Raw genomic sequence first — 144179 nt, 5'->3', positions numbered from 1 at the left:
TATGATGAAGATATGGGCAAGTACGAGGCCGCCTGGATCTATCTATTGGGAGCTCGCCCACCGGTTGACAGAGCATCGGGCAGGGTCCGGTACACCTGGTTTTCTACACATTTCAGAGAGATGGTGCCCGAGACTCCCGAGAAGGTAGAGCAGTATACTCAAGGGTTTTTGATGTTCCTCTTCGGGACCACTCTGTTCTCCGATAGGGGGAACGCCATCGGACTTTACCTGCTAAGTGCCCTGGTGGACCTATCACAGGTCAGTCGGTATGACTGGGGTGGCGCCGGCTTGGCTACCCTCTATTGCTATATGAGCACAACCTCCCACAGACGAGGGAACATAGTCGGCGGTTATTGGAGAGCCTGGGAGGTACTTTCTGCCCTCTTTGATTTGCATTTCTGCTTTTCATTATCTATACACTGCACTCGCGGCACACTTTACATTCTGTACGTTGCATTCTGCTCTCAGTGTCCTGCATTTTCTGTACATTCATTCACATTCTACACTCAGCATTCTGTATTCTGATGGCTATTGCCATGTTTTCCACAGCTCTGGGTTTTCGCGTACTTTCTGACACTAGCCCCAGAGCTCGAGGTGGCGGTGCCTCTCACGATCCCTTACTCACTTGTATTCGAAGGCCAGTACCGGCCGAGGGCCCGAGAGACTTTGCCTTACCTGTGGCAGTATTTTGAAACAATGCGGCCGACAGAGGTAATTTTGAACTCTCAGTTCTTCACGTTTTCATCTCTGATTCCTCTTGCACATTTATGATTTCTAATCGGCTCATGCATTGGTTATTTGCAGATCACATGGCAGCCCTGGGCGCCCTTGAGTGAAAATACCCGATTTCAGCTTGCTGGGGGGTGGGCCGCTTCCCGGTACAGGATCTTATTTGAGGGGCCCGCTGGTAGGGCCTGGTTTTTGGGGGACCGCTTCATGCATCAGACTATGGGCTATCCCGAGCAGAGTATCCCCGCAGCACCTCCGGTAGACATGAGGTCCACTGAGGGGCTCACTCCCCAAGATGTTGAGTTGGCCATGCTGGGCACTGATGTACTTCTGCATTTGGAGGAGGGGGAGTACGCGACCTACCGTCATACATACTTGATGCCCCCATTGACGGGTGTCCATACTCCCACGAGGAGGTCTGCTGGCATGCCATCATCGAGTCGACCCCGGGCTGCAGATGTCCCTTCGACCAGCAGAGCCGGCATATCGAGAGGTGGGGCTGGACTGGTTCCCCCTATCCCCCCGACTTATCATCATGCCGGATGGCCAGACATTTCGATTGAGTTGATGGGTTGGCGCTACGGGACTTCCTACCCGATTCCGATAGAGCCTCCTATGCCTGATCATCGATACGTCAGTGATCCTGACTCACCACCAGTATGCTCCACTACTTTTCATTTATCACTCAGATACTTAGACACTCATTTATTCATTGATGATTTGAGCTTGTATCTGCAGCCACCCTGAGAGTACATGGAGGGGATGCTCGGATTGGTGGCCTCACTTGAGGGCATGGTCTTGCGGAGGGAGGCACAATTGTCCATCCTCGGTGTCTCGGTACTCTTTAGTTTTCTTGCATTTATCATACTTCTGATGACATGCTGAACTTGAACATTTCACTGCATTGATTGACTGTATGTGTAGAGCACATCTAACACACACCTCATTCATGTACTATATCTGCATACAACCACTCTATGTAGCGTTCTTTCCTGTGCATCTGATATACATATTTTGGCTGATGTATTCAAATTGCACTCTTTCTTTTTAGATGCCTCCGTTATATACTGAGCCACAGGTCGGGCCATCTAGGCCTTCCTGGGGAGTTGGGAGAGGGGTTCGACTCGTGGCCGAGGCAGATGCAAGGCACCTGTTGTAGAGGAGGAGTCCAGCGAGGAGGAGGAGCCTGCGCATCACCAGTCAGAGACATCCGCTAACAGAGAGGGTGGCTCTGGTTCCAGTTCCGGTAGTAAAGATGAGGCCGAGGAGGGTTTCGAGGATGGCAGCCCCGATGTAGATGATGACGATGGTGCAGAGACTGTTCCGCAGAAGAGGACGAAGAGGGCCTCTTATTCCTGCAGTTGATAGCACTGATGCAGTTGTTCCCTGCTTTATTTGCCTCTTTTACTAGTAGTTGTAGCACATTGTATATTATTAGGCAGTTTTATTTTCTGTAAAACTTGTACCCTTGTTGTAAAATGTTGTAACAAAGTAAGCATGATGAAATGAAACAACTTTTTGAAAAAGTGTTGTATTTTATGTTCTCAGCATTGCATCGCATCATTTTGCACGAAAATGAGATTGAATGGAATTGTGCACTGAAAATTGCCGAGTCAGGTAATGAACCGACACAACAAACTAAACAACTTAACTTACTAAGAAACAACGAAAGCCTAGCAAGTTTACAACTCGATAAGCAAAATACAACAATATTAATTAAACACAAAGTAGCAACTCAATACAACTCGATAAGCAAGACATAACAATGTTGATCAAACAAAGAGTAACAGCTCGATACAACTCGATAAGCAAGACACAACAATGTTGATCAAACAAAGAGTAACAACTCGATACACAAAACTCGCCAACTCGACAAAACTTAACAACTCGATAAACAAAACAACGACTCGATAAACAAAACAACAACTTGATAGACAAAACGAAAACTCGATAAGCAAGACTTAACAACAACTCGATAGACAAAACGTATTTCAGACGATCTGGATGACGGAACGCATCCGAAACAGAGGAAAACTCGCACCTTCAACACTCCCAATTCATGGAAAAGCTAGGAACTCTCTTCTAGAGGCTAGGACAAGACCAAAGCCACACTTCTCTCCATGGCCAACCACCTAAGGGAGCTGGTCGACCAGTTTTTTTCAATGAAGACCAAAGGGGTGGTCGGCCTACCAGAAAAGGTGGTCCGCCGACCACTTGGCCTGGTAACCACCAGTTTGTTGACACGTGTCCCCCGAACAGTGCCTTATCCTCTATAAAAGTCTCAGCTTCGTGGTTCATTCATTTTATCTCAGTTTTGCATCAGAATGGAGGCATTCCTCATCCAAAATCTCACAGCTTGGGTAGCCTCTCTTGATGGCTCAGAAAAGTTGAACTTCCGGGGCTTCGGCTTGAATGCACTATTCACGCTAGGCCGTACTCCGCTACATCTTCCTTTCCTCCATGCCGCGGCAAGGTTTTGGAACCCGGTAACACATGTCTTTAGCTTCAGCAGGCAACAGATGTGTCCGACCTTCGAAGATTTTCAAGCTTTAATGGAGTTCGAGCGTAACGAGGAAATCTTGTCTAAACTTCGATTTGGCCACGTCCAAGCCTTAGGATGAATGTGCGGCCTCACTTTGCATGATGCTCGATCATTGGTTCACGACGGGGAGCTGGACATCCCAAGCTTGGTTCGCTGGTTTTCTGATGCTGGTGACCGCGGCGACCATCATTGGCAGGGCTATTGGCGACACGCGCTTTGCCTATGCTTGCTATCTCACTTCTTGCTTGCCCCGGGCTCCGGTGGATTTAGTGTTTGGTTGATCAAGGTTGCCCAAGGTTTGAAGGAGGGCAAGAGCTGCATCGCCATGACATTGGTTGAGACATTGATAGGCTTAGACGCTTTTCATCGCCGGGAGACGACTAGGCTTGCGGGGAGCCCACTACTATTGCAAGTAATGTTTCCCACCTAATCTCATATATGTATAGCTCACATCACTCGGCTCTCAGGCTCGATTTTTCTCACAAAACCCTTTTCTTTATTTTCTCTCATCGTACATCTCTCTATTCTTTATTCTCTCATTTTTCATCCCTCCCCAGGTGTGGTTGATGGACAAGTTACAGATTGTGGAGCCTTGCCCAACATACTCAGCTCGCGGCTACTTTTTTCGACAACGCCTAGTCGATGCCCTGGATGAGGGGTGGTGGTACAACTGGATGTGCAGTTTGTCTGCAAACCGCATCGCTTGGTGCTGCCCTTGGCTCAATCTGCCGGCAATAAGTTACAACATGACCCGTCAACCTGGGATTCAATTGATTGGCATGACAAACTGTGTCTTCTACTTTCCGTTCCGGTTCCAATGCCAGTTCGGGCATGATCCGACTTGCCCGCCAGAGGGGATAGAGTACCCTGCTGCATTCCCAGCCCGAGGCACACAGCTTGCCCGGTATGCCACCGCATGGAGGACTAGAGAACTCCGGCCCCCGCTCCCACTTTCAGTTGCACCTTGTCTGATGAGTGCTTGGATTGGCTTAATGAAGAGGCACAGGAAGGACCCACTTTGGCATCAGAGGCTTCGACCAGCTCTGGGAGGGAGCGCAGGAACACCTGACTTATCTATGCCCCAGATTTATTGCTTTATTGGTACTTTCAAGTTTTCTTTATGAATGTAATAAAAAGCAACCTCAAATTTGTATACAAGAGTAGGAGAACTCTGTATTGAAATCAATGAAATTGAAGGTTGTGGGTACTGAAATTTTTTTGCTTTGGTCCAAAAATGGTCTAAGTTATAAAAAGATTAATTTTGAACAAAGTCAACTTTTATTAAAACTTTCAAAACCATTTTCGATATGGATCAGAACTGGACACGCTTGAAATCTGTCACTGAGATGCACAACCTCGGATCCTAGCAACTGGAAAGTTGCCTCTAGTCTGAATAGTACCGCAGCACTGCATAGCAACGGAAAGTTGCCCCTAGTCTGAAAAGCACTGCACCGGAGATCATAACCGAACTCTTGAATGTTGAACAAACAAAGATGGCCGAGATAATCAAATGGACAAAGTTGATCAAGGAAAAGTTTATGGCTGAACTTCAGGATGAAGTTGCCTACGTATCCCAAAGATGGGAAACAAGCCTTACGTAGTTCAGGCTCGGGTTCATTCGAGTATTTTCACTCTCCTTTTACGCTCTAACTTTTGCCAAGGCCGCCCTTTGTGGGTTTTCAACCTTGCGAGCTCAGTTTTTATATTTTTCAATTTTCTGTGCTCTGACTTTTGCCTAGGTCGCCCTTTCGATTCTTCGACCTAGCGAGCCTCTCAGTGGTAATATTTCTTCAACTTGTCCATGTTAATAGGTTAGGAGAACTCTAGGCCATCTAGGTCCATCAGAACCAAGCTCCACCCGACCAGATTGACTTGATGATGTAGGGACCAATCCAATTGGGTCTGAACTTGCCCCTAGGGTCGTGAATGGGAGCTCAGTTGTCCTTGAGCACCAAATCTCCTTCTTTTAGATTCTTGGACTTAACTTTCTTGTTGAAAGCCCGGGCTATTCTATGCTGATAACCTTGAACATGGTACAGTGCTTTCAGTCTTCTTTCGTCAAAAAGCATGAGTTCCTCAAATCTGCTCTGCTTCCAATCTGCTTCGACTATTTGACACTCAGCCAACACTCATAAAGATGGAACCTCAATCTCGATAGGTAGAACGGCCTCCATCCCATAAACTAATGAATACGGAGTCGCCCCAGTAGAAGTTCGAATTGATGTCTGATAACCCCACAGAGCAAACGGCAGCTTATATGGCCAATCCCAGTAGGTTTCCACCATCTTCTGCAGTATGTGTTTGATATTCTTGTTGGCGGCCTCAATTGCTCCATTGGTCTGAGGCCGATATGTGGATGACTTGTGAAAAACCACATTGTATTTCTCTAACAAGTCAATCACTTCTTTCTTGAAGTAGGAACCGTTATCTGAAATAATCTTGTTTGGGACCCCGTAGCGACAGATAATGTTGTTCCTGATAAACTTTGCAACGTGCGACGCCTTCAACACCGCATAAGATTGGGCCTCAACCCACTTTGTGAAATAATCTATCGCGACTAGGATGAACTCATGCCCATTCGACCCTTTTGGAGTGACAGCCCTGATCACATCGATTCTCCAAACTGAAAATGGCCATGGTGAAGTCATATTGTACAGCTTCGACGGCGGAATGTTCATGCGGTTTGCATGGATCTGACACTTGTGGCATCGTCGAACAAAGCCGATACAATCCTCCTCCATGGTGGACCAATAATAACCTTGTCTGAGGATCTTTCACGCTAGCATGACCTCGTTCATATGTGCACCACATTTCCCTCCATGGATGGCCTCCATCAGGCGTTTCGATTCTTCAGCTTCAATGCACAGCTTATGCATTCCCAGATGACCTCTTTTATACAATTTACCTCCGCAGATGATGAACTGAACAGCCATTCTTCTGATTGCCCTTTTATCCTTGGCATTTACCCCTGGTGGATATACTTCCTTCTCCAAGAAATTCCAAATATTGTAATACCAGGGGTTCTCATCCTGAACCTCATCTATGGCAGCAATTGATTCATATGCCGGTGCAAACTTCTGGTCAATGATGATCGGACGCATCCAGACTCCGAACGGGATGTCTATCATGGAAGATAGAGTTGCTAGTGAATCTGCGAACCTGTTGTTTTCTCTTAGTAGATGAGTGGAGTTTAGCTTCTCAAATCGAGGAATCAGCAGGTCCAAGGTTTGGTGGTACATTATCATCTTTACCTCTTTGACTTTCCAATCCCCCTTAGCTTGGGATATAACAAGGTTCGAGTCTCCAATGACGTCCAACCGTCTTGTCTCTAGTTCCAGGACTGCTTCTAAACCAGCGATGCATGCTTCGTACTCTGCTTCGTTGTTCGAGACTTTGAATCGGAGTTTAAATGCTAAAGGGATACGGGAATTGTTGGGTGCTATCAGCAACACCCCTATCCCATACTCATACTAGTTCGACGCTCCGTCAAAGTACATTGTCCAGAACTCATCCTCAATATGCAAAATGGTCTCATTTGGGAATAAGTATTCAACTGCTTCACCTCCTTCCACGGGATGATCAGCTAAGAATTCTGCTACTGCTCTTCCCTTGACTAACTTACACGTCACATATTTCAGATCGAATTTAGAAAGCAATAGCAGCCAACGAGCTAGCCTACTCGTAAGTGTTGGCTTCTCGAAGAGATATTTGATGGGGTCTAATCTTGAAACCAACATTACGGAGTGAGCTAACAAGTAGTGCCGCAGCTTCCTGGTAGCCCATACCAAGGCTAAGCAAGCCTTTTCCAATGGTGTGTAGCGGGTTTCATACTCTAGCATCTTCTTGCTCAGATAGTAAATAGCCCTCTCCACCTTGTCTTCAGATTCTTGCGCGAGCATGCAGCCTATGGTAGTTTTAGTCACTGAAAGGTACAATATAAACGGTCTCCCCGGCTCCGGCGATGACAACACAGGCGGGTTCTGTAAGTATTCCTTGATCTGTTCAAAAGCAGCTTGGCATCGACCGTCCCATTAGAATTTCTTTCCTTTCTTCAGGAGGCCAAAAAGTGGTTCACAAGTCAAAGTTAATTTTGAGATAAACCGTCTTATGAATTGCACTTTACCCAGAAAGCCTCGCACCTGCTTTTCAGTCGTTGGTGGTGGCATTTCTAAGATGGCCTTGATTTTGGAAAGGTCGACTTCGATACCTCTCTGTGTAATCAGAAACCCTAGCATTTTCCCTGCTGTAACACCAAACGTACACTTCTGAGGATTCAGCCACAACCGAAATTCTCTGATCCTTTGAAAGAATTTTTGCAAGGCGGTGTAGTGGCCCTCTCTTTCTTTGGACTTGACAATCATGTCATCCACGTACACCTCAACCTCTTTGTGGATCATGTCATGTAATATTGTGGTCGTGGCCCGTTGATATGTAGCTCCAGCATTCTTCAACCCAAACGGCATCACTCTGTAGCAGTAAGTCCCCCACGGGGTGACGAATACAGTCTTTTCTCGATCTTCAGGTGTCATCACTATCTGATTGTAGCCCGAAAAGCCATCCATGAATGAAAGCAAAGCATGCCCTGCTGTGAAGTCCACTAACTCATCGATATGCGCCAAGAGAAAGTTGTCCTTCAGACTAGCTTTGATCAAATCCCTGAAATCCACGCATACCCAGATCTTGCCATCCTTTTTCGGCACTGGAGCTATGTTGGCCAACCAAGTTGGGTATTCGGATACCAGCAGGAAACCAGCGTCAATTTGCTTTGTGATCTCTTCCTTAATCTTGAGAGCCCAGTCCGGGCGGATCCTTCTGAGTTTTTGTTTAACGGGTCGGGCCTCGGGGTCAAGAGGGATCCGATGCTGTACAATCTCAGGATCGATTCCAAGCATGTCTTCGTAGGACCATGCGAAAACATCTTTGAAATCTTTTAATAAAGCGACTAAGCGTTTGCGTTCCTCCGAAGACAACGTGGACCCAATCTGGACCAGTCGCGGGTCCTCCTCAGTACAAATATTCACAGTAGTGATTTCATCCATTAAGGGTTTGACAAATCTTTCCTGCTCTTGTTCAATTAAGCGTTGCAAAACCGGAGGAATTTCTTCCTCGTCGTTTTCATCAAAATTTTGGAAGTCTGAGTTAATGCAATAAATCAAGGGCACAGAAAAGTACTCAAAAACCACAGCCACATCATTCTTATTAAGCACATCCAAATCGTCCGATTCTTCGGTTACAATAGACTCAAAAGGGAAAGAAAAAGACGACCTGGATAGGACTCTTGTATCCGGGTTATCACCTCCTGGAATACCGGACTCAGACTCAGTCAAGCTGGAAGCTGATTCCGACTCAACAGACTCGGTGGAATCAGATTCCGGCTCACTACCTGACCCGGTGCTGCTTGACAAAAATCCCTCTTCATACTGCCAAGTGAGAGAGGGTGCGATAGATGCATCCAAAATGTTTGCTGGTAGGCCCGCAGCCGCTTCATCCCTGATCATGGACACCGAGAAGTTATCCCCCAAGCACTTCTGTTCGATCGGAGGATCTGAAAGTAGACAAGCCAGTGCTACCCCTATTTCACTTTCGGCGTCCTCAAACTCCAATTTCTTGCTCTGCTCAGCCTCAGCTAATGGGTCTGTCTGCTCTTCGGCAACGTCATCCCCGGATAACTGCAGGTCAAAGAAGATCTCAAACCCGGGCACACGCTTCCTCTCCGCGTTCAACCATGGTTCTAGGAAGTCGCAAAATGGAAAGTCCTCCCCCTCCTAGACAAAGTGTCCGTTTAGGGTACCCTGGATGGGCCGGTGCATTAACTCATAAGGCTTCCCGGCCTTCTTTGCTCTGGCTCTCCCAGCCATCTCCTTACTCTTCCTTATCCAATCCTCCTTGGTGGGCAGATAACCCAAACCAAAAGTATGCGGGTTATGTGGCACCTCGGCCAACGCTGCAACGCCCTTCCGGCCGCTCTTTCCTAATCCCATCCCGGGGATGTGTTGAAGCTTGTTCATGAGGTATACTGATTGAGCACTGACATACACCCCCTCATTAACAGCCAAAATGTTCTGCACGACCCGGGCCTCAACCAGAGTGAAACCGGAAGAACACATCCTCCATACCGTGCTCGATTTTCAGGACTGGTGTAGACACCTCTGGTGGTGGATAGATCGATGAATTCCCAAAAACAATGGCTACTCCCTTCCCATGGGGGTATTTCACAATCTGATGCAAGGTGGTTGAAACTGCCTTCACCAAGTGCAGCTACGGCCGCCCCAAGAGTAGATTGAAGGTCGCAGGAACTTCTAAGACGTGAAAGTCTACCTCATGCGTCCCGGTCCAACCTTGGTCTGAATTTTCACTGTCCCCATTACTTCCCGGCTTGTGTTATCATATGCCCGAATCACCTAGGCTGCCGGCACAAAGTCCGCGGTCTTTAAACCAATGGCATATGCGGTTCTTGCCGGGCACACATTGATGGCGGACCCTGTATCGACAAGCACCACGGGTATCCATTTGTTTCTATACTCCACAGAGATGTAGAGTGGCTTGTTATAGTTCGCACCCTCAGGTGGTAGTTCTTTGTTGGAGAAAGTCAACATCGGGGTAGCCCCTCCCGGAAAAACTAAGCCCACCAGCTGTTCGGGCGTGGTGTCTATTGAGAGCTTGGCCTTATCCATGGCCGATAAGACAGCTTGTCGATGCACTCGCGATGCCATAAGCAGTCCCCAGATGGAGATGTCTACTTGTATCTTTTTCAACTGCTTCAGTACAGCCTCTTCTTCGAGTTGCTTCTCTTTCTGTTTCTCCGCCTCCTTATCTTTCCCAAACACCTCTGGCTGATCTAGATGTGGGGGCTTGAAATACCATCCGCTTCTAGTCATATGATCGACTTCGTTGATGTACCAGGTATCGTCTGGTTGGTTACTTCCCCAATCTTCATCCGTGTGGGCAAGACATAAATCATCGTCTTCCCACCACATTCCGTCGGCAGCCAACAGACACATGTCCAACTCCGGTACAATTGTACTCGCAGTATTTTCCGTCTACATGCTCGCAGCATTCTCTATCCTTGTACACACAGTACTTTCAGTCCCCATGGGGGTCTTGGCTTTTCTGATTCTCTCAAACTCCTCGATTCCTTTTTACTCCAATTGCGTCAGTACAGCTGGCTGCTCTATAATTTCTGTATTCCAAATGCCTAGATCCTGAGCGAAATTCTTAGTACCGGCGCTTTCAGGCGATGCATTCTAATTTCCGGCCCTTCCGGCCACAACTGATGTTCTTGCCCCTGCCGGGCCCCATTCCAACTGAGTTTCGTCGACAACATCTGGTAGGTCATCAAGCCACCTGGTGACCTCTGCTGATACCTCAAAATCAGACCAATTGACTGCCGTGCCCTCTGGATCTTGTTCATTGAAAAGTTGGAGGTTAGCAAAGTCTCATTTCATAGCTACCAAGTCATCTATCCTCTAACCATATTCACCCCCCTGTATCACACAAAGCTCTGCCCCTGCCGACAATTCCACATTTGGCCCAACCTGGCCTACTGATAGAATGTAGTCACTCAAACTGTATACCTCCTCAGCAAAACTCTTAGATTCCTCGGATTCTGACTCAACAATACCATTCTCTCCTGAAATCTCCCCTGTTCTGTTTTTGACAGTCACCACCATTGGTTCAGGTTGGGTTCTGGAGATGTCCAACATGCACAAGTCAGTGCAGTTAGGAAAAAGCACCTTCGGCTTGGGTAGGTGGGACGAGGTGATATATATGCTAGGATCATAAGATACGACCCCAGTCTGGATAAAGTTGATACGTTTGGGGGGTGGAGCTTGGTTGTGCGGTGGAAGAGGGTTTATTGTGACATTGGGTTTTTCTAGAGGCACAATCACCTGCTTGTCAAAGAGATCCTGAATCTCATGACGCAATCTAAAGCATTGGTCAGTGTCGTGACCGTGTTGTTGGTGACATGCACAGTATTTTGCGGGGTTATGGGAGGGAGGGAGTGGATTTGGCAATGGCCTCGGCTTTTAAGTGCCCTTTCCTAATTAATACCCCCAAAGCCTTGGACAGGGGCATATATAATGGGGTGAAGGCCCTTTGGCCTCGAGGTTGGTATTTGGTGGTTTGTGTGTTGCTTTCGGACGCGCCGGAGAAAAGTGTAGCTGCCATGGGTCTTGGTGACCATGCTTACTTCTGAAGCTTTAACATTTGCGACATTATTAGTGCCTGTATTGTTGTTGCGGTTGAAGGTTCTTCTGGGTTGCTCTCTGTCATTATCAATCAAGCCCTGTTTCAAGGCATCCTCAATTTGTACTCCCATCTCGTGCAGATCTGAAAAGGTAGGGAAGGGGAGCACGATCATTTTCTGTATCAGCTTAGGCTGGAGATTGCGCATAATCATCCAGATTTGATCTTTATCGGTAGGCCTTAGGGTCATCATTGAGGCCTTCGCCCTCCACCTGGCTACAAACTCTGAAAAGCTCTCCTTAGGCTTCTGCCTTGTTGTCTCAAGATCATGGGTTGTGATCTCGATTTGTGTGTTATAGGAGTACTGTGCAATGAAAGCCTCGGCCATCTCATCCCAATTTCGCTTAACATCATCTTCTAATTTTGCGTATCAGATAGCGGCCACACCCGACAGGGTCCGGCCGAATAATGAAAGCTTCTGCGGTCTGGTGAGGCCCATCGGCCGTAGTACATCTGAGAACAACCGGAGATGCACCATGGGATCCCCAGATCTATCAAAGCGGTCGATTTGTGGCATTTTGAACCTATCTGGCAGCATCACAGCCACGTTCGTGTACCCGTCCTCAATGTCCGGGATAGACTTCACTCCTTGGGGATTTCTTGAACAGCTTAACTTCTCAAGCTTGCTCAATTTTAACACGGTAGGGTCGACTTCGAACTCGAAAAGAGAGTCCGGTAGATTGGTAGGTGTTTTGGATAGCTGGGGTAAAATTGGGGGCGGAGCCGGCCCTACCGGAATGTTTGTACCTTCCTGGACATTGGGTGTTTCCCTAGGTGTCTGAACCCCGGTGGTGGAGGAGCTTGATATGAAACAGATGCCCCGGTTTATTGTTGCAACCTGGCAATTAACTTTGCCTACTAGGCCATGATCTCGGCCTGTTGTTTGGCAAATTCATCTCGACGAACAGCATCTTGCTGCATGGCTCTCATGGTGTCCTGCATCTGACGCATCATTTCCTCAACTCCTGTCGTTCCTGCCATACTGCCCTGATCTATCTGAACTACCGGTAGGTCTAACTCTGGAGTAACCTTGGGAAGCTCAACTTGACTGTTCAAAGTCTACTGATCTGGCAATCTTTGCTCGGATACACTGCGTTTCCTCGACCTCCGTCTAATAACTGGGGGTAGAGAGTGGAACACTGGTTGTCTATCGACCAGATCCTCAGATCGATTAAGTCGGCGACCTCTTGTCCAGAGTGCTTGGGGAATATCTGCTTGGTCTGAAGCAATTGTGCTAAACTACCTAGCAAAAAGATAAATAAAGCAATAATAAGAAAATAAATAACCAGACAAATGGATAGCATAACGGCTTTAAATAAATACACAACACACAGTTGGGCATCACAACACACAGTTGATAAGCTGAAAATACTGTTCTCCAACACTGATCATTATTCCCAAATCGCTGTCCCCAAACTGAATCTGATACCCGCAGATAACTGATTCCCAAAATACTGAATTGGTGCCCGTAGGCCTGATGCTCAAACTTGCAAACTGATACATGCATTCCCTGTAGAGACGTACTCTAAAAACGCATAACAAGCAAGTGAGAGCCAAAACACCCCTATGTTGGGGTAGGGTTTCCCTGTCCTATTTTTTTAGGAGCTAGGGTTTCACTACGCATGCAGCGGTTTCAAACAACCTATGATTGGGTAAGTAACCTGTCTTAGTTTGGAATGGTCACTATGGATTCCGAATATGCACTAGGTCGAATGGTCAAAAAGGGTGCCCCGGTAAAACCGGGGTTTGTGTTCCCGTCGTGGCAGAGCTCGCAACCGGTCAGCCTTATGGCACGCTTCTCGAAGCGAACCTCCGACAAACCGTTTGGGAATAGCATACGGCAAACAAGGTGTCCTAGGCGCACCAATGCCAATGCAATGCAAAGAAACACACAAGTGTAGTAAAAACTAGATATCACGAGTTCGAGTCAAGTTCTCTAACTCCCCAGCGGAGTCGCCAGAAACTGTAGACGTCCCCGAACGTCCCGGGAGGATGAATCCCGTTTTGTTCGTATGGGCTCACTACAATTCAGGACTCAAATGTCACGGTCCTGTATCTAATCTCGCAGAGTGCAATGCAAGACCGAAGAATCATCAAAGAGTTCAAATCTAGCAAATCGTTTTTTAAAGTAGATTTTTTTAAAAGAAGTGCCAAACATGGACTGCTTTGCCAGATACAGAGTCGCCACCTAAATATTTTATTTTGGAGAATTTAGGAAACCCTAACTCATTTTCCTAAGGCCACGTGTCCGTCATCACCAAAGTTGCCTCGGCTCGGGAACTTGGGTACGATTGGGGAAGGTCACTTCGTGACCACCTCCGCTCGCCCGATCAAAGATCGGCCTCTACTAATCATGATATCTAGTTTTGAAAACATTATGCGTTCTTATTCCGGTTATTAACCTAGATTTACTATGTGATGCGCACAGCATACAAGTATAGACTAGATCGCCTGAATTGGAACGAAACATTTCATGTTTGTTCTTGAAAGCGGTTTGCTACTCGCAAGTAGGCTTAAAATGCAGATTTTGCCACCCTTGGGTTGGCTTAGAAAAGATGGTTTTGCCACTGGCTAGTGGGCTTAAAACTCACAGTCAATGCATTATTCCAATTCAGATAATCCAACCTTCACCCACAGGCATTCAGGCAGTTATATCACATAAGCAGTTAGCCTCACGGTAAGCATGCTATCATGGTAGTCACTCACACGCATGCAAGGATGCTAAAGCATAAAACTTATCGGGTACTCCAAGCCAAAACAAAAGCTATGTTAAAAATCCATGCATGATCCTAGCTATACAGAAATGCCTAATGCAACACATGCAAAATGCAACTAAAATAGGCTCGGCTATTCTACAGCTGGCATGTGAAATGCTACAACTAACACATATTCAACTTGGAATTGAAATACGATGCAGTTAGTATGATGCGCCGAGCCTGGTGCATGCAAGATAGATGAATGGATGCAAACATGCGAGCATAAGTATGCTAATTGAAACATGCCCTAATCTAACCATCTTAAGTTGATAAATAAAAGGGAGAAAGACGTGGGGTTGGAAGACATACATCACACACACGCACACTTATTACAATTGTGCCCTCGCTCGGAGGGTCCGAATAAATAATATAGTCTGAATAAATAACTACAATCCGAATGAATGATTAAATATTACAAAACCCTAATTAATTAACAAATTAACTAGGAAAGCAAATAAACTAGCATTCAAATTCATGGACCGCCTCAGCTCTGTTCCGGAATGATGGAGGGTGTATGCATGCTCAATTTGCCTTGTCGATAAATTCCATCGCGATGCCTTGACTCGCCTTTGTTTGTAATTGAATCCAGAAACTTGCACAAAGCTCCGAGAGGCTGAAACTCCACTCTGGGAAGCTGTGAGAGGGCCACCGACCAGCTATTGGGCTTGGAGACCACCCACCGACCAGTTTATGTGGGAAAAACCAAAAGGAGTGGTCAACCTGCCAGAAAAGCTGGTCGGCTGACCAGTTCCTGCCTCCAGTTTCTAGTTTTTCTGCAACAAAGGCAAGAGAAAGAGAAAGCAAGGTATTTGCAACACATGGGTGCACGACCACCCTCCCCATCATTGCACAAGCTCTAGGGAGTGTGGTCATCGATCCTCGTGCCACTAATCACGTATCTCGATGCATGATGGCTGAAAAGTTGGATTGCACGACTCAATGTGAAATGAATGCACATATGAACATAACAAGGCCTAAACTTTATCATGGATAATCCAGAGCGTCGGCGACCGGGAATCGAGGCACGTTTCGTCACTTGGAGTACGAAACGTCCCTTGTTTCCCGTGTTTGGACTAAACCCTACTCCAAACACAATGCAATATGCATGATATGCATGAATGCAATTCTAACATGCGATCCTAGATGTAATGCCACTGAATGACGTAAACATGCAAGGGATGGAAATGCAAACATGCACCTAGCATATACAATGCTAACACTACATGGCATGCATAATGCTCATGAACTAAATGCGACTAACAACCTATAGCATACTCAATATGACTAACAACCTAGCATACACAATGCGAGGAATGACATGGCATACACAATGCTAACAACATAACATGCACAACACATTGCAACATGGCATACACAATGCAAGGTAGACTTAAACCAATATGAGTGGACCTCAGCCACACTCAAATCAGTGGCCATGTGATGGAAATGGGACAACCGAAACACATGCAAATATGCACGATGCAAGGGACCGATCCTAAGGCATCAAATGCCACTCTACCAAAGCATGACAAGGGATGAAAGATGGCATACAAGCATGCAATTTTCAGCTCTGAAATAATATGCTCAATGGTGCCGAATCATGGAAACATGTCACCCAATGCATGAAATAAGCCCCGAAACTCAAAACTAAGCAAATGCATTGAACCACAAGTATGCAAAGCAAGCATTATTTGATCATAAGGCATGGAAACAGAGCCAAGACAGTCCTAAACATGCACCAAATTTGTTTTAAGCATGGCCAAAAAGTGCTAACATGAAGGGCTAAAACGACATGCGACATAGGCTAGTAACCATGATTTACATGGCATGTATATGACGCACAAGAGAGATCACCAAACCAGCCACAAATAGGAACATGGTATGCTAAAATATGCCCAAATAACCACTGAAATGTATCCAATGCATGCAAAAATGATGGGCTGCTTTGGAGGGCCATGAGGTGGATTACTCAACACATACAAGATAGACATGTAAAATGGCAAAACCAACTCTGGAAATCAGTTATGACAGCCCTAAAACTCACCAAAAAGGCCCTGAAATGGGTCAATGAAACATGCAATGAAAGGTCCCCTTGAAAGGCCTTGAGGAGGATTGCTCTACACATGTATGAGGGACACAAAATATGGCCAAAAGGGCTCTGGACAGAGCTAAGGCAGACCTCAAAACTCACATAATGGGGCCTAAAACAAGACTTCAAAGCATGTAAGATGGAGCCCCTTTGGAAGGCCAAAAGGGCCAACAAACAAGGTAAGGAGGGAGGGGGTCACCCCCTTTGATTTTGGCTCTCAAAACAATATGTTAGCCACTAAAAATCCACTAGATTTCAGTGGCTAGAAGGCCAAACAAAGCATGCAACAAAGGCCTAGATGCAAGGCTCAAAACAAGAGGCAAACAAGCATACAAGGAAGTAAATGACCTCAAACAGAAAAATGCCCTTAATCAAACATCAAGAGGGGCTCAAAATAAGACTTTTTTCAGTTTATGACAAATCTCGAAAATGCTCATAAGTAGGGCTAAGATATGAAGCAAAATAAGCCTACAAAGAGGGATAGAGCATACAAGGAGGTATATGACCTCAAACAGAAAGGTGTCCTTAATCAAAGTTCAAGAGGAGCTCAAAATAAGACACTTTTTAGTTTATAACAAAACCCAAAAATGGTTTCAAATAGGGCTAAGTTATGAAGCAAAATAATGCAAAAAAGGGGGAAATGAGGACTTACCCTTGTAGCACAACAATGCAGCAAGTTCTGGACCAAGAAGGTGAGCCTTCAACCTCTAAAAAAATAGCTCCAAGATGATTGAATGGATGGTGGAGGTGGTAGGCTATGAGGTGTGGTGTAATGGCCAAGAACAGTGGGGTATTTGAGCTTAGATGAGAGAGATATGGAGGGTGGACTGTATATGCCTTGGCTGGTTTTTCTAACCCTTGAAAATGGAGGGGGAGTGTTGGTTTTATAAAGGAGAAGAGCCAAGACTTCTTGGAGAAGCCTCAAGAGAGGGTCAAAGCTTCTCAAAGAAGTTTAACCAAAAGGGGTCAAGCTTCTTGAGGAAGCTAGACCAAAAGGGTCAAGCTTCCTCAAGAAGCTTGACAAAAGAGTCAAGCTTCTCCAAGAAGCTAAGCAAAAGGGGCAAAACCAACTTAAAAAGACCAACAAAAGGCTTAGAATCTCGGACAGTGGGTCGAGTGCTACACAGCTAGCACAGTTGTATACAACTCGGAAAGGCCAAAAAGCAAAAGGTAGGCCGACCAGTCCAAGTGGTCGGCCGACCACTTTCCCTGGCCGGCCGACCAGGGTTCAAAAAGGTCAAGAAGGAATGCTGGTCGGCCATACCAGAAAGGTGGCCTCCCAGATGAGTAGAATACAGCTGTATGGTGGGAGACCAGAAAAAATGACCCAAGAGAGAGAAAAACCAGCTTTCTAGCAAGGTTCAAAAGGATCAGGAAGAAAAGCTAGTCGGCCTACCCATATTGGTGGCCTCCCAGATGAGTACAACACAATGGTGGTATGGGAGACCAGAAATTAAGGTTCAAAAGTGAGAAAAACCAGCTTTCTGTCAAGAAAATCGGCTGGAGGAGAGAGAAAATGGTTTTCAAAAGAATTGTTGGTCTCCCACTATCCTACCACCTTCCAAACAATGAAAATAGGGTCCATACCAAAAATGAACCCTAACCGATGCAAAACGAGGGTTCGGGGGCCAAAACACGCAGCCTGGGGCCCCGAAAACAGGCTGTTAGGCACCGGAAGTGGCGTGCGACCACGAAGGTGGTCTCTTGGGCCACAGTGTCCCTCAAAAGAGAGGAAACAAGGTTTGTACCAAAAACCGGAGCAAACGGAGGTAGTTAAGTGGTCCCGAATCGAGGCACACGGCCGACGGCTCCGAAAACCAGAAACTGGTCTCTAAACGGGAAAAATGGCCTATGTCCACGAAACGTAGCCTACAGCCACTGAGAGATGGTCTACGAAACCTCTCCCTTCCTTCGGGAAGAGAAAACAAAGAAAACAGGACCTGGTTTGCAAACCGAGGCAAAGCACAAAAGAGTCCCGAAGTTTGGAGGCAAGGCTCTCAGCCGAGACTCCGCAACCTCAGAACGAGCACAATATGCATTATCACCGAGCGCTCAACCGGTGACGTCTGAGTCTTAAGGCCGGTCAAAAATGGGGTGTCTACAGTGAGTGCCTGGCTGGAGGTGACCGGGGGGACGGCAATGTCAGTGGACGAGTTCTTCTCCTGCTACAAGGCTTCTAGTCAGCAGGAGACCTGGGTAACTCTGCAAGGAGTGGCAGGGCGAGGGCTGGTGGCGGGTCTTCTATCTTCGGTGAAGGGGTGGAGGCCGAGATGGTTCTTTGTGATGGCGAATGGTGGAGTTGGGGTTCGCACGACGTACAAGGTGCCCACCAAATCGGTCGAGCCCAAGTTGGACAAGGCGGCAGAGGACCGTATGAAGAGGGTGAGGAAATGGAGGGAAGAGAAGGGGGTGAGGTGGGGTGAACTGGTCCTGCCTTCAAAGTTGTTTGCCTTGAACTTGGGGCCGCAGTCGCTGGAAGAGGATCCGGCAAGGGAAGATATAAAGAGGCAACGGAAGGCGCAGGAGGAGGAGGAGGAGGAGAGAAGGTTGCTCGCCCGAGCAAACAATGACAAGGAGACCTAACTAGGGCCTACTCCGAAGCCAATCACAAGGGAGCGAATCTGACCGTGCCCTAAGCCGTTGGGGGAAAAGGACTTAGGCAGTTTTGAGCCACAACTGCCCCCAGTTGATCCAGTAAAAAAAAGGGCAAACAAGGAGGGGGAGGCTTTGAAGAAGAAGAAGAAGAGAAGGGGTGCCCCTGAGGGGGCTACAGATGCGCCTAGATCGAAGAAGGCGAGGGTCGGTGGGGAGAACACTCCTATGGCGGAGAAGGCAGAGGAGAAGGGAGCGGGGGCTACTCCAGAAAGGGCGGTTGTCCCAGAGGTGCAGGGGGACAAAGGTCAGGGGGGCTAAAAGGAAGAAGAGCACATGAGTGTCATGCCCAAGATGCAAGTGAAGAGTGGGTCAACTGGTCCTGAAGACGGGGTGGAGTAACAGCCCAATGGGGGTCCTGCGCCCCAATGAGAGGGGGTCAGGCTGACGGCTGCCATCTATTATGCTCGCGTAGTGTCTGGGCGATTGGAGGGAGAAGAAGGCCCAGCCGGGGCAGCTGCAGATCGTCTTTTGGGGATAGTGGACGAAGCAGTTGTCACGACCCAAACCCGTCCCTATGGGTTTAGTACCGTAATCGGCCAGTAATCCGAGATTACCGAAGGCCTGCTTAACAGTAGAACAGTAATACAGAGTACAGGGGTTGGCGGAAGCCAATACAGTAAGTAAACAATGTCCAATGAGCTGTGAGTCTGTATGCAAAAAGATTTTTCATACACATATACATGAACAGTACAGAACAGTATGTACATATATACAATCATTCAGTTCAGGGACCTAATCCCTATTAAACAGTCCAGTAACAGTCTATACAGTTATACAAAACAGATACAGAGACAGACGGGGAAATTAAAACACCCCTAAGCCATAACTCGACAGGCTCGAAACCTCGTAGTGAGGCACAGTAGTTGGCTTGACAAAACTAGAGTTACCCTAACGCTTCTAGCCACGATCTGGTGCCTGTACACCTACATATATATATGAGTAGTGAGCTAAAGCCCAGTGAATAACGTAATGCGTAAAGAGGTTAAGAATGAATGTCCTTACAGTAATGAAAACAGTTCGTTAATTCAGTATATCAGTCATTCAGTCATATGTGGTACATCCATTAGCATAACAGTACAGTAAACAGTAGGTCTTAAAAGACCGAACAGTAAATGATGGCCATCAATCAATAAATAGTAGTGGTTCCAACAAGGGAACCGACAGAGATCTCTGTAACAGTAACAGTAAACAGTAGTTGCTAAGGATGCCACAATACAGTTCAGAATATAGGACATACATTCATTCAATTAACAGTATCAGTTCAGAAAGCAGTACAGTTCAATTGTTCAGAAGATAATCATTTTGAACATATCTTTACAGAGTTGTTACTCACAGAGTTCTGGGCTACAGTAAAGCTAGAGTGCGTCCCCAGTCGCCAACCCTACACAGTTACAGATTGAACACACACTAAGCTATACAGTTGGGAAAGATAATAACTTAATCCCTAATTTACCTCAGTGTGTTCTACATCTATATCCTCATTAAGATGTCTTAAACTAGGCCTAAGAATGCCTAGGATGGGATGAGGATGCAAAGATGCATTCAGAAAATATTTTCAGAATTTTCAGAAAACATTTTCAGAATTTTCAGAAAACAGAGGTCCCGCTCGAGCGTAGGTTTACCCGCTCGAGCGGACATGCAGACAAAGATATCCGCTCGAGCGTAGACTTTGAAGCTCGAGCGCTCTGCAAAACAGGGCAAAAGTACTGGATGTGTGAAAATCACGCTCGATGGGCGCCCGATAGCCGCTCGAGCGTGAGACACAAGGTCCCGCTCGAGCGTCAATTATTCCGCTCGAGCGGACATCAAAACAGTGCAAAGTACTGGAAGCACGAATTTCCCGCTCAAGCGCCACTTCGCCTGCTCAAGCGGGAGTTCAAAATCTGGAATTTCCATATTTGAACTTCCAAGCTCAAACCAAGTTCAAATGCATTAAAACCAATTCCTTTGGGCCCTTTTCCTGGAAAACATTTGTAAATACATAAAATAACATGATTCAAAGCTCAATTTGTAAAATCAAGGCCCAAAAGGAAGATCAATTCAACTCAATTTGAAACCAATTTTCATGAATATAATTCAAACATAACATGCATGAATTTAAACCATTTCAAAACTTCAATTTCATGCTCTAACGAGTCAATATCTTCAAAGACAAGATGAAATCATGGTCTACACTCAAAACATGGATATGCATGTGAGGAATTATGGACTACAACCTCAAAACTTCAATATATATACATGCATGCAACACTTAAGCTCCAATTCAACAATTTGAGCCATAAATTGGCTCTAGACTTCAACTTTGCTCAAAACCATGCAAGAACAAGCTTAAACACAACAATGAGAGGTTGAATTCCCTTACCTAGGTCTCCAATACAAGGTGAGGAAGCTTAATTTGCAACCTATATTCCAATTCTTCAAGCCAATGCACAAAATCAAGTTGAATTCATTCCAAACCTCTCACTCTCCTCTCTTGGTCGGCAATAACAAGGAAAGAGGCTGATGAAATGTTGTGTTGAATGTATAATAAAGCTCAATTATGTTGCCTAAGTGGTCCACTAAGTGGCATGTTGGTAATTAAGCCAACTATTGCAATTTAACTTATTTTAATCCAATTTAATCATACCAAATCACATTTTAGATAAATACACTAAAAAATCATATAAATTCCAATGAACACAAATCATCAATCAATTTCAGATTCGGCCGTCGATAGGGCCTTCAATTCGCAATTTAAACACAAAGGCATGAACAGATAATCAAACAGTCAACAGATAGACATACAATTAAACAGATATACTTAATCAATTCAGTTCCAGATTTCAGTCAGTCAGTTCAGTACTTCAATCAATTCAGTTACCAATCATAATCAGTCTCAGTTTAGCAGTAATCAGTTGTTAATCGGTAAACAGTGACGAGGGTTGTTACAGTAGTCGTGCGCTCGGTGGCCAGGTTCAATGAGGCTGAGCTACTAAGGGGGCTGTGCTCTGCCCAAATGGAGGCGACCACCTTAGCAGGGGCTCTACTGAGAAAGGTAGCGGCTGCAAAAGGTGAAGTGAAACCTCTGAAGGCAAAGTTGGAAGAGGCGAAGGCCCAACTTGCAAGTTTGAGGAGAGAAACTGCTGGATGGAGGGAGACCGCGCGAAGTGTGTGCGCTAGGGGATTGGAAGAGGCCCAGAAGGCCAAGAAGATGCAAGTGTTGGCGATAGTGCAGGGGTACTCAGCCGAGCGAGCCAATGTTGAACTGCTCGCGACCAAGTTGGAGCTGGAAGCGGAACGCCGCAAGGTGGTGGCGCTCGAGTTCTAATTGGGGAACGAGCAGAAGAAGCTAGGAGAGGCCCAGGCAGCCCGCACCATCACCAACGATCAGTGGGAGGAGGCCATGTCTAGCAACGAAGATCTTCGAGCTCTGTCAATCAAAGAGAAAAAAGAGTTGGATCTGAAGATTGGAGAGGACGTTGGCAGACGAACGGGCTAAGTCAATGGAGGAGAAGGCAAGGTTGGAGAAGGAGTTAGGGGAAGAGAAGACCAAGGCAGCCTCTGAGAGGGCAGCATACCCCGACTTGTGCGTCGCTACAGTAGAGCAGTTCAAGGGGTCTGCTGACTTCCAGATGGCGATCGATGCTACGATCGCTAGTAACTTGGCAAGGGAGGCGTTTGGGGGGGTTGGTCCATCGGGAACGACAGCAGGAGTGAAGAAGAAGTAATCCAGAGCTTCCAGCGGTCAGACTTCTACAAACACGACATGGCTGAATACTGGGATAGCGGCTGGAAGATGTTTAAACGCAAAGCAGAAGAGCGGTTCCCAGACTTGGACCTCAGCAGTGTAAAGATTGATGAAGACGACGTGGCCCAGACCCCCCTAGACGAGGGTGTTGAAGAAGAAGACCTCGTCTCAAATGAAGAAGAGTAAATGGCTTGGACAAAATTTGTGCTTAGAGGTTGGGTTGTTGTTTTTGTTTTTGTTTTTTTTTTTTTGGAATTTCTGTAATAGACTTATGTATAAACTTGTGAATAAATAAAATTATGAATTGTGTTTGGCACATTGTTATTTTCATGTTTGTAATTCTATAAATCATTGTGAATAAATGAGAATGGTGACTTGTACAGGGTTTGTGTATAAATCATTGTGAAGTATAAGATGTAAGAAAACCTCAATGCAGAGTGAAGTTTAAAATGTAAGAAAACCTCAATGCATAGTTGTGGAAGCCGAATATTTGGCAATGCTGGGAAGAGCGTGCTCTGCATAACAGACACTATTCAGCGTTATCCGGCGCGCTCAGGAGGCCGAATACCATAGATAGGCCGGATAAGCGTAAATCCATGGAGCCGAATATGAGAGAGGACAATGAGTAACTGTAGACACCCCATTTTTGACCAACCTTAAGACTCAGACGTCACCAATTGAGCGCTTGGTGATGTTGCATATCGCGCTCGTTCAGAAGTCTCAGAGTCGCGGCCGTGAGCCCTGCCTCCGGATTTCCGAACCCTCTTCTGTGCCTTGCCTCGGTTTGCGAACCAGACTCGGTTTTCTCTGTTTCTTTTCCTGAGGGGAGGGAGAGGTCCCGTAGACCATCTCTCAGTGGCCGTGGGCTACATTTTGTGGCTATAGGCCATTTTGCCCATTTCGGAGCCCGATTTCCGGTTTTCGGAGCCGTCAGGCCGTGTGCCTCGGTTCAGGACCGCTTAACCATCTCCTATTGCTCCAGTTTTTGGCATGCATCTTATTTACTCCCTTTTGAGGGACACTGGGGTCAGAGAAACCCACTTCGTGGCCGAACGCCACTTTTGGTGCTTAGCAGCCCATTTTCGGGACCCCGAACTGCGTATTTTGGCTCCCGAGCATTTGTTTTGCATCGGTTTTCGTTCATTTTTGGCAGGTGCCTCTGTTTCATCACCAGGAAGGTCACTGGAGGGTGGGAGGCCAGCAATTATCTTGGCAACCAGTTATATTCCATTTTCGCCCTCCGGCACCCGTTTTTCTCACTTCCGAGCCAATGTTGAACACCTTGGGGCCACTTTCTTCAACCCTAAACCACATATTTGTGTTGTACACACATGGGAGGATCCTAATATCATATGGCCGGCCAGAAATTCCATTTGACCCTTTTGAACCCCTCCTAAAAGTGGCTTGTTCTCTCTCCTGTTTTATAGTTTCCAAATTTGAACCACAGGGTTGTGATGAGGAGGCATGGGAGGACACCAATATGTGGTGGCCGGCCACTAACACAACTTGGCCCTTTTGACCCATGGCCGGCCGGCTAGGGGAGGTGGCCGGTCGGCCACCTGCAGCAAAAACGTCAGGCCGGCCTGCTTCTTCAGGTTGAGTACATTCCAGCTGTGCCTTGGTTTTTCCCCAAAAATATCTACATCCGGGGGACCCTTTTGGAGGGAAAAGAAGCCTCATTTCCCTCCACTTTTGCCTAGACTCTTCTCTCCCTCTCTTGCCTATATAGTTGGCCTCCCAACTCAAGAGAAAGGGTTACAAGAATTGCTTGGAGGAGATAGATACATATCTCTCCATTTCCTTCAAGTTTTGGCTCCATTTCTTCATCATCATCAAGCTCTACCACCACCCCTCCATTCCGGAAGCAAGGGCAGGAATTCCAACAGCTTAGAGTCATCAAAGTTGGTCCAAGAAGCAACAAAAGCATTGGTCTTCAAAGGTAAGTCCACTTTCCCTCTTTTCTAGCTCATTTTTGCACCATTTCTTAGCCATATATGCCTACTGTTTTGAGCTCCGGCCTTAACTGAAAGTGGCCTTATTTTGAGCTCTTTTTCATTTTTGCTTAAGGGCTCAACACTGTTTGAGGCCCCTATATTGCACTTGCTTCAATATCTCCTTGTATGTCAATATTCTTGCATGCTTCACTAGCCTATCATTTTTCTGTTTTTGGACCATGATCAGAACTGAAAGTGGCCTTATTTTGACCTTTTTAACATGTTTTATTAAGGGTCTTTGCTTGTTTGGTGAATTCTTTGTATACCTCATGTTATAGCCACTTTTGAGCCTCATTTTGCATTGCATTTCTAGCATGTTTGTATACTGATTTCGGGGCTGCCATAAACTGTAAATGTTCATATTTTTGGTCCCTCTTCAATGTTGTAGAAGGGAAGTTTTCAGTTTGGGCTTTGAATATACCACTTGCTTCTTTGGCCACCTTTTGGCCCATTTTCTTGCATAAGAGCTTAGCCATATCTATGTTTGTTTTTGAGGTTTTTACAGTTCTTTAAAGTGGCTTATTTTTGGCCCCTCTTTAATGTTGTTGAAGGGCCCTAACCTGTTTGGAGTCAGCAGCTGTGAGTTGCTTCATAATCTCATATTTAGGGCCATTTTTGCATACTAGTTTTGCCCTATTTATGTTTGCTGTTTGGCCATGCTTTGAACTGGAAAAATGCTTATTTTGGGGCTGCCTTGCTACTGTCTATTCATTGCATGTCCATGTTGTGCATGTTTGGTATAGCTATAGGCCATTTCAGGTGCCAAAATTCATGTTTCGGGACTATTCCATGCATCGGGTGTACTTTTGCCTCATTTCGGGGCTGTTTTCCCCACATTTCAGTGCTGAAATTCCATTAGCATGTTTGCATATCATTTTCCATGCTATTACATTGCATATGCCATTGCCTCAGTTTGCGTGCCCGTGTGCACGCATTTCGAGGCACTTCATTTTTCATCCATCGGCCTCTTATGTGAGTGCGGCTGAGGCTCTCTCATGTTAGTATAAGTCCATGTTGCATTCTATATGCCATTTTAGCCATATTGCATTGCGTATGCCATTGCCTCGGTTTGCGTGCCCGTGTGCACGCATTTCGAAGCACTTCATTTTCATCCATCGGCCTCTTATGTGAGTGCGGCTGAGGCTCTCTCATGTTAGTGTAAGTCCATGTTGCATTCTATATGCCATTTTAGCCATATTGCATTGCGTATGCCATTGTCTCGAGGCACTTCATTTTTCATCCATCGACCTCCTATGTGAGTATGGCTGAGGCTCTCTCATGTTAGTGTAAGCCCATATCATATTTCCATGTCATTTGCATTGCGTATGTCATTTTCTCGGTTTGCGTACCAGTGTGCACGCATTTCGAGGCATCTCATTTTTACAACATAGTGCATACTAGGTTGCATCTTAGATCGCATTCAGTCATTTTCCTCGGTTTGCGTGCCCATGTGCACGCATTTCGAGACATGACATTCCATAACATTGTGTATGTTAGGATTGTATCTTAGTTGCATTTCATGCATATCATGCATGTTGCATCGTGTTCAGGATAGGAGTTAGCCCGGGCACGGGAAACGAGGTACGTTTCGTACTCCGAGTGACGGAACGTGTCTCAATTCCAAGTCACCGACACTCCGGATTACCCATGATGGAGTTAGGTTTTGTTGTGTTTATACGTACATTCATTCTATATTGAGTTGCACATTTCGACCCCTCTGCCATCATGCATCGATATGCGTGATTGGTGGCACGAGGATCGAGGCATGCATATATCTGTGAAAATACATTGCCATGCCCCTTTCCTGCTCTCTGTTGCAGCAAAATGAAGAATCAGCAACTTTTTGAAGTTTGGCGCGCATTTCAAGAAAAGGTGTAAACAGAGGCTAATTGGGGCATCCCAGTGGATTTCCACGCAAGGCAGCCCAGACATGCATCATTCATCAAAAGCAAGGCAGTCCCTGGCTTGCACGCCAGTTTTATAGCTTTCTTAGTCAATTTGATTAATTAATTAGGAATTTGTACATTATTCGGACTGTAATATTTGGACTGTAATATTCTTTTATTCGGGACTGTACATTTATTCGGACCCTCTGCGCGAGGGCACAACTGTAATAAGTGTGCGTGTGTGTGTTGTATGTCTTCCAACCCCACGTCTTTCTCCCTTTTATTTACCTGCTTATGATGGTTAGATTAGGCCATATTTCAATTAGCATACAGTATGATAGTATGTTTGCATTCATTCATCTGTTTTACACGCACCGGGCTCGGCGCATCATACTAACTGCATTGTATTTTCAATTCCAATATTGAATACATGTTAGCTGTAGCATTCCATATGCCATGTTTAGAATAGCCGAGCCTGCTATAGTTGCATTAGGCATTTCTGTATACTTAGGATCATACATGATTTCTAATGTAGTTTCTGTTTTGGCTTGGAGTACTCGGTAAGTTTTATGCTTTAGCATCCTTGCATGCGTGTAAGTGACTGCCATGAATAGCATGCTTACCATGAGGCTAAATGCTTATGTGATATATCTGCCTGAATGCCTGTGGGTGAAGGTTATTTGGATTGGGACAATTCATCAAATGTTTTTTTTAAGCCCACTAGATAGTGGCAAAACCATCTTTTCTAAGCCCACATGCGGGTGGCAAAATCTGCATTTTAAGCCTACTTGCGAGTAGCAAACCATCTTTCAAAAATAAGCATGAAATGTTTTGTTCCAATTCAGGCGACCTGGTCTATACTTATATGCTGTGTACATCACATAGTAACCTAGGCTAATAACCGGAATAAGGATACACAAAGTTTTCAAAAATAGATATCACGGTTAGTAGAGGCCGATCTTTGATTGGGCGAGTGGGGGTGCTCACGAAGTGACCTTCCCCAATCGTACCCAGTTCCCGAGCCGAGGCAACTTTGGTGATGACGGACATGTGGCCTTTGGCACCGAGTCAGGGTTTCCTAAATTTCCCCAAAATAAAATATTTAGGTGGCGACTCTGTATCTGGCAAAGCAGTCCATGTTTGGCACTTCTTTCAAAAATCTGTTTTTCTCAAAACGATTTGTCGGATTTGGACTCTTTGGTTCAGACTTAGAACCGTGACAATTTTAGAGTCCTGAGCTGTAGTGACCCCAAATGAACAGAACGGGAGCTCGTTCCTCTCGGGGCGTTCGGGGACGTCTACAGTAACAAGTAGGCCCTGGCGGCCCCGAGGCCCAGTAAACGAGTATAAATACAAGAACTACAGATAAAGAGAGGGAGAGAAAAAGAAAGGGTAAGAATCTCCTTGTTTAACCTAGAATACTAGTAACCTAGAGCTTGAGACTGACTTGTCCATCGGAGTGCTAATTCCGGCACCCACGTCGGAGTGTTTATTTCCTTTCAGGTGACTATCTGAGGACTCCTAGCATCTCCCAGGATCTGAAGGGTATTTCCAAACCACTTCCCCACAATAGTGAAGTTTAAAATGTAAGAAAACCTCAATGCAGTGTGAAGTTTAAAATGTAAGAAAACCTCTATGCAGAGTGAAGTTTAAAATGTAAGAAAACCTCAATGCAAAGTGAAGTTGTGAATCATGACCCAGCAAGGAGCCAATTTGACTTGGAAAACGTTGAACCGGAATTTGACTAAGTATGGAAACTATGTCATGATCATAAAGTTGTAATGGTGGCTCAGACTGGCTGAGGCTTTAAGTAACTCAGTCTGGCTGAGCTCTTCATGCTCAGTCTAGCTAAGGTTTTACGTGACTCGGTCTGGCCGAGCTCTTCATGCTCAGTCTGGCTGAGGCTTTAAGTAACTCAGTCTGGCCGAGCTCTTCATGCACAGTCTGGCTGAGGCTGCAATCAAGGCGTTATTGAAACACCACACAGATAACTGAGATAGAAGCTTGTTGTCATACAAAGTGTAGCCCATTTGATCATAAATTTACACCATATGAGAAGAGAATGAGAGCATGCAAGTGCGTAGATTGTCAAAAAGAAAATACAGCGATTGATCAATGTAAAAATATAACTTTTATTGAAAATAACGCTTCAAATGCTCAGCGTTCCAAGGATGAGGGAGGTCTCAACCTTCCATATTCTGAAGTCGGTAAGTACCCGGATGAGGTCTGGCTTTTACAATGTAAGGTCCTTCCCACTTGGCTGTCAGTTTACCCTCAATCGGATTTTTGGTGGCAAGAGTTGCTTTTTACAAAACAAGATGCCCACTGCGAATTCCACCAGTCGGACTTTACGGTTGTAGTGTGTTCTCATTTTCTGTTGATATGAGGCCCGTCTGACTGCAGTGGTTTCTCGGAGCTCTTCAATTAGGTCCAGGTCTGCCCGACGCAGCTCTTCAGTTAGTTCCGGATTCGGATGTAGAACCCTTGGGGTAGGAAGACCGATTTCCACTGAGATGATCGCCTCAGCGCCGTATGTTAAGCAAAAGGGGGTCTCCCTAGTGGGAGTTCGAGCGGTAGTGCAGTAGGCCCAAAGTACATTCGGTAGTTCCTCAGCCCAGAGTCCCTTAGCAGCTAACAACTTGGTTTTGATGATCTTCAGAAGAGAATGGTTGGTGACCTTAACTTGGCCATTGGCTTGGGGATGACCTGGGGAAGAGAAACATGGCTGGATTCGAAGCTCTGCACAAAATTTCCTAAACTTGGTATTGTTGAATTGTTTGCCGTTGTCGGAGACGATGGCTTGAGGGATGCCAAATCTGCATACGATCGACTGCCAAATGATTCTGGTTGTGTTCCGCTCGGTAATTATGGCAAGGGGTTCTACCTCCACTCATTTAGTGAAGTAATCAATGGCGACAATGGCAAATTTGGTTTGGCCTCGGCCAGTGGGCAATGGGCCAATTAGGTCGATCCCCCATTTGGCGAATGGGTAGGGACTGCAAAGCGTGATTAATTCTGTAGGAGAAGCATGGGAAATGTTGGCAAAACGCTGGCACTTATCATATTTGAGCATGAAGTCTGTCACATCCTGATTAAGAGTAGGCCAGAAATAACCAGTGCGAAGTATTTTGTGGGCTAGGGACCGGGCGCCCGAATGATTACCACAGATACCATCATAGATTCCCCTTATCACGTAGGTTGCTTGAGCAAGATTGAGGCATCTGAGGTATGGGCGTGAAAAATCACGTTTGTACAAGAGGTCGCCGACAAGAATGTAGTTGGATGACCGGGCCCTGACTTTGGCAACCTGCTGTTTGTCGGCTGGCAGTTCCCCCGTTGTCAAGAATAGAGAGATATCGACCGCCCAGGGGATAGGTTCGTTTTGGAGAAAGCAAACTTGTTGTTGGTTTGGGGAAATGGCAGGGTGAGTCAGGTACTCGAGGCGGACACCGTGGCTGAGGTCTGATTGGTCTGCCAAAGCCAACTGAGCCACTTTATCTGCCTTGGAGTTTTCGGTCCGAGGGATGTGCTTGATATGGAAACTGGTGAAGAGGCGAGCGAGAGGGAGTGCAATATCCCTATAAGCCCGCATTGTGTTATCTTTGGCATCGAATTCGCTCGTGATTTGACTGACAATGAGCTGGGAATCGCTGAACACTTGGATATGGCTGACACCAATGTCTCTGGCGAGGCGGAGACCTGCAATCAACGCCTCATATTCGGCTTCATTATTGCTTGCATCGAACAAGAAACAGAAGGCACATTTGAAATAACCACCCTCAAGGGCGGTGGAGATGAGACCAGCCCCACTGCCTCCCTTGCGGGATGATCCTTCGACATTGAGGGTCCAGGAGTGGAGGTCTTCTAGTTCGGTAGGGGTTAGTGGGGGTGGAGGAGCTGTGGTTGGGATAAGATTAGTGAATTCCAGGATGAAATCGGCAACAGCCTGCCCCTTAATCGTTGTCCAAGGCCGGTAGGAGATATCAAACTGGCTGAGTTCGACCGACCATTGCATAAGTCTGCCGGAGAGCTCTGGTTGTTGCATGATCTTTTTCAATGGTTGGTCAGTGAGGACCACTATGGAATGGGCTTGGAAGTAAGGACGGAGTCGTCTGGAGGCAGTGACCAAAGCCAACGACATTTTTTCTAACAATGGGTAATTCTGTTCCGCTCTCCTAAGAGCCCGACTGATGTAGTAGACCGGCCGTTGGACGGAGCTGTCTTCCCTAATGAGAGCTACACTGACTGCGGTGTTTGACACGGCTAAATAGAGGAATGGGGTTCGCCCGTGATTACCTGAGAAAGTAGGGGGGATTGGCCATGCACTGTTTTAATTGTTGAAAGGCCTCTTCGGACTCGGCCGTCCACTCAAAAGTTTACCGAAGAACTTTGAAGAAAGAGAGGCACTTGTCCGTTGCGCGAGAAATGAAGCGGTTGAGGGCAGCAACTCGGCTAGTAAGTCTCTGAACCTCCTTAACCATTCTGGGTGACTGCATTTCAATCAAGGCCTTGATCTTTTCGGCGTTAGCTTCAATGCCCCGTTGACTGACCATGAAACCCAGAAACTTCCCAGATCCGATGCCGAAGGCGCATTTCTCCAGATTGAGCTTCATTTAGTACTTTCGTAGGGTGGCGAAGGTCTCTCGCAGGTCGGCCAGATGATCAGTGGGGAGCTTGCTCTTGACTAGCATGTCGTCGACATATACTTCCATGTTCCGGCCTATCTGATGATGAAAGACAGCATTGACCAACCGTTGTAGGTGGCCCCAGCATTCTTCAACCCAAATGGCATCACACGGTAGTGGTAGGTACCGCGGTCGGTGATGAAGGATGTGTGTTCCCGATCAGACGGGTGCATCAGAATTTGGTTGTACCCAGAGAAGGCATCCATGAAGCTGAGCATTTGATGACCGGCCGTGGCATCAACCAGCAGATTTATGCGAGGAAAGGGATAGTTGTCTTTGGGGCAAGCTTGGTTGAGGTCAGAGTAGTCGACACAGAATCGCCATTTACCGTTGTTCTTACGGACCAGGACCACGTTTGACAACCATCTAGGGTAGTCCACGTTCTTGATGAATTGTGCCTCAATGAGCTTATTTACTTCCACGGCAATGAGAGTGTTGCGCTCTGGATGAAAGATGCGTTGCTTCTGGCGGAATGGTCGAAAATGGGGTTCAATGCTGAGGCGATGGGTTATGAAGGAGGGGTCGATACCTGGCATATCGGAGTGGGTCCAGGCAAATACATCTTTGTGCTCGATCAGGAGGGCGGTAAGGTCGGCTTTTGCCTGGGTGGATAGTTGGCTACCGATCTTGGCAGTTTTTGCTGGGTTGGTGGGATCGATGAGGACCTCAACAAGTTCTTCCACTGGTTCCCCCCTAACCAGCTCGTCCTCGTCTCTGACATCGAGCCCTTCAATGATCATAGCCTCCTTCAGCTTGACTTCTTTAAGTGAGGTGACATAACATTCTTTGGCCGCGGTCTGCTCTCCCCTTACTATCTCGACCCCAAGATCGGTGGGGAACTTGATGGCAAGGTGGTAAGTGAATGTGATAGCTTGGAAAGCATTTAGGGCGGTGCGGCCAAGGATGATGTTGTAGGCAGAGGGGCAGTCAACAACAAGGAAGGTGGGTAACTTTGTGGTTTGCCGCGGGTATTCGCCGATTGTGATGGAAAGATCGATGGAGCCGATGGAGGTCACCCGGTCGCCAGTAAAACTGACCAAAGGGGTTTGGAGAGGAGTCAGACTTTTTTCCCCGATCTTGAGCTGGCAAAAGCAATTGAGGAAGATGATGTCCGAAGAACTGCCGTTGTCGACGAGAAGCCGTCTGACCTTGTAATTGGAGAGGAGAGCGAAAATGACGAGAGGGTTGTCATTGGGGTAATGGATGCTTGTGCAGTCAGCATCCGTAAAGGTGATAGGCTCGGTCCACTGCCAGGGCTGTTTGGGGGGTTGGTCCAATGTGGCAACTTTTTTATCTAAGCCCTGCCTTATTTTTCTGAGTTCTGCCCACTGAGCCGAGCGGGATAGTCCTCCACAAGCAAGCCCACCGAAAATAACTCTGATTTCTCTAATAGGCAGGGCAGGGTTGCCTTGTGCCCGAGGTTGCTGTGTAGGGCGATCATGACCTTGGTTAGGTTGTGCTGGTTGTCGGGGAGGGGTGTGCAGGCGGTTGTTTCTGATGGGTTCAGTCCGTGGCCTCTGCTGAGGGTGAGTATCCGTGAATTGATTGAGACGTCCTTGACGAATCAAGCCCTCGACCTGATCTTTGAGGTTAACACACTCCTCGGTATTATGGTCGTGGTCCTGGTAAAAACGGCAATATTTGGACTAGTCTCTCCAACTGGAAGGAGTTCGTGATGGTTGGGGCCATTTTAGAGGGTAATTCCGCTGAATCTGATTGAGGACTTGCTCCATGGGGGAATTGAGGGGTATGTACCGCTCGAACAGCCCGGGCGGTCTGGCTGGTGCCGACCGGTCGGCTCGAGGGGGTTGGTCGGTATACTGACTTGTTGGGTTATTATACTGGGTATTTCTGGTTTCTGAGTCTTTTCGCTTTTCCCGGGGGGTTGGGTTTTTTGTTGTATGGTCTTGGTGAGCGGTTAGGGAATCTTCAGCATTCATGTATTTTTGGGCTTTGGAGAGTAGGGTTGCCATGGAGGTCGGAGGGTTTTTAGAGAGGGAGAAAAGGAAGTCAGACGACCGTAGACCAGCCATGAAAGCCGTAAGGATGACCTTGTCATTATTTTCCACTACCTGTAAGGCTTCGGTGTTGAAGCGGGTAACGAAATTGCGCAGCAACTCCCCCTTAGTCTGACGGATGTTGAGGAGTTGGGTTGCCGGACACCGCTGGCGTTGGGCTCCAATGAAATTGCTGAAGAAGGAGTCACTGAGGTGTTGGAAAGTGGAGACAGAGTCTGCTGGCAATTGACTAAACCAAAGTCGAGCTGATCCCTTGAGTGTCACGAGGAAAGCCCGACACATGATTTCGTCAGGGAATCCATGGAGGATCATGAGGGTTCTATAGGTCTCCAAGTGGTCGACTGGATCCATCGTACCGTCAAAAGAGTCGATGGTGGGCATTTTGAACTTGGGGGGTAGAGGTTTGTCCTGGATGGAGGCGACGAATGGTGAGTTGGCTGTGGTGGAGGGTTTATGTTGTATGTTCTGCATGACTCCTTGGAGTTGGAGCTTCATGGCTCGGAGTTTTGTATCCCAGAGAGGAATGTTGTCACTACCGGAGGGCAGTGGGGGCTGGACGCTGCTGGCCTCTCCTTTAGGGGTTGGTGCCAGGACCGATGGATATGGGGTACGGAGTGGTGGATTTATATCTGGGGGAGGGGGTCGCCAGCCTTCCAAGTCGGGTGGATTAGGCTGTTGGATAGTATGACTTGGAGCTTGCTCTTGGTTGGGTGGGTTATCTGGAGGTGGTGGAGGAGGCATAGGAAGGTCTCTTTGGAGTAAAGCATTAATCAGGGCTTGGTTTTGCTTGGCTAGGCGGTTAATGCTGTTGGTGAGCTCGGTGAAATACTGTGGTGGGTTGTTTGGATTGGGAGGGTCAGCTTGATGGTCGGCAACATTGGGGTGAGAAGCCATGGATCTAATTATGACCATCCACCTTCACAGGTGGTAGGAGGGGGTTATGGGGAGAGGGTCTCCAGCGACAATAAACACAACTGGCGCGTGAAAGAAAACTTTCCCATAGACGGAGCCAACTGATGATGCAGTTCGTTCCAAGTGGAACAGGTCAAACTGATCCACGCTCCTCTGGCCAGTGTCCGAGCGACCAAGCCCACCCGAAGACCTGCACAAGAGTTCAACGGGGAACGGGGAGTCCCCCAGCGAACCCTCCGACGAGCAAGTTAGAGAGAGAAGTGGAGTATAGAGATGAATTAGAGATAGGAAGCTTAACCTTCTTTTCTGTCTTCGACCTTTGCTTATATCCTCTGGTAATTGTTTCGTTGTCTCTTCCAACCTGTCACCTTGGCCGAAAGTCTATGCTCTAGCTTACCTTGTTCATGGTGAAGGCGTTCTATTCCGACGGAGAGGGGTTATTGCAATAAATGCTGTAAGGGGCCTCATTAATGGCGATATGCCGTGGTAATAACTTTGCAGATCTTTGTTTGCAGATGTGACTTGCCCTTCTCTCGCTATGTGTCTATATGTCATTAGTTCTTATTGCTACATGGGACTTCAGCAGTGCTGGGCTTTAGCATTTGAGTTATGTATTGGGCCCCAAATGGTGGGCTATAATCTTTATGGGCTTACCCATGTCAATAATTTTACACCCACTTTTGAAAACTCTTTTTTAGGGGAGAAAATTTGGCTAACCCGGTCATCCTCTTGGACATCCGGCCGATTGACCGGAACAATTTTTTTTTTTTTTCGCACCTGGTATTTTTATATGAGTTTTGAATAGAATTTTTGGTTATATGTTTGGTTATGAGTTGTAAGTTTTTGAATTAAATAATTTTTCTAATTTCAAAAACTCAAAACTCCCTCTAAAACTCAATTCAAAACTCTTTTCAAAATTCATAACCAAACAAAATTTTCTCACTCAAACCATAATTCTAAAACTCACAAACTTAAAATATAATTTTATTTTCAAATCATATTTAGAAAACTCTACTAAACGCTATTTATGGCTCTAACATTTTTCAATGAAAGTTACCAAATAAAATTAGGCCTAAGTAATCTCAGCGGTACAAATATTCTTAATGATAAAAAAATATTTAAAAATAAGGGGAAAACTCATGGATGCTGTTACAGTACCTTTCTCGAATTAATTGGGATTCACAGTCAAACCAGACTAATTATATGTACTACCAATTAAACATAAATTGAGTCTGTTTTGGTTAAAATAATGGTTTTACAATATTAAAAATAAAAAATTATTGGTAATAAATCTATTTCTATGGCGATATAGCATTAAGTCTAATGATTAATCGTGTATTGCGATAAGGGCATGATAAATAAAATTGTTTGATAAAAATGACAAATTATTATTTTGAAAAAAAAAATAATTTTATCGCATTGGTTTAAATCAATGGTAGTGTCAAAACCAAGAAAGGTGATGGTAGTGACCGGTGGGATAGTGATATAGATAAATAGACATTATATGGATAGATAGTGACATATAGATAAATAGGAGATAACATATGTAGACAAATAAATTGACATATAGGTGATATGAGCAAATACACTAAAGCATATACTAACAAGTGTCTCATGGTTATTGTTTAATGTTGGAAGGATATAGAAAGCCTTTTGAAAATACGTAACAATGTTAAAAGGGTATTAAATTCAATGAAAGTGCATTGAAATTAGTGAAAAATATATTGTATTCTATAAATATTTTGTCTTTTTCTTGTGCTCTAGGGCAATATAATCTTTCAAATTATTTTGTTATTTTACCCCTAAAAGAATAAAATTTGAGGCTATTATCTTAAAAGTTTCGAAATTTCTAAAAATATATCAACGTAAATAAAATTTATACAATATATGGGTTCGGATTTTAGATTGATTTGATTTAATTAACTAAATAGAGAACCAATCCAATCCATATGTGTAGTCGGGTTGGTTCAATTCTCAAATTTTCTAACTAATTTGTGCACTCTTAGTTGAACACTATAATCCATCTTTCAGATATTCCTTTTTTTTTTTTTTTTTTTTTTTTTTTTTTTTTTTTTTTTGATGTTTTGAGTGGAGGAGTTCAATATTAAGAACTTCGGTTTACATAAGAGACATAATAAAGGTACATCATTTTTTATCACATATTTTATTATTTGTTCATAACTAGAGACCATTCATTTGTCTTTATAAAATAAATAAATAATAATCGTTATAGTAAAAAACACAAATAATATAAAATAAAAAAATATCATACCATAAGTACTTACAAATATCAGTTCTTAGTACGACTTATTTACAAATATCTATATTGAAATGGTAAGTATTTACCCTTGAATACTTACAAAAGTACTGCATTTTACCTTTGCGATAAGCTCATATTCATATCTATACTCATACTCTCATTAATCTTTCAAATATCAGTTCTTAGTATGACTTATTTACTTGTAAAGATCCAATGAATGAAATAAAAACTTACACCATTAGACTATATTTTCGACAGATGCTATAGATTAGTCTATCTTTCTTTTGTTTTTTTGTTTTGTTGTCTTCAATTACCCTTCCACTCTTCCTCTTGATTCTAATGACTCTGAATCCATCTCTATGTCATCTACTTACATTTTGTGGGTGGATGTCTACACCATTTACGTTCATTTTTGACATCTATACTATTATTATATATGCGAAGGATGGAGTTGGTGTAGTCTACCCTCTGCCATAAAGTCTCATCATCTAAGTTGTTTTGAAAACTAAGTCATTTTTTAAAATTTTAACATAGTAGTTGACATTTTTAACCTTATTTATGTGAAATCACAAATCTAGAGTGAATTATTGACATTTTTTATGTTCCAAAATATAAAATTTTATTATAACTTTTTAATGTACAAATTCGTTTCTTATAAAATTTATATATTTTAAAACTTTTTGATAAGATCTATTAAATAAGATTCAATTGAATAAAAAATAGAAAAAAAAAAAATTCACACTTCTATGAAATATTTTTAAAAGGAATAAAGCTTGAGACCCCAGGGGGGTGCTGGGGTTCTCCTGTGATTGGCTCAAAAAACAAATTTTTTTTTTTGTTGTTTTTTTTTGTTTTCAGCCAACCCCAGGCCAACACGTGGCACTGGGTCACCCCCACTAGGGGTCCCCAGCAAAGTTGTTTTAAAAGTGTGCAATTTTATGGTTTCTGAATAGTTTTTTTAAAATTATAATTTCTAATAATGTGAAATTTCATATATTTGAAATGTAAAAAGTATATATATATATATATATTAAAAGAAAAAAAAGTAGCAATTTGTTTGGTTTCATTTTTCTGAAAATAGTTTTCAGAAAATTCTACTTTCTTATTTTTCATATTTTTTTGTTTTTACTGTTTTTTTAAAATATTTTAAGTAATTTTTTTTTTAATTTTTAGACACACTTAACTAAATACACATAAAAAGTATAATTTTGTGAAAAAATCTTTTAAAAATTCAATAACTATCAAAAATACAAAAAAAAAAAATGAAAATTTAGTATGTTTTTCGTATTTTTATGTATTTGTTAATTTTTTAAAATATTTGTTCACAAATTTTTTACTTTTTAGATACATCTAGGTAAGGTACATCTAAAAAAGTAAAAAAAAAATGCTTAAAATTTTAAAAATATTCAGTAAAAACAAAAAAACACGAAAAATAAAAAACTCAATTTTTAAAAAACTTAATTCAGAAAACTCAAACCAAACACACTAATATTTTTTTGGGAAAATTACATACAATTCATAGATTTTGGCCATTATAACAAAATAAACTATGAGTTTTCAATTTTATCAATTTAATACAAATGTTTAAAATTGTTTTCAATCTAAATATTTGTTTATTTTCTTTAAGTAAAACTTATAGAAAAAAATATTTTAATCATTAAAATAAATGAAAAAAGATATTTTCGACATTTCATGTATACTTATATTAAGTTTAATGGTTATAAAAAAAAATTGAATTAATAAAATTAAAAATTTATTTGATTATAAGTCAATTTTTGAGTTTTTTTTTTTATAAAGGAATTTTCCATATTTTTTCCTTTTAAAAACACATTTTATTTTTATATTTTCTACTAAAAATATCCGAAAATATACCTCGGTTCTGTCTACTCTCTTCTGCTCAATAAGGTTTTCTCGAATACATATTTACAATCGAATTTCTCTCAAGAAAAAGTGTAAATTAGCTTCAGATTCTATTCCAATTCCAATATCTCATCCCAGCAAAAATGTAAGCTCAATTCTCTCCATACTCTTATTTCATGCACATCCATGTATATTGATGCTGTTTCAAACAATGATGCTTAAAATCATGAACACCTGTCCTTCTTATGTCTTTTACTGAGAGTATTTGGGCAAAGTTGCTTAGATTGAATCATATTTACAGTGATCCTTTAGGTTGGTCCTGTAATAACAGCATTCTGAGATGCACTATGTTCAAGTTTCTTTGGCTTGTATTCTATAAAAACATATAGGGTTGTTACTCAGGAACTTGTACAAAAATACGAAATGAAAGGAACATAGGAGTTTGTCGCCAGGAATTTAGAACCTATCTCAAAATACCCCTAGAGGGGGATAAGGCTAACCAGAGCGAAAAGGGTTTTTCATGAGATGGGAAATGAAAATTATTAGCCCCACACGAGGTTTGCGAATAAGTGATTGTCTGATAATGAGCAAGGATATCCGTCTTTCTGCTAAACAGGATGTATTGAACTCATAATTCATTACATACTTTTTATGAATGTCAACTAAATATTGTAAGTGAATTGCTCCAAGTTTGGGTAGAAAGGAATAGAAGAGTTTTTGCTCAGAAATTTAGACATCAAGATGTGATTGTGGCTGAAATGGTTAAGGATATTAGAGCTAGAGCTAGAGCTAGAGCTAGCTCAATGAGGGGAGTTAAGAATTCTTTGCAAAATTGGCAAGTTTGTATGTATTGGGGTTTGCCTTGCTCTATGCTACAATCATAAAGCTTAGTCCCTGTATTTGTTTTGGTTCTATAGTTCTTTTTTTTTTTTTTTTTGGGCTTGTTGTCTGACATGGTTTAGTGTATGGGTTTGTTTTGTTTTGTTTTGAAGTGCTGGGATGTGCCCCTTGTTTGTTTTGTAATGGTGTTTTCTTGTGATATAAAATTTAAAGTTACCAAAAAAAAAAAAAAATGATGCTTAAAATCAACTGTGTTTGTTTGTATGCAGGCTGCTGGAGTTGACAACACTTTTCGGAGGAAGTTCGATAGAGAAGAGTATTTGGAACGTGCTCGTGAGCGCGAACAAAAGGTTCTTTGTCTCCCAGAACTTATTTGATCACTGTATTAATTTTTTTTGGGCAAATTATACCGATATTTCTTATGTGAAAGCCTTTGTGTCATTTTAGATTGGTTCTTATAATTTCAATTGGCTCGATTTTGACCTTGATTTATGATTTCGTCTCCATTTGGTCCAATGGATTACAATTGTTTTTTCAATGGAAAATGCGCATATAAGCGGCATGTGTTATGCTTTTGTAGCCAAAATTGTAAATTTGTCCAGTGAGTTAATCTCAACCAACTTAGTGACCATTTTCCTTCAAAAACCCTAATCGGCATTGTCAATTAGACTAAATTGACACAAAATCTAAAATTAAGGTCAAAATCAAGTGAATTGAAATTATAGGGACCAAAATGACACAAGGGGCAATTTGTTTTTTTAATTTGTCTAATTAATGGGTTGATTTTTGTTGTAATATAGGAGACAGAATCTCGGTCTTAATCCAAATGTAAGTGAATTTAACTAATAGTTATATATTCAATTTTTGAATTTGAAATGATGGTTGATTTATAGTTGATCCTCTATGCATATGCATTGTGTGTACTTATTAAGTCTTGACTGCATGGAAGTTTTATTTGATGGGTTTGCATCTTTTGCAGCAATAGGTCCCCCAATACAAAGGAAATCTTTGAAACACAGGGATTATGAAGTGGACCTTGAATCTCGTTTGGGAAAGACTCAGGTTGACAACTTTGTTTTAATTTATGTCAGCCTTCCATTGTAGTTGCTGATGAATAGTTAATTTCAATTGGCATGTTAAATGGCATATGCTATTGTTAGAAACTAGATTTTTTTTTTTTTTTTTGATAAATAACCAAATTTTATTAAAAAGCATCAAGATGATGCAAAGAATACAAAAAAGGAAGCCATAGAGGCTTCACAAACAAACGAACTAACAAATCAAATCTTCCACAAATTCGACAAAAGCCAAAATATCCGGATCAACCGATCTAGTCACCCAACCATACAAAATCGTAAGAAGCCGCCGTTCTAACCAAAGGACTGAATGAGACAGCCCCTGAAAAACGCGGCTATTTCGCTCCAACCAAACCAACCATAGAATACAATGAGAAGCAAGCATCCACGCCTTCCGACGTCTCCTTCCAACACTACCCTCCGCCCAACTATGCAGGATTGCTTGAACCGACGCTAGCTGCACCCAAGCCAAACCAAAAGTCGCAACAACTAACATCCAAAGGTGAGAAGATACCGGGCAATGAATGAGTAAATGATCCACCGACTCTGCAGCACCACAACACAAAAAACACCAATTAACCAATATGTGGTCACGACGAATTAAATTATCCAAAGTCAAAACACGGCCCAACATAGCCGTCCACACAAAAAAGGCCACCTTAGATGGCATACCCGAAACCCAGACACACTTCCAAGGAAAAGCAACCTCCTCCACATGAGCAAGCACACGATAATAAGAAGAAACAGAAAAAGTCCCCTTAGCCCCAGGACATTCCCAAACCAAAGAGTTCTGTCCATCCTCTCCCACTCTCAACTCATATAAAAAAGCCAACAACTCCACCAACTGACCTTGCTCCCAATCTTGAATAGCACGGCGCAGGCCCACATTCCAAAAAGTCGAAACCCCCTGGCCAGACCACACAGCACCCACCAAAACCTCAGCATCAATGGCAATTTCAAAAACCAAAGGGAACCGCTCTTCTAAAGTGAGATCACCACACCACCGATCGCGCCAAAATCGAACCCTATCCCCTACCCCAACCTTGAGCTTGACCCGCTTCCAAAACTCCTTTCACCCCAACCAAATCCCCTTCCATAGGCCAAAACCATCACCCCGAACACCACCCGCCATGCCCCGCACCAAACTTTGCTACCACTACCCTTCTCCAGAAACGATCATGCTCTGCCACAAACCGCCACAACCATTTCCCCAATAGGGCTATATTGAACAAGACCAGCCTTCGAATCCCCAAACCCCCCTGCACCTTGGGATGACAAATCCGATCCCAGGCCACCAAATGATAATGGGAACCCTCCCCCCCAGAACCCCACAAGAAATCCCTCTGCAACTGCTCTATTCGCTTGGCTACTGACACCGGGATCACATGGACGGACATAAAATATGTCGGGATGGAAGATAGAACACTTTTAATCAACGTAAGTCTCCCTCCTTTTGATAAATATTGCCGTTTTCATCCTGCCAATTGCCGCTGCACACGGTCCACCACCCTATCCCACACCCCTTTAGCCTTAAAAGACGCCCCCAAAGGTGATCCCAAATACGTAATTGGCAAATTTGCCACCTTACACCCGAGAATGGCTGCCAACACCGGAATCGTAGCCACCTCCCCCACTAGAATCAGTTCTGACTTTGCTAAGTTCACCCGAAGACCTGAGACGGCCTCAAAACACAATAACACATATCTCAAATACACAATTTGATCCATATCCGCATCGCAAAAAATAAGTGCATCATCTACGTAGAACAAATGGGAAACCGACAAATTAGCAGGATCCTTTCCCACCGCAAATCCCTGCAGCCGTCCTCCCTGCATCGCTCTAGATAACAACCGCCCCAGCGCTTCTATCACCAGTATAAACAATAAAGGAGATAAAGGATCTCCTTGCCGGAGCCCCCTATAAGTAGGAAAGAAACCCACTGGAGACCCATTCACAAGAACTGACATCCGCACCGTGGAAATACAAATTGGATCCAACGCCTCCACCGAACCCCAAAACCGAGTCTGTCCAACATATATAGTAAAAACTTCCAATTAACATTATCATTAGAAACTAGATTTGATTAGTTTCTTATTGTAATGGTTGTTTGAATGCATGTTTCAAATCCATAGAACTGACAAGGACATGGATTTATCTTCTGCTGTTTAATTGATTGATTTTTATTTTATATTCCTTTTGCAATAACTTGAGAAGTGAAATGTAAGAGCAGTGCAGCGATGGGGTTATTTAAGCCTTTGTAGACATAAATTGTGGAGAACTTTATGGTAGGCACCAGATCCTGCAAATCAATTAAGTGTGCATGAAAACCAAAAAGACAACAAGAAAGACAATTGAAATTGAGTGAAGAGGAAAAAAAAGAAAAAGAAAAAAAGAAGAAAGAATATTGATTTTGAAATATAATTCATTAAGTAAGGCGTGTTATATTTACGATTACAAACATCACTAAAACATTTACTAAATGTGCTATAATTATGAACTTAAGATATGATCAATGGGAAAAGAAATGGTTAATTTTTTCAATGACTAATAACCTACAACTACAAATAAAGGCCTATTTGGATTTGAAACTATTAAAATTACACCACTCCAGCTTTTATAATTGGTTACAAATCGGTTGATAAAATGTTAACTTCGAGAGGAAATGGACAGGTATGGAGGAAGGGTGAGAACTGAGGTTCATCCTTGGCAATGACAATGTGACAAGCAAAGGAAAGGGCAACAAGCCATGCCGAAAAAGCTTCTAATCACTGGCATTGGCAACATCAACTTGATTAAGAGAGGTTGGGAGACAAAGATGGAATGAATGAAGAGAGGAAGTGCAAGAGAAGTAATAAAGAGAGTTACAGACTCCACCATTACAATTTCCCCCAATTATGCAACCGATGTCCCTAAAGTGTTAGGAATAGGTATAAAAAAGAAAATTCATAGATCCTAGTCCTTGGTTTCTCATAGCTAATGTGTCATGATCTTGTGTAGCTTAAGAGACATGTGCCTAGCACGTGATTGCTTCGATTCGTTGTGGACACATCCCACCCATAAGCTTATAAATATGCCAAAAACAACTAACAGAAGTTAACAAGCTATTACTCATTTCCAAAACAAATGAAATAAACCAAGTTTGCAAATATAGGCTGCATCATAGGACTTGTTATCAGATTTTGTAGTAGATATCTTTGAAGTTAGAAGATGTATTCTGACCCTATTCTCTATTGACATGCAAATAAGAAATCATACAATTTGAGCACTGACTTCAATTATTTGTTGATTGAGTATTTTATTCTTGTCCATGCGGATTGCTGAATGCACATAATGATTCTTTTGGAAAACTAGCTCTTTGATTTAGCATGCATTCTTTTTTGGAAAACTAACAAATGGTGATATTGTTAGTTTGTTGAAACAATTTTTCTGGGTTTTAAGCCATTTTAGTGGCATCAAGTAGGAGAAAATCTTGTGGCATCAACTTGAATGTCATAGACTCATACTTGCTTCTTAAGCAACAATATGTACTTTGGTTGGCTCCTACTTGGAGAAGAGGAAATCAGTTTCAATATTCACGCCTCTCATAGGTTCAGGCATGGATGATGATGAGGACCAGTGTTATTAAAGGTGATAGGTGCACCAAGGCGCCAAGGTCTCCTAGGGCCTAGGCTCAAGGTGTAAGGCAAGGCGTAGGCTTCACTGAAGTGAGGCGCACCTTGTACGTAAAAAAATATATAATTTAATATAACTAAATTATTTAGGGTTCAACATAAGCATAATAATATCTTAAACATTTAAAAATATATATACCAACAAATACTACTATTTTAAAATAGACAAATGAACAATATTTCAAAATTTAACATAAAATATGATTAAAATGAGAGGAGAGAAGAAGAATAAGAAGGGAAGGGGGGGGGGGAGGGAATAGACCAGTCTAAAGAATGATGAGAAAGAAAAGAAGACTAGAGAATAAGCATAAGAAGATGGAAGATGGAAGATGAAGAAGGCAACATCATCACAACCATGTGAAGAAGAAAATAGCAACGTAGAGGAGAAAAATAGAGAAGACAATAATATAGACAAGAAGAAGAGAAGAGAATGAAATAGAAACATAAGAAAAGAAGGGAAAAAAAAGACAACGTGAAGAAGAATTTTTGGATTTGCTGGATTGGATAATGAAGGCATGCAGTATAGTAAAGTCTTCTTCAGAAATTAGGAATTATGGCTAATTTTTATTTTATTATTGATTTATGGTTGAATGCCCAATGTATTGGCATATGTAAGAAGGGTAGAGATCTTTTGTAGCTGCATCATCTTAAATCAATGATCAGATTTTAAACAAAACCAATTAAAGCAATAATAAAAAAAACCCTCAAGACTTGGGCCTTATTGCTCCTTGGACCAGTTGTGTGCCTTATTGAAGCCTGGGCTGGAATACTACAAAGCACAAACCTTGGACCTGGATGGGACTTGGGCCTAGGCGCACGCCTAGGCGCACCTTATTGAAGTCACTTGGTTTGGAACACTATAAGGCGCAAACCTTAGGCTTGGATGGGACTTGAGCCTAGGCGCCCTTTTAATAACACTGATGAGGACAACTCCCATCTCTTAAGAGTGAACCCAATAACTAGAGTCTTGATTCTAACAGAGTGGAATTCATTTCTTCCACCTATCACCAAAACCCCTTAAACAACAAAGTCCAAGAAACCACAGCCCACATGATCATATGCTTTTTCAAAATCGACTTTAAAAATGATACCCTCCTTATTAGTGCTATATTCGTTTATCACCTCATCAACTATCAAAGCTACATAATTTGACTACTTTTAGCAAAAGCCCCTTGAGAAGGAGTAATGGTGCCCCCTAACACTAATCTCAACCTGTTTTACAATACTTTTGCCAATATTTTATACAAAGCGGTAACTAAGCTAGTTGGCCTAAAATCAGCGATCTTAAAAGAATTTTCGTTCTTAGGAATGAAGCATATAAATGCAATATTTGTACAAGCGTTAACAATCCCATTCTCAAAAAATGCTGCAAAAACTCTCATCTGATCATTCTTTGCAACCTCCCAACAATCCTGAAAAATGGCCATAGTAAAGACATTGGGGCCCTGAGAGTTGACCCTCTCACACCAAACTGGCCATAGTAATCTCTACTTCATTAAAGGCCTCTCTAAGCATCCAAACTTACTATCATCAACTATCATCAACAGGAGACATCTCTAAACCTGAGATACCTAGCCCATTAGCCCCACGCTAAGAGTACAACCTTATATAGAAAGAAAAGATCGCATTGATAATTTGATCTTCCCTCTCCGCAATTGACGTTAACCTTTTTATAACTTCTTTTTTTTTTTTCTTTCCTATTTGCATTATGAATCAACTTAGAATTGTTATCTCCTTCAACCACTTGATCTTGGCTTTTTGGCTCCAAGAGATTTGCTCCCTACACACAAATTTCTCAAATTTGATCTTCAACTACATTTTTTCCCTCCTAAGAGCTTCATTGAGGCTCCCCTCACCTCAAGATCATCCATCTTATCAATCATCTTCAAAACCTCATTCTAACCACTCTCAAGTCCCCAATTTAAACCTTCAGCTTAGACATATTGTAGCACATGAATATAATTGTCTACATATGGGCATGAAACTCTTGATCTTGGCTTTTTGGCTCCAAAAGATTTGTTTGCAACACACAAATTTCTCAAATTTGATCTCCAAAACCATTTTTTTCATTCTAAGAGCCTCATCGAAGCTCCCCTTGCCTCAAGATTATTTTTTTTGATCAACAACAAAATCTTTATTGATAAAACTGAAAAAGGAGGGAAGAGGATGAGGCATCCTCTAAATACAAAACAATGAAAAGACAACAAGAAAAAGTCCCTAATTGACTAAAAACAAGCAAAAGCTTACAAAGCACACACCGCCAACCAATCTCTAGCTAACAAAAAGAGTGGAACCCCCTTAAATAAAGAGTTCCCCGACGCCCAAAAAGAAGATAAGTGACAAACATGATCCCATAAACAGTCCACCTCCCGAAACTTATCTTCAATCAACCTCTGATTTCGCTCCCACCATAGCACCCAAAAAGTTGCAAAGACAGCACAAGTCCATAAAATTTTGGCTCTCTTCGATTCTCCAAATGTATGAAAATCAATTAAGAGCATATGCACACTCCTTTTTGGGGCCACCCACATACCATTTCCAACACAAAACAATCTATGTCATAAATTCAAAGCTATTGGACAATGCAAGAATAAATGATCCACGGATTCCCCGCTCTTACAACACAGAATGCACCACTGAGGATTTAAAAAACGATTGGGTCTCATTTTTTGCAATGTATCATTTGTCAAAATTCCCCCATGAACCAAGGCCCACATGAACACCTTTACCTTTAAGGGAGCACAAGCCTTCCAAACTTTTTTACAAAAAGGAAATTGAGGGATTTGAGGATTATCGATGATGTAATAAAAAAAAGACTTACAAGAAAATATTCCGGACGAATGAAGTGCCCAAACCCTCTTGTCCTTCAAAAGAGGAGATAAAGAAAAGTGATCAATTCTAGATAATAAAGAAACCAACTGTGAAGCCTCCCTATCATTAAGATTTTTAGAAAAATCAAAATTCCAAGCAATTGGAGCTAAGAGAGAGCAAGCCATGGAAGCAATTGAAGAACTATGAGAACGAGCCACGCGATAAAGATGCGGAAAATCCGCAGCAAAAGAAGATTGACCCATCCAAACATCCTCCCAAAACCGAACAATTTCCCCATTACCCACCCTTACAGAAAGATGTCGAGACCAACACGTGAAAATTTGAGAAATTGACTTCCAAGGAGCACGGCAACTACCCCTTAAAACCACTCGTGAATCCCTACCATTGTCTTGAATCCCGTATTTGCTTCTTATAACCGAATGCCATAGTGAATCAATCTCCAGTGGAAATCTCCATAACCACTTGCCAAGAAGGGCCAAGTTCCTAGCTACAATGTTACCGATAGCCAAACCCCCTTTCTCCTTAGGTAACGACACCACCTTCCAATTTACCAAATGATCCTTTTTCCCCTCATCCTTACCTTCCCAAAGAAAATCCCGCATTAACTTTTCTATCGACCTTGCCACCTTAACCGGAATCTTGAACAAAGATAAATAATAGATAGGAATTCCGCTCAAAACAGTCTTAACCAAAGTGTACCTTCCCCCTCGAGAAAATAAAGCCTTACTCCAACCTTCCAACCTTTTGCCAATCTTTTCCATTACTGGAGTCCAAAAAGCTTCATTTCTAGGATTACTCCCCAATGGGAGACCCAAATACTTAATCGGAAGGGACTCCGTACCACAACCTAAAAGAGACGCCCTACTTTGAAGTTGATCTTGCTGCATATTAATTCCCAACACACTACTTTTTTCCAAATTAACCTTGAGCCCCGAAATAAGCCCAAAAATTCTCAAGATCGAATAAAGGTTAAGTATCTGATTTTCATCCTCCGTGGAAAAAAATATAGTATCATCCTGTAAGAATTTATGTATTATTGATTGATTGATTGATTTGTGTTATATATATTACAATGATTCATGATTCCTATATATAGAAGAGGGTGAGCGTGTAATAGGTAAGGAGTAGGTGAAGTGGAGGTGGTAGTGGTGTAGTGGGTTAGGTTTAGTGGAGTAGGTGAGGTGGTAGTGGTGTAGTGGGTTAGGTTTAGTGGAGTAGGTTTAAGTGGGTGAAGTAGGTGATAGGTTTTAACAGCCCCCCGCAAACTCAAGGGGGATAGGAACTAGCCAACTTGAGTTTGGAGAGAGTTACAAAACAAGAAAATACATAAAAATAAAAGAGGATAAGAGACACTGTATGGTCGTGTCAGACCATTGGTGAAGACACTGGATGGTGGTGTCATAACGTTGTAGAGGACACTGTATGGGGGTGTCATAACCATGTAGAGGACACTGTATGGTGGTGTCATAACGGTGTAGAGGACACTAGATGGCGGTGTCAGACCGATGTAGAAGACAGTTTATGGGGTCATGTCGGATAACGGTGTAGAGGACACTGGATGGCGGTGTCAGACCGATGTAGAAGACAGTTTATGGGGTCATGTCGGACCGTTGTAGCAGACAATGTTCTGACAGTTGTTGTGACAGTTTACAGAGTCTTGCTGGACCCTGGTAGAAACTAACCGGAATCAATGTCGGGACAGTTTACAGAGTCTTGTCGGACCCATAAAGGAGCTAACCGGAATCAATGTCGGGACAGTTTACAGAGTCTTGTCGGACCCATGAAGGAGCTAACCGGAATTAATGTCGGGACAGTTTACAGAGTCTTGTCGGACCCATGATGGAGCTAACCGGAATCAATGTCGGGACAGTTTACTGAGTCTTGTCGGACCCTTAAAAAGTCGCACCCTCAAAAGGTGTGCCTAATCTTTCAAAAGGCGTGCCATCAAAAGGCGTGCCCAATCCATAAAAAGACGTGCCATCAAAATGCGTGCCCAATCCATAAAAAGACGTGCCATCAAAAGTTGCGCCCTCAAAAGGCGCGCCTACTTCATCAAAAGTCGTGCCCGACAGAAAGCGTCGAGCCATCAAAAGGTGAGCCGGAGACGCGGCGAGGCACGTGAGCGACAGAGCGGCGTGTCGGCCGCGTCGTTAGTGTCAATATAAACCAATGCGGAGGCGGAGGAAACCAAACCAGACTGAAACCTCTGAACTTGTCATTCTGAAACAATCTGTAAATACTCTGTATCCAACCCTTCTCGGAAACACTCAGCAACCCAAAAAAACATGGCCTCTTCTTCCCGTTCAGCTACCCAGAACATGGCCTCATCTTCCCGTGGTTTGCTCACTCTCTTTCCCGACCTCAACGAGTCAACAGGAGAGATAACAGGTGCGGTGGCCCGTGAACCTCAACCAAACACCTCTGGTTTTGCTCCGTTGAACTTTCCGATGCGGTCGGTGGAGCAAAAAATGGCGGTGCAAACTGATATTGAGGCCAATCAGTATACTCTGAAGTCATGTGTGGAAACCATGACTGCGGTCACAAACCTGTCGCACCGGCTGCAGAGCAGGACAAATGAGGTGCAACAGTTAAACTCCCAGCTGGCTCTGCTCCAACGCATGTATAAGGATGCGCGAGCAGAGATAAGTGTGCTAAAAGCGGAAAATAAGGAGCTGAAGCGGAAGGCCACCGTGATGTGCCGTTTTGGAGGTCCGCCATATTCTGTAGTGGAGGAGCAGGGAGGTGTGATCATGCCCAGTGGAGTGGGAAAAACGGAGGCAGCACCGTCAAGGGCCGCCCAGGACGGAGGCAAAAAGAAAAGACCGGCGGCAGAGTAGAGAAGAAAAATCCCACTGTGGGTGTGGTAGTGTTGTTTTTGTTTGTGTGTTTTTTTTTTTTTTTTTGTGTAAAAGTGTGATCGGGGTTGATCCCCTGATATGAATAAAATGACAAGGTGGTGGCATGTTGTGGGTGTTATTTTGTGGTGTTGTTTTGTTTAATAAGAAAAATAAAATAAAAGAAAACAATGGATAAAGAAAATAGAGAAAAATAGTTGTGGATGGGTGATAAGAAAAACAGCGGTGTGTTTTTGTTTGTTTTTTTTTTTTTTTGTTTTTTTTTTGGTGGAATATAAAATAAATAATAATAAGAGAATGGAAAACGGGTGATGCTCACTAACAAGGGATAGGGAAAATATATTATAATAAAAATATATATATATATATATATATTAAAACAAAAGAAAAGGGGGAAAGAACGTGGGTGGAATAAATTAAGAGAAAGGAGAGATATGATTAAAGTGAGTTTGAAAGTGGAAAAAGATGAGAGAGAGGGAGATTGAGTGGGTGCATGATGATGATGTTGGGTCCATGGAGAGAGAGAGTCTGATTTTTGTTTTTTTATTTTGTAAGTAAGAACCGATTCCAAGAACCCAATTCCCTTTTCTCTTTCTCTCTCTCATTCCAAGAACCCAATATTCCCTTTTCTCTGTCGCTTTCTCACTTTCAAGATATTCCCACTTGTTTCTTCACCTTCCACCCAAAAAAAAAAGTCTCATAGAGAGAGAAAGAAGTCTCATCGAGTTGAAGCCGAGGATCAGAGGCTGCCGCACAAAGTAGCAGAGGCAGTCGGCACCGCTGTTGTCGAAAAGCAAATTGAAGATATCGCAGCACTGAGAGGATGTGGAAACTGGGAACTTCTCTTGGGGGAGTGAGGCTGTGACACGAAAGACTCGTCTTTTGGATGTGGTTTATAATGCATCAAATAATGAGTTGGTTCGTACCCAGACATTGGTGAAGAGTGCAATTATTCAGGTTGATGCAGCTCCATTTAAGCAATGGTATCTTCAGCACTATGGAGTTGACATTGGTCGCAAGAGGAAAACTACTGTTGCTGCCAAAAAAGAAGAAAGTTTGAGGCTAAGAATGCATTGGAAAACTATGCCTACAACATGAGGAACACCATTAAGGATGAGAAGATCAGTTCCAAGCTTGGCCCAGATGACCAGAAGAAGATTGAAGCTGCCATTGAGCAGGCAATTCAGTGGTTGGATGCGAACCAGCTTGCTGAGTCGGACGAGTTTGAGGACAAGATGAAGGAGCTGGAAGGCATCTGCAACCCCATCATTGCCAAGATGTACCAGGGTGCCGGTGGTGCTGCTATGGATGATGATGATGCTCCTCCTGCTGGAGGTAGTGGTGCTGGTCCCAAAATTGAGGAAGTTGACTAAGCTCTTCAGTTTGCGTGATGGCAGGTATGTGTAGAAAATAAGCGGAATAGGTTGAAGTCCGGCGGGCGGCCAATGCGAGGTTGCCGCCCGCCGGTGAAGCGAAAAATAATAAGTGCTTAACCTTGCTCTGATACCATGTAAGAATTTATGTATTATTGATTGATTGATTGATTTGTGTTATATATATTACAATGATTCATGATTCCTATATATAGAAGAGGGTGAGTGTGTAGTAGGTAAGGAGTAGGTGAATGGTCTGGAAAGTTGACAAAATGGTGGGTATCCTTGAGTGGAGAGAGAGAGAGAGAGGAAAAAGTATGTTTGCAAACTGCCAAAAAAGAGGATCATCAGGGTGTGGGTCTGTCAGCAGAGAACAGATGGACAGCAGGACCTTTGAGATGGTTAATGCTGGACTCCATTGTTCTGTCAGAATGGCGAGACAAATGCTTCCATTGCTATTAATGTTTGGAGTGTAGGACAGAGACAGCTTCTGTGCTTGGGGAGAGTCATGCTGAAACACAGCAAGATTCTGTTTATGGACGAAGCAACGGCTTCTGTCGACTCCCAGACCGATGCTGTCATTCAGAAAATCATTCCCGAGGACTTTGTGTCGTGCACAATAATCAGCATAGCTCACAGAATACCCACAGTTATGGACTGTGACAAAGTGATGGTTATGGATGCTGGATGGGCAAGGGAATATGAAGCCCCATCTCAGTTGCTCGAGAGGCCTTCGTTATTAGCCCAGCAATACTCAGATTACTATGCATTTAGAGGCCATCAGGTGTACCAAACACCATTCAAGGAGGGGAAGAAAAGAGGGTCTGAGAAGCTTGATCAGAAGCAGGTTGTCCATAGGAAGTCCATTGATGCATTTGGACAGAGGACTTCACAGTATAGAGGTGTCACAAGGCATAGATGGACTGGTAGATATGAAGCCCATCTATGGGACAACAGTTGTAAGAAAGTTGGAAGAGGCAGGAAAGTGAAGGTATGTGTACAAAATTCCAGCGGGCAGCGAAGGCAAGGTTGCCGGCCGGCTGCCCGCCGGTGAGAAAACAAAATACGGGCCTAAATCTTATGGCTCTGATACCATGTAAGAATTTATGTATTATTGATTGATTGATTGATTTGTGTTATATATATTACAATGATTCATGATTCCTATATATAGAAGAGGGTGAGTGTGTAGTAGGTAAGGAGTAGGTGAAGTGGAGGTGGTAGTGGTGTAGTGGGTTAGGTTTAGTGGAGTAGGTGAGGTGGTAGTGGTGTAGTGGGTTAGGTTTAGTGGAGTAGGTTTAAGTGGGTGAAGTAGGTGATAGGTTTTAACACATCCGCATATTATAAATGAGTCACACTAACTCTATCCCTCCTCACCTCCAACCCCTCAACAAGACCTGTTTCTTTAGCTCTATCAACCATCCTGCCCAAAACATCCGCCACCAAAATAAAAAGAAAGGGAGAAAGTAGGTCCCCTTGTCGAAGCCCTCGCGAAGCCCTAAAACACTCCCTTGGTTTACCATTAACTATGACTGACATATTGCAAGTCGACAAACAACCCCTAATCCAAGATCTCCACCGCCCACCGTATCTTTTCTTATCCATTACAAAATCTAAAAATTGCCAATCCACATTGTCATATGCCTTTTCAAAATCAACCTTAAAAATAAGCCCCTCCCTCCCTGAACTCCTATATTCCTCCACTACTTCATTTGCCACTAAGGCAACATCTAAAATTTGTCTTCCTTTCACAAAAGCCCCCTGCACCCTAGACACCGTATCCCCTAAAGACATCCTTAGTCTTTTTGATAAAACCTTTCCCAAAATCTTATACAATGATGATGCCAAACTGATAGGCCTAAAATCTCCAATTCTAACGGCATTGACTTTCTTAGGAATTAAACAGATGAATGTGGCATTTGAGCTCAAATTAACAATCCCCGACTCATAAAATTCCAAAAACACTCTCAACAAATCCCCTTTCACCACCTCCCAACAATCTTGAAAAACAGCTATAGAAAAACCATCCGGGTCTGGAGCTTTATCTCTCTCACAATCAAAAACCGCCTCTCGAATTTCTGTTTCATCAAAAGGCCTTTCAAGCCATGTTGCAACTTCCGGATCAATGGTTCCCCATTCTAGTCCTTCAATCCCCGGTCTACTCATCTCTTCCTTCGAATAAAGTTGGGAATAAAACTCATAAATGCCACTGACAATCTGATTCTCCCTGTCCTCCACAACCCCTGGACTTGTTTCTAATCTCTTGATGAACTTCTTTTTTCTTTTCCCGTCTGCAACCTTGTGAAAAAATTTTGAACTAACGTCCCCTTTCTTCAACCATTTGATCTTTGCTTTTTGAGCCCAAAGAATTTGCTCCCTAAAAGTCAACTCCTCCAGTTTCAATCTACACTCGGATCTTTCCCTTCTCAATGACTCAACTAAACCCCCATGCGCCTCCAAATCATCTAACTCTACTATTCTACTCATCACCTCCTTTTTTGAAGATTCCAAAATCCCAAACACCTCCCTATTCCAACACTTTACCTTCTCCTTGACTATCTTCAACTTTCTCATAAATTTAAAACCTTCCCAGCCGTGACAACTAGCATTGGACCACCATTCCGCAAAATTTCGCTTAAAACATGCATGCTCCAACCACATGTTTTCAAATCTAAAAGGCGTCGGACCCCATTTTAATGGACAACTTTCGAGCACAATAGGACAATGATCTGAAACTACTCTAGGCAGCGATTCTTGTCTTAAATTGGGAAAAACCCCATCCCACCCCAAAGAATATAAAAATCTATCCAGTCTGCAGCACACCAAATTCTCTTGGAGATTAGACCAAGTAAATCTGGTATTACACAAAGGAGGATCCACCAGCTCGCACTCTCGTATAAACGAGTCAAAATCTCTCATCCCCCTAGTCGTTCTAATCCCATTAAGTTTTTCTGCGACCGTCCTAACCACGTTAAAATCCCCCCCTACACACCAATTTGGTGAACACAACCCAAATAATCCAGCTAGCTCCTCCCAAAAATCCTTTCTCCTAGAAGGCTTGTTAGGGCCATAAACCCCTGTCAACCACCACTCCGAATTATCTAAGTTCCTAAACCTAATTGATAGCGAAAACTCCCCCACTATTGTTTCACACTCAGAAACAACTCTCTCATCCCACAATATCAAAACTCCCCCTGATCGACCACTTGCAGGCAAACACACCCATCTCTTATGTCTAACCCCCCAAAGGCTTTGCATAAACCTTCTCTTGCATACTTCTACTTTAGTCTCCTGTAAAACAACAATGTCCGGTTGATGATGTCTAAGAAAATCCTTGATAACACCCCTCTTTTTTCGAGAGCCCAGACCGCTAACATTCCAACTAAAAATCTTCATAAGGAAACCTTATCTCCCCTAACCGCCCCACTTCTCCTCTCGTAATTCACTGAACTTGCTAAATTCCTTAATTCCCTTACCCCTTTTTTACTACTATCACCTTCCTTTCTAACAGCTGACCCCCTCGTGGACCTATTACTCACCCTACCCGACCCAAACATGTCCTTAATTCTAACTAATGACAACCCCATGACCTGCAATAATTGCAAAAAATGAGGAATCTCACTCTCCTCAATTGGGCAGGTTGCATACTTGCTCAACTCATTCAACCATCTTTCTGTTTCTTCCTTCTCTCCACTAAAAACCTGGCCCCCCTTGTCAAAATGATTTCTGGAAATCCTACACTGATCCACTAAAAACCTGGCCCCCCTTGTCAAAATGATTTCTGGAAATCCTACACTGATTATCATTCACCTGACCTTGAGATATAGGTGCATGTAAGGACTCAGACACTAAGGTAGACTCAATCACCGTGGCCCTCGGGATATCAGCTGTAACCTCTTGTACAGCAGTGCCAACTAATGAGACATCATGAACAGGGCAGAAGGAATTGGACTGAAGAGGCAAAGACAACCCATCCCGAACCCCATCCCCAGAAGAGAAAGAATCTGGAATAGCATGTAACCCCTCATGAAAAGATGAAACTGTTAAACCTTGGGTAATAGAAGAACTGACCTGATTCAGAGCTTCAGGAGCCTTTCCAAAATCCTCATCCAAAGTGGTACAGTCTACATTAAAAAAACGGTTGAGATCCCAGTCACTATCTACTTGCTCATCCTCACTAATTTCCCTTCAGACTTCGATTCCGAGCTTGCAGATGATCCATACTCCTCCAAATTTTGCAATACCTCGTGTATCTCAAAATGGCCCTCATCCATCTCATTAATCTGCTTTTCCGAGGTCCTTATCACCTCCATCATTTCCTGAATCCCAGTCTCTGACCTCCCATTGAATCCCTGTAAATCCCCCACGGATCTATCAACAACATCTGCCAGCCCAAAATGGATCTCCTCTGTATACATATCTCTGCGGATGGGTGACAAGAGTTGTATAGCACGATCGACTTGATCTGAGCCTTCGCATGGTGGAAATTGACTTGACTCCATCGCTGAGCAACGTTGAAGACCCTCTTCTCCATCGAAACCTGTAACCCGTTTGAACCCCGGCCCCGAAACCTCAATCGGGTTGGAAAAAGAGACCTTTGGGCCTTTAAAAACATTTGGGCCCCTTTCAAAAGGCAGCTCAGTTGTTGAATTTCCAAAAATAATTGGGCCCTTATCCTTATGAGTATGGCGAGCATGTGGGACTAAGAACTCTGGCCCACCAGCACAACTATTATCTGATACTAACAATTCGTGGGTTGAGCCCACCTCATGACCAAGCCCATTAGAATTGAAACCAAGCCCATTAAAATTAAACTTCCCAGGCTGACTTCCCCTATCGACCCTTGCAATTCCTCCATTACCTTCACCCCCCTCGAGCGTGTCACCCAACTGACTTCTCATCTCCTTCGTGCCACGTGTCGAACTTGTCCCCTGAGGCTCCTCGCCTTCCTCTTCTCCGGCGCTGGGTTCACCTGAAAATCTCCATTGCCGATGTACCTCCCATCTTCCGACAGGCTTTGACAGAGCCTTCAATCGCACTACCACCGAGATCTCGTCGAACTGAACATGAAGCTTTGCAGGTAAGAACCCATTTCCATACCCTCTAACCTTCAATCTAGCCTCGAAGAGATTTCCAAAATATTTGGTTCTGCGATCCACCTCAATCAACCCACCACACTTTGACCCAATCCATTCAAAAACTCTGTCCTTCCAAAGATTAAAAGGCAAGTCAGAGACAGAGATCCAGCCTCCATTTGAAGCGATGACAGTGTCCTTACTGAATACCTCCTCCGACCACCTATCCAGTCTGATAGCAATGCTTTTATGAAAAAAACATACTCCTTGAGCACCATAGTAATCAGCTTCCTCGGAACTTTTTGCAAAAAACAGAGCCTTATTTTGTTGGAAAGGTCTCAAAACAATTGAAGTTTTAAACGATCGATTTAATTCCTTTTCAATCTGAGCCCAGTCATCGAAGAAATCAGTTCTGGTACAGACCACCACCTTGCGCATCTCCAAAAAGAAATTATTGCCATCCGAACTATTTGATCTAGACTTTAGCACGTTAGCATATGAGGCTACTCTGTTTGCCCCTATTTTTTGAAAAATAAACCTGTTTCCCTCTAAATTTCCCCTGCAACTACTGAATACAGATTGATTATTTTTATTATGGCCCCCCTTGTTTGTAGACCTTACATTCCTTTCAACATCCGAAACCCTGATGCCTCCATGGATGATTCGTTCCAACATCTTGGCCATTGCCTGCCATCCCTGACCATCAACCCCTGCTGGAATAATGATGTTGTTGCGTTTCACCCCAGCCTCCCATTTTGACATCTCAACAAAGATACCTCCCTTGTTACTGAATTTCTGAATCCAAAAAACTGCTGAACTACTTATGTATTTGGAGAAGAAAGGTCGGTCACTATGCTGTCCCCATACCGGACGCAAAGCTTTAATGGCCCAAGAAACACCCCCCAGATCTATCTTCAAATTGTAACTCCGAAATCGATTCCTCTCAATGATCTCCACTAAACCTCCTCTGGATTCAACATCCACCTGAATGGTGATAAGCTTCTGTTCGATTCGCAACTCAGAAGCTCCCTCGCCAAATACACTCAACCTCACTCTCTCACTCATATCGCTCTTTTTAACACACTTCAACTCAATTCAACGCAACAACGCTAGTTTTGCTCAACATTTTTTAGAACTTTTGACTGTATAAGAACTTGACTAGTTGTTATGTAAACAAATTTTATGAGTCTCCGTCAAGATTATCCATCTTATCAATCATCTTCAAAACCTCATTCGAACCACTGTCAAGTCCCCAAATAAAATTTTTAGCTTAGATGCATTGTAGCACATGAATATCTGCATATGGGTATGAAACTCTTTCCTGTGGCTTTGAAGGTAAAAGTTTTGGTTTTTGCTATAAATCTTTGGATGCTATTTGAGGGATGATGGAAGTTATTATGCTCTTGGATTGTTTATCAGTTTCCTGCTGTAATAAGAGATAAGAATGGTTGTTATTTCTTTATCGACCTTAAACTATTGAAAAACCTTTGACTTCATATATTGGATATACTTGGATTCTGGCTTTTGCTATTTTCTCACATGGTTCATTATTTCTTTGTATTTACTTTAATATATGATAATCTTTTCCCTGGCAGGTTGTTACTCCAATAGCAACCCTAAACTAACAGGTATTCTCGAATCACATATTGATATAGTAATATCATATGTCTCTTCTCATTCTCTTTGTGATCTTGGATATGTAGCTTTTCATTATCCTGTAATTGTTGAATAACCATACTGCTGCTGCTGTGGCTGCTACTACTACTATTACTACTACTATCTTCTCGTTCTTTTTGTGGTCTTGGATATGTACCTTGTCATTATCTGGTAATTGTTGAATAACCATACTACTATTCCAGCCACTACTACCACCATAACAATTACTACGACTACCGCCACCACCTTCTACGACTATCATTCAAGTGTGGGAACAATGATATCATGTGAAACATTAAATGGCTTAACATCAGGGGTAAGGTGATGTCTGGTCATAGTTGGTCCACATGTGGTTCTAGACTCTGGCAACACCATGCCAGGTAATTTTTTTTTGATAAATAACCATGCCAGGCAATTTTGGTCTCATATCAACTTATGCTTAAGGATATCTAGTTTGGATTGAGACACTGGTGCTTTTTATATGTGAATGTAATATATACATCCATGGAATATTTTGAAAGCAAAGAAGAATGATTTTCTATAATTTTATCATTTGCTTCTATCCTATAATCTCTTTGCTTTGGCATTCTGTGATATAATTATATTTTTTGCAGGCAGGGTACTACTGCTCTCAGTTTGTGAATGTGTAGTGAACGATTCTGCAAACTATTTGGACCATATCAATGGGAAGAAACGTAAGTGATCCGTATGCATACTGATTCCACTAGCTTTTGTTTTTTATTTTATTGTTTTCTCTTCTTATGCTTCTTTTGATTTTATTTCTCTGGATCAAAGAGCTTTGGGCATGTCTATGCGGGTGGAACAGGCCTCTCTTGAGCAGGTACATGTTTGCAAGTAATTTAAATTTTACAATGGAATTATAGAAATATGAGAAAAGAGGAGAATAAAGAGAAGCTAATAAGTTGTTGTTAGTTGAATAAGATAATAATGAAGCTTATGAAGTGCTTACAAAAGCAATACCTTTCACTGGATAATGAGAAGTGTCATGTGGGTTATTAAAAGACAGGACACCGTAGATCTCTCACTTTAGAAACTCCAAAGAATTTGCTTGTCCTACCTCAATTAGTGAAAGTACCCATCATTGATATGCAACGATTTCCATGCTCATGTTCTATAGAGGTTTGTCACACTTTTCCTCTACCCTTGGGACAAAAATAAAAATTAAGGGACTGTTTGGTATTGTTTTCATTTTTCAATATCATTTTTTGTTTTTTGTGTTTTCGGAAACAACAACAATGAAAAGTTTGAAAACAACTATGTTTTTGGGTGCAAAATAGTTTTTTGCAATTTTAGATAATAGCTTAAAGGGAATTTTTTATTTTTTATAAAAAAAAAAGAGGGGGTTTGACCCTTGTAACAAATCAAACCTGGGATGGGAGTTTTAATTGTTTCAATTGAAACTCCATAATTTTAAATTGGGTACAATTCTAGCCTTCCGTTTATTTTTGTTAAATAAAACTAACAGAACATGAGTATTTTCGTCCATTTGTTGTAGAGAAAATTACCAATAAGTATTATTTTGCTATCAAGCTTATTAGTGAGTCCTATCAAATATCACTGTGGACAATTAGTTGTTTTTCATAACTTATTCCTAAAAAGTTCACTTCTCCTTAATGGCATGTTTTCTTCCAAATCTACCTTTCTAATTAAAATATAAATAAAAAAATTGTATAAACAATTTTAATTTACTTAAAAATTATATTTTTAATAGTAAAAATTAAACAAATTACATCAAACAAAATGATAAACAATAATTTAACATAAAAAAACTATGGCTTAAGATTCATCAATCTCTGTTGTCTTGCATTATGAAAAATATGTGGTAAACAATCCAAAAGGCCTAATTTTATTAATATTTCTCTGAGAATTGTGAGAAATAATACCATAGGAGATTCATATATTTTCCAAAGTGTGAGGTAACAAAAAATAATGAATTTTATGCCTGTGCTTTTATTTGATAGAATTTGCATATTTTTAAAATTTTTAAAAGATTTTTAAATAAATTATTTGTTTTATAAAATCATTATTCATATATTAATGTAAAGAATAAACAAGAATAAAACGTACCACAATGGGGAAATGAACTTTTTGGGAACAAGTTATAAAAAATAGGACTGAATTAATTGTCCACATTAAAATTTGATAGGACTCATTTGTAATCTTAAATGCAAAGTAGAACTTATTGGTAACTTTTCCTTTACTGTATATACAAATATATATTTTTCTTACTGTATATTATATGTACATGTATATACTCAACAACCACCAGTGCAACCACTCAACAACCCCCGTCTGCCATTGTTGGCCCCACATTCTTTGGCAAGAATGACTGTAGAAGAAAGTTGCCGCCATGTATTGTGTCCAGAGATGGAGGGTTGCTGGGGGAAGGGGGTGCCGTTTGGGAATGGAGGGGTAGTGTTGGGGATGGTTTGGGAAGAAGAGGAGGTTGATTCTCTGTAATAGGGTCTATGGTACAAATTGATTTTTATTTTATATGCATTTGAAATAACAAATAAGAGAATGACATTGACACCTGTTGAAAAAAAAAAAATCTCTGTTACTCTCTAGATGGAAATAGATGGATGGCCAAGATTGGTAAACGTAGGGGTCAAATTGAAACAATTAAAACTTTAGGGTTTGATTTGTAATTTCACCTAGCTTAAAGTGTTTCTTAAAAAATAAGGTCTTTTCAGAAAAAAAAAAATTTGCCAAACAATTTTATTTAGTTTACATTCCAAAAATGTTGGCAGTCTTCCTTAGGAAGGGGATACCTGCTGAGGTAGAATTAGCTGTTGCCTCCTTGCTGCATTCTACTGCATGTGGGCATCTTGCAACAGGCAATAATTGCTTATGAATTGAATGATAATTGGCCAAAAGTTTATCCAATTGAATGATTGTAATCCACTGCTTATAGCTTTTTTCTTGAACATTTGATATGTTCTTTCGATCTTATAAAGACAAATGAAAAAAAAAGGGAAAAGTGAGAAGCATCAGATTTGAGGGGAATAATATTTGGTTCTAGACATCAATTGTGTAATGCATGACATTCTCAATAGTCTTCGGATTATATCCATTGTCGGTCTGCATCCTAACTAGAAATTTCTTCGTGTTGTACATTTTATGTTACGAGTATAGGACACATTGTAGATAAATGGAGCTGAGTATGAATAAACAAAATAATTTGTGTATAATGGCCGCGTTTACTTGCGGGATCAAATAGTCTGGGTTGAAAATAGTTGATGGGGGTCACTTATCCCCTTTGTTTGTGCCTCCATGGGGCTTATATTGTTAGTCTGAGGATTAGGTACATGGTGGTTAAGGCTTGGTATAAAACTTGATGGCAATAAAAGTATTGGGTCCACCTCATGCCATCTCTTATCCTGCCCCAACTGAACATCGGATATGGTTAGATTAAAGAATATAATAGTTCTGGTGTTATATCTCTGGGAACATCCAATCCCTCCTAATAATCCTACTTAACAAGCAAGTGCCTGCAATATGTATACATTATGTGATGAAAAAATTCGCTACTCCCAAATGTTTCGGTTTTTTTGAAAAGCAAATTATTCATCTGGGACCCCAAGTTTCCATTTTGGGCACGAAGTTATTCATAGGGTTATAGTGTGTGCTAATACTCTAACCTTCTTGGGCTTTCAGGTATAGGAGCGATTTGAACTTCTCAAGAAGCAGAAAGATACTAGACCCTTTACTGAGCAAGGTAAGACTTGAAAATAAGAAGCAAGTATTGTGCTAGTTGGAATTTAAGGCCAGTTGAGTTCAGATGTTTAATTTTTAAGTATCAACAGTATTATTGATTGCTTAGTTGTATATCTTGTGTGTACTTCTTTAATACAATTGATAAATATTGATTGCTCAGTTGTGAACCAAAAAAGCATTATGAGTTCTCATTTCTTTGCTCAATTCTCTTATGTTCAGATTTAACTCTTTTTCTGCCTGACCTATTTCCATTGCTACGAGGATATACAAGGAAAAACTGGATTGATTCTGTTCTTTTTCTCTGGTGGATTTTGATGACCAGATCTTAAAACAGCAGCAAGAAGAGGAAGAAAGGAAGCGTCAACGTAGAGAGAGAGAAAGAGAAGAAGGTTAGTTCCAAATCTGTTTTCCCTTTTTTTCTTCCTGTTGATAAGCATAGATACACAAACTTAATGAAGGAAAAAGGAAAATTGACAAGATGCACATGCTCCAATTTATGTTACTTGAGGAGAAATATAATATGATTTTTGATTGTTGATTTGTTATATGGATCAGAAAGAGAAGGCAGCAGAGGAGGAAAACTGAGGTAGATGCCGATGTTGCAGCAATGATGGGATTTGGGGGTTTTGGTTCATCCAAAAAGTGATCTTAAGATGCTTATCCCTAGTCTAGACCTCCTGAGTTCTACTAGAAAGGGCAACTTCTCAAGTTTTTGGCTTTCCTTTCAGAATGTAACAAATAGTAACGAAAGTGTTCACATTGCTGTTGTTATAAGGTTAACTGTTGGGGCTGTATATCATTTCCAATTTTGTACATTTCATCTTACTGGATATGTTGCCAAAAATATAGATGAGCGATGATGCGCTTCTTCTCGATTGAGGTGATATTGCTTTGGAAAACACTTTTACCATTCGACTGCATTTCAATATGGTTAAGCATGCTTGTTATAACATTTGAATCTAAAGATTGAGATAAAAATTGTTGCCAAAGCTGGTAATAGCATTTTGCATTCTGGAAATTTGTTTTTGTTTTTGGTTAGATAAAGTGGCGATTATGGTTGGGGGAGAGGGGGTAAATAGAGACTTGAGCAAATTGAGATTGGAGGCCTCAATGAGCCCTAAGGTAAACATTCCAGCTGACTTCTACTGTCAGACATTAAAATATTTGTCTTAATTGAAGACAAGAAGGCAGCAGCCCTTGAAACAAAAATGATAATGTTTTAAATTTTCCAATTGGGCTTGCTTTTTTGCATCAGCTGATGTGATTAAAGAATTGAGGTGTGCACATAAATTTGTCAGATAGAAAAAGAATAATCATATTCACATTTTAGTAAGTTTCTCATTTTGTCTGGTTTTAAGTTTTTTAAAACAATTTTTGAGTTTTTTTTTATATATTTTTTGTTCTTTTTTTTTTAGTTATATCTAGCAAAACATGAGCAATTTGGACAGTTTAATCACCTTTTGTTAGTGGCACTGGACAACGATAGTAGCTATGGATTAGTAAAGTTATGAGAGGGGTGACAGTGAGTTAGGAAAAGAGAGTAGTAGGGTTGAATGGAGAAAATGAATGAAACAGTGGTAGTGGGTTGGGAATAGGAAGGGTGGTGATGATAAAAAAATAAGGGTGGGAGGTAGCTGGCAATTGTAATAAAGAAATAACAAATAATTAAATTATTTAAATTGCATGTTATTAGGAATATTTAGAATGATTTAAATAAGTATATTTTTTAATTTTTTATAAAAAGATACATAGAAAAATAGAGAGAGGTGATATGACTCAAATAAATATACTTTATCTAAATAAGTGCACTTATATAGGTTATGCTATACTTAGGGGTTGTTTGGGGTGTCCTAAATAAGTACACTTTTTATCTTTTTGGACTATAAAGTTGAAGAAATAAATATGGATGTTTGGGTTAACTTTTTGTCTTTTTACGAAAAAATGTGTAATAAAAAATTGTATAAATAAAGTGTATAGGGGAAGAAAGTTGAGTAGGTTGTACAGACACGGGCCGACTCCTTTAGAGGCACAACGGATCAATTTTTGCTCGTGTGGCGCTCAAACTCCACCAAGTTTAAGCCCGCCATAGCTCATTGACAAATCGAGTGTTGATGGTCTCACCCGTTTGAACATTAGGGCTCAATGCTTTGTCAAGTAAAACAATTTCACAAGGAAGCTCCGTCTTCACTCTTGGCCTAACGCCTTAAGTGCACCAAACATGGCATAAGTCGCTTCATAGCGCCAAGCTTACCTCAAGCAAGGTGCTCGCCCAACTTAGGTTTATGTCATCAAGGTGCCTAGCCACACAACAATGTGCTAGCGAAGGTCCTCAACTTAGCTGACAAGCCAACATTGCATGTTGGGTCTTTAAAAGCATCCCGAAGTGTCGTAGGGTCAAGCATGTCTCAATAGATGCATATTGGATGGCCACTTGGTCATACGAAGCCCACAAGCCACTGAGGGTCAATCTCTTGCCCACGGTGTAATCTTCGTGCCAACACGTGTGTTAGATTCCACCTAAGGCCATTGCGCACCTTAGCGTTGCACCAACGTGTAGCATGAGTAAAGGCAACATCTCAATCCGTAGTTTGCTTGTAGCATAATGTAGTCCCTCAATGGACTTTAGTCAATGCATAACTTGATGCCTTCATTCGATAGCCCACATGTGCGGTGTCGCTTTCCAACCGCTTAGTTTAAGCCACGGGATCCCCTTGTGCAAGGTTGAACCCAAACCAAGCACTGCGCGTGTCCTCCCGAGCGAGGGCAGCGTGTCTTACACAACAAATTATTGCCTCCTTCGGGGCAAAGTATTTGGACAGTGATGGTTGGTCTGTGGGGGCCACAACGGGTTCTATTTTAATAATCTGAACCGTTCAATATGTACAACTCGTCGAATATTATATACTTATAAAAAATTACCTTGATTGGATATCGATAGCTATATGATCGGATTAGTTTTTTTTTTCAACAGTTAACTATCACACCATCTGTTTTGTTTTATACAAAACTGATTTGATCATATAATTAACGATATCCGATCAACGTGATTTTATGTAGACATATAGTACTCCACGAGTTCTACATATTAAACGGTTCATATTATCAAAACGGAACCCTTAGTGGGCCCCCAAGGGCCCAACATTACCATCAAACTTTGTGCCTTTACATATGTAATTTTTTTTTTGCCCAAAAAGTGTATGACCTCCCTTCCTGCTGGGGCAGTACGGCTGATAGTGTAATTCAAACTTTTGTATTACAAAAATGTATAAAATATATTTTTAATATTTTTTTATTTATGAATAGTAATAACTTTTTTACTTTTTATGTAACTTTTTAACTTTTTAAATTTTTTTTAGACTTGCCAAACCTGACCTAAATTGAAACAGTTAAAAAATTAGAATAGTTTGCTAGCAAGATCAAATCTATGATTAAAAAAAATAAATTATTAAATAAATAGGATCAAATCTGAAGTTTTTTTTTTCCAATTTTATTTTATATTTATTGCAGACAATCCATCAAATCTGAATTTATATATATTTTTTTCCAGTTACTTCTTCAACCACCTCTCTCTCTCTCTCTCTCTCTCTCTTCTATAGAAACATACTGTCATAAAGACACAGCATATAGAGAGAGAAGAAGATGAGCGGAAGTTGGCGGGAGGTGCAGCGGAGGATCCTCCACCTCCTCCACGGCTGTAAAACCCGAACCCAACTCACCCAAATCCACGCCCACTTCCTCCGCCACCACCTCCACCAATCCAATCAAATCCTCTCTCACTTCATCTCTGTTTGCTTCTCACTCCACAGGATCTCCTACGCCAATCTCATCTTCCACCAAACCCATAACCCAAACATCTTCCTCTTCAATTCCATGATCAAAGGCCACTCCCTCTCCAAACCCTTTCAAAATTCTCTCCAATTTTTCACAATAATGAAGTCTCGAGGAATTTGGCCCAATGAATTCACTTTTGCCCCTTTGCTCAAGTCTTGTTCCAATCTTCTTGATCTCAAAATGGGTCAGGGAGTTCATAAGGAGGTTATTTCAGTTGGGTTTGAGAGCTTTAGCTCGATTAGGATTGGGATTGTTGAATTGTATGTGTCTTGTGGGATGATGGAGGATGCGATGAACGTGTTTGATGAAATGCCTCATAGGGATGTGATTGTTTGGAACTTGATGATACGTGGGTTTTGTGAAATTGGTGATTTTGAAATGGGGTTTCGTCTATTTAGGCAGATGAGTGAGTGGAGTGTTGTGTCTTGGAATGTTATGATCTCATGTTTAGCTCGAAGTGGTCGGGAAAATGAAGCTTTGGAGATTTTTTGCCAAATGCGGGACAATGGTTTTAAACCGGATGAAGCAACTGTGGTCTCTGTGCTGCCAGTTTGTGTCCGTTTGGAGGCAGTTGATATTGGACAGTGGATCCACTCTTATGCCAAGTCAAGTGGACTATATCGAGATTTCATCTCTATAGGGAATTCACTAGTTGACTTCTATTGCAAATGCGGGATTTTAGAAACAGCTTTAACTGTTTTCAAGGACATGCCCCGAAAAAATGTGGTTTCTTGGAATGCCATGATCTCTGGTTTGGCTTTCAACGGAAAGGGTGAGCTTGGAGTTGATTTATTTGAGGAGATGTTGTCGAAAGATGTGAAACCGAATGATGCCACTTTTGTGGGAGTTTTAGCATGTTGTGCACATGCAGGGTTGGTGCAACAAGGTTTGGATTTGTTTGCTTCGATGACCGCAAAGCATCAAATTGAACCAAAACTTGAACATTATGGATCGATGGTTGATCTTCTTGGGCGTAGTGGATGTGTGAAGGAGGCTCATGACTTAATTCGCACCATGCCTATGAACCCTAATGCTACTATCTGGGGTGCATTGCTAAGTGCTTGCCGTACTCATGATAACATGGAGCTTGCAGAAAGTGCAGTGAAGGAGCTTACTGATCTTGAACCTTGGAATTCCGGTAATTATGTGTTGTTGTCAAATGTTTATGCGGAAAGAGGGAAATGGGATGAAGTCGAGAAAGTGAGAGTGTTGATGATGGAAAATAGAATCAACAAAGCACCGGGACAGAGCATGGTCGGATAGATTTACAATATTGGTTAGTGAATTAAGCAATTGTGCTTCGTGAGTGGTGAATTCAAAATCATGACCCTTATGGGGAGATATAAGTTAACACTCTGAGTTTGCAAAATCAGGGGATGAGTTGCAGAGTTGCACATGAGATTGATGTCTTGAAGCATCAGTGTTGGTCATGACTGTTTAAATCCAAAGGAAAAAATGAGGAGATAGAATGAAACTGGTATACAAAAACAAATTGATTTGCGATTTTCTTGTCGCTGAGGGTTATAGTTCTGGTGTAATTCAATTTTTGCAACGAGTTGATAAGGATATGTGAGAGAAAAATGTGAGTTACATGTGAAAAGAAAATATAACTGCTCTAGCTCATCCAGGAAAAACCTTTTTGTGCTTTAAATATCAATTCCCTTTGATCAAAACAGTAGGGGCAGTACAACTTCTCTGTTAATCACCAGCAATCTACTTATGTCTAGGTAAATTACACCTTAACCTTGAACTATTATCATCCATAATGATTTTGTACCCTTAAACTAAATATTGTTATTTTTTCACATTAAATTATTAATTTGTATCAATGTGAACGTTCTATTAATGATCTGTTACACAAACCAGTGAAAATTTAAATTTAGTATGGATCTCGCAGGTGGCATTTTAAATATTGTATGCTTGAAATGACATTGTTAGTCTCTTTCCCTTTATTTCTTATTTGTACTTTCTTCTGCCCACATTATGGTAGTTATGACTATTGTCTTAGGTAGAAAAAAAGGGAGGAAAATGTCGATTCGATATTGCGAGTCATTCGATCGGAACACATTTTGTTTGAAAAGTAATTAACGGATTACTTTCAAAATTATGCTATCTGTTAATTGTTTTTCAAGCAAATGTGTTTCGATTTAGTAGCTCCCAATATCGGATCGACCTGATTTTTAGTGTGCATGGTCTTCTCAAAAACTCATACAAAATAAACTGTTTGAATCATCAAAACGGATCCAAAATGAGTTTATAGTGAGCCAAAGAAAATCATCCAGTTAAATTTTTTAACTGAAAAGAATTCAATTTCTAATAAATAAAATATATTATTTTTAAATAGGTCTAGAAAGTGAGCTTGTATATCATTTTTTTTTAGAAAGTGGGTTTGTAAATAAAATATACTATTTTCTAATCAATCATTTTATTGACACATTAATGTGTTTAGAAAGTGGACTTGTATATAATTTTCTTTTTAGATGAGTATATAATAATTATTGGATCACAAGTATTATAGGATCTCAGCTAAACAAGTTGCTCAAAATGGACTTTTCCACTAATTTTTATTATTTCCTAAAAAAAAAGAAAAAAAGAAATCAAAATTTTTACAAATCAAGATTTTATTAAAAATTTTAAAATTTTAAAAAAATCTACAAATTACAAAAAATTTTAAAAAATAATTAAAATTAAGTAAATTATTCACAATTTATCATTTGATGACCTACAACTTCATAGGAATAACATTCACTATATATCTTATGTATAATTAACTTTAATTTACTACATCTATCAATTCAATGGTTGAAAAGTTTAAAAATTAATTCTGCCAAACTAACAAGTTACGCTATAATAATAATAATAAAAAAAAGATAAATTGCAAATACACCTCCTGAGGTTTACTTAAATTATAAATAAATCCCTGTAGTTCTAGAAATTGCATTATACCCCCTAAGGTTTTTATTTTCATAACAAATAAGTCATTTTATTAATAAATCATCAAGTTAATTAACAGTTTTAATAATGTTAAAATTTTATTTCAATTAATAATTTAGATAATTTTATTATTGTATAGATGAATAGTTAGAAATTTTACTTTTTCAATTAATTCTGTTAAATAAAAAATTCTGACATGGAGGTACTTGTAATTTTTCAAACCACAGCGGGCAATTCGTATTTTAAGTAAACCTCAGGAAGTGTATTTGTAATTTACCCTAAAAAAAATGACTTTGTCAAAGTCATTTTAACTTGGATCACTATCACTACAAGAAAAAGGAGTATTTGAATCAAATAATTTGCCTTGGTAACAATTGCCATCACAAAAACATCAAATTGGCATTAGCAAAAATCACCGTCTCAAAAAAAACATTTTCATAAAATTATTTGGGTCAAGAGAATTTGCCGTCTCAAAAGATAATTTTTTGCATTGGCAAATACACTGTCTCAATTAGTTTACATCCTTTTATTTCCCACTACTCTTTTTTTTCCATTTTGGCGCCTTTCATTTCCGCCTATCATTTTTTTTCCATAAATATTTAGTTGCTGTCACGAAAAATACAAAAAAAAAAAAAAAACCATAAAACTACGTTGTTTTGTACTTTAGATATAACTAGTTTTTTCCCACAACATTAGCCCTAAATCCATGTCGTTGTTTGCCTTTCTCTAGATTATCTCCATTTGCGATTCAGGTAAGCTCTCTCTCTGTTGATGATCCTCCCTCTTTCAGTCTCCTTCATTCTGTTTTTCTCTGTTGCGAGATTTTGTGGTTTCAGATCACCATTGTTGGCCAAAGAGATTGTCAACTAGGTCACAGCCAACGGTAAAATGTTCATCCCCTTTGTCTCTCCCTGGCTTGCACTATGTTTATAAAATCTGATTCAGTCGCCAGTAAGTAAAATCTGATTCAATTGACAATAAAAATAAAATCAGATTCAAACATAAATAATGATAGTTTGTGATATATAAATAGCTTCAACAACAAAAAAATATTTTTGATGTCACTAAATCGTTTAATCAGTATGTTGTATCATCCATATTAGGCATTGGTGGAAGTAGCCATTACCTCTAGGAGTGTTATTAACAAATTGATTGTTTATAATTGGACGATTAGACATGGTATGAGGGTTTGCAAATTATGTTTGTACATATATTTATATATAATTTTGGGGGAGTTATTAAATAGTGAGAGCCCCCCCCAAAAAAAAAACCAAGTATGGAGGGGTGCAACTCAGAGTTTTTACTTCGACTATGTTTGAGTAGTACCTCCAATGTTTGTATAATTTTTTTTCTCCTATCCCATTGTTCAGTGATTCTCTTTATAATTTTTGGCTAATATAAAATAAGTTATTGTACAAAGACTTTTAAATATATATTTTTTCGATTAATGAACTTGACTGCGATAAGTTTCAAATTTGTTGCCTTAAACATAATAATCTCTTAATTAAAAATTTGATTATTTTCTTTGTGTTTATGAAATATGCCTTTGTTTTTTATTCATAGATGCTCTTTATTTTCAGTCTGATTTAATTAATTTAGAGTTGTTTTAGGAATTACCTCTATATAGTTTCTATTAATTTATATTAAAAAATTATTTAGTGTCTCATTCCTGAACACCTTGTAGGCTTTACCGATACATAAATCACACAGAGTGTTCTATATATAGAGGTTCTAAATTGGGTTTTGGGTTTCCAATAACGTATAGGGTATATTACACTAGGATTTATTACACTTTCTTTGCATAAATTATTATTAAATTTCTAAACTATCAGTTGATTCTCCTAAGATCCTGAAGTTTATGAATTAAAATCTATTTAACTATCAATTGAATCTATTAAATTCTTAAAACATTTAACTTAAATCTATTTAGTTCCTAAAATAATTATTAAATTAAAATATATGCCCGTAAATATTATAAATTAGTAAAAGACCTTACCTAATTAAAAATTTTTATTACAAAGATTTTTATTTTGTCTATATTAAGTATTTTATTTCGTTGTGTGATTAAATTAATATTAAAGTCTGATTTCTCAGCCTTGCTAATAAAATTATATAAGTATTAGATATATTGAAAAAGTAGAACAATTTGGGAATTTGGTAAAAAATCAGCTTTTTGGCTTTTTAGTTTTTTCACATTAAAAAGCCACAAAAAACTAGCTTTTTTAGCCAAAAAGCAAAAAAATTCAAAAAGTCAATTTTTTACCAATTTTTCAAAACACCACAGAAAATTAAAAACATTTTGCTACAAATAATAATAGAAAAAATAATATATTAATTAAATTATAAAAAGAACTTAGTAAAAAACTTAAAAACAATCAATTAATAATTATAAACAAAATCTGACATATAATATTAGATAAAGGCAAATACACGTTGTCATTTTAGAAGATAAATAAGAAAATACTATAGATAATTTCTCTTATCCTCATAAGGAAAATCCACCCTAAGAAGTAACACCTACTTTTTAAAGATAGAATAAAAATTTAAGATTTTTTAAAAATAAAATTTTAATTATATTAGGTTCTTTTACCAATTTATAATATTTATGGGCTTATATTTTATTTTTATAACCTTTTCAAGGATTAAATAGGTTTGATTTAAATATCTTAGGGACTTAATAGATTTAATCGATAGTTTGGGAACTAAATAGATTTTAATCTATATATTTTAGGGGTAATGCTAGATATACCAATTTTTCTACCAAATAAATGGCCAAATGTCTCACATGAGTGTGGGGTCCATGTGAGACATTTGGTCATTTATTTGGTAGAAAATTTGAGACCTATAACATTTTTCATAATTTAGTGATTTAATAGACTGACAATTTGACGATAATTTAAAAGTATAAAGTGTAATAAACCCATTACACTAACCTTAAAATTTGAATTTTTTTTTTAAAGTTTTGACATAATTATATTAACTTTTCTTTTAATATGGTTAAATGGATGAGAATTAATGTAAAAAGATAAAATAATTTAAGATATAAGTTGTTGAGTAAAAGAAATGAGAAGATCATTTTTTTATTCATGTAATTAATAAATTATTAATCAATATGAGACTAAGTATTTCAATATAATTATATTAAGATTATAGAATTTATAATATGTATATATATTTTTCAAATATAAGAGACATGCATAATTTATCCTAAGAGCATCTCCAATGTTAATTGTCATAGTAGCATTGCTAAAATTATAGTTTGACATGTTACGGTAGTAAAATGTTAAATTATAGTAATGATATTCCAATGGTGTAATGTCATTTTGGCATATTCACACCAACTTTTCCACATATTTTTAAGTGGTGTTTGAATAAAATTTTTTAAGTAGTTTTTTTGTTAACTTTTTTTTTTTTTTTTGCCTTTTATCATCTTTTTAAAACTTTTTTTTAAAAAGAATTAAATATTTATATTCTACCGGACAAGATAAATATAAAAAATTTAAAAAATAATAAATATAATTCACTCTACCATTTATATGCCACTACAAAATTTAAAAAAAATATTTTTTGGGTAATTTTTTTTTTGTCTTTTATGACTTTTTAATTTTTTTTAAAAAAAATTAGACAACTAGACAAAAATTAAAAAATTATATTTTTTAATTTTTTAATTTTTAATTTTTAATTTTTTTAAAAAAAAACTTATATATTTAAACAACTAGACAAATATAAAAAATTTTAAAACTTAAAAATTTTAATTTTTTTTAAAAAAATTATAATTCATCCACCATTCATATACTATAATAATTTTTTTTTTAAAAAATACTATCTATTTCAATAAAAAATACATTGGATAAATTATAAATACATCCCATGAGATTTGATTAAAATATGAATCGTCCCATGTGATTTTAAAAATTATATGCCATCTTCTGAGGTTTTTAATTTCATAACAAATCGCCTATTTTATTAATAAATAATCAAGTCAATTAATAATTTTTAATGATGTTATAAATATATTTCAATTAATAATTTAAATAATTTCATTATTTTGTAGGAGAACAATTATAAATTTTATTTTTTTAGTTAATTTTGTTAAACTTTTTTTTTAAAAAAATATTCATAATTTTTCAAATTACAAAAAATAATTTATACTTTAAATAAATTTTAATATGAGTATTTATATTTTCCCTACCATACATTAATGATAATATAAAAATTAAATTACATCACCATGCCATCTAGAACATTCCTTTTAAATTTCATAGCTACCTCAGATTTTTTTTTTTTGTTGGGACCAAACTATTTCAGATTGAAGCTCTCTCTCTCACTCACAGAGCAAACGAAGTGGTTGCTGCGAAACCCTAGCCGCATACAGTGGATAAAGAGCAAAGCAATTGCTGCGAAAACCCCAAACATTTTCAGGTAATTCCACTTTCTCTCCTCTTTCCCGAACAATCCCACCGTAACCCTACAGTATTTGTCAACAATAAAAGCAATAATATGTTATTGTGCTTCCATTTCGCGATCTCGAGAAAAAAAGAGAGGGGTTTCGTGATCTGCACAAAATCATCAAAAAAAAAGTAATCTTTTCCAGTTAATAGCTTTGCCTATCTCATAAGCATACATATATAGTGTTAGTGTCTGTATATGTATGAAGTACCTGTTCTTTTTCTAGGGCAGAGGGGCTGTTGTTGGCAGCCATTGAAACCTGAGTGAACTGAAAGATCAATCAGAAAAAAATATTCAGAAACAAGAAGTCACTCACCAATCAGAAAAAATATTCCGAAATTATTGTACATTTTCAATTATATACTTCCGAATTATTTATAAATTTTTAATACTTAATTTTTGAATTTTTTAAATTAAATCGGTTCTGTAGTGCTGAATGTTTTACAATTTTTCAGTACTTGATATCAGAGTAGTTTATGCAAGCAATGTATAGAGTGTAACAATGGAGTGTAGCAAGTAATGGAAAACAATAGAGGTAGTGAGAAACAATGTAGGAACTAAGTTTTAATTTTTTTTTTTTTTTTTAAAATGATGTGCATTGAGAATTGTTGTTTTTTAAAGATGTTTATAGCGAAAATCTAGATTTAATTTGTAGTGTGTATTGATGTCTATTGTGGTCATTTTGCTTCGTGATAAATTTGCCATAACTTTTTTTTTTAAAAAATTAATTGTGTACACAGAGACAAAACAGTGTGGAAATAGAATTTCCCATAATAAACAGAGACTAGATCACATTCTTCATCACATCGTTTTCATCATTTTAATGGGTTGAGACTCGAAAGGGCCGAGAAACATGCCCCCTCAGTCTTCAGGTAATGTTTCTACTTCATTGTCATTGCTAGACATGTTAATACTTCTTAGGGGTTTACATTCTTTTCTTCAGTTCATCTTTGTCTAGATTCAAGTTCATTATTTGCGTTATTTTTTTTGCCGTGCGTTATTTTTATTAGTATATATGTATATATATTTTATATTAATGAACAAGAACTTGTGGAGTGCAACCGTTTTATTTTCTAATAGGTTTCAATGCTTGGAAACAAGAGTAAATAGTTTCTTATATATATTTTTTCTTTTCATTTGTAATAAAATAGGTTGTTTACTTGGAAGTTTTGATGGCATGAGTGGAGTCGGAAAAAAATAAAATAAAGGTATTCTTTGCTTCTCATTGTCCTGTGTGTATTTTCCTTATTTAATTAGATTGTTTTTTATATTATTTTTATTTAATGTTTTGTTTCGTTTAAATATTTCAATCAATAGTTTCTCTACTCTTATAATAATGTTGCATTTTACTTAGTAATTTGATGAAACATTTTTATTCGAGAAAAATAAAAAAATAGTTTACATATTGTGTAGCTCATGTATTAATTTGGTTGGTATTTTCTTATTTTACCTTTTGTGGTTTTGGTGGTTAACCAACCGTTGGTTCTTGCACATTTTGGTGTAACTTCAAGAGGCTTTTCCCAAACTAAACTCCTATACTAATTTATTTTCCAAACTAAGCTTAGTTTGGCCGAATTTTCCAAACTAAGCCGAATCGTGTTTACAAAACACGCTTTTAGCATGTTCCTGGCCTTGGCAGTGGAATTATGAAATCGTGGTTAGAAAACCTTCATTTACTTACGAAAGCGCAGTTACTATTAGCTCTTTTAGCATGTTTCTGACTCAGACAGTGGAATTATGAAAAGCGTGGTTAGAAAACACGTCTTTACTTAAGAAAACGCTGTTAGTATTAGCGCTTTTAGGTAATGATTGCGCGATTTGGAAACACGCTTTTAACAGAAACCCGTTATGAAATGGCCCACTGTAACAAGCCCGCGGGGGACCTCGCTACAGCTCGGACTCGACTTTTGTCAGTCACGGTTCTAAGTCTGAACCAAAGAGTCCAAATCCGGCAAATCGTTTTGAGAAAAAACAGATTTTTTGAAAGAAGTGCCAAACATGGACTGCTTTGCCAGATACAGAGTCGCCACCTAAATGTTTTTTAATGGGAAATTTAGGAAACCCTGACTCGGTGCCAAAAGGCCACGTGTCCGTCATCACCAAAGTTGCCTCGGCTCGGGAACTTGGGTACGATTGGGGAAGGTCACTTCGTGAGCACCCCCGCTCGCCCGGTCATAGACCGGCCTCTACTAACCATGATATCAATTTTTGAAAACTTTGTGTGTCCTTATTCCGGTTATTAGCCTAGGTTACTATGTGATGCGCACAGCATACAAGTATAGACTGGATCGTCTGAATTGGAACAAAACATTTCATGTTTGCTTTTGAAAATGGTTTGCTACCCGCAGGTAGGCTTGAAACATTTGATGATTTATTCCAATTCAGATAACCCAACCTTTACCCACAGGCATTCAGGCAGTTATATCACATAAGCATATAGCCTCATGGTAAGCATGCTATTCATGGCAGTCACTCACACGCATGTAAGGATGCTAAAGCATAAAACTTACTGAGTACTCCAAGACAAAATAGAAACTCATTAGAAATCATGCATGAATCCTAAGTATACAGAAATGCCTAATGCAACACATGCAAAATGCAACTATAGCAGGCTCGGCTATTCTAAGATGGTATATGAAATGCTATAACTATCATGTATTCAATTTAGAATTGAAAGTACAATGCAGTTAGTATGATGCGCCGAGCCCGGTGCATGCAATACAGATGAATGAATGCAAACATGCTGTCATACTGTATGCTAATTTAAACATGCCCTAATCTAACCATCAAAAGCGGATAAATAAAAGGGAGAAAGACGTGGGGTTGGAAGACATACAACACACACACGCACACTTATTACAGTTGTACCCTCACGCAGAGGGTCCGAATAAATATACAGTCCCGAATAAAAGAATATTACAGTCCGAATATTACAGTCCAAATAATATACAAATTCCTAATTAATTAACATAACTAAGAAAATAAATAAAATTGGCATGCAAGCCAGGGACTGCCTTGCTTCTGATGGATGGTGTATGTTAGGCTGCTTTGCACGGAAATCCACCGGGATGCCCCGATTAGCCTCTGTTTTACAATTATTCTTGAAAAGCGTGCCAAGTCCCGGAAAGTTGCTGATTCTTGATTTTGCTGCAACAGAGAGCAGGAAAGGGGCATAGCAGTGTATTTTCACAGATATATGCATACCTCGATCCTCGTGCCACCAATCACGCATACCGAGGCATGATGGCCGAGGAATCGAAATGTACAATTTAATGTAGGATGAATGCACATGAAAACACAACAAGACCTAACTCCATTATGGATGATCCGGAGTGTCGGTGACTGGGGAATTGAGACACATTCCGTCACTCGGAGTACGAAATGCACCTCGTTTCCCGTGCCCGGGCTAACTCTTATCCCGAACACGATGCAATATGCATGACATGCATGAAATGTGATTAAGGTACAATCCTAACATGCACAATGCTATGAAAATGAGATGTCTCGAAATGCTTGCACACAGGCACGCAAACTGAGGCGATGGCAGAATGCGATCTAAGATACAACCTAGTATGCACTATGCCGTAAAAATGAGGTGTCTCAAAATGCGTGCACACGGGCACGCAAACCGAGAAAATGACAGAATGCAATCTAATGACATGGAAGCATGATATGGGCTTATACCAACATGAGAGAGCCTCAGCCACACTCATATAGGATGCCGAAGGATGAAAATGAGGTGCCTCGAAATGCGTGTACACGGGCACGCAAACCGAGGCGATGATAGAATGCGATGCGATGACATGAGAATGTGATATGGGCTTATACCAACACGAGTGAGCCTCAGCCACACTCACATAGGATGTCGATGGATGAAAATGAGGCGCCTCGAAATGTGTGCACACAGGCACGCAAATCGAGGCGATGATATAATGCGATGCAATGACATAGAAATGGAAAGCAATCATTCTAATAGAATTTCAGCACTAAAATATGGGGGAAAACAGTCCCGAAATGAGGCGAAATGATACTAAATGCATGGAATTGTCCCGAAATGCGAATTTAGGCACCCGAAATGGCCTATAGCTATGCCAAACATGCACAATATGGACATGTAATGCAAAGACAGAAGCTAGGCAATCCCAAAAAAGGCACTTTCACAGTTATAAACAAGGCCAAACAGCAAGCATAGGTAGGGCAAAAATGGCATGCAAGAATATGGGCCAAGAGAGGGGTAATGAAGCAAGTGATATAAGAAAAATCCAAACTGAAAAATTTCCTTCTACAACACTGAAGAGGGACCAAAAATATGCACATTTACAGTTTATGGCAGCCTCAAAATCAGTATACAAACATGATAGAAATGCGATGCAAAATGAGGCTCAAAAGTGGCTATAACATGAGGTATGCAAAATATTCACCAAACAGCCAAAGACCCTTAATAAAACATGTAGAATGGGCCAAAATAGGACTATTTCCAGAACTGTAAAATGGCCAAAAACAAAAGCATGATAGACTAACTAAACATGCAAGAATGAGGAATAAAAGAGAGATATAACATGAAGTGACATATGGAGATCCCAAACCATGAAAGGACCTAAATGAAACATGAAGAATGGACCAAAATAAGCACTTTTTCAGAACTGTAAAATGGCCAAAAACAAAAGCATGGTAGGCTGCCATTGCATGCAAAAATGGGACCAAAAGGGGAGTATAAAGGTAAGTACAACATGGAAGTCCCAAATGGTGTTGAGCCCTTCTTCAATGTTGAAGAGGGGCTCAAAATAAGCCTAATATCAGTTTACAACACGCTCAAAAACAGATTACTCATGGGCCAAAAATAGCATGCAAGATTATGACATATAAGAGGATCAATGAAGCAAGTGCATCATGGAGGGCTCAAACAGGGTTGAGCCCTTAATGAAAAGTGAAGATGAGCTCAAAAGAGGGCCCCTTTCAGTTAGGGCCGGAGCTTGAAACAAAAAGCATATAGGGCTTACAAATGGATCAAGAAAAAGGGTCAAAAGAAGAGAAATGTCACTTACCCTTGAAGACCAAAGCTTTTGTTGCTTCTTGGACCAATTTGCAGCTCCTTTAGCCTTTGAGAAGCTCTCCTTGTTGCTGGAAATGAAGTGGTGATGGTAGAGCTTGGTGGTGATGAAGAACACAAGGTATAGGACTTAAGGTGTTTTTAGGAAAATGAGAAGGATGGAGGGAGATATGGATCTTGAGACTTGCAGAACAATTTTTCCAACCCTTGAATGTGATATAGCTTGCTGGTTATAAGGGCCAAAAAGGGGGTGTAAAGGTGGGGGAAAAGGAGGGCAACTTTCCCCCACAAAATATCCCCCGGATATTGATATTTTCTAGGGGATAAAGCTCTACAGCTGTAAAGTGAACAGTGCAAGGAACTCGGCCGGCCAGTTACTTTTGCTGCAGGTGGCCGGCCGGCCACACCCCCTAGCCGACCGGCTAGGGGTCAAAAGGGTCAAGCTGATTTAGTGGCCGGCCACCACATGATGGTGTCCTCCCATGTGTGTACATCACAAATATGTGGTTCAAAGTTCAAGAAAGTGGGTCCAAGGTGTTCAACATTAGCCCGGAAGGAGGGGTTCAAAAGGGTCAAATGGAATTACTGGCCGGCCACCAACTTTTAGGGTCCTCCCAAGTGTGTACATCACAAATATGTGGTTTGGAGTTCAAGAAAGTGGGTCCAAGGTATTCAACATTAGCCCGGAAGGAAGGGTTCAAAAGGGTCAAATGGAATTACTGGCCGGCCACCAACTTTTAGGATCCTCCCAAGTGTGTACATTACAAATATGTGGTTGAAAGTTCAAGAAGATGGCCCCAAGGTGTTCAACATTAGCCCGGAAGTGTGAAAAACGGGCGTCGGAGGGCCTCGGAGGATGTATAACTGGTTGCTGCAACAATTACTGGCCTCCCACCCTTCAGTGACCTTCCTAGTGATAAAACAGAGGTACCTGCCAAAAATGAACGAAAACCGTTGCAAAATGAATGTTCGGGGGCCAAAACACGCAGTTCGGGGTCCCGAAAATGGGCTGTTAAGCACCGAAAGTGGCATTCGGCCACGAAGTGGGTTTCTCAGACCCCAGTGTCCCTCAAAAGGGAGAAAATAGGAAGTATGCCAAAAATCAGAGCAAACGGAGATGGTTAGGCGGTCCCGAATCGAGGCACACGGCCAATGATCCCGAAAAATCGGAAACCGGACTCCGAAATGGGAAAAATGGCCTACGGCCACCAAATGTAGCCCACGGACATTGGGAGATGGTCTACGGGACCTCTCCTTCTCCTCAGGAAAAGAAACAAAGAAAACCGAGCCTGGTTCGCAAATCGAGGCAAAACACAAAAGAGGGTTCAGAAGTCCGGAGGCAGGGCTCACGGCCGCAACTCTGAAACTTCTGAACGAGCACATTATGCAATATCACCAAGCGCTCAATCAGTGACGTCTGAGTCTTAAGGTCGGTCAAAAATGGGGTGTCTACAGTTGCCCCTCTTTGACAGAACTCGGAAGTCACAAGTGACGAGAGTGAATGTCAAAGCCTAGAGACGACCCATTTTTGACAAGGCCGAAGACTTAGACAAACGTACAAGATAAACAGAAATGTGCCCGCAGGCATGCCCGCAGGCAGGGGGCAAAATGCAAATGATAATGCAAGAAGATTTTGAAGATTGGACTTATACGCTACGCGAAGCCGGTTTTGAAAGTTGGACTTATACGCTACGTGAAGCCGGTTTTGAAAGTTGGACTTATATGCTACGCGAAGCCGGTTTTGAAAGTTGGACTTATACGCTACGCGAAGCCGGTCATCCTCATGATCATGCGAATGCAGCAAGTTGTAATGAAGCAAGTATTCGCAAATAGATGCAACAGTTTTAAGCAAGAATGCAAAGCAACAACTACATTTCATACAGTTAAGAATGCGGAGGATTATTCAATCCCCGCCACGTCTCACACGGAGAAGATACGATACCTGCGCGATTCGTCTGGTCGCACCAGCCTCAATTGAACCGTACATACAATATCGTGCCTGCAAAAGAAAGAAACTCAACGAGCACAATATGCTAACAACATATATTTAGGCTTAGTTTGGGAAGACTAAATAAGTGCGCTTTTTGACTTTTTATAAAATATGGGTTGGGTTTGGATTGGGTTTGAAGTGATGTGTTAGAGAGGTGATGTGACTTAAATAAGATGATATAACTTAAATAGGATAGTAACTTTTTGACTTTTTGTCTTTTTTCAATCTTCCCAAACTAGGCCTTAATGTGATTCCGAAAGTTTGACACACGCAGCGTCGGTGAGTAAACGCATCGCAATGCAAGAGTGGAACATGCGTGACAACGTATGCTCAAACATAGAGGTATGCCAATATCAAGAAGTGTGCATAAAAATGTGAGTATGCTCATGAGAATGCAAGTTATGTGCATGATAGTACAAAATGAGCATGAATCAGGGTACCCGTTTGTCATGAAATAACGAGTACGGAAACGCGTGTTTCGGCGAAGGCAACTCGATCGCGGCCTCCGATCCGCTTCCCGGAAAGGCTACAACTCATTCAAAAAGGATATACTTCGATTTCGATGAATGATGATGAGACATATGTCAGAACTTGAAGCTGAAGTCCCGGCGGAGCTATTTCGTGACCGGAAGTGTACTTTTCTTAAACTTTTTCAGGTCCTGGGAACTCCGATCTTCCTCAAAATTTGCAGGGAGCTAGGTGAGCCTGTGAGGGACATGGCCGGCCGGTTATATGGGAGGGGGGAGGTGGCCAACCGGTTTTCCAAAAAGCAAATAGCTGGCCGGCCAGTTTTCCAAAAAGGAAATGGCTGGCCGGCTAGAAAAAGTGGCCGGCCGGCCATATGCCCAAATCCGAGGGCATTTTGGTATTTTCACCTCCTTTTTGATGCTCCTTCAATCCAAGACTTGGGGCCTATATAATGCAGCCGAGACTTCTTCCTTTCTTGCCTCCTACAACACTTTCTTCTCCAGATCTGAGTTCCATACGCGTTTTTCAACGCCCCACGCAAGTTGTTTCCGCAAAAACATTCAATTTTAAACACTTTGAAGCAATTAAATTTCGGTTTCGGAGCTTCTTTTCTCATTTTCGCCACTTGAGGTAAGTTTGTCTCAATATTTGGAAGATTTTCTCGGGAGTTGACTTTTGTTGACTTTTGTTGACTTTTTCATTTCCCGAGAGTTGACTTTTGTTGACTTTTTCCAATTTTGGCTCATTTTCGCTCATCTTCGCTCCTTTTGCAGATTCTTTGAAAATGGCGGGTAATTCTCCCCACGGCGGAGGCTTTCCAGGTGCCGGGGACGATTTTGATCCCATGACTCTACCCCTGAGGACCCGACCTTTTATTCCCGGGAGGTATAATCCGCCAGCACATGTCCTCCCTCGTGCTGTCTTCCGTCACTTCACTAGCTTTGACGAGCGAGCACCTGGGGACCTACTTCTCCGAGAGCCAGAGCATCACCTCTCTCATGAGGCCCGAGAGGTATTTACTTGATTTTCTGTATTTTTCGTACATTTCAGCACCTTTGCCATGCTTGAACACGCAGTTTAGTTTATAACATAGTACTTTGCTTGCATCCTGAACATGTAGTTTCAACACTCGAATTTCTGAACACTCGGCTCAAACACTGATTTGTCGAACACACACCCCGAATTCGAAAGTGAACACACAGCCCACACTTTAAATTTTCTGAACACGCAGCCCAGATTAGAATAGTGAACACGCAGCCCACACTGATTGAAAGTTGAACACGCATCCCAAACTTTAAATTTTCTGAACACGCAGCCCAGACTTTAAATAGTGAACACGCAGCCCACACTGATAGAAATTAGAACACGCAGCCCAAACTTCAAATTTTCTGAACACGCAGCCCAGATTAGAATAGTGAACACGCAGCCCTGCACTGCTTTTCTCAGCTATGGGTCTATGTATACTTCCCAGCATTGGCCCCAGAGTTGGAGGTGGCAGGGGTTCCCATGACCCCATACTCACTAGTGTTCGAGGGCCCGCACCGGCCGAGACCCCGAGAGACCCTCATTTACCTGCGACAGTACTTTGACACTGTGCGGCATTCGGAGGTACTTCAGAACTTTCAGTTCCTTTCATTTTCATCTTTGATTTGCTCTGTATATTCCCGCTTTCTGATTGGTTTATGCATTTATCATCCGCAGATCTCATGGCAGCCTTGGGCGCCCCTGGGTGATGGTCTCCGACTTCAGTATACCGGAGGGTCGGACATCTCCCAGTATAGGGTCTTGCTCGAAGGGCCGGTTGGCAGGGCATGGTTCCTGGGGGAACGCTTTCTGCGCCAGGTATGGGGGTATCTTTCTCAGGATCCTCCCGCAGTACCCCCAGTCAGTATGCGGACTGCTGACAGGCTCTCTTACTCGGAGGTAGTCGGCGCTATGCTGGGTAGCGATGCTTTACTATATCTTGAGGAGGGGGACTATGCCACTTACCGTCACATATATTTGATGCCTCCATTGACGGGAGCTCGCACCCCGATGACGAGGCCTGTCGGTATGTCATCCTTGGGCCAGGCCCGAGCTCGGGCTGCAGACGCCCCTTCTACTAGTAGGGCTGGTACATCTAGAGGTGGGGGTAGACCGGTTCCTCCGGTTCCGTCTACTTATCCTCATCCTGGATGGCCAGATATGCCGACTGAGTTGATGGCGTGGCAGTATGGGGCTATCTCTCCGACCTCGATCCCGCTAGAGCCTCCGATGCCCAGTGATCGATACGCCATTGATCCTGACTCACCGCTGGTATGCTCCATTGTTTTTCATTCATCATTCAGATGTTTAGACATTCTTTTGTTCACTGATGATTATGAGCTCATATTTGCAGCCATCGCGAGGGTACATGGAGGAGGTGGTTGGACTAGTGGCCACACTCGAGGGCATGGTCCTGCGTAGGGAGGCACAGTTGTCTGTCGCGGGCATTCAGGTACCCTTCAGTTTTCTGGGATTTATCATACTTCTGATGACATGCTGATTTCTACTGCATCGATAGACTACTTGTGTAGAGCGCATCTGACACACACCCCACTTGTACACTGTATTTACATGCACCCACTTCACGTAGCCTTTGCTTGTAACTGCATTTGATGTATATATTTGGACTGATGTATTTGAATTGAACTTTTTGTTTTCAGATGCCTTCATGGTCTGGTCAGCCGCAGGCCAGGCCACTTGGGCCTCCTTGGGGAGCTGGGCCATCTGGGCCTTTTCAGGGAGTTGGGTCACCTGGGCCTTTTCAGGGGGCGGGGCCATCTCGGCCTTCCCGAGGAGCCGGGCCATCTAGGCCTTTTCGAGGAGCTCAAGGAGGGCCCGTCCGCAGACGCAGGGCTCACGTTGTAGAGGTGGAGCCTGATGAGGAGGAGGAGGAGGCTACCGACCGTCAGTCAGAGACATCTGCTGAGGAGGGGGGCTCCGGTCTTGGTTCGGGGAACAGAGGCGAGGCTGAGGGGGATCCTGAGGATGACAGCTCCGACTCAGATGATGATGATGGTGCAGAGGTTGTCCCGCAGAAGAGAATGAGGAGTGCTTCTCGTTCCCGTTCCCGAGGACATTGATGTTGCTATTTCCTGCTTTATTTTTCTTTTTGGTAGTAGTTTGTAGCACTTTGCACATTGTTAGGCAGTTTTATTTTTTGTAAAACTTGTACCTTTGTTTGTTGTAAAGCATGATGGAATGAAATAGCTTTTGAAAAGGTGTTTGTATTTTAAACTTTTAGCATCGTATCGCATCATTTTATTTCGCACAAAAAAAGAATTTGAATGGGAATGCGCATTTGTGTAATCACCAAGTCAGGTAGTGAACCGACGCAACGAACTAAGCAACTCAACTTACTAAGATATATCAGAACCTTTAGTAAGTTTACAACTCGATAAGCAAAATGCAACAACGTTGACAACGCAAATAAACAAGACTTTAAACAAAGATTGTTTAAACAGAGCGCAATGACTCGAAAACACGAAACACGTTCGCTCGACAAACAACTCGATAAGCAAAACAACAACTCGATAAACAAAACTTGGCAACAACAGAGTGTACTTCTGACGATCTGGGCACTGGGACGCATCCGAAACAGAGGGAAATGAAGGCCTTTGACTCTCCCGTTGCATGGAAATGCTTGTAAATTTCCCTCGAAGAGTAAAACAGGGCCAAGGAGATACACTGCAGCATTGCCGGCCACCTTTGGGAGCCGGCCGGCCAATTTTGTGGAGAGAGACAGCTGGCCGGCCATTTTTGAAAAAGAGAATGGCTGGCCAGCCAGAAAAGGTGGCCGACCGGCCACTTATTCCTGCAGCCACCTGGTTTTTGACACGTGTCCCCGTGAATAGTGTTTTTCCCTTTATAAAAGCCTCAACTTCGGGAACATTCATTTCATCTTAGTTTTAGACAAAGATGGAGGCGTTTCTCGCGGAAAATCTCACATCTTGGATCTCTTCTCTAGATGGTTCGGAAAAGCTGAACTTCCGGGGTTTCGGCTTGAATGCACTATTCACACTGAGCCGTACTCCGCTACAGCTCCCTTTTCTCCATGCCGCGGCAAGGTTCTGGAATCTAGTGACGCACGTTTTTAGCTTCGGCGGCCAAGAGGTGTGTCCCACTTTCGAAGATTTTCAGGTTTTGATGGAGTCTGAATGCTCTGAAGTGATCTTACCCCAGCTCCGTTTTGGCCATGCTCAGGCTTGAGGGCGGATGTGTGGGCTCACGGCGCATGACGCTCGATCTCTGATCTGCAGTGGGGAACTGGACATCCTCGGCCTGATCCACCGTTTTTCCGACGCCGGTGACCGCAGCAACCATTATTGGCAGGGTTTCCGGCAACACGCCCTCTGCTTATGTTTGTTGTCTCACTTTCTGCTTTCCTCGGGCTTCGGCGGGGCTAGCATTCGCCTGATTGAAGTCGCCCAAGGCTTGAGAGAAGGGAAGAGTTGTATTGCCATGACCTTGGCCGAGACACTGATGGGCTTAGATTCTGTCCATCGCCGGGAGGCGACTAGGTTCGCCGGGAGTCCACTGCTGCTGCAGGTAATGTTTCCCACCCGACCTCACATATATATTTGCTCACATCACTCGACCCTCAGGCTCGGTTTTTCTCACAAAACCCTTGTCTTACTTTTCTCTCATCGTACATCTCTCTGTTCTTTATTCTCTTATTTTCCATCCCTCCCCTAGGTATGGTTAATGGATAAGTTGCAGGTTGTGGACTCTTGCCCGGCCTATTCAGCTCGAGGCTACTTCTTTCGGCAACGCCTAGTCAATGCTCTTGACGAAAGGTGGTGGTTCGATTGGATGTGCTACTTGTCCGCAGACGGCATTGCTTGGCGTTGTCCTTGGCTCAACCTCCCGGCAATGAGCTATAGTATGTCCCGGCTGATTGGGATCCAATTGATTGGTCTAACCCACTGCGTATTCTATTTTCCGTTCCGGTTTCTGCGTCAGTTTGGTCATGATCAGACCTGCCCACCGGAGGGGATTGAGTACCCAGTCGCTTTCCCGGTCCGGGGTGCACAGCTTGCCCGATATGCCACAGCATGGAGGACTAGAGAGCTCCTGGCCCCTGCTTCCACTTTCAGTTGCATTTTGTCTGATGAGTGCTTGGATTGGCTCAACGAGGAGGCACAGGTTGGGCCTAGCTTGGCTTCAGATGCTTCGTCCAGCTCTGGGAGGGGACGCAGAGATACTTGATTCAACTATGCCCCAAATTTATTACTTATTTAGCATTTTCAAGTTTTCTTTATGAATGTACTAAAAAAAAAAGCAACCTCGATTGTAATGCAAGAGCAGGAGAACTCAGTTTTGAAATCAATGAAATTGAAAGTTGTGGTACTGAAAATTTTTCGCTTTTGGTCCAAAAATGGTCTTAGTCGTAAAAAGATTAATTTGAACAAAGTCAACTTTTATTAAAACTTTTCAAAACTATTTTCGATGCGGATCAAAACTGGACACGCCGAAGATCTGTCACTGAAATGCACAACCCCAGATCCCTGCAACTGGAAAGTTGCCCCTAGTCTGAAGAACAATGCGGCACTTCACAGCAACGGAAAGTTGCCCCTAGTCTGAGTAACTTTGCACCGTCGCGGCAACGGAAAGTTGCCCCTAGTCTGAACAGCACTGTACCGGAGATCGCGATAAATGCTGATGGACAAAGATGACTGAGATGATCGAAATGGACAGAGTTGATCGGGGAAAAGTTTATGGCTGAACTTCAAGGTGAAGTTGCCTACGTATCCCAAAGATGGGAATCAAGCCTTACGTAGTTCAGGCCGAGGTTCACTCGAGTATTTTCACTCTCCTTTTGCGCTCTAACTTTTGCCAAGGCCGCCCTTTGCGGGTTTTCAACCTTGCGAGCTCAGTTTTTATATTTTCTAATTTTTTGTGCTCTGACTTTTGCCTAGGTCGCCCTTTCGGGTTTTCGGCCTAGCGAGCCTCTCAAGGATAGTATTTCTTCAACTTGTCCATATTGATCGGTTGTGAGTACTCCAAGCCATCTAGATCCATCAGAACCACAGCTCCACCTGACCAGATAGCTTTGATGATGTAAGGACCAGTCCAATTGGGTTTGAACTTGCCCCTTGGGTCGTGGATGGGAGCTCGGTTGTCTTTGAGCAACAAATCTCCTTGTTTCAGATTCCTGGACTTAACCTTCTTGTTGAAAGCCCGGGCAATTCTGCGTTGATAGCTTTGGATGTGGTACAGTGCTTTCAGTCTTCTTTCATCAAAGAGCATGAGTTCTTCGAATCTGCTTTGCTGCCAATCTGCTTCGGCTATTTGGCACTCAGCCAATACTCGTAACGACGGAACCTCAATCTCGATGGGTAGAACAGCCTCCATTCCATAGACCAATGAATATGGAGTTGCTCCAGTAGAAGTTCTGATTGAAGTCCTGTAGCCCCACAGAGCAAATGGCAGCTTGTCTGGCCAATCCCGGTAGGTTCCCACCATCTTCTGCAGTATATGCTTGATATTCTTGTTGGCGGCCTCAACCGCTCCGTTGGTCTGCGGCCGGTATGTAGATGACTTATGGAAAGCCACATTGTATTTCTCCAACAAGTCTATCACTTCTTTCTTGAAGTGGGAACCATTATCTGAAATTATCTCGTTTGGCACCCCGTAGCGACAGATGATGTTGTTTCTGATGAACTTTGCGACGTGCGACGCCTTCAACACCGCGTATGATTGGGCCTCGACCCACTTTGTGAAATAATCTATCGCTACTAGGATAAACTCATGCCCGTTTGACCCCTTCGGGGTAACAGCTCCGATCACATCAATTCCCCAGACCGAAAAAGGCCATGGCGAAGTCATGTTGTACAGCTTTGACGGCGGGATGTTCATGCGGTTTGCATGAATTTGACACTTGTGGCATCGCCGAACAAAACTAATACAATCCTCCTCCATGGTTGACCAGTAGTAGCCCTGTCTGAGGATCTTTCTGGCCAGCATTACTCCATTCATGTGTGCACCGCACTCCCCCCCATGGATGGCTTCCATCAGGCGTTTCGACTCTTCAGCTTCTACACAGAGCTTATGCATTCCCAGATGACCCCTTTTGTACAGCTTACCCCCGCAGATAATGAACTGAGCAGCCATTCTTCTGATGGCCCTCTTATCCTTGGCATTTGCCCCTGGTGGATATGTCTCCTTTTCCAAGAAGTTCCAGATGTCGTAATACCAGGGGTTGCCGTCTTGAACCTCATCTATGGCGAAAATTGACTTGTATGCTAGCGTAAACTTTTGATCAATAATGACTGAACGCATCCGGACTCCGGACGGGATGTCTATTGTCACGCCCCAAGCTCCGTGACAACGCCGCACACTCATTTAAGTGAGCATGCAAGGCTAAGAGTTCAACACATAACCAATAATGTAAAATATTCAAATTAAATCCTTAAATATCATAATGCTAAAAACCATACAAATAGATAATTCTTATCATATGAAATTGTCCACCAAGTCCAATAATAAAAATAATAATAATAATAATGATCCAAATACTTAAATCATAGTCCTACTCTCGGCACTCCCACAAGTAAAAAAAAACCCTGCACAGCTCTACTCCTCAGAATCTGAAAAATAAAATAAGGGTAAGCTAGACAGCCCGGTAAATAACCAACCATCACTATTAGCTGGATCAAGTATACAAAAAAAATAGTCGATAACTAATAAATATATTTTTTGCTACCATTCAATAAATGAACAATTATTTTGTAAGATGGTTTCGTAGTTGAAAATAAACAGTGTAGCAATACATTTTAATTGAAAAGACAATGAGGTAATTCGATGAAATTTCGTTGTTCAAAATTGATGGTTCGATATTCAAATGGTTCAATGATGCAATTCACAAAACCCAAGTCTTGGTGACTACGGTCACTTAGCCCGTGACAAGGCCCAGAACCACACATAGGCCGGTGGTAAAGCCCCAAAAGAAACTAGTTTCTGTGCCAATAAATAACCCCCATTGGCTAGGGTCCAAATCATAGTCAGACTAGAGTGATGTTCAAAATTCAAACAATACACAACTTTCAAATAAAACATTCGATATTTTCAGAATAAATGTTTAGTACAATTTTCAAAATAGTTTCATCAAATATTCAAATAATTTTCATAATAATATTCGATGTTGTTTTATACTTGACCCATATTTTATTTTAAGAGAACATGAATGATATAAATAAATATTTATGATTTTAAACGGTTCGATAGGAATAAAAATGAACCAACAGTGATAGAGGGTTACTTACCTCAAACGCTTAGAAATAACACTCCAACACCAACTCCAAACATCCAATTCCACCACTTCAATCACACAAACCTAATAAATAAAACCTCAAATAAATTAATATTTTTTACATGTTACAAACACCCACAAAAGCACTACTATATTATATTAATGTATTACTTTAATATCCAAGAGATCAAACCATTCAACCCAACTTTATAGCCAAACACACCTTTACCCATGATACAAAACTCCATTGTTTCTATTACCCATCCAAAGTTACACTTACACATTGCACCCAATTCTCAAAACCTAAGTAAGCACCTATAGATCTTCCAAATCCCCTTAATGCATTGATTGTTAAATTCCTCAACATAAACTTAATAATTAACAGTAAAGACAGATTTTACCTTAACCAATGGGTGTCCCAAAATCACCAACGTGCTGCCTTCAATCCCTATTGTAGCCTCACTTGAACCTCTCTTCTCTTTTTCTTTTCTTTTTTCTTTTACCTTCTCAAACCCTAGCTGCCTATGGAGCAATTCATAGCCTCTGTTTTGTTTGTTTTCCAAGACTTAAAGCCACAATAGGTGGGCTTATTAACCTAATTTCACAAAGTTACAAAATTACCCATCTAAGTAATAGGAAATATAATGCCATCTCATAACTAATTCTTTGATATTAATAAATGACCCATATAAATTAATTTAATTACTAATCTATCCAATAAAATAATCCTACACACAACTTGGGTTTTACATTCTTCCCCTCTTAAAAGAAATTTCGTCCTCGAAATTTGACATACCTGTAGTCTCAAAAAGTTGTGGATACTTTTGTCTTATTTCATTCTCAAGTTCCCAAGTAGCTTCTCTCTCCGAGTGATTGCTCCATTGAACCTTAACGTAGTGGATGACTCGACGCCTCAAAACCTGCTCCTTCTTATCAACAATTCTTACAAGGTGTTCTTCATAGGTCAAATCCTCCTTAAACTACAACGGTGCATAATCAATCACATGATTGGGATTCGGTATATACTTCCTCAACATCAAAACGTGGAAGACATTATGAACTCCAACTAGTGAAGGTGGTAGGGTAAGTCTGTAAGCTACCTCTCCAATTCGATCTAAAACCTCAAATGGTCCAATAAATCTAGGACTCAATTTACCACGAACACCAAACCTCATTACTCTTTTCATAGGAGACACATTAAGGAACACATGGTCTCCAACCCTAAACACCAAATCGCGTCTCCTATTGTCTGCATAACTTTTCTGTCTACTCTGTGCAGTGCGAAGTTACTCTCTAATAAGATTGATCTTGTCCACTGTTTGTTGCACAATCTCAGGCCCTAACAACTTTCTTTTGCCCACATCATCCCAACAAATAGGTGATCTACACTTTCGTCCATATAAAGCCTCATATGGTGCCATCTGAATGCTCGCATAATAACTATTATTATAAGAGAATTCCACTAAGGCCAAATGCTCATCCCAAGAACCTCCAAGATCATTAATACAGGCCCTCAACATGTCTTCAAGAGTCTAAATAGTTCTCTCTGACTGTCCATCACTTTGAGGATGAAAGGTCATGCTAAAATTCAAACTAGTATCCAAAGCTGTTTGCAAACTCCTCCAAAACATAGATACAAATCTGCTATCTTTATCAGACACTATGGTCACCGGAATACCATACAACTTCACAATCTCCTTGATATACAATTTTGCAAACCTCTCTAAGGAGAACCCTACCATAAAAGCTAGAAAGTGAGCGGATTTGGTCAATTGATCAACAATAACCCAAATAGCATTGTTACCACCTTAGGTCCTAGGCAACTCCATCACAAAATCCATGGTAATATATTCCCACTTCCACTTGGGAATAGGAAGAGGTTGTAACTTACCTGTAGGTCTCTGATGTTCAACTTTCACCTGTTGACATACCAAACCTTGAGCAACATACTGAGCAATTTCCCTCTTCATTTTATTCCATCAAAAGTTCCTCTTCAAGTCTTTATACATTTTAGTGCTCCCTGGATGTACAGTATACCCTGAACTGTGAGCTTTTTTCAGGATTTCTCTCTTGAGCTCTAAATCATTAGGCACACACAACCTCTCTCCAAATCTCAAGGTTCCATCTTTATGCATACAAAATTCCATCTGTAGCCCTATTTCCATTTCAGCCTTAAGTTTTTGCAACTGAGGATCTTTTCCCTGAGCATCTTTAATTCTATCAATCAATGTGGGTTGAACTCTAAGGTTTGCCAACTGCACTCCATGGTTATGCCATCTAATCTTGATATTCAACCTTTGCAAGTCCTCCAAGATATTCTTTTGGTCAGTGATCAATGTAGCCAAATTACTCAGGGTCTTTCTACTCAAGGCATCAGCCACTGCATTGGCTTTTCTTGGATGATAATTGATAGTCAAATCATAGTCCTTTAATAGCTCCAACTATCGCCTTTGCCTCATATTCAATTCTTTTTGAGTGAAAATATACTTCAGACTTTTATGATCAATGAATATCTCACATTTCACCCCATACAATTAGTGCCTCTAGATTTTCAATGCAAACGCCACTGTAGCCAACTCCAAATCATGCGTAGGATAATCTGCTCATATGGCTTCAACTGCCTAGACGCATATGCCACTACCTTATCGTTCTACATCAGGACACAACCCAAGCCCATCTTTGATGCATCACTATAGATGGTAAAACCTTCATCTCCGGACGAAACTATAAGTACTAGAGCACACACTAATCGACTCTTTAGATCCTGGAAACTCTTCTCACAATCATCAGACCATTCAAATTTAACCCATTTTTGTGTTAAACGAGTCAAAGGCATAGAAATTCAAGAAAATCTCTTAACAAACCTTCTATAATATCCTGCTAAACCCAAGACACTACGAATTTCAGTGACACTAGTAGGCCTATTCCACTCTACTACCACCTCACTTTCTTGGGGTCAACAGACACCCCGTCTTTAGATTTCACATGACTCAAAAAATGATACACTCTCCAGCCAAAATTCACACTTCTTTAATTTAGCAAATAATTTCTTCTCCCTTAATAACTGCAACACTATTCTCAGATGTTCTTTGTGCTGCTATTTGCTCTTTGAGTACACAAGAATGTCATCAATAAAAACTACCACAAATTGATCTAAGAAGGGTTTAAATACTCTGTTCATTAAATCCATAAAAGCTGCAGGCGTATTGGTTAACCCAAACGACATCACTAAAAATTCATAATGCCCATACCTAGTTCAGAAGGCTGTCTTAGGTATATCTTCCGCTTTAACCTTCAACTGATGATATCTAGAATGAAGGTCAATCTTAGAAAAGACTTGTGCTCCTTGCAATTGATCAAATAGGTCATTTATCCTAGGAAAAGGATATTTATTTTGAATTGTCACCTTGTTTAACTCTCGATAATCAATGCAAAGGCGAAAACTACCATCCTTCTTTTTCACAAATAAAACGGGCACACCCCAAGGAGAAACACTAGGCCTAATAAAGCCCTTATCTAGTAACTCTTATAATTGTACCTTCAACTCTTGCCCCTGATTTCCTTCGACTGCTTGAGAACCACTACCAATATTAGTCACATTCCCTCGCCGATTGTTATTACCAGTCCGTCGATTCGTTTGACCCTAGCGTGTATTCCTAGCCATATTTGCCAATGTCTCCTTATGTTCCATTGCAACCTATATGCATCAATAATAAAACCTCATCTTATTCTATTCTAAAGTCCCTATAACACGTAAATAAAATTAACATTTTACCAAATTATAAGCGTTCCCAATCCTACATCTACCCAATCTCACCACTATTCTATACCAACTTTTAAAATTACAACCTGGCTCTGATACCATAAAATTGTCACGCCCCAAGCTCCGTGACAACGCCGCACACTCATTTAAGTGAGCATGCAAGGCTAAGAGTTCAACACATAACCAATAATGTAAAATATTCAAATTAAATCCTTAAATATCATAATGCTAAAAACCATACAAATAGATAATTCTTATCATGTGAAATTGTCCACCAAGTCCAATAATAAAAATAATAATAATAATAATGATCCAAATACTTAAATCATAGTCCTACTCTCGGCACTCCCACAAGTAAAAAAAAACCCTGCACAGCTCTACTCCTCAGAATCTGAAAAATAAAATAAGGGTAAGCTAGACAGCCCGGTAAATAACCAACCATCACTATTAGCTGGATCAAGTATACAAAAAAAATAGTCGATAACTAATAAATATATTTTTTGCTACCATTCAATAAATGAACAATTATTTTGTAAGATGGTTTCGTAGTTGAAAATAAACAGTGTAGCAATACATTTTAATTGAAAAGACAATGAGGTAATTCGATGAAATTTCGTTGTTCAAAATTGATGGTTCGATATTCAAATGGTTCAATGATGCAATTCACAAAACCCAAGTCTTGGTGACTACGGTCACTTAGCCCGTGACAAGGCCCAGAACCACACATAGGCCGGTGGTAAAGCCCCAAAAGAAACTAGTTTCTGTGCCAATAAATAACCCCCATTGGCTAGGGTCCAAATCATAGTCAGACTAGAGTGATGTTCAAAATTCAAACAATACACAACTTTCAAATAAAACATTCGATATTTTCAGAATAAATGTTTAGTACAATTTTCAAAATAGTTTCATCAAATATTCAAATAATTTTCATAATAATATTCGATGTTGTTTTATACTTGACCCATATTTTATTTTAAGAGAACATGAAGGATATAAATAAATATTTATGATTTTAAACGGTTCGATAGGAATAAAAATGAACCAACAGTGATAGAGGGTTACTTACCTCAAACGCTTAGAAATAACACTCCAACACCAACTCCAAACATCCAATTCCACCACTTCAATCACACAAACCTAATAAATAAAACCTCAAATAAATTAATATTTTTTACATGTTACAAACACCCACAAAAGCACTACTATATTATATTAATGTATTACTTTAATATCCAAGAGATCAAACCATTCAACCCAACTTTATAGCCAAACACACCTTTACCCATGATACAAAACTCCATTGTTTCTATTACCCATCCAAAGTTACACTTACACATTGCACCCAATTCTCAAAACCTAAGTAAGCACCTATAGATCTTCCAAATCCCCTTAATGCATTGATTGTTAAATTCCTCAACATAAACTTAATAATTAACAGTAAAGACAGATTTTACCTTAACCAATGGGTGTCCCAAAATCACCAACGTGCTGCCTTCAATCCCTATTGTAGCCTCACTTGAACCTCTCTTCTCTTTTTCTTTTCTTTTTTCTTTTACCTTCTCAAACCCTAGCTGCCTATGGAGCAATTCATAGCCTCTGTTTTGTTTGTTTTCCAAGACTTAAAGCCACAATAGGTGGGCTTATTAACCTAATTTCACAAAGTTACAAAATTACCCATCTAAGTAATAGGAAATATAATGCCATCTCATAACTAATTCTTTGATATTAATAAATGACCCATATAAATTAATTTAATTACTAATCTATCCAATAAAATAATCCTACACACAACTTGGGTTTTACATCTATCATAGAAGATAGAGTTGCCAGTGAATCTGCAAACCTGTTGTTCTCTCTTATGAGGTGGGTAAAATTTAGCTTCTCAAATCGAGGAATTAGCAAATCCAAGGTTTGGTGGTAAATTATCATTCTTTCCTCCTTGACTTTCCAATCTCCTTTTGCTTGAGACACAACAACGTTCGAGTCCCCAATGACGTCCAATCATCTTGCCCCTAGTTCTAGGGCTGCTTCCAGGCCAGCAATACATGCCTCATACTCTGCCTCATTGTTCGAGACTTTGAACTGGAGCTTGAATGCTAAAGGGATACGAGAATCGTCAGGCGCTATCAGCAACACCCCTATCCCATACCCATACTGGTTTGACGCTCCGTCAAAGTACATCGTCCAAGTTTCATCTTCGACGTGCAGAATGGCTTCATCTGGGAATAGATACTCAACCGCTTCATCCCCCTCAACCGGGTGGTCGGCAAGGAACTCCGCTACCGCTCTCCCTTTTACTGACTTGCGCGTTACATACTTCAAATCAAATTCGGAGAGCAACAGCAGCCAACGAGCTAGCCTACCCGTAAGTGCTGGTTTCTCGAAAAGATATTTGATGGGATCCAAACGCGAAACCAACATTACAGAGTGAGCTAACAGGTAGTGCCGCAGCTTCCTGGTTGCCCATACCAAGGCCAAACAAGCCTTCTCCAGCGGTGTATAGCGGGTCTCGCAATCCAGCATCTTTTTGCTCAGATAGTAGATGGCTCTTTCCACTTTGTCTTCTGACTCCTGCGCGAGCATGCAGCCCATGGTAGTCTCAGTTACCGAAAGGTACAATATCAACGGTCTCCCCGGCTCTGGTGGTGACAACACGGGCGGGTTCTGTAGATACTCTTTGATCTGCTCAAAAGCTGCTTGACATCGGCCATCCTATTGGAATTTCTTTCCTTTCTTCAGGAGACCAAAAAGTGGTTCACAAGTCAAGGTTAATTTAGAAATAAACCGTCTTATGAATTGCACTTTACCCAGAAAGCCTCGCACCTCCTTTTCAGTCCTTGGTGGTGGCATTTCTAAGATGGCCTTGATTTTGGAAGGGTCGACCTCGATGCCCCTTTGTGTAATCAGAAACCCTAGCATCTTCCCTGCTGTAACACCAAACGTGCATTTCTGGGGATTTAGTCGCAGCCGAAACTCTTTGATCCTTTGAAAGAATTTTTGTAAGGCGGTGTAGTGGCCCTCTCTTTCTTTGGACTTGACAATCATGTCGTCCACATACACATCGACCTCTTTATGGATCATATCATACAATATTGTAGTTGCTGCCCGTTGATACGTAGCTCCAGCATTTTTCAACCCGAATGGCATCACTCTATAACAATATGTCCCCCACGGGGTAGTGAACGCAGTCTTCTCCCGGTCTTCGGGTGCCATTACTATCTGATTATAGCCTGAGAAACCATCCATAAACGAAAGCAAAGCGTGTCCTGCCGTGAAATCCACCAATTCATCAATGTGTGGCAAGGGAAAGTCGTCCTTCGGACTGGCCCTGTTCAAATCTCTGAAGTCTACACAGACCCGAATTCTGCCATCCTTCTTCAGCACCGGAACAATGTTGGCCAACCAAGTTGGGTATTCAGATACTAGCAGGAACCCTGCGTCAATTTGCTTGGTGACCTCTTCCTTAATTTTGAGAGCCCAGTCCGGGCGAATCCTTCTGAGTTTCTGTTTGACAGGGCGGGCCTCGGGATCAAGAGGGATCCGGTGCTGTACAATCTCAGGATCGATTCCAGGCATGTCTCCGTAGGACCACGCGAAAACATCTTTGAAATCTTTTAATAAAGCGACTAAGCGCTCGCGCTCCTCTGAAGACAACGTGGACCCGATCTGGACCAACCGCGGGTCCTTCTCAGTACCAACATTCACAGTAGTGATTTCATCCATTAAAGGTTTAACAAATCTTTCCTGCTCTTGATCAATTAATCGTTGCAAAACTGGAAGAATTTCTTCCTCGTTGTTTTCAGCAAAATTTTGAAAATCCTGATTTAAGCAACAAATCAAAGGCACAGAAAAATACTCAGAAACCACATCCACATCATTCTCATTAAATATTTCCAAGCCGTCAGATTCCTCTGTTACAACAGACTCAAAAGAAAATGAAAATGACGACCTAGACAGGACTGTGGTATCCGGGTTATCACCCCCAGGAATACCGGACTCAGACTCAGTCGAGCTGGAATCTGATTCCGACGCACAAGATTCGGTAGAATCAGATTCCGGCTCACTACCTGACCCGGAACTGCTAGATAAAAAGCCTTCTTCATATTGCCAGATGAGAGAAGGTGCGATAGATGCATCCAAGATCGGCGCTGGAAAGCCCGCTGCTATTTCATCTCCAATCATAGAAACCGAAGAGTTATCCCCCAAGCACTCTTGGTCAATCGGAGGATCTGATAGTAGACTCGCCAGTGCTACCCCCATTTCAAGCTCTGTGCTCTCAGGATCCACTGTTCTACATTGCTCAACCTCAGTTGGTGGGTCTGTCTGCGCTTCGGCAACGTCATCCCCAGATAATTGTATGTCGAAGAAGATTTCAAAACCAGGCATGCGCTTCCCCTCCGCGTTTAGCCATGGCTCCGGAAAGCCGCAGAATGGAAAAGCTTCTCCCTCCCGGACGAAGCGTCCGTTTAGGGTACCCCAGATGGGCCTATGCATTAACTCAAATGGCTTCCCGGCCTTCTTTGCTCTGGCCCTTCCGGCCATTTCTTTCCCTTTCCTCACCCAGTCCTCTTTGGTGGGCAGATAACCCAGTCCAAAGGCGTGAGGGTTGTGTGGCACTTCGGCCAACACTGAGACGCCCTTCCGGCCACTTCTCCCTAATCCCATCCCGGGAGTATGTTTTAGCTTGTTCATGAGGTAGATAGATTGAGCACTAACGTACATACCCTCATTCACAGCCATGACATTCTGCACCACTTGAGCCTCGGCCAAAGTGAACCCCGACAAAAACACATCCTCCGTGCCGTGCTCGATCTCCAAGACAGGTGTGGACACCTCCGGCGGCGGATGGATTGATGAATTCCCAAAAACGATCGCTACCCCTTTCCCGTGAGGGTACTTTAGCATTTGATGTAGAGTGGAAGAGACTGCTTTGACCTGGTGCAACCACGGTCGCCCCAAAAGTAGGTTAAAGGTTGCAGGAACGTCCAAGATATGAAATTCAATGCTGTGCTGTCCTGGACCAACCTTGGTTTGAATTTTAACAGTCCCCATCACTTCTCTGCTGGTATTGTCGTATGCTCTGATCACTTGGGTAGTTGGGACGAAGTCCACGGGCTTCAACCCGATTGCATATGCCGTTCTGGTCGGGCAGACATTAATCGCAGACCCGGTATCGACAAGTACCACCGGTATCCACTTATCTCTACATTCCACAGAAATATAGAGAGGTTTGTTATGATTTGTGCCTTCAGGCGGTAGCTCCTTGTCCGAAAAGGTTAATGCCGGGGAACCTCCTCCCGGAAAAACCAGCCCAACCAGCTGTTCAGGCGTGGTGTCTATGGAGAGTTTGGACTTGTCCATAGCACATAGGACAGCTTCTCTATGTACTCGTGATACCATTAGCAGTCCCCAGATGGAGATGTCTGCTTGTATCTTCTTTAATTGTTTTAGCACAGCTTCCTCTTCAATCTGCTTCTCCTTCTGTTTCTCCGCTTCTCTATCCTTCCCGGATGCCTCGGGTTGGTCCAGGTGTGGGGGTTTGAAGTACCGCCCACTTCTTGTCATATGGTCAACCTCATCGAGGTACCAAGTGTCATCCGGTTGATTATTCCCCCAGTCTTCATCTGTGTGGGCAAGACATAAGTCATCGTCTTCCCACCACATTCCATCGGCAGCCAACAGACACCTGTCTGGCTCCGGTTTAGTTGCACTCGCAGTACTCCCTGTCCACATGCTCGCAGCATTCTCTATCTTCGTGCACACAGCACTTTTAGTCCCCTCAGGGCCTTTAGCTTTCCTAATTCTCTCAGCCTCCTCAAACTTTTCTCGTTCCAGCTGCATCAGTACAGCTGTTTGTTCAACAATTCCCGTATCCATAATGCCCATGTCTCGAGCGAAATTCTTAGCACCGGCGCTCTCCGGCGATACAACTTGACTTTCGGCCGTTCCGGCCACAACTGATACTTCTGCCCCTGCCGGGCTCTGTTCTGGTTGGGCTTCCCCCACTGCATCTGGTTGATCCTCGAGCCATCCAGTGGCCTCCCCTGATCCCTCATAATCGTACCAGTTGATTGACGCATTCCCCAGTTCCTGGTCATCAAAAAATTGCAAGTTGGCAAAGTCCTCCTCTACGGCTGTCAGATCATCTGCCCATAGCCCAGATCCATCCCCCCGGATCATGCATAGCTCTCCTGTCTCTGGCAATTCTATACCTAGCCCAATTTGGCTCGTTGATAGGATGCACTTGCTTGGATCATAGGCTCCCCCAGTAAAACTCTGTCCAGTCCCAGATTCAACAATCTCATTCTCTCCCAAAATCTGCCCTGCCCTGTCTTCGACGGTCACCACCATCAGTTCTGGTTGGGTTTTGGAGATGTCCACCATGCACAAGAAATCAGTGCAATCGGGGAGGAGCACCTCCGGCTTGGGTAGGTGGGTGGGCGTAATATAGATACTAGGATCGTAAGATGCGACCCCAGTCTGGATAAAATTAATTCTGTTGGGAGGGGGAGGTTGGTTATGTGGTGGGAGAGGGTTGGTTGTGACATTGGGTTTATCAGGAGGCGCGATCACCTGTTTGTCAATAAGATCCTGGATCTCATGACGCAATCTGTAACAACGGTCGGTGTCATGACCGTGTTGTTGGTGATACGCACAGTATTTTGCTGGGTCATAAGAGGGGGGGAGTGGATTCGGTAATGGCTTTGGCTCCAGAGGTTTCAAATGATTTTTTCTGATCAATATTCCCAGAACTTTGGTCAGGGGCATATATAGTGGGGTAAAGGTTCTTTGGCCTCGTGGTTGGAATCTGTTGGTTTGTGTGTTGCTTCCGGACGCGCTGGAGAAGGGTGTGGCAGCCATGGGCCTTGGAGGGGGAGGGGGAGTGGTGGTGACCATACTAACTTCCGAGGCTCTTGTATTTGCAGCGCCACTCGGGCCCGCATTGTTGTTACGGTTGAAAGTCCTCCTCGGTTGTTCTCTGTCGTGGTCAAACAGACCTTGTTTCATTGCGTCTTCGATTTGCACCCCCATCTCATGTAAATCTGCGAAAGTAGGGAAGGGGACTACAATCATTCTCTGCATCAACTTTGGGTGGAGATTGCGCACAATCATCCGGATTTGATCTTTGTCAGTGGGCCTTAAGGTCATCATTGACGCCTTTGCCCTCCATCGGATTACAAAGTCCGAGAAAGTTTCCTTGGGCTCTTGCCTTGTCGTTTCAAGATCACGAGTTGTGATCTTGATCTGAGTGTTGTATGAATATTGCGCGACAAAGGCCTCAGCCATTTCATCCCAATTCCTTTTCACTTCATCTTGTAACTTTGCGTACCAGTGGGCGGCCACACCCGACAGGGTTCGACCGAATAGTGAGAGCTTCTGTGGTCGTGTTAGGCCCATTGGCCGCAAGATGTCTGCAAACAGTCGGAGATGGACCATGGGGTCGCCAGACCCATCAAAGCGGTCGATTTGTGGCATTTTGAACCTATCGGGGAGTGTTACGGCCTCCTCGGTATATCCGTCTTCGATATCCGGCATAGCCTTGACCCCTTGGGATTTCTTAAAGAGTTTCTCAAGTTTGCTCAATTTCAGAGCTGTATGATCAACCTCGACCTCGAAGGGAGAGTCCGGGTGATTGGATGTATGAACCTTGGACAATTGTGGCGGAAGCGGGGGCGGAGCTGGCCCCGTTGGAAGATTTGTGTCCTCTTGCAGATTCTGGATAGTCGGCACAGTATTCTGGGTGTTTGGAGGAGCGTTCTGAACAACAGGTGTCTGCTCAGGTAATGGAGCCCTCGCCGGAGGAGGAATTTGTTGTGAAGCAGATGCTGTATTCTGTTGTTGCAGTCTGGTAATCAACTCAGCCTGCTGGGTCATAATCTCAGCTTGTTGCTTAGCGAGTTCATCCCGGCGAACGGCATCCTGTTGCATGGCTCGCATGGTTTCTTGCATTTGGCGCATCATCTCCTCAACTCCTGTTGGTGTCGTCATACTGTTTTGATTTGTCTGAACTACTGGCAGATCTGTCTCAATGGGGATCTCAATCCGACTGTCCACTGATGGGGGAAACCACTGTTCTGGTGATCTCTGTTCAGATACACTGCGCTTTTTCTGCTTCCTTCTGGTAACAGGGGGTAGAGAATGGAACACTGGCTGTCCGTCGATTAGATCCTCAGATCGATGGAGTCGACGACCTCGTGTCCAAAGTGCTTGGGGAATGCCTGCTGGGTTGGAAGCAATTGTGCTAGAACTGACCCTAGCAAAAGATAAATAAAGCGAAAAGGAAATAAATAAACAGATAAACGGACAGTATAACAGCTTAAAATAAAATGCATGACACACAGCCGGGCATAATCAACACACAGTCAATAAGCTGAACACACACTGTCCTCAAACACTGATTATTATCCCTGTATCACTGTCTCTTAAAACAGAATCTGATACCCGCAGATAGCTGATTCTCAAATACTGGCTAATGCCCGCAGGCCTGATACCCATAATACTGAACTGATGCCCGCAGGCCTGATACTGACAATACTGAACTGATGCCTGCAGGCCTGATACCCAAACTCATATACTGAACTGATGCCCGCAGGCCTGATACCCAAACTCATATACTGATACATGCATTCCTGTAGAGACGCACTCTAAAGCACATAACAGATAAGTGAGAGCCAAAACACCCCTATGTTGGGGTATGGTTTCCCTGTCCTATTTTGTCAGGAGCTAGGGTTTTGCTACGCACACAGCGGTTTCAAACAACCTATAAACGGGTAAGCAACCTGTCCTAATTTGGAATGGTCACTATGGATCCGAATATGCACTAGGTCGAATGGTTAAAGAGGGTGCCCCGGTAAAACCGGGGTTTGTGTTCCCATACTGGCAGAGCCCACAACCGGTCAGCCTTATGGTCATGCCTTGACAAGACAAGCCTCCGGCAAACCGTTCAGGAATAGCAGATGGCAAACACGGTGTTCTAGGCGCACCAATGCAAAATGCAATGCAAAGAAACACATAAGTGTAGTCAAAAACAGATATCATGAGTTCGAGTCAAGTTCTCTAAATCCCCAGCAGAGTCGCCAGAAACTATAACAAGCCCGCGGGGGACCTCGCTACAGCTCGGACTCGACTTTTGTCAGTCACGGTTCTAAGTCTGAACCAAAGAGTCCAAATCCGGCAAATCGTTTTGAGAAAAAACAGATTTTTTGAAAGAAGTGCCAAACATGGACTGCTTTGCCAGATACAGAGTCGCCACCTAAATGTTTTTTAATGGAAAATTTAGAAAACCCTGACTCGGTGCCAAAAGGCCACGTGTCCGTCATCAGCAAAGTTGCCTCGGCTCAGGAACTTGGGTACGATTGGGGAAGGTCACTTCGTGAGCACCCCCGCTCGCCCGGTCATAGACCGGCCTCTACTAACCATGATATCAATTTTTGAAAACTTTGTGTGTCCTTATTCCGGTTATTAGCCTAGGTTACTATGTGATGCGCACAACATACAAGTATAGACTGGATCGTCTGAATTGGAACAAAACATTTCATGTTTGCTTTTGAAAATGGTTTGCTACCCGCAGGTAGGCTTGAAACATTTGATGATTTATTCCAATTCAGATAACCCAACCTTCACCCACAGGCATTCAGGCAGTTATATCACATAAGCATATAGCCTCATGGTAAGCATGCTATTCATGGCAGTCACTCACACGCATGTATGGATGCTAAAGCATAAAACTTACTGAGTACTCCAAGCCAAAATAGAAACTCATTAGAAATCATGCATGAATCCTAAGTATACAGAAATGCCTAATGCAACACATGCAAAATGCAACTATAGCAGGCTCGGCTATTCTAAGATGGTATATGAAATGCTATAACTATCATGTATTCAATTTAGAATTGAAAGTACAATGCAGTTAGTATGATGCGCCGAGCCCGGTGCATGCAATACAGATGAATGAATGCAAACATGCTGTCATACTGTATGCTAATTTAAACATGCCCTAATCTAACCATCAAAAGCGGATAAATAAAAGGGAGAAAGACGTGGGGTTGGAAGACATACAACACACACACGCACACTTATTACAGTTGTGCCCTCACGCAGAGGGTCCGAATAAATATACAGTCCCGAATAAAAGAATATTACAGTCCGAATATTACAGTCCAAATAATATACAAATTCCTAATTAGTTAACATAACTAAGAAAATAAATAAAACTGGCATGCAAGCCAGGGACTGCCTTGCTTCTGATGGATGGTGTATGTTAGGCTGCTTTGCACGGAAATCCACCGGGATGCCCCGATTAGCCTCTGTTTTACAATTATTCTTGAAAAGCGTGCCAAGTCCCGGAAAGTTGCTGATTCTTGATTTTGCTGCAACAGAGAGCAGGAAAGGGGCATAGCAGTGTATTTTCACAGATATATGCATACCTCGATCCTCGTGCCACCAATCACGCATACCGAGGCATGATGCCGAGGAATCGAAATGCACAATTTAATGTAGGATGAATGCACATGAAAATACAACAAGACCTAACTCCATCATGGATGATCCGGAGTGTCGGTGACTGGGGAATTGAGACACATTCCGTCACTCGGAGTACGAAATGCACCTCGTTTCCCGTGCCCGGGCTAACTCTTATCCCGAACACGATGCAATATGCATGACATGCATGAAATGCGACTAAGGTACAATCCTAACATGCACAATGCTATGAAAATGAGATGTCTCGAAATGCGTGCACACGGGCACGCAAACCGAGGCGATGGCAGAATGCGTTCTAAGATACAACCTAGTATGCACTATGCTGTAAAAATGAGGTGCCTCGAAATACGTGCACACGGGCACGCAAATCGAGAAAATGACAGAATGTAATCTAATGACATGGAAGCATGATATGGGCTTATACCAACATGAGAGAGCCTCAGCCACACTCATATAGGATGCCGAAGGATGAAAATGAGGTGCCTCGAAATGCGTGCACACGAGCACGCAAACCGAGACGATGATAGAATGTGATGCGATGACATGAGAATGTGATATGGGCTTATACCAACACGAGTGAGCCTCAGCCACACTCACATAGGATGCCGATGGATGAAAATGAGGCGCCTCGAAATGCGTGCACACGGGCACGCAAATTGAGGCGATGATATAATGCGATGCAATGACATAGAAATGGAAAGCAATCATTCTAATAGAATTTCAGCACTAAAATATGGGGGAAAACAGTCCCGAAATGAGGCGAAATGATACTAAATGCATGGAATTGTCCCGAAATGCGAATTTAGGCACCCGAAATGGCCTATAGCTATGCGAAACATGCACAATATGGACATGTAATGCAAAGACAGAAGCTAGGCAGTCCCAAAAAAGGCACTTTCATAGTTATAAACATGGCCAAACAGCAAGCATAGGTAGGGCAAAAATGGCATGCAAGAATAGGGTCCAAGAGAGGGGTAATGAAGCAAGTGATATAAGAAAAATCCAAACTGAAAAATTCCCTTCTACAACACTGAAGAGGGACCAAAAATATGCACATTTACAGTTTATGGCAGCCTCAAAATCAGTATACAAACATGATAGAAATGCGATGCAAAATGAGGCTCAAAAGTGGCTATAACATGAGGTATGCAAAATATTCACCAAACAGCCAAAGACCCTTAATAAAACATGTAGAATGGGCCAAAATAGGACTATTTCCAGAACTGTAAAATGGCCAAAAACAAAAGCATGATAGACTAACTAAACATGCAAGAATGGGGAATAAAAGAGAGATATAACATGAAGTGGCATATGGAGATCCCAAACCATGAAAGGACCTAAATGAAACATGAAAAATGGACCAAAATAAGCACTTTTTCAGAACTGTAAAATGGCCAAAAACAAAAGCATGGTAGGCTGCCATTGCATGCAAAAATGGGACCAAAAAGGGAGTATAAAGGTAAGTACAACATGGAAGTCCCAAATGGTGTTGAGCCCTTCTTCAATGTTGAAGAGGGGCTCAAAATAAGCCTAATATCAGTTTACAACATGCTCAAAAACAGATTACTCATGGGCCAAAAATAACATGCAAGATTATGACATATACGAGGATCAATGAAGCAAGTGCATCATGGAGGGCTCAAACAGGGTTGAGCCCTTAATGAAAAGTGGAGATGAGCTCAAAAGAGGGCCCCTTTCAGTTAGGGCTGGAGCTTGAAACAAAAAGCATATAGGGCTTACAAATGGATCAAGAAAAAGGGTCAAAAGAGGAGAAATGTCACTTACCCTTGAAGACCAAAGCTTTTGTTGCTTCTTGGACCAATTTGCAGCTCCTTTAGCCTTTGAGAAGCTCTCCTTGTTGCTGGAAATGAAGTGGTGATGGTAGAGCTTGGTGGTGATGAAGAACACAAGGTATAGGACTTAAGGTTTTTTTAGGAAAATGAGAAGGATGGAGGGAGATATGGATCTTGAGACTTGAAGAACAATTTTTCCAACCCTTGAATGTGATATAGCTTGCTGGTTATAAGGGCCAAAAAGGGGGTGTAAAGGTGGGGGAAAAGGAGGGCAACTTTCCCCCACAAAATATCCCCTGGATATTGATATTTTCTGGGGGATAAAGCTCTACAGCTGTAAAGTGAACAGTGCAAGGAACTCGGCCGGCCAGTTACTTTTGCTGCAGGTGGCCGGCCGGCCACACCCCCTAGCCGGCCGGCTAGGGGTCAAAAGGGTCAAGCTAATTTAGTGGCCGGCCACCACATGATGGTGTCCTCCCATGTGTGTACATCACAAATATGTGGTTCAAAGTTCAAGAAAGTGGGTCCAAGGTGTTCAACATTAGCCCGGAAGGAGGGGTTCAAAAGGGTCAAATGGAATTACTGGCCGGCCACCAACTTTTAGGGTCCTCCCAAGTGTGTACATCACAAATATGTGGTTTGGAGTTCAAGAAAGTGGGTCCAAGGTGTTCAACATTAGCCCGGAAGGAGGGGTTCAAAAGGGTCAAATGGAATTACTGGCCGGCCACCAAATTTTAGCATCCTCCCAAGTGTGTACATTACAAATATGTGGTTGAAAGTTCAAGAAGATGGCCCCAAGGTGTTCAACATTAGCCCGGAAGTGTGAAAAACGGGCGTCGGAGGGCCTCGGAGGATGTATAACTGGTTGCTGCAACAATTACTGGCCTCCCACCCTTCAGTGACCTTCCTAGTGATAGAACAGAGGTACCTGCCAAAAATGAACGAAAACCGTTGCAAAATGAATGTTCGGGGGCCAAAACACGCAGTTTGGGGTCCCGAAAATGGGCTGTTAAGCACCGAAAGTGGCATTCGGCCACGAAGTGGGTTTCTCAGACCCCAGTGTCCCTCAAAAAGGAGAAAATAGGAAGTATGCCAAAAATCAGAGCAAACGGAGATGGTTAGGCGGTCCCGAACCGAGGCACATGGCCAACGATCCCGAAAAACCGGAAACCGGACTCCGAAATGGGAAAAATGGCCTACGGCCACCAAATGTAGCCCACAGACATTGAGAGATGGTCTACGGGACCTCTCCCTCCCCTCAGGAAAAGAAACAAAGAAAACCGAGCCTGGTTCGCAAACCGAGGCAAAGCACAAAAGAGGGTTCGGAAGTCCGGAGGCAGGGCTCACGGCCGTAACTCTGAAACTTCTGAACGAGCACATTATGCAACATCACCAAGCGCTCAATCAGTGACGTCTGAGTCTTAAGGTCGGTCAAAAATGGGGTGTCTACACCCACCCCCCCTCATTTGCAACCACACTTTTTACCTCCTCTCTTTCTTTTCCCCCAAAACCCCAACCAGAGTTCCTCCCTCTCTATCGCTCTCTGTTCTCTCTCTCTCTCCTCTCTCTGTGGGTCGCTCACAGTGACTCCCTTTCTCTGTTGCTTGCTGCACCTTCCTTCCTCTCTTTGAGCTCGTCTCTCTCGTAGGTATGTGGCATTGTCTCTCTGTCTCTCTCACTCAGTTTGAATTTTATTTATGTTGATTTTGTTTGTGAAAATGCGAATGTGGGTAGAATAGTGAGGGCGTGTAGACGCGCCTGTAGACGTCCCCGAACGTCCCTGGGGAGGAACGAGTCCCCCATGTTCCGTTCGATATTGGGCTCACTACAGTTCAGGATTCTAAAATTGTCACGGTTCTAAGTTTGAACCAAAGAGTCCAAATCCGGCAAATCGTTTTGAGAAAACAGATTTCTGAAAGAAGTGCCAAACATGGACTGCTTTGCCAGATACAGAGTCGCCACCTAAATATTTTATTTTGGGAAAATTTAGGAAACCCTGACTCGTTTGCCTAAGGCCACGTGTCCGTCATCACCAAAGTTGCCTCGGCTCGGGAACTTGGGTACGATTGGGGAAGGTCACTTCGTGAGCACCCCCGCTCGCCCGATCAAAGATCGGCCTCTACTAACCATGATATCTATTTTTGAAAACATTGTGCGTTCTTATCCCGGTTATTAGCCTAGATTTACTATGTGATATGCACAACATACAAGTATAGACTGGATCGTCTGAATTGGAACAAAACATTTTATGCTTGTTTATTTGAAATGGTTTGGTGGTGCTACTCGCAAGTAGGCTAAGACGTGGATTTGCCACCCTCGGGTGGGCTTAGAAAAACATGATTTTGCCACTATTTAGTGGGCTTAAAACACACATTTGGTGAATTGTTCCAATTCAAATAACCCAACCTTCACCCACAGGCATTCAGGCAGTTATATCACATAAGCAATTAGCCTCACGGTAAGCATGCTGTCATGGCAGTCACTCACACGCATGCAAGGATGCTAAAGCGTAAAACTTACCGAGTATTCCAAGCCAAAACAGAAGCTGATTAGAAATCCATGTATGATCTTAACTATACAGAAGTGCCTAATGCAACACATGCGAAAATGCAAATATAGCAGGCTCGGCTATTCTAAACATGACATATGAAATGCTACAGCTAGCATGTATTCAACTTGGAATTGAAAATACGATGCAGTTAGTATGATGTGCCGAGCCCGGTGCATGCAAAATAGTTGAATGAATGCAAACATGCTATCATCCTGTATGCTAATTGAAATATGCCCTAATCTAACCATCATAAGCTGGTAAATAAAAGGGAGAAAGATGTGGGGTTGGAAGACATACATCCCACACACGCACACTTATTACAATTATGCCCTCGCACGGAGGGTCCGAAAGAATAATACAGTCCCGAATAAATATTATAGTTCAAATAATTACAAAATCCTAATTAAATTACAAATTTAACTAAGAAAATAATAAAACTGGCATGCAAGCCAAGGACTGCCTTGACTCCGCTCCGGATGATGAATGATGCATGCTCGGGTTGCTTGGCACGGAAATCCACTGCGATGCCCCAATTAGCCTCTGTTTTGCAATGGTTTCTTGGAAAGCGCGCCAAGCCCCGGAAGACTGCTGATTCTTGATTTGCTGCAACAGAGAGCAGGAAAAGGGCATGGCAATGTATTTTCACAAATGTATGCATGTCTTGATCCTCGTGTCACCAATCACGCATCTCGATGCATGATGGCCGAGGAGTCGAATTGTGCAACTCAATATAGAATGAATGCACATGAAAACAAAACAAACCTAGACTCCATCATGGATAATCCGGAGTGTCGGCGACTGGGAATTGAGACACGTTCCGTCACTCGGAGTACGAAACGTACCTCGTTTCCCGTGCCTGGGCTAATTCCTATCCCAAGCACAATGCAATATGCATGATATGCATGAAATGCAACTAATATACAACCTAGCATGCACAATGCTATGAAATGGCATACACGATGCACGAGGTAACATGGTATACACAATGCGCTAACATACAACCTAGCATACGCAATGCTATGAAATGAAATGGCATACACAATGCATAATGGACTTACACCAACATGAGTGGACCTCAGCCACACTCACATAAGAGGCCATCAGATGAAAATGAGACTCTCGAAGTACGTGCACGCATGCACGCAAATCGAGGACCGATCCTAAGGCACGAATGCCACTCTACCAAGGCATGGCAAGGTATGAAATATGGCATACAAACATGCAAGTTTCAGCACTGAAATGTGATGCAAAACAGCCCCGAAACATGGAAACATGACACCCGACGCACGGAATGAACCCGAAATGCAAAATTAAGCATACGGAATGGCCTACAGCTATACAAAACATGCATTATTTGAACATGAAATGTAAAGACAGACTCAAGAAAGTCCCAAAACAAGCATGTTTACAGTTTTAAGCAAGGCCAAATAGCGAACACAAATAGGGCTAAACCAGTATGCAAAAATGGCCCTAAATGTGAGATAAAGAAGCAAGTCACAGCTGCTGGCCCCAAACAGATGAGGGCCCTTCAACAATGTTGAAGAGGGGCGCAAAATATGACCTTTTACAGTTTATGACCGAGTCAAAAACAGTACACAAGCATGCTCAAAATACTATGCAAAACAAGGCAAAAAAGAGAGCTATAACACAAAGTACAAAAAGGATGCGTCAAACAGTACAAGACCCTTAATGAAACATGAAGAGGGGGTCAAAATAAGGCCACTTACAGCTCGGATCAGAGCCCAAAAACAGAAGCATAAGAGGCTAGCAAATCATGCAAAAATGAGGCCAAAAGAGGGATATAAAGGCAAGTGGAAGATAGAAGCCTCAAACAGTGATGAGCCCTTCAACAACATTGAATAAGGGCTCAAAATAAGTCACTTTACAGTTTATGACATGCCTCAAAACAATTTATACATAGACCAAAAATACTACACAAGAAAATGGCATACAAGAGAGGCAATGAAGCAAGTGCAACAAGGAGGCCTCAAACAGTGAGAGGCCCTTAAACAAACATGAAAAATAGCTCAAAATAAGCCTAACTCCAGTTAGGGTCGGAGCCCAAAACAGCAAGCAAGTATGGCTAATGTATTGAACAAAATAAAGCACAAAAAAAGGAGAATAGGGACTCACCCTTGAAGACCAATCTTTGACAGCTCCTTGGCTTGAGTTTGGTGGCTCCTTAGCTCTGAAAATAGCCCTGAAGCTGCTGGAATGGATGATGGTGATGTGGTGCTAGGTGGTGGTGTGGAAATGGTGTAGGGCTTGAGGGTTTGGAGCTTGGAAATATAGAGAGAGAGAGAGATACAAGGCAAGAGGCTTGGGGGAAATTTTTGTAACCCTAAATATGCAGCCGGAGGGCCTGCTATATAGGCAGAAATGGGGGAAAAAAAGGTGGGAAAAAATGGAGGGAAATGAATCAAGTTTCCCCCAAAAAATGCAGCCCCCCGGATACAGAATCTGGAGGAAAAAGGAGGGTGTATCTGCACTGTACTTGATGCAAGGATTCTGGCCGGCCAGTTATTGAGGTTGACCGGCCGGCTTTTCCCATGGCCGGCTGGCCAAGGGTCAAAAGGGTCAAGTATGATTAGTGGCCGGCCACCTCAAATTGGTGGCCTCCCATGTGTGCACAACACAACCCTGTGGTAAAAAACTGGAGAAAGTGAACCAGGAGAGAGAACAACCCACTTTTAGGAGGGGTTCAAAAAGGTCACACACAATTACTGGCCGGCCACCAAATATTGGTGGCCTCCCAGATGTGTACATCACAAATATGGAGTTTAGGGTGCAAGAAAATGGCCCAAGGGTGGTCAACATTGGCTTTGAAGTGAGAAAGAACGGGCGACGGAGGGCGATAGAGGGATAAAGTTGGCTGACAGAACAATTACTGGCCTCCCATCCTTCTATGACCTTCCTAGCAATGAAACAGAGGTCCCTGCCAAAAACGAACCAAAATCGATGCAAAATGAAGGTTCGGGGGCCGAAACGCGCAGCCCGAGGCCCCGAAAACTGACTGTTAGGCACCGGGAGTGGTGTTCGACCACGAAGTCGGTTTCTCGGACCACAGTGTCCCTCAAAAGGGAGCAAATAAGATGTATGCTAAAAATCGGAGCAAACGGAGATGGTTAAGCGGTCCCGAACCGAGCACACAGCCAACGGCTCCGAAAAATCGGAAACCGGACTCCAAACGGGCAAAATGGCCTACGACCACGAAACGTAGCCTACGGCCACTGAGAGATGATCTACGAGACCTCTCCCTCCCTTCGGGAAGAGGAAATAGAGAAAACAGAGCCTGGTTCGCAAACCGAGGCAAAGCACAAAAGAGTCCGGAAGTCCGGAGGAAAGGCTCGTAGCCGAGACTCTGAAACTTCTGAACAAGCACAATATGCAACATCACCAAGCGCTCAATCGGTGACGTCTGAGTCTTAAGGTCGGTCAAAAATGGGGTGTCTACAGTTGCCCCTCTTTGACAGAACTCGAAAGTCATAAGTGACGGAGTGAATGTCAAAGCCCAGAGACGACCCATTTTTGACAAGGCCGAAGACTTAGACAAACAAACGAAATATCAAAGATGTGCCCAGGCATGCCCGCAGGTAGGGGCAAAATGCAACCAAAAATGCAAGAAGCCGAAGGTAACTTAATGATCATGCAAATGCAGCAAGCTGTAATGAAGCAAGTATTCGCAAATAGATGCAACCGTTTTAAGCAAGAATGCAAAGCAACAACTACATTTCATGCAGTTAAGAATGCGGAGAATTATTCAATCCTCGCTACGTCTCACACGGAGAAGATACGATACCTGCGCGGTTCGTCTGGTCGCACCAGCTTCAAATGAACCGTACATACAATATCGTGCCTGCAAAATAAAGAAACTCAACAAGCACAACATATCTAACAACATATACCCAATGTGATATCGAGTGCAGACAATCGCGGTGTTGATGGAAAAGTGCATCGCAATGCGGGAAGAAATGCGCGTGACAACGCGGGTTCAAACACGGAGGCTCGGTGATGTCAAAGAGACGTGCATAACAATGCAGGTATGTGCATGAGAACGCAAGTTATGTGCATGATAATGCAGAACAAGTGTAAACCAGGATGCATGTTCGTCACAAAACAATGAGCAAGGAAATGCGCATTTCGGCGGGGGCGATTTGATTGCGACCTCCGGTTCACCTCCCGGAGAGGTTACAACATATTCAAAAAGGATACATCTCACTTTTGACGAGTAATGATGAGACACACATCGGAAGTTGAAGCTGAGGTTCCGGCGGAGCGATTTCGCGACAGGAAGTGCACTTCTCTTGTACTTTCTCAGGTCCCGGGGACTCCAATCCTCCTCAAAATTTGCAGGGACCTTGGGGGGCATGTGGGGAACACCACCGGCCAGTTTTATTGGGAGAGGGAGGCCACTGACCATTTTTTGAAAAGTGAATGGCCAGCCTGCCAGAAAAAGTGGCCGGCCGGCCACTTTGCTAAATCCGGGGGCAGTTTTGTCTTTTCGGCCTCTTTTCTTTAAATACACTTATCCAAACACTTTGAGCTCATAAGTGCAGCTCCGAAATCCTCTTCCCTAGCTTCCCAAACCATTTTCTCCCTCAGATCTGTGCTCTATACGCGTTTTCCAACGTCCCACGCAAGTTGTTTTCGCGAAATCTTTCAGTTTTAAGTACTTTGAATCGATTAAATTTTGGTTTCGGGGCTTATTTTCTCATTTTTGCCACTTGAGGTGAGTTTGTCTCAATATTTGGAAGATTTTCTCGGGAGTTGACTTTTGTTGACTTTTTCATTTCCCGAGAGTTGACTTTTGTTGACTTTTTCCAATTTTGGCTCATTTTTGCCCTTTTTTGCAGATTTCTCGAAATGGCGGGTCAATTTCCCCACGGCGGAGGTTCCCCAGGCGCCGGAGGCGAGCCTGACATCATGTCTCTGCCTCCGAGGGTTCGCCCCTTCATACCCGAGAGGTATGACCCACCAGTACACGTTCTTCCGCGGGCTGTTTTCCATCATTTCACCGATTTCGACGAGCGAGCCCCCCGGGATCTCCTTCTACGGAAGCCAGAGTATCATCTCTCCCATGAGGCACGAGAGGTATTTACTTCGTTTTTTACCTTTTCTATAACGTATTATGAATTTTTCTCGTATTCTGTTTGCACTCTGAACACACGGTCCAATCACTTGAATTCCCGAATACTCAGCCCATAAATTGATTGTGAACACACGGCACACATCAGTTGAGGTTTGAACACGCAACCTACACACTGATTTTCTGAATACATAGTCCGATCTTAAGGTGAACACTCAGCACACACTAATCGAGAGTTGAACACGCAGCTGTAGACGTCCCCGAACGCCCCAGGAGGGTGAGTCCCGTTCTGTTCATTTGGGGTCACTACAGCTCAGGACTCTCAAATTGTCACGGTTCTTAATCTGAACCAAAGAGTCCAAATCCGGCAAATCGTTTTGAGAAAACAGATTTTTGAAAGAAGTGCCAAACATGGACTGCTTTGCCAGATACAGAGTCTCCACCTAAATGTTTTATTTTAGAAAATTTAAGAAACCCTGACTCATTGCCTAAGGCCACGTGTCCGTCATCACCAAAGTTGCCTCGGCTCGGGAACTTGGGTACGATTGGGGAAGGTCACTTCGTGAGCACCCCCGCTCGCCCGATCAAAGATCGGCCTCTACTAACCATGATATCTATTTTTGAAAACATTGTGTGTTCTTATTCCGGTTATTAGCCTAGATTACTATGTGATGCGCACAGCATACAAGTATAGACTGGATCGCCTGAATTGGAACAAAACATTTCATGTTTGTTTTTGAAAGATGGTTTGCTACTCGCAAGTAGGCTTAAAATACAGGTTTTGCCACCCTCGGGTGGGCTTAGAAAAGATGGTTTTGCCACTATCTAGTGGGCTTAAAACAAACATTTGATGAATTGTCCCAATCCAACTAACCCAACCTTCACCCACAGGTATTCAGGTAGTTATATCACATAAGCATATAGCCTCATGGCAAGCATGCTATCATGGCAGTCACTCACACGCATGCAAGGATGCTAAAGCATAAAACTCACCGAGTACTCCAAGCCAAAACAAAAGCTAATTAGAAATCCATGCATGATCCTAATTATACAGAAACGCCTAATGCAACACATGCAAAATACAACTATAGCAGGCTCGGCTATTCTAAACATGGCATATGAGATGCAACAGCTAACATGTATTCAATTTGGAATTGAAAATACAATGCAGTTAGTATGATGCGCCGAGCTCGGTGCATGCAAAACAGATGAATGATGCAAACATGCTGTCATACTGTATGCTAATTGAAATATGCCCTAATCTAACCATCATAAGTTGGTAAATAAAAGGGAGAAAGACGTGGGGTTGGAAGACATAAATCCCACACACGCACACTTATTACAATTATGCCTTCGCGCAGAGGGTCCGAATAAATATACAGTCCCGAATAAAAGAATAGTACAGTCCAAGTAAATATTACAGTCGAAATATGTGTAAATTCCTAATTAATTAACAAATTAACTAAGAAAATAAATAAACTGGCATGCAAGCCAAGGACTGCCTTGATTCCATTCCGAATGATGAATGATGCATGCCCGGGCTGCCTTTGCGCTAAAATCCATGACGATGCCCCAATTAGCCTCTGTTTGCACCTGTTCTTGAAATGCGTGCCAAGCCTCGGAAGACCGCTGATTCTTGATTTGCTACAACAGAGAGCAGGAAAGGGGCATAGCAATGTATTTTCACAAATGTATGCATGCCTCGATCCTCGTGCCACCAATCACGCATCTCGATGCATGATGGCCGAGGAGTCGAATTGCACAATTTAATATGAAATGAATGAATATGAAAACACAACAAGACCTAACTCCATCATGGATGATCCGGAGTGTCGGTGACTAGGGAATTGAGACACGTTCCGTCACTCGGAGTACGAAATGCACCTCGTTTCTCATGCCCGGGCTAACTCCTATCCCGAACATGATACAATATGCATGACATGCATGAAATGCAACTAAGATACAATCCTAACATACACAATGTCATGGAATGGCATACACGCTGCACGAGGTAATATACAACCGAGCATACACAATGCTATGGATAAAATGGCATACGCAATGCAATAATGGGCTTACACCAACATGAGAGAGCCTCAGCCACACTCACATAGGAGGCCATCAGATGAAAACAAGACGACTCGAAATGCGTGCGTGCGTGCACGCAAACCGAGGACCGACCCTCAGGCACCGAAATGCCACTCTAATGAGACATGGCAAAGACATGGAATATGATATGCAAACATGCAATTTTCAGAGGCAAAATGAGATGCAAAACATCCCCGAATCATGGCGAAATGACACCCGATGCATGGAATTTCTCCCGAAATGCAAAACTAGGTACATGAAATGGCTTACAGCTATACAAAACATGCATAATTGGTACATGGAATGAAAAGACAGAAGCAAGGAAGCCCCAAAATAAACATTTTTACAGTTCAAAGCATGGCCAAACAGTAAGCACAAGTGGGACTAAATTATCATACAAAAATGGCTCCGCAAGGGAGGCAATGAAGCAAGTGGTAGATGCAAAGCCCAAACAGAAAAAGACTCTTCTACAACACTGAAGAGGGACCAAAAATATGACTACTTACAGTTTATGGCAACCTCCAAAACAATATACAAGTATGCTCAAAATGCCATGCAAGGTAGGGCCCAAAAGAGGTCAAAACACAAAGTATACAAAACATTCATCAAACAGCCAAAGACCCTTAATGAAACATGAAGAGGAGGCCAAAATAAGACTGTTTTCAGTTCTGAAAAGAGCCCAAAAACAGAAGCATCCAAGGCTAACAAATCATGCAAAAATATGGCCAAAAGAGAGATATAATGGCAAGTGATAAATGGAGGCCTCAAACAGCAATGAGCCCTTCAAAAATGTTGAAGAAGGGCTCAAAATAAGTAACTTTTCAGTTCATGACAGAGCTCAAAACAATTTATACACAGGCCAAACATATCACACAAGAAAATGGCATATAAGAGGGATAATGAAGTAAGTGCACCAAGGAGGCCTCAAACAGTGAGAGGCCCTTAATGAAACATGAAAAATGGCTCAAAATAAGCTTAACTTCAGTTAGGGTCGGAGCCCAAAACAGCAAGCAAATATGACTTATGTATTGAACAAAATATGGACCGAAAGGGGGGAAATGGAGCTTACCCTTGAAGACTTGACTTTGGCACCCTTTTGGCTTGAGTTGCAGCACTCTTAGGCCTTGAAGAATGACCTCCAGCTGCTGAATGAAGAATGGAAGGGTGGTGCTAGGTGGTGTAGTGTAAAATGGTGTAAGGTTTGAAGGATTGGAGCTTGGAGATAGAGATGGAGAGAGATATAATGTAAAGGCTTGAGAGGGATTTTTTCCAACCCTTGGGACAGAGCTGGAGGCTCTGTTATGTAGACAAAAAAGGGGGAGAAATGGAGGGAAAAAGTGAGGGGAAAATAGATCAAGTTTCCCCCCAAAAGTTGTCCCCCGAATACAGGTTTTTTGGGGGGAAAACAGATATACAGCTGTAATGTACTCACCCTGAGGAGCAAGGCCGGCCAGGTTTTGGAGCTGCAGGTGGCCGGCCGGCCACCGCCCATGGCCGGCCGGCCAGGGGTCAAAAGTGCCAAGGTGAATTAATGGCTGGCCACCACAAATTGGTGTTCTCCCATGTGCCCTCAACACAGCCCTGTGGTTCAAAATTGGCAACAGTGAACCAGGAGAGAGAACAAGCCATTTTTAAGAAGGGTTCAAAAGGGTCAGGTGGAATTACTGGCCGGCCACCAACTTTTGGTGTCCTCCCATGTGTGTACAACACAAATATGGGGTTTAGGGTGCAAGAAAATGGCCCAAGGGTGGTCAACATTGGCTTGGAAGTGAGAAAAAACGGGCGTCGGAGGGCGCCGGAGGAATATAACTGGTTGCTGAAACAATTGCTGGCCTCCCACCCTTCTACGGCCTCCCTGGTGATGAAACAGAGGTACCTGCCAAAAATGAACGAAAACCGATGCAAAACGAATGTTCGGGGGCCAGAACGCGCAGTTCGGGGCCCCGAAAATGCCTGTTAAGCACCGAAAGTGGCATTCGACCACGAAGTGGGTCTCTCAGACCTCAGTGTCCCTCAAAAGGGAGTAAATAAGAAGCATGCCAAAAACCAGAGCAAACAGAGATGGTTAAGCGGTCCCGAACCGAGGCACACGGCCAACGGTCCCGAAAAATCGGAAACTGGGCTCCAAAATGGGCAAAAATGGCCTACAGCCACAAAATGTAATCCATGGCCACTGAGGGATGGTCTACGGGACCTCTCCCTCCCCTCAGGAAAAGAAACAGAGAAAACCGAGTCTGGTTCGCAAACCGAGGCAAGGCACAGAAGAGGGTTCAGAAATCCGGAGGCAGGGCTCACGGCCGCGACTCTGAGACTTCTGAACGAGCACGATATGCAACGTCACCAAGCGCTCAATCGGTGATGTCTGAGTCTTAAGGTCGGTCAAAAATGGGGTGTCTACAGTTGTCCCTTTTTGACAGAACTCGGAAGTCATAAGTGACGGGAGTGAATGTCAAAGCCCAGAGACGACCTATTTTTGACAAAGCCGAAGACTTAGACAAACGTACAAGATAAACAGAGATGTGCCCTCAGGCATGCCCGCAGGCAAGGGGGCAAAATGCAAAGCGATATGCACAGAGCCGGAGGTAACTCAATGATCATGCAAATGCAGTAAGCTGTAATGAAGCAAGTATTCGCAAATAGATGCAACAGTTTTAAGCAAGAATGCAAAGCAACAACTACATTTCATGCAGTTAAGAATGTAGAGAATTTATTCAATTCTCATCGCATCTCACACGGAGAAGATACGATACCTACGCGATTCGTCTGGTCACATCAGTCTCAAATGAACCGTACATACAATATCGTGCTTGCAAAAGAGAGAAATTCAACAAGCACAATATGCTACCAACATATATTCAATGTGATTCCGAAAGTTTGACACACGCAGTGCCGGCGAGTGAATGCATCGCGATGCAAGAAAGGAACGTGCGTGACAACGCATGCTTAAGCAAAGAGGTATGACAATATCAAGAAATGTGCATAATAATGCAAGTATGCTCATGAGAATGCAAGTCATGTGCATGATAGTGCAAAACGAGCATAAATCAAGGTGCCCGTTTGTTACGAAATAACGAGCAAGGAAACGCGTGTTCCGGCGAAGGCGACTCGATCACGGCCTCTGATTCACTTCCTGGAAAGGCTACAACACATTCAAAAAGGATACATTTTGATTTTGATGAATAATGATGAGACACATGTCAGAACTTGAAGCTGAAGTTCCGGCGGAGCAATTTCGCGACAGAAAGTGCACTTTCCTTGAACTTTTTCAGGTCCCGGGAACTCCGATCTTCCTCAAAATTTGTAGAGAGCTAGGTGAGCATGTGGGGGATACCACCGGCCAGTTATTTTCCCAAGGGGAGGCCACCGGCCATTTTTCAAAAAGAGAATAGCCGGCCAGCCGGAAAAGGTGGCCGGCCGGCCACCTGCCCAAATCCGCGGGTAAATTGGTCTTTTCACCTTCTTTTCTTTATATTCTCTCACCCAAACACTTTGAGCTCATAACTGCGGCCACGAAATCTTCTTCTCTTGCTTCCCAAACCATTTTCTCCCTCAGATCTGAGCTCTATATGCGTTTTCCAACGCCCCACGCAAGTTGTTTTCGCGAAAACATTCAGTTTCAAGCACTTTGAACTGATTAAATTTTGGTTTCGGGGCTTCTTTTCTCATTTTCGCCACTTGAGGTGAGTTTGTCTCAATATTTGGAAGATTTTCTCGGGAGTTGACTTTTGTTGACTTTTTCATTTCCCGAGAGTTGACTTTTTTCAATTTTGGCTCATTTTTGCTCCTTTTGCAGGTTTTCCGAAATGGCGGGTAATTTTCCTCATGGTGGAGGTTCTCCGGGTGCCGGGGATGATTTTGATGTCATGACTTTGCCTCCGAGGGTTCGGCCCTTTATTCCCGAGAGGTATGCCCCGCCGGCACATGTTCTTCCCCGGGCCATTTTTCGTCACTTTACTGATTTTGATGATCGAGCACCTGGAGATCTACTTCTGCGAGAGCTAGAGCATCACCTCTCCTATGAGGCACGAGAGGTATTTACTTCATTTTCTGCATTTTTCGTGCATTTCGTGCCTTTGCCATGCTTGAACACATAGTTTAGCCTATGACATAGTACTTTGTTTGCACCCTGAACATGTGGCTTAAACACTTGAATTTCTGAACACTCGGCTCATTAATTGATTGCGAACGCACGGCACACATTAGTTAAGAAGTGGACACACGGCTCAAACACTGATTTGTCGAACGCACAGCCCGAATTTGAAGGTGAACACACAACACACACTGACTAAGAGTAGAACATGCAGCCCAAACTCTGATTTTCTGAACACGCAGCTCGGATTGATGGTGAAGACACGGCACACACTGATTGGGATTTGAACACACAACCCAAATATTAATTCTCTAAACACACAGCCCAAATTGATGGAGAGTAGAACACACAGCTTAAACTCTGATTTTCTGAACAAGTAGCCCAAATTGATTTTCTGAACACGCAGCCCAAGTTAAAGGTGAACACACAGCCCACACTGATTGAGAGTAGAACACACAGCCCAAACTCTGATTTTCTGAACACGCAGCCCAAGTTGAAGGTGAACACAGCCCACATTGATGGAGAGTAGAACACACAGCCCAAACTCTGATTTTCTGAACACGCAGCCCAAGTTGAAGGTGAACACACAGCCCACACTGATTGAGAGTAGAACACACAGCCCAAACTCTGATTTTCTGAACACGCAGCCCAAGTTGAAGGTGAACACACAGCCCACATTGATGGAGAGTAGAACACACAACCCAAACTCTGATTTTTTGAACACGCAGCCCATTTACTTGCACACAGCTTATTCATTTCATTGGCACACAGCTCATTCATTTCATTGGCACACAGCTCATTCATTTTTATATTGACACATGTATTCATTCTGAATGCAGGTTGGTTCTCGCACTGTGTAGGGATATGGCTCCACCGCTGCGAGAGATTGGAATGTTGAGCTCCCGGAGGCTGTCCGGGATTTAGTAGATCTGGCGGGGTTCGGGGCCTTCTGCGTTGGGTTATCGCGTTGTCCTGCCAGGAGGACACTGATGGCAGCTTTGGTGGAGAGATGGTGGGACACCACCAACTCTTTTCATTTTTCCGCCACTGGGGATTTGACTATGACCCCGCTGGATTTTGCTGTATTGACTGGCCTGGACATAGGGGGTTGGCCCATTCCTTATGACGAGGACATGGGCGAATGGGAGGCCGCTTGGATACATTTGCTGGGGACCCGCCCGCCTGTTGACAGAGCTTCCGGGAGAGTCCGATACACCTGGTTCTCTTCCCATTTTCGGAGGGAGGAGATGGAGCCCGGGACTCCTGAGGAGGCAGAGCAGTATGCCCGTGGTTTCCTTATGTTCCTCTTCGGGACTACTCTGTTTGTCGATAGAGGGAACACGGTTGGGCTGTATCTGTTGAGCCCTCTGGTTGACCTATCACAGGTCGGTCGGTACGACTGGGGTAGCGCCGGCTTGGCTACCCTTTACTGTTACATGAGCGCGACCTCCCGCGGGCAGGGAGACTTACTTGGCGGTTATTGGAGAGCCTGGGAGGTACTTTCTGTCCTCTTGATTTACATTTCTGCTCCTCATTGCTTGTACATTGCACACACAACGCACTTTACAGTCTATATTTTGCCCTCAGCACTTTGTACTTACATTCTGCACTGCTCTTCTCAGTTATGGGTCTACGTATATTTCCCGACGTTAGCCCCAGAGTTGGAGGTGGCAGGGCCCCTTATGACCCCGTACTCACTGGTGTTCGAGGGCCAGCACCGGCCGAGACCCCGAGAGGCTCTCTTTTATCTACGGCAGTATTTTGACTGTGCGAACGACGGAGGTATTTCAAAACTCTCGGCCCTTCCATTTTCATCTTTGATTTGCCCCGCATATTCCCGATTTCTGATTGGTTTATGCACTTGTTATCCGCAGATTACATGGCAGCCCTGGGCGCCGTTGGGTGATGGTCTCCGATTTCAGTATGCCGGAGGATCGGGCACCTCCCAGTACAGGATCCTGCTCGAAGGACCGGTTGGTAGAGCATGGTTTCTGGGGGAACGCTTTTTGCGTCAGGTATGGGGGTACACTTCTCAGGACCCTCCCGCAGCACCCCCAGTCAGTATGCGGACTGCTGATAGGCTCTCTTCCCAGGATGTAGTCAGTGCTATGCTGGGTACTGATGCTTTGCTACATCTCGAGGAGGGGGATTACGCCACTTACCGTCATACATACCTGATGCCTCCATTGACGGGAGTTTGCACCCCGATGATGAGGTCTGCTGGTACGCCATCCTCGAGCCAGGCCCGGGCTCGGGCTGCAGACGCCCCTTCCACCAGCAGGGCTGGTACATCTGGAGGTGGGGGTAGATCGGTTCCCCCGATTCCTCCGACTCTTCCTCATCCTGGGTGGCCGGATATGCCGACTGAGCTGATGGGGTGGCAGTATGGGACCACCTCTCCGACTCCGATCCCGATAGAGCCTCCGATGCCCGGTCATCGATATGTCATTGATCCCGACTCACCGCCGGTATGTTCTACTGCTTTTCATCTATCATTCAAATGCTTAGACACTCCTTTATTCGTTGATGATTTGAGCTTGTGTCTGCAGCCACCCAGAGAGTACATGGAGGAGGTGATCGGATTGGTGGCCTCACTCGAGGGCATGGTCCTGCGGAGGGAGGCACAGTTGTCTATCATGGGCATCCATGTACCCTTTAGTTTTTTGGCATTTATCATACTTCTGATGACATGCTGATTTCTACTGCATTGATAGGCTACTTGTGTAGAGCACATTTGACACACACCCTACTTGTACACTGTGTTTACATGCACTCATTTCATGTAGTTTTTGCTTGTATCTGCATCTGATGTACATATTCGGACTGATGCATTTGAATTGAACTCTTTATTTTCAGATGCCCCCGGTGTACGCTCAGCCGCAGGCCAGGCCACTTGGGCCTTCTTGGGGAGCTAGGCCATCTGGGCCCTTTTACGGAGCTGGGCCATCCAGGCCTTTTCAGGGAGCTGGGCCATCCAGGCCTTTCCGAGGAGCTTGAGGAGGGTCCTCTCGCAGACGCAGGGCACATGTTATAGAGGCAGAGCACGATGAGGAGGAGGAGAAGGAGGTTATAGACCGTTAGTCAGAGACATCTGCTGAGGAGGGGGACTCTGGTCTTGGTTCCGGGAGTGGAGGCAAGGCTGAGGGGGATCCTGAGGACGACAGCTCCGACCCGGATGATAATGGTGATGCAGAGGTTGTCCCGCAGAAGAGGACGAAGAGGGCCTCTTATTACTGCTCTTGAGAGCACAGATGCGGTTGTTCCCTGTTTTATTTATCTTTTTGCTAGTAGTTGTAGCACATTTGTACATTATCAGGCAGTTTATTTTCTGTAAAACTTGTGCCTTAGTCTGTAAAATGTTGTAACAAGCGAGGCATGATAGGATGAAACAGCTTTTGAAAAAAGTATTGTATTTTAAACACTTAGCATCATATCGCATTGTTCTGCACCAAAATGAGATCGAATGGAAACATGCATTGTGCATTCTGCCCAGTCAGGTAGTGAACCGACGCAACAACCTGACTTTCTAAGATATAACAGAACCTCAGTAAGTTTACAACTCAATAAGCAAAATACAATAGTGTTGACAACGCAAATAACAAGACTTAAACAAAGATTGCTTAAACAGAGAGCAACGACTCAAAAACACGAAACACGACAGCTCGACAAACAACTCGATAAGCAAAACGACAACTCGATAATCAAAACAACAACTCGATAAACAAAACTCAACAACACAAAGTGTACTTCGGACGATCTGGGCGACGGAAAGCATCCAAAACAGAGGGAAATGAAGGCCTTTGACTCTCCCGTTGCATGGAAATGCTTGTAACCTTCTCTCGGAGGGTAAAACAGGGCTAAAGATGCACATTGGAGCATGGTCGGCTACTTTTGGGAGCCGGCTGGCCAGATTTATTGAAGAGAGGGGGCCACCGGCCAGTTTTGTAACAAGAAGTGGCCGGCCTGCCAGAAAAGGTGGCCGGTCGGCCATTTATCCCTGCAGCCGCCCAATTTTTAACACTTGTCCTCCTGAATAGTGTTTTTCCCTCTTTAAAAGCCCTAGCTCCATGGTTCATTCAATTCACCTCAGTTTTGCATCAGAAATGGAGGCGTTTCTTGTTGAAAACCTCACAGGTTGGATCGCTTCTCTAGATGGTTCCGAAAAGCTGAACTTCCGGGGTTTCGGCTTGAATGCATTGTTCACGCTGAGTCGCACTCCGTTGCACAGTCCTTTCCTCCATGCCGCGACGAGGTTTTGGAACCCGGTGACGCATGTCTTCAGCTTTGGCAGGCAAGAGGTATGTCCGACTTTTGAAAATTTTCAAGTTTTGATGGAATCTGAAGGCCATGAAGAGATCTTACCCCAGTTCCGCTTCGGTCACGCCCAGGCCTTGGGGCGGATGTGCGGATTCACCGCGCATGATGCTCGATCTCTGATCTGTAATGGGGAACTGGATATCCTTGGTTTGATTCATCGCTTTTCTGACGCCGGTGACCGCAGCAACCATTATTGGCAAGGTTTCCGGCAACACGCCCTTTGCTTGTGCCTGCTGTCTCACTTTCTGCTTTCCTCGGGCTTTGGCGGATCTAGCATCCATCTGATTGAAGTTGCTCAAGGTTTGAGAGAAGGGAAGAGTTGCATCCATATGACCCTGGCCGAGACGCTGATGGGCTTGGATGCTTTTCATCGCCGGGAGACGACTAGATTTGCTGGGAGTCCACTGCTGCTGCAGGTAATGTTTCCCACCCCATCTTACATATGTATTTGCTCACATCACTCGGCCCTCAGGCTCGATTTTTCTCACAAAACCCTTGTCTTACTTTTCTCTCGTCGTACACCTCTCTATTCTTTATTCTCTCATTTTTCATCCCTCCCCAGGTATGGTTAATGGACAAATTACAGGTCGTGGACTCTTGCCCAGCCTACTCAGCGCGAGGCTATTTCTTTCGACAACGCCTAGTCAATGCCCCCGATGAAAGATGGTGGTTTGACTGGATGTGCAATCTGTCCGCAGATCGCATTGCTTGGCGTTGTTCCTGGCTCAATCTCCCGGCGATGAGCTATAGCATGTCCCAGCTGATCGGGATCCAATTGGTTGGTCTCACCCACTGTGTGTTCTACTTCCCTTTCCGGTTCCTGCGCCAGTTTGGTCATGATCAGATTTGCCCACCAGAGGGGATTGAGTACCCGGCTGCTTTCCTGGTCCGAGGTGCACAACTTGCCCGATATGCCACAGCATGGAGGACTAGAGAACTCCTGGCTCCTGCTCCCACTTTCAATTGCGCTTTGTCTGACGAGTGCTTGGATTGGCTCAACGAGGAGGCACAGGTTGGGCCTAGCTTGGCGTCAGAGGCTTCGACCAGCTCTGGGAGGGGGCGCAGGGATGCTTGACTCGACTATGCCCCAGATTTATTGCTTTATTAGTACTTTCAAGTTTTCTTCATGAATGTAATAAAAAGCAACTTCGATTGTATGCAAGAGCAGGAGAACTCTTTTTTGAAAACAATGAAATTGAAGGTTGTGGTACTGAAAATTTTCCGCTTTGGTCCAAAAATGGTCTTAGTTGTAAAGAGATTAATTTGAACAAAGTCAACTTTTACTAAAACTTTTCAAAACTATTTTCGATATGGATCAGAACTGGACATGCCTAAGATCTGTCCCTGAGATGCACAACCCCAGATCCCTGCAACTGGAAAGTTGCCCCTAGTTTGAAGAGTACCGCGGCACTGCATGGCAACGGAGAGTTGCCCCTAGTCTGAATAGCGCTGCACCGTCGTGGCAACGGAAAGTTGCCCCTAGTCTGAATAGCACTGCACCGAAGATCACGATAAATGCTGATGGATAAAGATGACCGAGATGGTCAAAATGGACAAAGTTGATCGGGGAAAAGTTTATGGCTGAACTTCAAGGTGAAGCTGCCAACGTATCCCGAAGATGGGAATCAAGCCTTACGTAGTTCAAGCTTAGGTTCACTCGGGTATTTTCACTCTCCTTTTACGCTCTAACTTTTGCCAAGGCCGCCCTTTGCGGGTTTTCAACCTTGCGAGCTCAGTCTTTATATTTTCTAATTTTTTGTGCTCTAACTTTTGCCTAGGTCGCCCTTTCGGGTTTTCGGCCTAGCGAGCCTTTCAGGGGTAATATTTCTTCAACTTGTCCATGTTGATCGGTTGTGAAAACTCTAGGCCATCTAGATCCATCAAAACCACAGCTCCACCTGACCAGATAGCTTTGATGATGTAGGGACCAGTCCAATTGGGTTTGAACTTGTCCCTTGGATCGTGGATGGGAGCTCGGTTGTCCTTGAGCACCAGATCTCCTTCCTTTAAATTCCTGGACTTAACTTTCTTGTTGAAAGCCCGGGCAATTCTGCGCTGATAGCCTTGAACATGGTACAGTGCTTTCAGTCTTCTTTAATTAAAAAGCATGAGTTCCTCAAATCTGCTCTGCTGCAAATCTGCTTCGGCTATTTGACACTCAGCCAATACTCGTAACGACGGAACCTCAATCTCGATATGTAGAACGACCTCCATTCCATAAACCAATGAATACGGAGTTGTTCCGGTAGAAGTTCTGATTGAAGTCCTGTAGCCCCACAGAGCAAATGGCAGCTTATCTGGCCAATCCCGGTAGGTTTCCACCATCTTCTGCAGTATGTGTTTGATATTCTTGTTGGCGGCCTCGACCGCTCCGTTGGTTTGCGGCCGGTATGTAGATGACTTATGAAAAGCCACGTTGTATTTCTCCAACAAGTCTATCACTTCCTTCTTGAAGTGGGTCGGGACCCTATAGCGACAAATGATGTTGTTTCTGATAAACTTTGCAACGTGTGACGCCTTCAACACTGCATATGATTGGGCCTCGACCTACTTCGTGAAATAATCTATCGCAACTAGGATGAACTCATGCCCATTTGACCCCTTCGGGGTGACAACCCTGATCACATCGATTCCCCAAACTGAAAATGGCCATGGCGAAGTCATGTTGTACAGCTTCGACGGCGGGATGTTCATGCGGTTTGCATGAATCTGACACTTGTGGCATCGCCGAACAAAACTAATACAATCCTCCTCCATGGTGGACCAGTAGTAACCCTGTCTGAGGATCTTCCGTGCTAGCATTACTCCGTTCATATGCGCACCGCATTCTCCTCCATGGATGGCCTCCATCAGGCGCTTCGATTCCTCGGCTTTAACACACAGCTTGTGCATTCCCAGATGACCTCTCTTATACAGCTTACCCCCACAGATGATGAACTGAACGGCCATTCTTCTGATTGCCCTTTTATCCTTGGCATTTACCCCTGGCGGGTATACTTTCTTTTCCAAGAAATTCCAAATGTCATAATATCAGGGGTTTTGGTCCTGAACCACATCTATAGCAGCAATCGACTCGTAGGCTGGTGCAAATTTTTGGTCAATGACGACTGGACGCATCCGGATTCCAAACGGGATGTCTATCATGGAAGATAGAGTTGCTAAAGAATCTGCGAACTTGTTGTTCTCTCTTGGAAGATGAGCAAAGTTTAGCTTTTCGAACCGAGGGATTAACAAGTCCAAGGTCTGGTGGTACATCATCATCTTTTCCTCCTTGACTTTCCAGTCTCCGTTTGCTTGAGATACAACAAGGTTCGAATCCCCGATGACGTCCAAACGTCTTGCTCCTAGTTCCAGGGCCGCTTCTAGGCCGGCAATGCACGCCTCATACTCTGCTTCGTTGTTCGAGACTTTGAACCAGAGTTTGAAGGCTAGAGGGATACGGGAATTGTCGGGTGCTATCAGCAACACCCCTATGCCATACCCGTATTGATTTGATGCTCCGTCAAAGTACATCGTCCAATATTCGTCATCGATATGCAAAATGGCTTCATCTGGGAATAAGTACTCGACTGCTTCACCTCCTTCGACTGGATGATCGGCCAAGAACTCTGCCACTGCTCTTCCTTTAACTGACTTGCGTATCACATGTTTTAGATCGAATTCGGAGAGCAACAGCAGCCAACGAGCTAGCCTACCCGTAAGTGCCGGTTTCTCGAAAAGGTATTTGATGGGATCTAGTCGTGAAACCAACATTACGGAGTGAGCTAACAGGTAGTGCCGCAGCTTCCTGGTAGCCCATACCAAAGCTAAGCAAGCCTTCTCTAATGGTGTGTAGCGAGTTTCATACTCTAGCATCTTCTTGCTCAGATAGTAGATGGCCTTCTCCACCTTATCCTCTGATTCTTGTGCGAGCATGCAGCCCATTGTGGTCTCAGTCACTGAGAGGTACAATATCAACGGTTTCCCTGGCTCTGGTGGTGACAACACGGGCGGATTCTGCAAATATTCTTTGATCTGTTCAAAAGCTGCTTGACATCGGTCGTCCCACTGGAATATCTTGCCTTTCTTCAGGAGACCAAAAAGTGGTTCACAAGTCAAGGTTAGTTTTGAGATAAACCGTCTTATGAATTGCACTTTACCCAGAAAGCCTCGCACCTCCTTTTTAGTCCTTGGTGGTGGCATTTCTAAGATGGCCTTAATCTTTGAAGGGTCGACCTCGATGCCCCTTTGGGTAATCAGAAACCCCAGTATTTTCCTCACTGTGACACCAAAAGTACATTTCTGAGGATTTAGCCGCAACCGAAATTCTCTAATCCTTTGAAAAAACTTTTGCAAGGCGGTGTAGTGGCCCTCTCTTTCCTTGGACTTGATAATCATGTCGTCCACGTACACCTCAACCTCTTTGTGGATCATGTCGTGCAATATTGTGGTCGCGACCCGTTGATAAGTAGCTCCGGCATTCTTCAACCCAAACAGCATTACCCTGTAGCAGTATGTTCCCCACGGGGTGGTGAATGCAGTCTTTTCCCTGTCTTCTGGTGCCATCACTATCTGATTGTACCCTGAGAAGCCATCCATGAATGAAAGTAAAGCATGCCCTGCCGTAAAATCCACCAACTCATCAATATGCGGTAAGGGAAAGTCGTCCTTCGGACTAGCTCTGTTCAAATCCCTGAAATCCACGCATACCCGGATCTTGCCATCCTTCTTCGGTACTGGAACGATGTTGGCCAACCAAGTCGGGTATTTGGATACCAGCAGGAAGCCTGCGTCGATCTGCTTGGTGACCTCTTCCTTAATCTTGAGAGCCCAGTCGGGGCGGATCCTTCTGAGTTTTTGCTTAACAGGTCGGGCTTCGGGGTCAAGGGGGATCCGGTGCTGTACAATCTCAGGATCGATCCCGGGCATGTCTTCGTAAGACCACGCGAAAACATCTTTGAAATCTTTTAGTAAAGCGACTAAGCGCTCGCGTTCCTGCGAAGACAGCGTGGACCTGATCTGGACCAGCCGCGGGTCCTCCTCAGTACCAATGTTCACGGTAATGATTTCATCCGTTAAGGGTTTGACAAATTTTTCTTGCTCCTGCTCAATTAAGCGTCGCAAAACCGGAGGAATTTCGTCCTCGTCGTTTTCATCAAAATTTTGAAAGTCTGAGTTTATGCAATAAATTAAGGGCACAGAAAAGTACTCAGAAACCACAATTACTTGATTCTCATTAAGCTCATCCAAATCGTCCGAATTCTCGGTTACAACAAACTCAAATGAGAAAGAAAAAGACGACCTGGACATAACTGTGGCATCCGGGTTATCATCCCCAGGATTACCAGACTCAGACTCAGTCGAGCTGGAACCTGATTCTGACTCACAGGACTTGGTGGAATCAGATTCCGGCTCACTACCTGACCCGGTGTTGCTGGACAAGAATCCCTCTTCGTACTACCAAGTGAGAGAGGGTGCGATAGATGCATCCAAAATAGCCGCTGGAAGGTCCGCAACCGTTTCATCCCCAATCATGGAAACCGAGGAGTTATCCCCCAAGCACATTTGGTCGATCGAAGGATCTGAGAGTAGACTTGCCAGTGCTACCCTCATCTTAAGTTCGGTGTCCTTAGAATCCACTGCCTTACACTGCCCAACCTCAGCTGATGGGTCTGTCTGCTCTTCGGCAACGTCATCCCCGGGTAGTTGCAGGTCGAAGAAGATCTCGAAACCAGGCACGCGCTTCTTCTCCGCGTTCAGCCATGGCTCTGGGAAGCCGCAAAACGGAAAGTCTTCCTCCTCCCGGACGAAGCGTCCGTTCAGGGTGCCCCAAATGGGCCTATGCATCAATTCGAAAGGCTTCCCAGCCTGCTTTGCTCTGGCTCTTCCAGCCATTTCCTTTCCCTTCCTCACCCAGTCCTTTTTGGTGGGCAGATAACCCAGTCCAAAGGTGTGAGGGTTGTGTGGCACTTCGGCCAATGCTGAGACGCCCTTCCGGCCGCTCCTTCCTAATCCCATTTCGGGGATGTGTTGTAACTTGTTCATGAGGTAGACGGATTGAGCACTGACGTACACCCCCTCATTCACAGCCATAATATTCTGCACCACTCGAGCCTCAGCCAAAGTGAACCCTGATAAGAACATATCCTCAGTGCCATGCTCGATTTCTAAAACTGGTGTGGACATTTCCGGCGGCGGATGGATTGATGAATTCCCAAAAACAATCGCTACCCCCTTCCCGTGAGGGTACTTCAGCATCTGATGCAAAGTGGAAGAGACTACTTTGACCTGGTGCAACCACGATCGTCCCAAAAGTAGGTTAAAGGTTGCGGGAACGTTCAAGACATGGAATTCAATGTGGTGTTGTCCTGGACCAACCTGAGTCTGAATTTTGACAGTCCCCATCACTTCCCTGCTAGTGTTATCGTATGCTCTGATCACTTGAGTAGTTGGCACGAAGTCCGCGGGCTTTAGCCCGATTGCATACGCTGTTCTGGTCGGGCAGACATTAATAGCGGACCCGGTATCAACAAGTACCACCGGTATCCACTTGTCTCTACATTCCATGGAAATGTAGAGGGGTTTGTTGTGATTTATGCCCTCAGGCGGTAGTTCCTTGTCTGAAAAGGTCAATGCCGGGGAACCTCCTCCCGGGAAAACCAGCCCAACCAGCTGTTCGGGTGTAGTATCTATGGAGAGTTTGGACTTGTCCATAGCAGATAAGACAGCTTGTCTATGTACTCGCGACGCCATAAGCAGTCCCCAGATGGAGATGTCTGCTTGTATCTTCTTTAGCTGTTTCAGCACGGCTTCCTCTTCAATCTGCTTCTCTTTTTGCCTCTCGGCTTCTTTGTCTTTCCCGGATGTCTCGGGTTGGTCTAGGTGCGGGGGCTTGAAGTACCGCCCACTTCTCGTCATGTGATCAACCTCATCGAGGTACCAAGTGTCGTCCGGTTGGCCACTTCCCCAGTCTTCGTCTGTGTGGGCAAGACATAAGTCATCGTCTTCCCACCACATTCCGCTGGCATTCAAAAGGCACCTGTCCGGTTCGGACACGCTTGTACTCACAGCACTTTCAGTTTGCATGCCCACAGCATCTTCTGTTCTTGTGCCCGCAGCACTTTCGATCCCCTCATGGATTTTGGCTTTCCCGGTTCTCTCAGAACCCTGCTGTTTTATCTGCGTCAGTGCAGTTTGTTGTTCAACCTTCCCCGCATTCACAATGCTTCCGTCCAGAACGAAATTCTTCGTACCGGCGCTCTCCGGCAATGTAACCTGACTTCCGGCCCTTCCGGTCACAGCTGATACTCTCGCCCCTGCCGGGCCCTGTTCTGGTTGGGATTCTCCCACTATATCTGGTTGATCATCGAGCTATCAAGTGGCCTCTGCCGATTCCTCATAGTCGAACCAGTTGACTGCCGTATCCCCTGATTCTTGATCATCGAAAAACTGTAGGTTGGCAAAGTCCTCCTCCACAGCTGTCAGATCATCTGCTCCTTGCTCAAATCCATCCCCCTGGATGACACACAACTCTCCCTTCTCTGGTAATTCTATACCCAGTCCAATCCGGCCCGTTGACAAGATGTACTCACTTGGATCATAGGCTTTCCCAGCAAACCTCTGTTCAATCCCGGACTCAACAATCCCATTTTCTCCTGAAGTCTGCCCTGCCCCATCTTTGATGGTCACCACCGTCGGCTCTGGTTGGGTTATGGAGATGTCCAACATGCCCAAGAAGTCAGTGCAGTCGGGGAGGAACACCTTCGGCTTGGGTAGGTGGGTAGGAGTAATATAGCTACTGGGATCGTAAGACACGACCCCAGTCTGGATAAGGTTGACTCTTTTGGGAGGTGGAGTTTGGTTGTGTGTAGGGAGGGGGTTGGTTGTGACGTTAGGTTTCTCTGGCGGCAAAATCACATTTTTGTCAACGAGGTCTTGAATCTCGTGACGCAGCCTGAAACATTGGTCAGTATCATGGCCGTGCTACTGGTGATATGCACAGTACTTGGCTGGGTTGTGAGAGGGAGGGAGTGGGTTTGGCAATGGCCTCGGCTCTAGGGGTTTTAGATGCCCCTTTCTGATCAAGACCCCCAGAGCCTTAGACAAAGGCATGTATAGTGGGGTGAAGGTTCTTTGGCCTCTGGGCTGGTATTTAGAGGTTTGAGTACTGCTTCCGGATGCACCGGAGAAGGGTGTGGCTGCCATGGGCCTTGGAAGGGGAGGGGAAATAGTGGTGACCATGCTCACCTCTGAAGCTCTTGTAGTTGCAGCGCCGCTTGGGCCTGCATTGTTGTTACGGTTGAAAGTCCTCCTCGGTTGTTCCCTATCTTGGTCAATCAGACCTTGCTTCATCTCATCCTCAATTTGCACCCCCATCTCGTGTAAATCTAAGAAAGTGGGAAAGGGGAGTACAATCATTCTCTGCATCAACTTTGGTTGGAGATTGCGCACAATCATCCGGATTTGGTCTTTATCAGTGGGCCTCAAAGTCATCATCGACGCCTTTGCCCTCCATCGGGTTACAAAATCTGAGAAAGTTTCCTTGGGCTCCTGCCTTGTCGTTTCGAGATCACGAGTTGTAATCTCAATCTGAGTGTTGTACGAGTACTGCGCGACAAAGGCCTCTGTCATTTCATCCCAACTCCTCTTTACTTCATCTTCTAACTTTGCGTACCAGATGACGGCTACACCCGACAAAGTCCGGAAAAACAGCGAAAGCTTTTGTGGTCGGGTCAGGCCCATTGGCCGCAGGATGTTTGAGAATAGCCGAAGATGGACCATGGGGTCCCCGGACCCGTCAAAGCGGTCAATTTGCGGCATCTTGAACCTATCGGGCAATGTCACGGCCACGTCGGTATATCTATCCTCGATATCCGGAATAGCCTTTACCCCTTGTGATTTCTTGAAGAGCTTCTCAAGTTTGCTCAGTTTCAGAGCTGTGTGGTCTATTTCGAACTCGAAGGGAGAGTCCGGGTGGTTGGGTGTATGGGTCTTGGACAATTGAGGCAGAAGCGGGGGCGGAGCTGGCCCCGTTGGAAGGTTCGTGTCCTCTTGTAGGTTTTGGATATTTGGCACGGTGTTCTGGGTGTTTGGCAGAGCGTTCTGGACAGTAGGTGCCTGCTCAGGTAATGGAGCCCCTGGCGGAAGAGGGACTTGATGTGAAGCAGATGCCGCATTCTGCTGTTGCAGTCTGGTAATTAGCTCGGCCTGCTGGGCCATGACCGCGGCCTGCTGTTTGGAGAATTCTGCTTGACGGGCGGCATCCTCTTGCATTTGTCTCATGCTCTCCTGCATCTGGCGCATTAGGGCTTCCATCCCTGATGTATTTTGCTGATCCATCCGACTAACTGGTATGTCTATTTCTATAACAACAATCGGGACCTCAGTTCTATTGTCCTCCGACGGAGTAACCCACTGTTCTGATAACCTCTGTTCTGACACACTGCGCTTTCTCGGCTTTCTTCTGACAACGGGGGGTAGAGAATGAAACACTGGCTGTCCGTCAATTAGATCCTCGGATCGATTGAGTCGGCGACCTCGTGTCCAAAGTGCTTGGGGAATATCTACTGGGTTGGAAGCAATTGTGCTAGAACTGCCTCTAGTAAAAAGATAAATAAAGCAATAAGGAAATAAATAAACAGATAAACGGACAGCATAACAGCTTAAAGTAAATGCATGACACACAGCCGGGCATAACAGCACACAGTCGATAAGCTGAATACACACTGTCCTCAAACACTGATTATTATCCCTGTATCACTGTCCTCGAAACTGAATCTCTGATACCCGCAGATAACTAATTCTCAGATACTGACTGATGCCCGCAAGCCTGATGCCCAAACTCATACACTGATACATGCATTCCCTGTAGAGACGCACTCTAAAGCACATAACAGATAAGTGAGAGCCAAAACACCCCTATGTTGGGGTAGGATTTCCCTGTCCTATTTTGTCAGGAGCTAGGGTTTCACTACGCACACAGTGGTTTCAAACAACCTATAAACGGGTAAGCAACCTGTCCTAGTTTGGAATGGTCACTATGGATCCGAATATGCACTCGGTCGAATGGTCAAAGAGGGTGCCCCGGTAAAACCGGGGTTTGTGTTCCCATACTGGCAGAGCCCACAATCGGTCAGCCTTATGGTCATGCCTTGACAAGACAAGCCTCCGGCAAACCGTTCAGGAATAGCAGATGGCAAACACGGTGTCCTAGGCGCACCAATGCAAATGCAATGCAAAGAAACACACAAGTGTAGCCAAAAACAGATATCATGAGTTCGAGTCAAGTTCTCTAAATCCCCAGCAGAGTCGCCAGAAACTGTAGGCGTCCCCGAACGCCCCGGGAGGGTGAGTCCCGTTTTATTCATTTGGGGTCACTACAGCTCAGGACTCTCAAATTGTCACGGTTCTTAATCTGAACCAAAGAGTCCAAATCCGGCAAATCGTTTTGAGAAAACAGATTTTTGAAAGAAGTGCCAAACATGGACTGCTTTGCCAGATACAGAGTCGCCACCTAAATGTTTTATTTTGGAAAATTTAGGAAACCCTGACTCGTTGCCTAAGGCCACGTGTCCGTCATCACCAAAGTTGCCTCGGCTCGGGAACTTGGGTACGATTGCGGAAGGTCACTTCGTGAGCACCTCCGCTCGCCCGATCAAAGATCGGCCTCTACTAACCATGATATCTATTTTTGAAAACATTGTGTGTTCTTATTCCGGTTATTAGCCTAGATTACTATGTGATGCGCACAGCATACAAGTATAGACTGGATCGCCTGAATTGGAACAAAACATTTCATGTTTGTTTTTGAAAGATGGTTTGCTACTCGCAAGTAGGCTTAAAATGCAAGTTTTGCCACCCTCGGGTGGGCTTAGAAAAGATGGTTTTGCCACTATCTAGTGGGCTTAAAACAAACATTTGATGAATTGTCCCAATCCAACTAACCCAACCTTCACCCACCGGCATTCAGGCAGTTATATCACATAAGCATATAGCCTCATGGCAAGCATGCTATCATGGCAGTCACTCACACGCATGCAAGGATGCTAAAGCATAAAACTCACCGAGTACTCCAAGCCAAAACAAAAGCTAATTAGAAATCCATGCATGATCCTAATTATATAGAAACGCCTAATGCAACACATGCAAAATACAACTATAGCAGGCTCGGCTATTCTAAACATGGCATATGAGATACAATAGCTAACATGTATTCAATTTGGAATTGAAAATACAATGCAGTTAGTATGATGCGCCGAGCTCGGTGCATGCAAAACAGATGAATGATGCAAACATGCTGTCATATGGTATGCTAATTGAAATATGCCCTAATCTAACCATCATAAGCTGGTAAATAAAAGGGAGAAAGACGTGGGGTTGGAAGACATACATCCCACATACGCACACTGATTATAATTATGCCCTCGCGCAGAGGGTCCGAATAAATATACAATCCCGAACAAAAGAATAGTACAGTCCAAGTAAATATTACAGTCTAAATATGTGCAAATTCCTAATTAATTAACAAATTAACTAAGAAAATAAATAAACTGGCATGCAAGCCAGGGACTGCCTTGATTCCATTCCGGATGATGAATGATTCATGCCCGGGCTGCCTTTGCGCGGAAATCCATGATGATGCCCCAATTAGCCTCTGTTTGCACCTGTTCTTGAAATGCGTGCCAACCCTCGGAAGACCGCTGATTCTTGATTTGCTGCAACAGAGAGCAGGAAAGGGGCATAGCAATGTATTTTCACAAATGTATGCATGCCTCGATCCTCGTGCCACCAATCACGCATCTCGATGCATGATGGCCGAGGAGTCGAATTGCAAAATTTAATATGAAATGAATGAACATGAAAACACAACAAGACCTAACTCCATCATGGATGATCCGGAGTGTCGGTGACTAGGGAATTGAGACACGTTCCGTCACTCGGAGTATGAAATGCACCTCGTTTCCCATGCCCGGGCTAACTCCTATCCCGATCATGATACAATATGCATGACATGCATGAAATGCAACTAAGATACAATCCTAACATACACAATGTCATGGAATGGCATACACGCTGCACGAGGTAATATACAACCGAGCATACACAATGCTATGGATAAAATGGCATACGCAATGCAATAATGGGCTTACACCAACATGAGAGAGCCTCAGCCACACTCACATAGGAGGCCATCAGATGAAAACAAGACGACTCGAAATACGTGCGTGCGTGCACGCAAACCGAGGACCGACCCTCAGGCACCGAAATGCCACTCTAATGAGACATGGCAAAGACATGGAATATGATATGCAAACATGCAATTTTCAGAGGCAAAATGAGATGCAAAACAGCCCCGAATCATGGCGAAATGACACCCGATGCATGGAATTTCTCCCGAAATGCAAAACTAGGTACATGAAATGGCTTACAGCTATACAAAACATGCATAATTGGTACATGGAATGAAAAGACAGAAGCAAGGAAGCCCCAAAATAAACATTTTTACAGTTCAAAGCATGGCCAAACAGTAAGCACAAGTGGGACTAAATTATCATACAAAAATGGCTCCGCAAGGGAGGCAATGAAGCAAGTGGTAGATGCAAAGCCCAAACAGAAAAAGACTCTTCTACAACACTGAAGAGGGACAAAAAATATGACTACTTACAGTTTATGGCAACCTCCAAAACAATATAAAAGTATGCTCAAAATGCCATGCAAGGTAGGGCCCAAAAGAGGTCAAAACACAAAGTATACAAAACATTCATCAAACAGCCAAAGACCCTTAATGAAACATGAAGAGGAGGCCAAAATAAGACTGTTTTCAGTTCTGAAAAGAGCCCAAAAACAGAAGCATCCGAGGCTAACAAATCATGCAAAAATATGGCCAAAAGAGAGATATAATGGCAAGTGATAAATGGAGGCCTCAAACAGCAATGAGCCCTTCAACAATGTTGAAGAAGGGCTCAAAATAAGCAACGTTTCAGTTCATGATAGAGCTCAAAACAATTTATACACAGGCCAAAAATATCACACAAGAAAATGGCATATAAGAGGGATAATGAAGTAAGTGCACCAAGGAGGCCTCAAACAGTGAGAGGCCCTGAATGAAACATGAAAAATGGCTCAAAATAAGCTTAACTTAAGTTAGGGTCGGAGCCCAAAACAGCAAGCAAATATGACTTATGTATTGAACAAAATATGGACCGAAATGGGGGAAATGGAGCTTACCCTTGAAGACTTGACTTTGGCACCCTTTTGGCTTGAGTTGCAGCACTCTTAGGCCTTGAAGAATGACCTCCAGCTGCTGGAATGAAGGATGGAAGGGTGGTGCTAGGTGGTGTAGTGTAAAATGGTGTAAGGTTTGAAGGATTGGAGCTTGGAGATAGAGATGGAGAGAGATATAATGTAAAGGCTTGAGAGGGATTTTTTCCAACCCTTGGGACAGAGCTGGAGGCTCTGTTATGTAGAAAAAAAAGGGGGAGAAATGGAGGGAAAAAGTGAGGGGAAAATGGATCAAGTTTCCCCCCAAAAGTTGTCCCCCGGATACAGGTTTTTTGGGGGGAAAACAGATATACAGCTGTAATGTACTCACCCTGAGGAGCAAGGCCGGCCAGGTTTTGGAGCTGCAGGTGGCCGGCCGGCCACCCCCCATGGCCGGCCGGCCATGGGTCAAAAGGGCCAAGGTGAATTAATGGCCGGCCACCACAAATTGGTGTCCTCCCATGTGCCCTCAACACAGCCCTGTGGTTCAAAATTGGCAACAGTGAACCAGGAGAGAGAACAAGCCATTTTTAAGAAGGGTTCAAAAGGGTCAGGTGGAATTACTGGCCGGCCACCAACTTTTGGTGTCCTTCCATGTGTGTACAACACAAATATGGGGTTTAGGGTGCAAGAAAATGGCCCAAGGGTGGTCAACATTGGCTTGGAAGTGAGAAAAAACGGGCGTCGGAGGGCGCCGGAGGAATATAACTGGTTGCTGAAACAATTGCTGGCCTCCCACCCTTCTGCGGCCTCCCTGGTGATGAAACAGAGGTACCTGCCAAAAATGAACGAAAACCGATGCAAAACGAATGTTCGGGGGCTAGAACGCGCAGTTCGGGGCCCCGAAAACTGCCTGTTAAGCACCGAAAGTGGCATTCGACCACGAAGTGGGTCTCTCAGACCTCAGTGTCCCTCAAAAGGGAGTAAATAAGAAGCATGCCAAAAACCAGAGCAAACGGAGATGGTTAAGCGGTCCCGAACCGAGGCACACGTCCAACGGTCCCGAAAAACCAGAAACCGGGCTCGAAAATGGGCAAAATGGCCTACAGCCACAAAATGTAGCCCACGGCCCCTGAGGGATGGTCTACGGGACCTCTCCCTCCCCTCAGGAAAAGAAACAGAGAAAACCGAGTCTGGTTCGCAAACCGAGGCAAGGCACAGAAGAGGGTTCGGAAATCCGGAGGCAGGGCTCACGGTCGCGACTCTGAGACTTCTGAACGAGCACGATATGCAACGTCACCAAGCGCTCAATCGGTGATGTCTGAGTCTTAAGGTCGGTCAAAAATGGGGTGTCTACAGCAGCCCTAATACTGATTTTCTGAACACACAGCCCAAATTGTTTGTGAACACGCAGCCCACACTGATTAAGGGTTGAACACGCAGCCCAAACACTAATTTTCTGAACACACAACCCAAATTGATGGTGAACACGCAGCACACACTGATTAAGGGTTGAACACGCAGCCCAAACACTAATTTTCTGAACACACAACCCAAATTGATGGTGAACACGCAACACACACTGATTGAGAGTTGAACATGCAGCCCAAACACTAATTTTCTGAACGCACAGCCCAAATTGATGGTGAACACGCAACACACACTGATTGAGAGTTGAACACGCAGCCCAAACACTAATTTTCTGAACACGCAGCTCAAATTGAAGGTGAACACACAGCACACACTGATTTTCTGAACACACAGCCCAAATTGATTGTGAACATGCAGCACACACTGATTGAGAGTTGAACACGCAGCCCAAACACTAATTTTTTGAACACATAGCCCAAATTGATGGTGAACACGCAGCACACACTGATTGAGAGTAGAACACGCAGCCCAAACACTGATTTTCTGAACACACGGCTCAAATTGAAGGTGAACACGCAGCACACACTGATTGGGAGTTTGAACACGCAGCCCAAACACTAATTTTCTGAACACAGCTCAAATTGAAGGTGAACACGCAACACACACTGATTGAGAGTTTGAACACGCAGCCCAAACACTGATTTTCTGAACACACGGCTCAAATTGTTTGTGAACACGCAGTCCACACTGATTAAGGGTTGAACACGCAGCCCAAACACTAATTTTCTGAACACACAGCCCAAACTGATGGTAAATACGCAGCACACACTGATTGAGAGTTGAACACGCAGCCCAAACACTAATTTTCTGAACACACGGCCCAAATTGAAGGTGAACACGCAGCATACACTGATTGAGAGTTTGAACACGCAGTCCAAATACTAATTTTCTGAACACACGGCTCAAATTGAAGGTGAACATGCAACACACACTGATTGAGAGTTTGAACACGCAACCCAAACATTGATTTTCTGAACACACGGCTCATTTACTTTACTTTGCGCGCAGCCTATTCATTTTATTTGCACGCAACTTATTCATTTTATGCTGAAACACCTATTCATTCTGAATGTAGGTGACTTCTCGCAATGTGTGGGGGTATGGCTCTACTACGGCGAGAGACTGGTATGCCGAGCTCCCGGAGGCTGTTCGGGATTTGGTTGACTTGACGGGGTTTGGGCCCTTCTGTACTGGGCAATCCCGTTGCCCTGCTAGGAGGACGCTGATGGCTTCCTTGGTGGAGAGATGGTGGGACACCACCAACTCCTTCAATTTTTCCGCTACGGGGGACTTGACTATGACCCCCTTTGACTTTGCCGTACTGACTGGCCTGGACATGGGAGGTTGGCCTATCCCTTACGATGAGGACATGGGTCAGTGGGAGGCTGCCTGGATATATTTGCTGGGGGCTCGCCCGCCTGTTGATAGAGCTTCGGGGAGAGTCTGATACACCTGGTTCTCTTCCCATTTTCGGCGGGTGGAGATGGAGCCCGAGACTCCTGATGAGGCGGCACAGTATGCCCGCGGCTTCCTGATGTTCCTCTTCGGGACCACTTTGTTTGCCGACAGGGGGAACACTGTAGGGCTCTATCTGCTGAGTACTTTGGTGGACCTATCACAGGTCAGACGATACGACTGGGGTGGTGCCGGCTTGGCTACCCTTTATTGCTATATGAGCGCGACTTCCCGTGGACGGGGGGACTTACTTGGCGGCTATTGGAGAGCCTGAGAGGTACTTTCTGCCCTCTTGATTTACATTTCTGCTCCTCATTACTTGCACATTGTAGACATAGCGCACTTTATACTCTGTATCGTGCACTTTGCCCTCAGCACTTCGTATTCTGCTTTGTTTTCCACAGTTGTGGGTCTATGTGTATTTCCCGACATTAGCCCCGGAGATGGTGGTAGAGGGACCTCTCGTGACCCCATACTCACTGGTATTTGAAGGCCAGCACCGGCCAAGACCTCGGGAGTCTCTCCTTTTTCTGCGGCAGTATTTTGACACGGTGCGGTCGACGGAGGTATTTTAGAACTCTCAGTTCTTTCTGCTTTCATCTTTGATTTGTCCTGTACATTTTTGATTTCTGCTTGGTTTATACGTCTATTATTCGCAGATTACATGGCAGCCATGGGCGCCTTTAGGTGAGGGTCTCCGATTCCAGTTTGTCGGAGGGTGGGGTGCCTCCCGGTACAGGATCCTGTTCGAAGGGCCAGTTGGCAGGGCCTGGTTTTTGGGAGACCGCTTCTTGCGTCAGGTCTGGGGGTACACTTCTCAGGACCCTCCTTCAGCACCCCCAGTTGATGCGGATTGCTGATATGCTCTTTTCCCAGGATGTTGTTAATGCTATGCTGGGTACTGATGCCTTACTACATCTGGAGGAGGGGGATTACGCTACTTACCGCCACATATACCTGATGCCTCCATTGACGGGAGCTCGTACTCCGACGATGAGGCCTGTTGGCATGCCATCTTCGAGCCAGGCCCGGGCTCGGGCTGCAGACGCCCCTTCCACCAGCAAGGCTGGCACATCTAGAGGTGGGGGTGGATTGGTTCCCCTGATTCCTCCGACTTATCCTCATCCTGGATGGCCAGACATGCCGACCGAGTTGATAGGATGGCGGTACGGGACCTTCTACATGATTCCGATAGAGCCTCCCATGCCTGACCATCGATACGTCATTGATCTCGACTCACCGCTGGTATGCCCCACTATTTTTCATCTATCATTCAAACACTTAGACATTCCTTTATTCACTGATGATTATGAGCTCGTATCTGCAGCCACCCAGAGAGTACATGGAGGGGGTGATCGGATTGGTGGCCTCACTTGAGGGCATGGTCTTGCGGAGAGAGGCGCAGCTGTCCGTCATGGGTTTCCAGGTACTCTTTAGTTTTCTGGCATTTATCATACTTCTGATGATATGCTGATTTCTACTGCATTGATAGGCTACTTGTGTAGAGCACATCTGACACACACCTTATTTATACACTGTGTTTATATGTACCCACTTCATGTAGTTTTCTCGTATCTGCATTTGATGTACATATTTGGACTGATGTATTTGAATTGAGCTTTTTATTTTCAGATGCCCCCGGTATATGCTCAGCCGCAGGCCAGGCCACCTGGGCCTTATCGCGGGGGGGGTGGACCACCCGGGCCTTTTCGAGGAGCTGGGCCATCCAGGCCTTTTCGAGGAGCTGGGCCATCCAGGCCTTTTCGAGGAGCTGGAGGGGGACCGTCTCGTAGGCGCAGGGCACACATTATAGAGGAGGAGCCCAGTGAGGAGGAGGAGGAGGAGGTTGCAGATCGTCAGTCGGAGACATCTACCGATAGAGAGGACGGCTCCGGCCTTGGTTCCGGGAGTGGAGGCGAGGCTGAGGGGGATCCCAAGGATGACGATTCCGTTGGCGGCGGAGAGTCTATTCCGTAGAAGAGGACGAGGAGGGCCTCTTATTCCTGCTCTTGAGAGCACAGATGCAGCTGTTTCCTGTTTTATTTATCTTTTTGCTAGTAGTTGTAGCACATTTGTACATCATCAGGCAGTTTTATTTTTGTAAAACTTGTGCCTTAGTCTGTAAAATGTTGTAACAAGCGAGGCATGATGGAGTGAAACAGTTTTTGAAAAAAGTGTTGTATTTTAAACTCTTAGCATCATATCGCATCATTTTGCACCATAATGAGATTGAATGGAAACGTGCATTGTGCATTTTGCCCAGTCAGGTAGTGAAACGACGCAACAACTTAACTTTCTAAGACATAACAAAATCTTAGCAAGTTTACAACTCGATAAGCAAAACACAATAGTATTGACAACTCAAGACTCAAACAAAATTGCTTAAACAGAGAGTAACAACTCAAAAACACGAAACACGACAGCTCGATAAACAACTCGATAAGCAAAATGACAACTCGATAAACAAAACAACAACTCGATAAACGAAACAACAACTCGACAAACAAAACTTAACAAAACAAAGTGTACTTCGGACGATTTGGGCAACGGAACGCATCCGAAACAGAGGGGAATGGAGGCCTTCGACACGCCCGTTGCAGGGAGATGCTTGAAACTTTCTCTCGGAGGGTACAACAAGGCTAAAGACACACATTGGAGCATGGCCGGCTACTTTTGGGAGCCAGCCGGCCAGATTTATTGCAAAGGGGAGACCACCGGCCAGTTTTTGAAAAAGGAAATGGCCGGCCCGCCAGAAAAGGTGGCTGGCCGGCCACTTAGTCCAGCAACCGTCAAATTTTTGACACTTGTCCCCCGAATAGTGTCTTTTCCTCTTTAAAAGCCTTAGCTCCGTGGTTCATTTAATTCACCTTAGTTTTGCACCAAAAATGGAGACGTTTCTCGTTGAAAATCTCACAGCTTGGATCGTTTCTCTAGATGGTTCGGAAAAGATGAACTTCCGGAGTTTCGGCTTGAATGCACTGTTCATGCTGAGTCGCACTCCGCTGCACCTTCCTTTCCTCCATGTCGCGGCGAGGTTTTGGAACCCGGTGACGCATGTCTTTAGCTTTGGTGGGCAAGAGGTATGTCCGACTTTTGAAGATTTTCAAGTTTTGATGGACTCTGAAGGTCATGAAGAGATCTTGCCCCAGTTTCGCTTTGGCCACGCCCAAGCTTTAGGGCGAATGTGTGGACTCACCGCACATGACGCTCGGTCTCTGATCTATAATGGGGAACTGGATATCCTCGGTCTGATTCATCGCTTTTCTGACGCTGGTGACCGCAACAACCATTATTGGCAAGGTCTCCGACATCACGCCCTTTGCTTGTGCCTGCTGTCTCACTTTCTGCTTTCCTCGGGCTTTGGCGGATCTAGCATCCGTCTGATTGAAGTTGCTCAAGGTTTGAAAGAAGGAAAGAGTTGCATCGCCATGACCTTGGCTGAGACGCTGATGGGCTTGGATGCTTTCCATCGCCGGGAGACGACTAGATTTGCTGGGAGTCCACTGTTGCTGCAGGTAATGTTTCCCATCCAATCTTACATATGTATTTGCTCACATCACTCGGCCCTCAGGCTCGATTTTTCTCACAAAACCCTTGTCTTACTTTTCTCTCATCGTACACCTCTCTATTCTTTATTCTCTCATTTTTCATCCCTTCCCAGGTATGGTTGATGGACAGATTGCAGGTTGTGGATTCTTGCCCAGCCTACTCAGCTCGAGGCTATTTCTTTCGACAACGCCTAGTCGATGCCCCTGATGAAGGGTGGTGGTGTAGACGGCGCCCGCGGGGGGGACCTCGATGCTACTACAGTTCGGACTCTCGATTTGTGTCACGGTTCTTAATCTGAACCAAAGAGTCCAAATCTGGCAAATCGTTTGAGAAAACAGATTTTTTTGAAAAAGTAGTGCCAAACATGGACTGCTTTGCCAGATACAGAGTCGCCACCTAAATATTTTTAAAATGGGGAAATTTAGGAAACCCTGACTCGGTGCCGAAGGCCACATGTCCGTCATCACCGGAGTTGTCTCGGCTCGGGAGCTTGGGTACGATCGGGGAAGGTCAGCTATGAGCACCCCCTTTCGCCCGGTCCGAAGACCGGCCTCTACTAACCGTGATATCCGTTTTTGAAAACTTTACGTGTTCTTATTCCATTTATTAGCTTAGAATTACTATGTTATGCGCACAACAAACAAGTATAGACCAAATCACCCAAATTGGAACAAAACATTTCATGTTTGTTTTGAAAATGGTTTGCTACTCGCGAGTAGGCTAAAATACAGATTTTGCCACCCTCAAGTAGGCTTTTTAGAAAAGACGGTTTTGCCACTATCTAGTGGGCTTTAACAAATATAGTTTTAACGCATTATCCCAATTTAAGCATTTTGACCTCCACCCACAGGCATTCAGGCAATTTATCTCATGTAAACACTTAGCCGCATGGCAAGCATACTTTTATGGCAACATTCACACGCATGTTGGATGCTAAAGCATAACCACTTACATTGTACTCCGTGCCAAAACAATAAACTAGTTAGCAAATGTGCGTGTCCTAGTTCATGTTATTTTGCCTAATGCAACACATACAAGGTGCAATTCTAGTTAGGCTCGGTTAACCTAAATATGGCATACGATATGCAACCAACTAATTCATGTATTCAATTTTGGATTTTGAAAATACGAATGCGGTTAGCATGATGTATCGAGCCCGGTGCATGTTAACAGATGCATGAATGCACGCATGCATATCATAAGGTATGCTAATTTCAAAAATGCCCTAATCTACCATCATAAGCTGGTAAATAAAAGGGAAGAAAGAAACGGGGATTGGAAGACATACACACACTCACCCACACTTATTACATGTTTACCCTCACTCAGAGGGTTCGAATTAATATTACAGTCCCAAAATAATGAACAAATAAAATTATTACAAAATTTCCTAATTAATTAAAAAAAAAGGAAGCAAAAGAATGAAGAGGGTGGCCACAGCCTCTGCCTCGGGGCGCGCAGATGATGCATGCTCGAATCCGTCCTGCCCGGAAAACCCGTACTATGCTCTTGTCGCCTCTGTTTGTACTGCCTTGTCTTTCTGAAAATTTCCAAAGTGCTGGAACAAGCTCTCTGCATCCTGCAGAGCACCACCGGCCAGACAGAATTGCCACCGGCACTCCGAAATTCCCGTCGGCACTTTATCAGATTCATCGGCACTCCAGATAGTGCCGGTCGGCACTAAATTCTGCCAGTCGGCAGAAACTTCCTGCAATAGACAGTTTGACAGCAAACAGAGGACAGGCAGTGCATAGTATGGAGTTTTTGGACACATGTAAGCATGGTCCTACTTCTTATCATATTTTAGACTCAAAGAAGCATGACTTTCGATCCTTGAATCATCAATGGTACATGATGAGTCAAAGGATCGAATTTGCCATTTGATATGAAAATGCATGCAACAAACAACATGAAAAACCGAGGCC

General features: G+C 43.2%; 5 protein-coding genes and 1 pseudogene across 14 annotated transcripts; 5 read left to right on the top strand and 1 right to left on the bottom strand.

Moving 5' to 3' along the window:
• Positions 1-38349: 38349 nt before the first annotated feature.
• Positions 38350-62349, top strand: LOC145820410 (uncharacterized). Of its 4 annotated transcripts, XM_082915948.1 has the most exons (11): positions 38350-38505; positions 39470-39550; positions 40001-40028; positions 40180-40262; positions 57678-57710; positions 57942-58118; positions 58353-58433; positions 58534-58579; positions 61417-61477; positions 61799-61865; positions 62032-62349. In XM_082915948.1, exons 6-11 carry the CDS (start codon positions 58112-58114, stop codon positions 62064-62066), a joined length of 297 nt encoding a protein of 98 aa, XP_082772074.1. In that variant the 5' UTR covers positions 38350-38505; positions 39470-39550; positions 40001-40028; positions 40180-40262; positions 57678-57710; positions 57942-58111; the 3' UTR covers positions 62067-62349. The 4 variants fall into 4 exon arrangements, 2 of the variants coding, with proteins under 2 accessions (XP_082772074.1, XP_082772073.1); XR_014361897.1 differs by lacking the exons at positions 38350-38505; positions 39470-39550; positions 40001-40028; positions 40180-40262; positions 57942-58118 and adding an exon at positions 40293-43203 and having other exon boundaries at positions 61696-61865; XR_014361896.1 differs by lacking the exons at positions 38350-38505; positions 39470-39550; positions 40001-40028; positions 40180-40262; positions 57942-58118 and adding an exon at positions 40310-43203 and having other exon boundaries at positions 58527-58585; positions 61423-61477; positions 61696-61865.
• On the top strand, positions 50678-51059 carry LOC145820411 (heat shock cognate 70 kDa protein 1 pseudogene; annotated as a pseudogene).
• Positions 62350-65008: 2659 nt separating the features above from the next.
• Positions 65009-67185, top strand: LOC114280450 (pentatricopeptide repeat-containing protein At1g09190). Its single transcript, XM_028222826.2, has one exon. It carries the CDS (start codon positions 65116-65118, stop codon positions 66568-66570), a length of 1455 nt encoding a protein of 484 aa, XP_028078627.2. The 5' UTR covers positions 65009-65115; the 3' UTR covers positions 66571-67185.
• Positions 67186-72521: 5336 nt separating this feature from the next.
• On the top strand, positions 72522-83462 carry LOC114280451 (uncharacterized). 7 transcript variants are annotated; one of them, XM_082915939.1, is made up of 8 exons: positions 72522-72663; positions 73431-73562; positions 73842-73898; positions 80972-81210; positions 81645-81806; positions 81900-82493; positions 82576-82674; positions 82883-83462. In XM_082915939.1, the coding sequence occupies exons 4-8, from the start codon at positions 80983-80985 to the stop codon at positions 83300-83302; spliced, it is 1503 nt and encodes a 500-aa protein (XP_082772065.1). In that variant the 5' UTR covers positions 72522-72663; positions 73431-73562; positions 73842-73898; positions 80972-80982; the 3' UTR covers positions 83303-83462. The 7 variants fall into 7 exon arrangements, with proteins under 7 accessions (XP_082772065.1, XP_082772066.1, XP_082772068.1 ...); XM_082915940.1 differs by lacking the exon at positions 73431-73562; XM_082915942.1 differs by lacking the exon at positions 80972-81210 and having other exon boundaries at positions 81670-81806.
• Positions 83463-90002: 6540 nt separating this feature from the next.
• LOC145819184 (uncharacterized) lies at positions 90003-91306 on the bottom strand. The gene is made up of 4 exons (XM_082913138.1): positions 91125-91306; positions 90501-90864; positions 90362-90389; positions 90003-90217 (listed from the first exon to the last, which is right to left on the bottom strand). Exons 1-4 carry the CDS (start codon positions 91304-91306, stop codon positions 90003-90005), a joined length of 789 nt encoding a protein of 262 aa, XP_082769264.1.
• A 45858-nt stretch (positions 91307-137164) lies between these two features.
• On the top strand, positions 137165-140907 carry LOC145819720 (uncharacterized). The gene is made up of 4 exons (XM_082913612.1): positions 137165-139271; positions 139365-139950; positions 140033-140131; positions 140338-140907. The coding sequence occupies exons 2-4, from the start codon at positions 139552-139554 to the stop codon at positions 140680-140682; spliced, it is 843 nt and encodes a 280-aa protein (XP_082769738.1). The 5' UTR covers positions 137165-139271; positions 139365-139551; the 3' UTR covers positions 140683-140907.
• The last annotated feature ends 3272 nt before the right edge of the window (positions 140908-144179 follow it).

Source organism: Camellia sinensis, chromosome 2, assembly GCF_055761805.1.
Source record: "Camellia sinensis isolate YWXY chromosome 2, ASM5576180v1, whole genome shotgun sequence".
Lineage (NCBI taxonomy): Eukaryota > Viridiplantae > Streptophyta > Magnoliopsida > Ericales > Theaceae > Camellia > Camellia sinensis.
The sequence above is the reverse complement of the archived record's forward strand: the minus strand, read 5'-3'. Positions and strand labels throughout refer to the sequence as shown.

Bases quoted from the DNA above. Each gene is read 5' to 3' on its own strand.
- LOC145820410 (XM_082915947.1), top strand. From the start codon at position 43,101: ATGAAGAGAGGAAGTGCAAGAGAAGTAATAAAGAGAGTTACAGACTCC. The intron at 57,711-58,352 runs GTATTCTCGAAT...TATTTTTTGCAG, and splicing joins TAGCAACCCTAAACTAACAG to GCAGGGTACTACTGCTCTCA. The intron at 61,866-62,031 runs GTTAGTTCCAAA...TATATGGATCAG, and splicing joins AGAGAGAGAAAGAGAAGAAG to AAAGAGAAGGCAGCAGAGGA.
- LOC114280450 (XM_028222826.2), top strand. From the start codon at position 65,116: ATGAGCGGAAGTTGGCGGGAGGTGCAGCGGAGGATCCTCCACCTCCTC.
- LOC114280451 (XM_082915940.1), top strand. From the start codon at position 80,983: ATGGCGGGTAATTCTCCCCACGGCGGAGGCTTTCCAGGTGCCGGGGAC. The intron at 81,211-81,644 runs GTATTTACTTGA...TGCTTTTCTCAG, and splicing joins TCTCTCATGAGGCCCGAGAG to CTATGGGTCTATGTATACTT. The intron at 81,807-81,899 runs GTACTTCAGAAC...TATCATCCGCAG, and splicing joins ACACTGTGCGGCATTCGGAG to ATCTCATGGCAGCCTTGGGC.
- LOC145819184 (XM_082913138.1), bottom strand. From the start codon at position 91,306: ATGCCTTTGACTCGTTTAACACAAAAATGGGTTAAATTTGAATGGTCT. The intron at 90,865-91,124 runs GTAGAACGATAA...TTATCATCCAAG, and splicing joins GGCTTGGGTTGTGTCCTGAT to AAAAGCCAATGCAGTGGCTG. The intron at 90,218-90,361 runs GTAAGTTACAAC...CTCACTTTCTAG, and splicing joins TGAACATCAGAGACCTACAG to CTTTTATGGTAGGGTTCTCC.
- LOC145819720 (XM_082913612.1), top strand. From the start codon at position 139,552: ATGCGGATTGCTGATATGCTCTTTTCCCAGGATGTTGTTAATGCTATG. The intron at 139,951-140,032 runs GTATGCCCCACT...TCGTATCTGCAG, and splicing joins TTGATCTCGACTCACCGCTG to CCACCCAGAGAGTACATGGA. The intron at 140,132-140,337 runs GTACTCTTTAGT...TTTTATTTTCAG, and splicing joins TGTCCGTCATGGGTTTCCAG to ATGCCCCCGGTATATGCTCA.